Genomic DNA, 144179 nt, shown 5'->3' with positions numbered 1-144179 from the left:
ACTGGTTCTCTTTAACATCTTTATCAATGACATCGATGATGGAATTGAGTGCACCCTCAGCAAGTCTGTGGATGACACCAAGCTGAGTGGTGTCGTTGACACAATAGAAGGAAAGGAAGCCATCCAGAGGGATCTTGACAGGCTGGAAAGATGGGCCTGGGTGAACCTAATGAGGTTCAACACTGCCAAGTGTAAGGTCTTGCACTTGGGACAGAAGAGTCCCAGACATAGATAAAGACTGGGAGAAGAGCTCCTTGAGAGTAGCCCTGCTGAGAAGAATTTGGGGATTCTGGTAGATGAGAAACTTAACATGAGCCAGCAGTGTGCTCTTGCAGCTCTGAAGGCCAAAGGTTTCCTGGGCTCCATCAGAAGACTGGTGGCCAGCAGGGTCAGGGTGATTGTCCCTCTCTACTCTGCCCTTGTGAGGCCCCATCTGGAGTACTGTGTCCAGGTCTGGAGCCCAATATACAAGAAAGATGTGGAACTGTTGGAGAGGGTTCAGAGGAGGGCCAGGAAGATGATTAGAGGGCTGGAGCACCTCCCCTGCGAAGACAGGTTGAAGGATCTGGTCTTGTTCAGCCTGAAGAAGAGAAGGCTGTGGGGGGACCTTATTTCAGCCTTCCAGTACCTGAAGGGAACATACAAACAGGAGGGGAATCAACTTTTTGAAAGGGTAGACAATGGCAGGACAAGAGGGAATGGATTAAAACTAAAGGAAAGAAGGTTTAGATTAGATATTAGGGGGATGTTTTTTACAGAGAGAGTGGTGAGGTGCTGGAACAGGCTGCCCAGAGAGGTGGTGGATGCCACATTGGATGGGGCCCGGGGCAACCATGTGTAGATCCAGATCTGGAGGTTGGTGTCCATGCCTGTGGCAGGGGGGTTGGAACTCTGTGATCATCGGGGCCTTTTTAACCCAGATCATTCTATGATTCTCTTATTCACTGATTCTAATGCTGAACACAAATATAAATTGGGAGACGAGTAGCTAGAGAGCTGCCCTGCAGAAAAGGAGCTGAGGATGCTGGTTGACAGCAGCTGAGCAGCCAGCCAGCAGTGTACTCCGGCAGCCAAGAGGGCAGACCGCATCCTTGGGGGGGCATCAAACATGGTATAACAAGCCCGCCAAAAGAAGCGGTTATCCTAGTGTATTCAGCACCTGGAGTGCTGGTTGCAGTGCTGGGCGTCAGATGTTAAGAAGGATGTGAAGGTCCTTCTGGAACCATCCAGGGGAGGGCAACAAAGTTAGTGAAAGGGCTGGAATGCTTGTCCTGTGAGCAGCGGTTGAGGACTCTGGGCTTGTCTAGTTTGGAGACAAGAAGCCTGAGTGATGACCTCGTGGTTCTCTGCAGATTCCTGAGAGGAAATAGAGAGTGATGTTCTGGGCTCTTCTCCCTGGGATCCAGTGATATGACATGTTGGAGTGGTTCAAAGCTGTGACAGGGAAGGTTCAGACAGGACATTGGGAAGCATTTCTTTACTGAGAGTGGGATCAAACACTGGAACAGGCTTCCTAGGGAGGTTTTTGATCTCCCAAGCCTGTCAGTGTCTAAGAAGCTTTTGGACAATGCCTTTAGCAACATGCTTTAACCTTTGGTCATCCCTGACATGGTCAAGCATTTGTACTAGGTGATTGTTGTAGGTCCCTTTCAACTGGAATAGTCAATTCTAGTGTATTCTAAATTACTTCGAGATTTTGCTCATAAAAGCATGGAAGTTGCAGTATTTCAGACCCCTTTTCCAGCAGTTATTAGGTTAGTTTTCATCAGGAAGTTAGGCTGAAGGCTTTTCCACAGAGGAATATATGTTATTCTTTGTCAGAGGCTGGTTTTTGGTTTTTGGCAGCCTCATGGATACACAGATAGTTACAGATTTAGTGTAATGCTTAGGAATCACTCATTTAGTGATAATGTCCATATGATTGTCTGCTGAAATGTTGCACATTAGTCAAAAATCTCTAATTGTTAGAAAAGAAGGTAGAGCTGCAGATCAGGTGATTTTATTTCCTTGGCCATAAGTTGTGCCAATGTCATAAACTCAAACCAAAGGAAAAAAACCTGTCAGATCCAGTCTCTCTTCCTGATGCAGTTCAGCCAGAGTTATATGCCCATGTCACGATGCAGTGTTCTGTAGAAATATCTGACTACTTGATAAAAGAGGACCTTCTTAACACTGGGGATTAAGATATGTATTAAACTTTGCCAGGCTATATAAATGAAACTACGATTATATAAGCATCAGTTTGCTGATTTTAATAGGAAATGTCTACTTGATATGTGTCTAGGTCAATTAAGCTGGGTCTTCAGACTTTTAATGTTGAATTTATGTATGAGATTGAGACACCTGCATTTAGGTGGTTACATATAGGTGTCTGCATGTAAATTGTGTACTTCCTTGTTTGACAGCAAGTGGGGCTCTAGCTAACCTAGAGCATATGTTAGCTGACCCTCAGCAATTCAAGACAAAGTATTGCTCATACTCTCAAAATTTCTTAGTAGTTTCCTCAGTACCTTTGCAATTTAAGTTCACATTCCAAATATTTTTCTAAGGCTCTTTGCAGGGCATGAACCTGGATAAAATATATATATGCTATGGAAATGAAGTGACAACATATGAAGACATTTTTATTTATTAGTGATTAGTAGTTCTCCTTCAAGCTTGTTTTCTTATTTGTTGCTCTTTTAAACAATTTTTTGACGGAAAGTTGGTTTAAATAATGTCATTTTAAAACTAAATAAATAACTAAAACCACAACCATTTTGGAATACATCTTATATTTCATGTTTATTACTCATAATATTAGATGTTGAAGTTACTCTTATGTAGTGGAAAAGCTTTGCAGTACCATTGAGAATGATTAGGAGCACCAGGTCAGTAAGCAGCTAGAGATTTCACAGAAACTGCAATAGTATCCCTTCCTACTTGATTAAATATAAAGTGAAATGTCCTTGATTGGAGCATATAGGCTTCAACTGTAGTGCTTGAACCACATTGCAGAGGCAGAATTGAAACCATATGTTAATGGAATGCTGATATTGATGACAGGAAGGATGTTCTCATAAACAAAGCACTGGAAGCCATATCTCCCTCCTCCTCCTGCTTATTTCCATCTGCTGGCCAAGTACATCCCTGACTCTGTATTAGTTACTGGAAATAAGCCTAAGAGTACAGTGGGCCACAAGAAAGGTAGCTGCTTAAACACAGCAGCAGCAGCAGCAGAAAGCATTAGGACAAATGTGAATTTGAACAAAATGTGTCTCTACTGTGTGTGTATAACCCTTTCTAGTGAAGGTAAAAAAATGAGTGCCAACAGAGATACTTTTCTGCTGTGCCATTTACTTACTGGCAACAAACACACAAGAATATATTCAATGCCGAGCAGTTGCATCTGCAACTAAGAAAATGTTTTCTGTGGGATGAACTCTCAGGAGAAAGCTGTACTCCTGACAGTGCTAACAGATGATTTTGCAAAATGTACTTATCTCCTCATAATACCATAGACTCACAGACTAATTTGGGTTGGAAGGGACCTCAAAGGACATCTACTTCCAACTCCCCTGCCATGGGCAGGGACACCCTCCACTAGACCAGGTTTCTCAAAGCCCCATCCAACCTGGCCTTGAACACTGCCAGGGAGGGAGCAGCCACAGCTCCTTTGCGCAGTCTGTACCAGGGCCTCACTACCCTCAATGGGAAGAATTTCTCTGTAATATCTAATCTAAATCTACCCTCTTTCAGTTTAAAATCATATCCTTGTTCTGACCAGACCAGAGTTACTTTTCCAAGCAGCCAGCACAGGTGAGTTAGCACAGGTGAACTGAGTTAGCCTGAACTGTTTTCCACACCACCTGACATCACTCCTGAATAAAAAGGGCTGGTTGGGGAAGGGCACTCTGGGGTGCTTCCAGGGTATTCTCAGTGTGGATGGGTTATTAGGTTAGTACTAGTGTTGTGCAGCACTCTCTTGTTGGGTTGGTAAGGTACTCTGTGTTATCACTGGGTATGAATGTAATTTGTCATGGACTGTTATTCTTCCTGTTCACAGTGATTTTGTAAGTAAAATATCCTTATCCAAACCCATGGAGGCTCTGTCTGTTTTTCTTCCAAGAGTGAGCAAGCAGTGTGTGGTGCTCAGCCACTGCTTGGGGCTGAACCACCACAAGCCCCTACCCTTTATTCTATAACTACATGCCCATGAAAACATTCCCCCTCCAGCTTTCCTGTAGGGCCCCTCTTTCAGGTACTGGTAAGGCTGTAATAAGGTCTCTCTGGAACCTTCAGTTCTCCAGGTTGAACAAGCCCAACTCTCAGCCTGTCTTCAAAGGAGAGGTGCTTCAGCCCTCTGGTCATCTCTGTGGCACTCCTCTGGAACTGATCCTACAGCTCAATGTCCTCCTTTTGTTTGGGGCCCCAGAACTGGACAGAGTATTCCATGTATGGTCTCACAAGAGCAGAGGGGCAGAATAACTTCCCTTGACTTGATGGCCACGCTTTTCTTGATGCAGCCTTGCATCTGATTGGACTTTTGGGCTGTTACTGCATATTGCCAGATCATATTGAGCTTGTTATCAACAGACAGCCCCAAATCATTCTCCTCAGAGCTGGTCTCAATCTATTCTTTGCCCAGATTATTGTTGTGTTTGGGATTGAGCCAACCTGTGTGCAGGACCTTGCACTTGGCCGTGTTGACTTCATGCAGTTCACCAGGCCCAGATCTAAAACCTGTTAAAGTCCCTATGTATGGCATCCCTTTCCTCCAGGAATGATCTTTCGCTGTACTTAACTCCTAGGGCTCTCAATATATATTTTCTCCATCTTCCAGTTGAAAAGCAGAGTGATAGAGTGGCTTTGGTGGGCACAACACAACTGCACCACACAGCTTGGTGTCATTAGTAAACTTGCTGATGGTGCATTCAATCCCACTGTCCGTGTCTCTGACAAATATACTAAACAATGCCAGTCCCAGTACCAACCTCTAAGGAATGCTGCTTGTCACTGGTCTTGATTTAGACATTGAGCTGTTGACCATAGATCCTTGATTTCTATTGTCCAGCCAATTCTTTATCTCCCTAATAGTCCATCTGTCAAATACAAGTCTCTCCAATTTAGAGATGAGGAAGTCATGTGGGACAATGTCAAATGAATATACACCAATACATTCAGCTCTGGTGAGACTATACCTGGTGTACTGCATCCAGCTCTGGTGCCTTCAACGCAAGAAGGACATGGACCTCATGGAGCAGGCCCAACAAAGGGCCACAAGGATGATCAGAGGGCTGAAGAACCTCTCCTACAAAGACAGGCTGAGAGAGTTGGGCTTGTTCAGCCTGGAGAAAAGAAGGCTCAGGGGAAATCTTAAAGAGGCCTTCCAGTACCTGAAGGGGACCTACAGAAAATCTGGAGAGGGACTCCTTTCAAGGGTATGGAGTGATAGGATGAGGGGCAATGGTTATAAACTAGAGCAGAGTAGATTTAGATTAGGCATTAAGAAGTTCTTTACTATGAAGGTGGTGAGACACTGGAACAAGTTACCCAGAGAGGTAGTAGAGGTCCCATCCCTGGAGGTATTCAAGGTCAGGCTTGATGAAGCTCTGAACAGTGTGATCAGTGCATGGGAGTTGCTCACTGCATGGGGGTTGGACTAGATGACCTTTAAAGGTCCCTTCCAACCTAATGCATCCTGTGATTCTATTCTATGAAATGAAACTGCTGCAACTCTTCTCATTATATGCCTCGTAATTGTTTCATATCAAGCCTCTTATTCATTAGAATAGACCAAAGAGGCCCGGTAATAAATACACTAAGCATTATATTTGACTCTTCACTGGTTTAGAAAACTTATATGAAAGATTTTTCATCTCTGTGGCCCTATGCTGTTGATTGGTTCTCCTGTAAAATTAACAGTGCTTGATTATAAAGCAATAATGAAATATCACTTTTCATGTTAAAGCAGTGGCAATCGATGAAATATCCCCATGACAGAGAAGTCTGACCTTGGAGATGTGTAATGGTTGGCAATCGTGGATGTATAATGTCCATTTTACTTCGTTTCATATGGTGCCTGTTCTGCATTCAGTAAACTAAAGAAATTCCTAAAGGTAGAATTTTTATTCTCTTCTGTGTAAGTAAGAAAAAGCAATCAGTTATGTTGACTCACAGTCTTAACAGTTGCCCAGATATCTGGAAATATTGCCCAGAAACAGCTGTTGCATTAAGACCAAGGAAAAAAAAGTAATTATATGCACATCTTTCTTTCTATGAACAAATATAACTTCTCAGTGCAACCATGTCAAGGAAAAACTATATAACGCAAGAATTTCCTTCACTGAAAATAGCTGAAATTCCTGCCTGGGTACTTTACGTAGAAAGGATCAGCAGATGTGTCATCCATGTCCTCCCTGCCCTGCACCTAAAAAGAAAAAGAAAATATAAATTTAATCAGATACTGAAAACCCCATGCAACTCAGCATGGGTAGCAAGACAGCTGACAAACAGCAAATTGGTGGAATTTACTTGCATGGAGGAACCTAAAATACTCAGTTTGCAGACTTGAACAGTAGATACTCTTCTAATATCTTCAGTTCATTCTCAAAGCAAAAACAAGATTTCAGCTGATTTGTAAACATGAATGCAGAAGATCCAGCTGTGGGAGGAAATGACTAATAAGGAATGCATGACAACTTGACTTACTGTTAACTTCTAGAGTGACCAGTTCAAATAGCCTGGAGATGTGTTAACTAAACCAACAACCAGATTCCAGTGGGTGGAGGTTATGACAACATTTGTCTTTACAATCCCATGCTTGCCAACACAGACACAGATTTCTGCTGTTTCTGAAGACTTTGTGACACATGGAGCAGCCTTTAAGTTTGCATAGCTCATGTTATCTTTGAATTGCAAGATACTCCAGACACACACATTTCATGCAGGAATCAAATATACAATATTCTTTCAGCCACTTAAGACTCCATAATTCTGCCTCGCTAAAATATCTGATTTTCTTGAAAATCGTAAGATGTAATAAAATGCCTTCTGGGATTTCATGTCATCTGCTGCCTGAGTTTTGTGACTTCAAGTATTCAAGATTTTTCTTTGAAGGTACAATTGCTGAAATAAACCTGAATCTTAAAGAAAAAACAAGGTTTTCACCCATTCCTGTGACTCCCCTACTTGGGTCCCTGCCCAAGGAAGTGACAACTAATACTGCAAAACTGACAGTAAACTTGTGATTTGGATATAACTTGCAATGTCCCATTAAAACTTAGTTTTTAATAAAACTTTGAAGCTGTATATTTATGTGTAAATAAACACTATACAGAAGAAGTAGTGATGATCACATCTTTGTTCTTTATTCTGCAGTTAGTAATATGGACTAAAAAGTTCCAGTGAATTCAATGCCAAGATACTGGTACTTTTAAAATAAAGATATTAATGTAGTGTTTTCCAGCAGAAATCATCACAGCAATATTTGCTGTTCCTGTCATCCACTGAAACTTACTAGTTTTTCTTTTGGTAAGTTTCATGTAACTTTACACGTTTCTTACAAAATTTTTGTGTTTTTTCCCTAAAACTGTGTAACAGAGCTGCCGGTGTTCAAAATTCATGGTTGGAAGTTGATTGGTGAGCTAATGACCATCCATATTTTTTAGAACTAGAAGCTAGACTATGCAGAACTAAGTTTAAACCTCCCACCCTAATACTTTTTCTGTTCAGAGTCATATCTTGTTTCTGAACTAAAGCAGATGGACTGTCCCTGGAAACGTTTGTCAATTATTTCTTTTTGCTATTTAATTGGGTAGTCTAAAGTTTGCATTATTTTAAATCTTTTACGTACCCAAACAGAAGTATTTTAACTGTCTCAGCAAGATGGCGTAATCGTTTAGTGTCAGTTGCAGCTGAGCACCTCATGGCCGCTTGCTGACCCCACCACAAGATGGGGAAGAGACTGGGAAGACAAAGGCAAGTCTTGAAGGTTGTGATAAGGACAATTTACTGAGGCAGCAGAGGAAGACTTATAACCAAATGAACAAAATCATTGACATACAGCCACACAACTCAGACCATACAGCCCAGACCCATCATGAAATTGGACTGCTTTGGAGCTGCGCTACCCCTCCGTGACTAATCCCCTTTTTATGCTAAGCATCATGGTATGGACTACCTCCTTTGGTTACTTTGGGTCATGTGTCCTCACAGAATCACAGAATGGCTAGGGGTGGAATGGACCTTAAAGATCATCAAGTTCCAATCCCCCCGCCATGGGCAGGGACTTCTCTCACTAGACCAGGCTGCTCAAGGCCCCAATCCAACTTGGCTTTGTACATTGCGAGGGAGAGGGCATCCACCTCCTCCCTGGACAACCTGTAGCAGTGCCTCATCAGCTTCACAGTGAAGAATTTCTTCCTAATAGCCAATATAAATCTACCCCCTTCCAATTTAAAACCATTGGCCTTTTCCTATCACTACATGCCCTACTAAAATGTCCCTCTCCAGCTTTCTTGTAGGCCTTTTCAGGTACCTGTCCTGGCTGTGTCCTACTTCAACTTCAGGTAAAAATATACCCTATCCTAGCCACACTCAGGAGAAAAGGACAGTTCCAGTCAAATTTGATAAATTTCCTTCACAAAAATGTCCACCCTGACTTCAGTGGTTTTCTGCTATTGGAACTATACCTGATCTGTCCTGGAGCAGTCCAAATGCAATCATCTTCCTCTTCTGTTGTCTTTATGCCCATCCACAGGGAGAAAATTATAAGTAATACTCTGAGGTGGCTAACAATTGTCTCACTTCCATAGCAAAAAAAGACAGAGGCTTGGGCCTGTCCCATAAATTGTCACTCTGTTACAATTTCTTTAAACTTTTCTTTCTGTTATGATGACTTTTCTTCAGCAGATTAATACTGGTTCATATGTGGGCCTCACAGGACAACATTTTCAGTTTCCCAGTGAAGTAATAAAACCATCTGTCAATACAAAGAACACAGAAAAGAAGACATTAAATCTAGAATCTGACCTCCAATATGTTATAAAAGGCATGAATCTCCTAAGATGTTGTAAGGAGCAGTTTGCAAATAGAGCAACACATTTAACTATAGGACTCAGCTGTATTAAGAAGCCATATAAGTCATTGTGGTTTTGGTGATGACTGTGATTGTGTTTAGGAGAATAGGAGTTACTGTAAAGTTAATTGATGGAATATAGCACTGATATAAACTAGGCTGATTTGCATATAGGATGTCTTTTACAACCAGAGTGGACTTTGGCCAGTGTAAATCAGTGATATTCTAATTTAGAGATAAAGTGATTTATCCTAGCTGAGAACTATGGCCACTAAAATGTTAATCCCATAACTTTTATCGGAACTCTTTCTATTTTAGTAATTGATAAGTACGTTACAGGTAGCAAATTGATGTCTTTTGAGATGGATGTATACATTATATATAGACAGATATCACATATATAAACATATATATGTAGTCACTGAGAATATTTTGTTAAGCATGATTATAGCATTGGGTTGGGAGTCTAAGCACCTCTGACGATTGCTCACACTTATGACGGAATAAGACCAAAAGCTAGAATATGGCAGGTATTGACTGAAAGTCTTCCTTAACAGAGAACAAAAGCATTGTGTTCACTTGGCATTTTACCTTGCCTCTTATGAGGTGTATCCAGTGCTGTGTGTCTTTTTACTGGTAAGGGGTAAAAGACAGAAAATCTCATGTTTAGAATGCCAGAGGGATACGTTCAATGTTAAAAGAATACCCGAGGGAAACATCTAGTGTTAAAAGCACCTGGGGTACCATTGTGATTAGCAGAGGATGAATATCTAAATTAACAAAAGGTCTTGTGTGTTTTGAAATTTTCATCTTTTCTGGTTTAAGCAAAAACCAGACTGGAAAAATATTAAAATCAGATGTGTTAATAGAACACAATGAGAAAAGTTATTTTTGTCTGTCCAGAATCAAAGACATGCAAAATCTTTGGAGAATGACTGTCTTCATATGATTTTTAGAAAGAGACCCAAGAAGGCAATGAATTTAGAAACAGAAAACAATCAAAAACAGATTAGCAAGTCACCCAAACCTTGAAAAAGTTCATATTTTAGATTGCAGTTTGGATTTATTGCTGCTCTATCTGATCTGAACTCCTATTTCCAGAGGAGTGAGCTATGCAAAAAGAATTATAAAGTAACAGTTTTTTGGATGTGTAAATAGGGAAAAAAAATTTCCTCTGTTTAGTTTATTAGATGGAAGTCCAAAGTCACATATCAACCACAGCAATGACTTTGTATTCCTTTTATTTCTGTTTATCTCTGATCTCTACTTTTTGTATTTGACTTTTTCTTTAATTTGCTTAAAATTGTCATCAAGTAAAAGTAAGCGGTCATCATCAATTCATATCTAATCCTGATGATGTGCTTATACCAAACTTCATGTATAAGGTGTGAGAAAGTCTGTGAAAATCAGTATGGATTTTCTTATGAGTGGAATCAAGCATAGTAAAAAGTGACTATGTAAACTGAATTGGTTTTGGCAAAGGTATAAGGAAAAGGTGGTACTCAAAATTTGACCTTTCTGTATAGCTAAAGTAATCTTCTGTACATGACAAGTTAATGGCTTCTCTATTTTTCAGTAGTGGAATTTTGCTTCATTTACAGTTAAAAAAAAAAAAGAAAAAAGCAAGCTTTTTCAGAGAAAATAATATTTTCTTCTCAGATGATGAATGTGTTGATGAACGCTGTATATCTTGATTTTGAAGTTCTCTCAAATATCTTTTTATCCAGTGACCGGTGAACTTCTAACAAGGGAATTTTTCAAACTAGCGTGACACCCAAATGTCAGTGATTCCACTTACAGTTGCCAGATCCCTGTACCTTTCCTCTCCATACCCTGGCATTTAGTGGAATGTTTCCAGGCACTGAGACTGTTTCCAACCAGTGTGATGGGACCCCTGTCTATACCAAGAAATGGTCTTAACCCTAAAAACAGGGCAGTGACCTCCAGTGTGCCTTTGAGGAGTGGTCTCTGTGCTTCACTAGCTGTCAGATTATACTTGTATGAGCTAGGGTAGTTGATGAACTCCAAAATATCCAGGATGACGAACCCGATTGTCATATTTGAATGTAATTAAAAGAAATTCCTTTCTGCCAGTTCTCTTTCATGCAGAAAATACGTCTGTAGCAGACCAAAACTGTGGTGTGACCTAACAACCATCACAAAACACATTGCCTTCTTATTTGAATGCAAAATCTGCTTTGACCTTGGCTTTTCTGGATTTAACCAAGACCCATATGCAATACAGAATAACATACAAAATATTACAAATCCAAACAATCCACTGTGTCTACATTCGGACAAGAAAAGTGGAGAAAGGATATAACACCATCAGTCCTTAATTTTGAGTGGGTAAAAGATGTCCCCATACAGCACTGATAGGATTGAGCAGACCATCTTCTGGTATTTGTCGGGTATTTCAGCTTGGGCTATGCCTGTTTTCTAGATGTGAGGTATGCAGTGTAATTTTTCAGCAACTCTTATGTCTGTAAGACCATGGCAGTAAGACAGCTCATTTAAAACTGAGCAATTTGCTTTGAGAATTTTTTGTACTGTCATATAATCTGTACTAGTACAAGCAGTCTTGTTTCAAAATTTACGATGTAATTTGAAACTTGGTGTAAGTCTGCATCGTGACTCTGAAATCACTTTCCCTTTTTATAAAACTCCGAAGTGTGGGAAGCAAGTAGTTCAGGCACAGACTTACGTCAGTCTCTGTAGCTTCAGCATCCTGGTCACATGCCAAACCAAACCAAACCAAAAAAAAAAAAAAAACAGTTCCCCAATTAATCTGCAAAATGCCTTCAGTTGTATGGACCTACTGTTCAGAAGTGTAAAGCTTTGGCAAATGAAAGCAAGAGATACATTTGTATTGCTTATACTTCAGTGCAGCTGAGATAGTAAACACTAAAAGCAATGCATTTTGAAAGTCCATAATAAACTTATTGCTAAAAATATAAGAGGTGTTTTTAGTTAAAATAAAAATAAACTTGGGCATGTTATAAGGTGTGAGTGACACCTCAGTCATAGCAAAAGCCAGCAGTTTCTCCTAGCTATTCTTCTTCCATCTGTTTGTTTTCCATTTTAATTTTCTCTGCTCTTCTTTCCTCTGTGTCTTTGTATATTTGTTTTCTTGTTCTGCCTATTTTCTGTGAGTCATTTAAAATTCACTTTTATAGCAGGATTGTCTTCCTCTCTCATTCTCCTAGAAAGAAAACAAACATGATAACCACAACATTTAGTGGGCTCACAATTAAATAAAGACTTCTTCCATCCTTTCACAAAACATGAAGTACTGGGTTCACTGATCTTGGTTATACTGTCTGTTAACAGCAAGACTTGCCACTAAGGATTGAACACTGTACACTGCCTGTCTTCAGATGGAGTAGTGTTTACTAACTTAATTTGTTTGCATCTTAAGCTTTTCCATTCCCATCTAAGGTCCATCATTTTGGGGTTTAAATCTTCAGGAAGTTGGTTTGTTTTGTTGTCTTTTTTTTCCATTCTTGCTCAGCGTTTTTCTCTTTCTTCAGTGAGAAATAGGATATAGAGTAGTAGAAGCAAGTACTTAATTAGACATTTAAGCTGATGATGTTTTCAGAGCAAGAAAAACATTCATGGCAATAATGGGCTCATCGTTTCATATATTGTTCTGCTAGTAGCTTCTTATTAGCTAAAACTGTAAATAGTGTGTGTTAATTCTTAGGAAACTAAAATAAATTTCTTGCTTTAATATTAAATTTCTATGCAAGTGGAAGACCAATTAAAACCACATCATGATATGTAGCCTTTAATTTAGACAAGCCTGAATGATTAAATTACTGCACGAGATATAATCCCAGCAGAGTCGAGTCATCCAGCAATTTAACTTAGGCAAAAACTTTAAACTTCATGAATCATAATATCATTCTTTGCTTCAACAGCTTCAGTCTCAGGTAGACATTCTGCAGACCATCTGCTGTGTAGTTGAACTGCATCACAACATCCTGCATGTTTTTTCTCCTTGTAATTTAGTAAATAGTCCTTTTATTTCAAAATAATTTTTCAATAAAGAAAATTACCGTTACTGATATATTTGAGTTTTTTAACCAATTATTTTCAAGCGCCTATATGGAGTGCCTCTGTCACACTCTAGCTGGAAAGTGTAAGTTTGGCCAACATATTTTACTTTTTAAAAAAGATACAGGCAACTGAACTTGCCAAAGTAATTTTAAGAGAAAAGGAAAGAGGTCAAAATGGAAATAAGTAATAGATTTTAATGTAATGAGTTACATTATATGCATATACATTCTGTTAAACATGTTTTCACAGTATCCTGTATTTTGAAAAAACTCATTTTATACTTTTATACTGATTTTATCCTTTTATTCAAAGGAATCAAATTTTTAATTAACCTGCGTGGAGTACTTCAGGACTGTGGTAAACTTCTGTAGGACTCCATGGAAGCTGTACTAAGGACTGCAGAGCTCAGTACGAAATGGAATTCTATTTAACATCACCCAGTTATTCCTGTGGTATGTCTGGTTAACATTAGGCAATGGATCAAAGTTTCTGCTCATTCAAGTCTGGGGATGCTCTACAAGGAAAGACTGGGTAATTATGATTAGTTAGAGTTACCTAGAATAGAAAGCATAAATACATGATTATGCTCTTTAAAATGGTGAAAGGACATGAAAATTAAAGAAACTGTTTTCTTAAGTTGGTATGCTTGTGCAACTATAAGTGAAATTTAAGATGAATAGGAAAAAGAAACCATAGAATCATACAATGATTTGGTTTCAAAGGAATCTCAAAGACCATCTAGTTCCAACTCCCCTGCCATGGGCAGGGAGACTCCACTACACGATATTTCCAAAAGCCCCATCCAACCTGCCCTTGAACACTGCCAGAGAGGGGGCAGCCAGAGCTCCTCTGGGCAGCCTGTGCCAGGGCCTCACCATTCTCACAGTGAAAAACTGCTTCCTTATATCTAATCTAAATCTACCCTCTTTTAGTTTATAGCTGTTTCCTTTTATCCCATTGTCAAATGCCCTTGAAAACACTCCCTCTCCAGCTTTCCTGTAGGCCTCCTCTTTCAGTTACTGGTAAAGCCATAATAAGGTCTCCCTGGAGCCTTCTCTTCTCCAGGCTGAAGAAACCCAACTCTCAGCCTGTCTTCATAGGAGAGGTGCTCCAGCCCTCTCTCTGGTCACCTCTGTGGCACTCCTCTGGACCTGATCCGACAGCTCAATGTCCTTCTTTTGTTTGGGGCCCCAGAACTGAACACAGTACTCCAGAAGCAGAGTAGAGGGGCAGAATCATTTCCCTCAACCTGTTGGCCATGATTCTCTTGATACAGCCAGGATCTGATTGGCCTTTTGGGATGCAAGTGCACATTGCCAGCTCACATTGAGCTTGTTATGAGCAGACACCCTCAAATCTTTCTCTTCAGGGATGGTCACAATCTATTCTCTGCACAGATTATTGTTGTGTTTGGGATCTAGCCAACCTGTGTGCAAGACCTTGCACTTGGGTTTGTTGAACTTTATGATTCTGGCACGAACTCACCTCCCAAGCCTGTCCAGATCTCTCTGGATGGCATCCCTTCCCTCTAGCATGTCAATTGCACCACCCATATTGGTGTAATTCATGGACTTACTGATGTTGAACAGTACCAGTCCCAGTACAGATCTCTGAGGAAACCCCTTATTGTCTTAAGACAGCTAAATGTTAAAGGAGATCTTTTTTTTTTTTTTTTATGTGATTCTGAGATCTCCATTACTGAATATTTTAGCAATTGGGTCCAAAACATATCATTCAGGAGTGATAAGGAGAACAGCTGATTCTGATTTAGACAAGGCACAGACAAGAACTCCTCAAAGGGAAGATCAACTGAGATCATCATGACAAGCAGATTGAGGGAAGTGATTCTGTCCCTCCAGTCTGCTCTTGTGAGACCCTATCTGGAGTACTTTATCCAGCTTTAGGGCCCTCAGCAAAAGAAAGACATGGAACTGATGGAGCAAGTCCAGAGGAGGGACACAAAGATGACTGGAGCACCTCTCTACTAGACAGGATGAGAGAGCTGGAGTTGTTCTGTCTGAAGAGAAGAAGGCTCTAGGGACACCTTATTGAGGACTTCCAGTACCTGAAGGAGTAAGCTGGAGAGGGGCAAAGGGGAGTTCAATAATGTTTTCTTCAAGCGGTAATACTGCAGCTTCAGTGGGATGTCTGTGAGGCATTTGCATCTGAAAGCATTACTACTGCTTTGCAAACTCCTTAAAGTGGTGAGTGAGGAAATAAGTAGTCCGAATTTAACTTGGCTGCAGTAAGGAATAAAAGTAGTACCAAAAGGGAGGAAATGGAGGTATCTCCATGCAAATAAAGAAATGCTAAAAAACAACAATAAGAATTGGATGGAATTAAACTGGCTGAAGGGAAGTGGCAGTAAGGGGCAAGGATAAGGGTAGAAATGACAAATAGATGTGGAGACATTTTGTAGAGAAAATTATTAACTGTCAATATTATTGACTGCTTTGGAATATGAATGGCCTAAATGGGTTGGAAAAAAAAGAAAAGATAAGAAAAGAAAATATGAAGACAAACAAATTGAATGTTTCATTCTCAAAGTGCTGAACAAAACTGGCTTAAAACATGACAGGGCTATAAAATGATATTGCCCCAAAGTCAAAGACTCTTCTCTATTCACAAAGTCCCACTAGCTATGATGTGATCCTGATATATTTGCCCTTTTGTACACTCAAACAGTGATGATGCATGATTCTGGGCATGGATGCAACAATGCAAAGGCAGAATAGAACCACTTTTAAACCTGAGCTATTCCCCACTCATTAATACTACATTTGATACCTTTCAGAGAATTATAATGTGATTGTAAAAATGGTTTCCCAGTCTGCGACTTAGGTATTCAATGGAGCAGCACATTTGTTTTTGTAATATATGAGAAAAAAATCAAAACCAACAACAAAAGCAAAAAACCCTGAAAAGAAACTGAAAGGGAAAAAAAAAAAGGAAAGGGGTAAGTTACTGCTTTCAGATGTTCTTCCACACTTCTGTAAGCCAAACATTGCATTGTTTTTTGAAATGTAATTTTGCAAGCCCTTCCAATCCACCCCTGTAGTTGTGGACGGGTACTTTTCTCTGCTCAGGGGAATAAACACTTTAAAATAAATAAATCCATCATTTTGGAAAAACTGCTCCTGCACATGTTTAGCCACAACATACTCAACCAAAAATGTCAGACAGTTTTAAAACCGGAACATGTGGGAGCTGTACCGAGACATATAATAATAAGCCACAACAAGGGAGTGCATTAGCAGATTGCTGGTATACTTGGATGTGATGCAAGCCTGGAGACCAAAGCCTGAGACAATTCAGTATCTTCAGAAGTGGGTTAATAGCATGCTGCTGTACATCCTGGCATGATTAATTGGTCTTAAATGCAGCTTGTTGCTAACATATTTCATTGAACTCTTAGGAGCTTCATATGCTGTATCATTTCATTATAAATAATAATAGCCAGTAGAAGAATAAGAGAAAAAATAGCTGTGACTTTCAATATATTCTGTCATTTAAAAAAAATTTCTTCTCAACCTTCTTGGCTTATTCAGTCCCTTTTTGATGAACTCTTTTTGATACATGAAGCTCGCCTGTCCTCTCAGTAGTAATTTGAGATGCAACAGCTATTATAAAAAAAGGGAGAGGCAATTTGGAATAGTGAAGATATCTGTTGCAGCTTTTGCCTGTGTAAATATAACTATTAATGCTATTAATAGTCTATTAATGCTCACTCGTATTATGGTCATACTGTTCCCTTTCAGTGTAATTTCCACATGACAGAGATTAAAAACTGCCTCACACTGAATTCAAAAGTTGACTTGCTGAAAATTCAGTCCATTCAAATATTGAGTCTCTTTCATGGGCAAAACAGAATTTGTCTTGGCTCTCAGTTCTTGACACTGTACATATGAAGTAGTAGGGGCAAGATTTTAGCTTTCAGAATAGATCTATACTTAGAAGTGATTTCCACAGGGGTGTCCAAAGTACCAGAGTTATTTTATCTCCCCTATTAACTCTGTTTATGCTCAGTTAAAGAACTGTACATTTTCTGGAGATGTTATGTATATTGTTTCTGCAAAATACTTCCCACAGAAACTGTAAAGAAGATGTGTATGAATGTGTTGTAAGTTGTAATTAATTTTTAGAAAAGTATAAACAAAATAAAGAATCTGTTTTATTGTGCTATAGTCTTCTAAACTCATGTCTGAAAAACAAGGATTAATCTTCTGGGCTGCCAGTCTAACTGCAAATTATTTGTAAAATACCTGCATTGGCATAGACTATTTACTTTATGAGGGCAGTGAATGCCCAATGGTCGGTCTGTCTGTCTGCCTCTCTCTCTATCTATCTACCTCTATCTCTATATCTATCTATATAGGTCTGTATACATTTATATATATTTATTTTAAATTCTTTTAATATTAAGGAGACAGAATGTAAAAGTGTGATTTTTCATTGAGTCGTACACTTCTGTGAGTGAAGTTACATACGGGTAAGTTCCTAGCAGGCAGGAATTCTGTTCCTCCAAGTCTTTAGTGCAAGCTGGTAACAAAGAACTTCCCATTAATTTTTCTGGATGAAGATTCTAAATATTTTTTCATCAGCTTTCCAATACTTGAAAGGTGCCTATAAGAATGCTGTGTTCACGAGGGCATTTAGAAATAGAATGAGGGGTAATGGTTTTAAACTCAAAAAGGGGAGATTTATGTTGGATATTAGGAAAAGTTCTTCAATGTGAAGGTGGTGGATCACTGGAACAGGTTGCTCAGAGAGATAGTGGAGGCGTCACCCCTGGAAATCTTCAAGGTCAGGCTTGGGACTCTGAGCAACCTATCTAGTGAAGATGTCCCTGCTTCTTATCAGGGAGTTTGACTAGATGACCTTTAAAAGTGTCTTCCAACCTTACACATTCTATGATTCTATGATATTTTAAAAGCTGTTTGATTTGCATAACTTTAAATCTGTGCTGTCCGCATTTTCTGTGAATTGCATTTTGATCTTTGGAAACACCTTCTTGTGTGAAGAGCCAACAGACATTTTTCTTTTAGTGAGCCTAGAAGACAAAACACATACCAGTTTCTCACATGACAATGTCTTTTTTGCAGCTTTCATTGCGCAGGAGAACTCAACACAGATTTGGATTCTGCCTTGGAGTTAACACAGACACGCTGAAACAGATCCTAAGCATGTATAAACCAGCATAGATGTCACTAAAGCAAGTGGAAGAGTACCTCATGTGAGAAGAGTCCTGTCAGAGGTTTCTCTGTTGTTTCTTTTAGAACTGAAACCAAATGCAAATTTACAAAAGACCTAATCCAAACAGAAAACAAGTCCTAACACTTTTTTCCCCATCTCCCCTGCTAGTGATGACGGATTCAGCAGGAGTGGCAGAACTGTAGACCCATGAATATGGCCTTGTGTCATGCACTATCCACATCTCCAGATGGCAGGAGAAGATTTGCTTCTTAATTGCCAACAGCAATTTTGTGGCTATGTGCGCTCCTGGTAGTAATAAAATTAAAAAGAGAATGGCAGGAATGGCTGTTTTTCTGAAGTTTTTGCAACGAGACAAATGTCAGTATTTTTAAATCAAGTTGGCAAAACTAAAATGTTGCCAATATAGTCAAACTATGGGCCTGGCAAGAAAAAATATTGGCCTTGTTATCCATGTGTGACTCAAAAGTTAGCAGTATTAAGTCTAATAATAACTCAATAGCACACTTTTCCCAGAGTAGCAACAAAGATGTTTGCTCTGTAACACTGTCTGCAGCAGTCAGTGAAAGCAAAGGCAGTAGTTGTTAGGATGCACTCATATTATTGGAAGTATGGCATTATCAAGTTTTGCAGAATCCATGTGGGGGTTTCCTATTACAGATTTACTTTCGTAACAAAGTTCAAAAACAAAACTAAGAAAATTGTCAGCCTACAATCTACAAAATACTAAGGCTGTTCCTCCAGAGGATTTTCAATCAGTGAGAAAGTGGCATTTTACAGCTATCCCTTTTTACCACTTCCGTATTTAGCTGGAAATTTCTGATCAAATATTTTCCAGAATTTCCTTTAGTGCCTCCAGGGACCTTTGAAGCGGACCCTGAACTAGTCCTTTTCAGACAGTGAGAGTCCACTATACACTGACATGCTACATCTTAGGCAGTAGTTACAATTCTTAGAAGGTGTTTACCATCCAAAAGATTTATTGTTTGCATTGTATATAGAATTATGCTTTCACAAGGTACTAAAGCAGAAGATTATTGTCAACTGGTAAGTTTTTGGTCTCATTGTGTGCAGTATAATATATGACTGTGTAAAGCTAATTTCATTTCTTATCAGAACATTTTATCAGGATGTGAAAGAAATGAGATTTGATTTCTGCAGAAATGTTTGGTCAATATTAGTTAGAATGGGATAATTGATTTAAATGGGCTGCTAAGTGGAAATAGGAAGGTCTGACCATCTGATCATTTCTTCATTTCTTTTTCTGAAGAACTTTCAGCGCAGCATTTCCAGCAGTTTTATGGTAGAAGAAGTTGGACTCAATGATACTTAGTGGTCCCTTCCAACTCAGGGTATTCTATTATTATATGTGGTCTCAAAGGAATACAAAATTAAATGGGCTAGTTTTAGTTTCTCTGTACCCTGTTTTTTCTATCACTGATCATATTTCCAGATACAGGTATTAAGCAGTAGAGCAGAAAATTGTCTACTTTTAGTGTTGGAAAGTTACCTACCCAGAGCCAGCATGGTAAAAAATTGGAATTATACGTCTCTGGAATTAACTCTCAGATGTCTCAAATGAAATAATTATAATATATTTGATACAATTATTTATTGGGTATTATGTGAAAGTAAATAATTCAAATAAGAAAGACTAATTATATTATAAAAATTAGAATATTTTTAAATCATGTTGTAAGATGCAAAGGCTGTATCTCTGAAAAGCTGATCCTAAAACAATCTACAGTAAATAAGTGCTTTGTTCCTTTTTATTCTTTGTCAAAGGTTGTAAGAATCCAGGGATACCATAATTAAGTGCCACTTGCCAATATTTTCCAGCACTGTGTAAAGTTAACTGCATATATAAAACATATTGTCTCCTGCTGCTGACTTTTTATTGTCCTGTGTCTGTATTAAATGTTGGACTAATATGCTCAAGGATATAATTTTGTGCAGGAAACCACAATAAGGTCTGGGAATAATTGCAAAACAAGATCAAGATTAAAAGATAGAATTTTGCAAAAATCATTTGACATTTCTATCAAATGTGTACCTCTAAATACAGTACTTCTAACGATCATTTTCATGTATAAAGATAAATATTAGTGAGAGTAAGTGACATTTAATGTTGCCACACACCAAAACAGCTATATAAGGCTTGATCAAGCCATGACATTACCTTGTCATCTGGTTCAACACTCAGCTTGAACGCCATTTTATAATATTTTACTATCCTTGCCACTAACAATTCGGCTGTAAATAGTATGTGTTAGATACAGAGCTTGGCTCAGTCTTCACTGATTGCCAACCCTTGCAGATTTATACAAGACATGGTTGGATCTACTCTGCCTTCCATTACATTTTCCTCCGGTGGAGATTTTCTTTCTGATGTATGAGGAGAAAAAAAGTTTGATTCAGTCAGCTTCCACTTTTTTGTTTTATTCAGAAGGCCTCCTCTCCTTGATACAAACTAGAAGGTTACTCTAGCCTCCCTGACCCTTGCCATTAGCACAAAACTCCCTTTGAAATATTTTTTTCTTTTCTTGGAGAGGGAGAAGAATTGATTTATGGTTCCAATGTTTCACAGACAATTCAAACCAAGTCCACAGCAACAGAACAAGCAACACTGTAATACATACAGCATGTGCCATCTGTAGAGGATGTAATTGCAATAGTATTATAACCTCTTCTCTGTGGGCCAAACATGTGGAACATTCTCTAGACGTTATGTTCAGCTGAAAATGTTTAATGTCGTGGTATTTTGAATTGGGACAAACATCCAGTAACAATGTACTGTTCCTAAGCACTGAACAACTGTATCAAACACAGCATTTGAAGAAAGGCTTGTAAAACACAAGAGCTTATAAACTCCATACAGGCCTCCTTGGGGTCAGAATGGAGGAGCTGCACTTTACAGCTCTGGTATGAGATTCATAAGTTATACTTTAAACTTCTTGATCTGAAGATTTAATTTATACTAGAGAATCCAGTTGAACCAAAGAAATAAAAAAAATCAGCCGCTACTTTATTTCTGTATCGGCCAAAGAGTAGAAAACATATGTTACTGCTTTTTGTTATTAAAATGAATTACTTTAAATAATGCATAACTTTAGAACTCATAATTTTAGAAACAACACCTTAATTGTCACTTGTTGCCACAAAACCTCCTATCAGGATTATGGACAAGTTGTGGAAGGAAGTAGCACATGTAAAGGCAGTACTTTTCCTGATGAGATTAAAATCCTAAAATGGCTCAGTCGCTTTTAGCATTATGGAAATTAGTATCTAGTACAATCCAGATACCTTGGTTTTTCCAGCAGAGACAGTGGGGCGTTTCAGGACACACATTTCGGACAGAGACAATTTTCTGCAGAGTTTAGTGTTAATCTGTATAGAAGTAACCTCCTGTGAGTTCGTCCTTGGGAGCCCTGAAAACACATGATTTCACTTGTGGCAGGTGGAAAGAGCAGCTTAATAGACATACCTATGGCCAAGTCTGCATTTTCAAGAGAAATCTTCCCAAGTCAGCTTTTGACTCTGTAAGAAATGTCATGGTTTTTCATGGGTTTTATGTGTGGGACAATAATGCAGAACAGCCTGGAACATAGATTTTTCTACTTCCTTGGCAATTGATCTAACTTGTAGTTTAGTCTAAGCAGTGAGCTAATTACCAAATGGGCCACAGGTAGGTTGAGGGTGTTGTAGAATTTTTATATTAACCAGGGACAGCTAACTGCTATGAAGTACCATAACCAAAACTTTACAGCCAGTTGTGACTCTTTTAACTTAACCAGTTAAATTAAAGGTATTTAGTTGTTTCTTTAGTAATAGCAACTATGATATGATGGGCAGAGAGAGGGAGTTTGTCCCATAAGGGTGGATGAATCCCTGAAAAGGTCATGCGTACCAAATATCTGAGAACACTGTTCCGAGGCACAGATAAGGAAAACAGGTCTGTGAATCACTGTGTTGAGGAAGACTGCAGTCCTATGTTTCTTGTTGATTTGGCTTTGCAGATGTAAGATCAGTTGCCTGAATCCTCCGTTCCTGGAAGTACCTTGCACAGAAAAAAACAATCTTACGAGGAAGCTTGAAACTGAGATGGTGAATCACAATGAGAAATACAACACATACAATATAGGGAATCTTGACCAAAAAGAGAAAAGTATCTATGGAATTTAAGCAGCACCCAAATTACAAAGTTTGAAGCAGGCACCTATCATCCACCACAGACGTACTTTTGAATCTTTATTTTCAACATTTTTATTTATATCTGACTCTGCGTGGCTTGCCAAGGTCATATATAGCCACTCTGGCAGCTGAGATTTGAGGTCAGAATTCCAATCCAGTGCCTTACCCACAAGATTATCTTTATACTTAGACACTAGAGACATCTTTCGAAAAGTTTGGTCTGTGGTTAAGATTGCAAACAGATTTCCTGTCTTCTACAGTAAACATTTCAAAGAGGGATAGCTTTCGGTTTGAGGTGACATGAGGATCTAGCACTCAACAGTTGCCCTTCGAAGTGGAGCATAAGGCTGCTATAATACATTTAATATGGGTTTTGTCCTGTTTTCCGCAGCTTAGGCTGGAAAGAGAATTTAATTCTGCCATAGCCAAATAAAATATAAGTTCCATGTTATTTAACCTGTTTTCCACATCTGAGGTTTCTTAAAGCTTCAGTGCTCATATGACTCTAAGAACACACTGAAAAACAGCTGAAAAACATGCTTGTTTGAGGCCATAAGTTCAGCATTAAATAATTGCAAAACTAAATAGTAATTCTGTAATTAAAGTCACACGTTTAAACCACATCAGGGCACCAGACTCAGCATCTTTGTTTCAGCATTAAGCAGGTTTTAGTAAGGCACTCGTGCACCATAATATTACAGCCTCTCTAGATTTCTTGACTCAAAGATACGCTAATGTTCATACTGCTCATTTATCACCCAAACTCAATCCAATGTGTTTTAAAGACCTGTCTCACTTCCAGTCCCCCCTGCTCCCCTGTATCATGAGTATCTTAACCTTTTTTTTTTACTGGAACAGTAGCATACAGAACATCCCACACAGTGTGTAGTGGAAATGTTAGCAAATATATTTATATTGTTTTCTAAAACATGTCTTGCAAAATTGGAGGCTGGCTTCTTTTTATCTATAAATTTTACAGAAAGATAAAGAGCTTGCACCTGATGACATGCAGATTATATAGTAGATTAACTGACTCAGGTATCTTTATAGAGTATAAAAGAATAGCTTATCACTAAAAAACAAAATATTTTTAAAAATTTTTGGTCAGAAATAGTATTTCTTTTGTTTGAATCCATTAATAATGTGAAGAGGTAATGATGCTCTGACTCTGTATATTGGGAGGAGTTGCTGACACGCAGGAACACTGCGCTGCCATCCAGTGAGACCTGGACAGGCTGAAGAGCTGGGCAGGAAGAAACCTAATAAATTTCAACAAAAGCAAGTGTAGGGTTTTGCACCTGGGAAGGAATAACCGTTCATATCAGTACAGGCTGGCGGATGACCTGCTGGAGAAGAGCTCTGTGGACAAGGACCCGGGGGTCCTGGTTGATGACAGGCTGACCATGAGCCAGCAGTGTGCCCTGGTGACTAAGAGAATAAATGGGATCCTGGGGTGCATCAGGAGGAGTGTAGCCAGCAGGTCAAAGGAGGTGATCCTCCCCCTCTACTCTGCCCTGCTCAGGCCCCACCTGCAGTATTGTGTCCAGTTCTGGGCTCCCTGGTATAAAAAGGACAGGGTTCTCCTGGAGAGAGTCCAGAGAAGGGCTACGAAGATGATTAAGGGCCTGGAACATCTCTCCTATGAAGAAAGGCTGAGTGAGCTGGGACTGTTCAGCCTAGAGAAAAGAAGACTAAGGGGGGACCTAATTAATGTTTATAAGTATCTTAAGTATGGGATGCAGGGGGAATCAGCCAGCCCCTTTTCAGTGCTCTGTGGGGACAGGACAAGGGGCAATGGCTGCAAGTTGGAGCACAGGAAGTTCCGCACCAACATGTGGAAGAACTTTTCCACAGTGAGGGTGACAGAGCCCTGGGACTGGCTGCCCAGGGAGGTGGTGGAGTCTCCTTCTCTGGAGATATTCAAGACCCGCCTGGATGCCTATCTGTGCAATATGAGCTGGTGAGCTGCTTTGGCAGGGGGTTGGACCCGATGATCTCTCGAGGTCCCTTCCAACCCCTATGATTCTATCATTCTATGATTCTATGATTTGACATCACGGGCTGCATGTGTAGAAACGGGGTCTTTCCTTAAAGAAAAGAAAGCTAGTTAATCCATTGTTTATAACATCTAGTAATTACATGTGAACAATTCTGGATAACAGGTAAATAATACAGGTTCTTGATACTTAAGGATATGGTTTAGCATAGGATGGGAATGGTTGGACTCGATGATCTTCAAAGGTCTCTTCCAACCTTGTGATTCTTGTGATTCTTGTGATACTTGGCCTTACAAGTAGAGTTCTGACCTGGTTTCAGTCAGGATGGAGTTAACTTCTTTTGCAGCAGCGGATGGAATGCTGTGTTTGAGAGTTAAAATGAAAGCCGTGCTGATAACACCCTGATGTTTTTAGTTATGGTCAAGCAGTCAAGGACTTTCTCAGCTCTTCATATTTCTCTATTAATGAGAAAGGAGGGGACGAAGCCAGGACAGGTAAACCAAAATGGCCAAAGAGAGTATTCCATGCCAATTATGTCATGCTCAGTATAAAGGGGGGCTGATGGGAGGAGGAGGGGGTGGCTGCAGGACGCACGGTTTTTGGGGGACGGTCGGGTTCCGGGACAGCTCTGGGTGGCACGGCCTGAGCTGTGGGTTCGGTGAGAAACTGCATTGTGTATCAACAGTTTCATCTATCTTTTGCTCTAAAGTCCTGTTAGCATTGTTATATTTTATCTTTCTGCTATTTTAGTAAACTATCCTTATCCCAACCCACGGGCTGTTGGTTTCTTGGTTTTGGGTTGTTATTTGCCCCTTCCTTTTCCCTTCCCTTGCCTCACCCCCTGCCCCAACCCCCCTTTTCTCCTCCTCCTCTTTTCCTTTAAAGAGCAGGCAGCTGCTTGGATCTCGGCTCTCAGCCAGGGGAAAACCACAGCAACTTCAAAACCTGAATGAAGGATGTGACTTTCCTGAAAATGAAGGGGAAGAATTCGGGGTGTACTGGGATGCTTGATGGTTTGCACATCAGTGGAGTGGAGCCCCAGCTGACTTAAGGAGGAAGTGTCTGAGATGGTGTTGGTCTCCTGGCCATATATACATCTCCTTTGTGCCCAATGTGTATGTGTGAGTAGGGTTCACAGTGCAGAAGCCATCCCTTTTAGATAGAATAAAGGTTTGGCTAAAGGTTGTATTCCTCAAATGACATTGACATTGTGTCTACTATTTCTTTTAGAACACAATTAGGGAAGAAAACAGCTCCAACAGTCAACATTCATATAATAATATGATGGCATTTATCATCCTCTGGCTTTAAAGAAATGCACATAATCATTGGTTTAAAAGGTATGCAGGAGGTGGCCCTTGTCCCACCTCTTACCATGAGGATTGCTTCTGTAGAGCTAAAAGACAAGGTTAGTGTGGTAAGAAAGGAACAAAGCAAGAAGAAAGTTGTAACCATTTCAAATATGAGGATATGTTCAGGGATACATGATCCTAGGTTCCAGGACATTCTTTATGCTAAAAACGAGCTTGATGTAGGTATAATAGATGCTATAAATTTGCTCAAGTTGGACATAACATCAGGGGATAATAGCAATATGAAATTCAAAATACTTGCCAACATCCTAATCTCTTCTTCACAGCATAGCAGTGCTATTGTTGCTAAGAATAGGTTGCTATAATGTGGGTCAGTGCAATCCCAAGCACAAATACAGCTGGGTGGAAAATGCATTGTGAGAAGTCCAGAGGGGAGGACTTGGAGATGTTGGTGGATGGGAAGCTCAAAATGAGCCAGCAATGCATGCCCACAGTCCAGAAAAGCAGCACTATCCTAGGTTACATCAAAACCAGTGTGAACAGCAGGTAAAGGGAGGTAATTCTGTCCCTCCACTCTGCTCTCATCAGACCCCCACCTGCAGCACTGTGTCCAGCTCTGGGGTCCCCAGTGCAAGAAAGATATGGACCTGATGGAATGAGTCCAGAGGAGGGTAATAAAGATGGTTAGAGGGCTGTAGAACCTCTCCCACACAGACAAGTCAAGAGAGTTGGGCTTGTTCAGCCTGGAGAAGGCTTCATGCAGATGTTATTGCAGCCTTCCAGTACCTGAAGGAGTGGGCCTGCAGGAAAGCTGGTGAGGGAGTGTTTTCAAGGGTAGGTAGTGATAGGACCAGGGGCAACAGCTTTAAGATTAAGGAGGGTAGATTTAGGTTAGATATAAGGAAGAAATTCATTACTGGAGGGTGGTGAAGCATAGGAACAGGCTGCCTGGATGATCTGTCATTGCCCTGTCCCTGTCAGTGTTCAAGAGTAGGTTGGATGGGGCTTTGAGCAATGTGGTTGTCCTGGTTCTGGCCAGGCCAGGGTTACTCTCCCCAAGCAGCCAGCACAGGTGAGCTGAGTTAGCCTGGGCTGTTTTCTACACCACCTGACACCACTCCCCTATAAAAGGGGCTGGTCATGGAGGGGTGCTACTGGGTGCCTCCAGAGTAGTCTGAGTGCAGGTGGGGTGTTGGATTGGTTCTTGTGCTGTGCAGAACTCTCTTATTGGGTGGGTAAGGTGCTCTGTGTTATCACTGGGTGTGAGTGTAATTTGCAAAGGGCTGTTATTTTTCCCCTTTCACAGTGATTTTTGTCAGTAAACTGTCCTTATCCCAACTCATGGAGGCTCTACCTGTTTCTCCTCTGAGAGAGAGTGAGCAGTGTGTGGTGCTTAGCTACTGCTTGGAGCTGAACCACCACAGTGATGTAGTGAAGGGTGTCCCTGCCCATGGCAGGGTGTGTGGAACTAGATGGTCTTTGAGGTCCCTTCCAACCCAAATCGTTCTATGATTCTATAACTCTCTTTTAAAGCCAGCAGTTTCTAATGATGAACATTTGAATATTTTCTCATTTCTGACATTTGATTTCTTTATTGGCTTCTTGTTTGCTATATCTAAGGAAAGGTCACACAGAATCACAAGGTTGGAAGAGACCTTTGAAGATCATCGAGTCCAACCATTCCCATCCTATGCTAAATCATTTGTATTTTGATAAAAAGAAAAATACCAGAAAAATATGTTCTCAAACAAAATTTTGGGTGGTCTGTAAGATGATTGCTATATCTGATAAACCTGATAGCCTTCTACAAGGACATGACTGGTTGGGAGAGCAGTGGGAATTGTCTACCTTGACTTCAGCAAGGCTTTCAAAACTGTCTCTCACAGCATCCTCATAGGCAAGCTCAGGAAATTTGGGATAAATAAATGAACAGTGGGATGGGTTGAAAATTGGCTGAAAGACAGATCTTAGAAGGTTGTTGTCAGTAGCACAGAGTCTACTTGGAGGCCTCTAGCAAGTGGTATTCCTCAGGGGTCAGTTCTGAGTCCAGCCCTGTTCCATATATTCATTAATGACTTGGATGAAGGGATGGAGTATACCCTCAGCAGGTTGGTTGATGACACAAAACTGGGAGAAGTGGCTGACACACATTAAGGTTCTGCTGCCACCCAGCAAGATCTGGACAGACTGGAGAGTTGGACAGACAGTAATCTTGAAATTCAACAAGGGCAAGTGTAGGGTCCTGCGTGTAGGGAGGAATAACCCTAGGCACAAGTACAGTTTGGGAGCAGACCTATGGGAAAGCGGCTCTGTGGAAGACCTGGCATTCCTGATGAACAACAGGTTGACTATGAGCCAGCAGTGTGCCTTCATGGCCAAGAAAGCCAATGCCATCATCCTGGCACATCCTGGGGTGTATCAAGAAAAGTATGGTCAGCAGGTCAAGGGGCATTCTGTTCACCCTCTACTCTGCACTGATGAGGCATCATATGGAATATTGTGTGCTGTTCCAGGCTCCCTGGATCAAGAAGACGAGAAAGCTACTGGAGAGGGTACAGAATAGGGCTCTGAAGACTGCTAGGGGACTAGAACATCTCTCTTATGAAAAGATGCTGAGGGACCTTTTAGGCTAGAGAAGAGAAGATTGAGGGCTGATCTTATCAGTGCTAATAAGTACTTGAGGATGGGTGTCAGGAGGATGGGGTCAGTCTTCAGTGATTTCCAGTGACAGGACAAAAGGCAACAGGCACAAGCTTGAATACAGGAAGTTCCACCTGAACATGAGGAGGAACTGCTTTAGTGTGAGGGTGGCAGAGCACTGGGACAAGCTGCCCAGAAAGGCTGTGGAGTCTCCGCCTCTGGAGACATTGAAAACCCATCTGGATACTGTCCTGTGCAACCTGCTCTAGGTGATCCTGCTCTGGCAGGGGAGTTGGACTGGATAATCTCCAGAGGTCCCTACCAACCCCTATCATTGTGTGATTCTATAAAAAGCCTTTGCCTTTGTCTCATGCATTGAGTTCAAGTACCCTGAAATGTGACACTGATTTTCTATAAAAAGCTTCCAGAATCATAGAACCATTTAGGTTGTAAAAGACCTGTAAGATTATCAAGTCCAACTGTAAACCTAACAGTACTGAGTCCACTGCTAAACCACGTCCCTTATTTCCACTTACACACATCTTCTAAATACCTCTGGGGATGGTGACTTAACTACTTCACTGTTCCAATGCTTGCCAAACTTTTTGGTGAAGACATTTTTCCTAATATCTAATCTAAACCTCCACTGGTGCAAATGCAGGACATTTCCCCTTGTCCTGTCACTTGTTACTTTGGAGAAGAGACCAATGGCCATCTCATTGCAACCTCCTTTCCTTGTAGGAGAGATAAGGTGTCTTATCAGACTGCTTTTCTTTCAGCTGCTCCCTACCAGACTTGTGCTCTAGATCCTTCACAAGCTTCATTGCTCTTTAGATGCAATTCAGTACCTCAATGTCTTTCTTGTAGTGGGGTGCCAAAAACTAGACACAGTACTTAGGGTGTGGCCTCACCAGTGCTGAGTACAAGGGAATAGTCACTCCCCTAGTCCTGCTGACCACACTAGGCCAGGATGCTCTTGGCTTTGGCCACCTGGGCAAAATGCCAGCTCATCTTCAGCTGGCTGGTGACAAACACCCACAGGTTCTTTTCTGTTAGGTATCTTGCTAACCACACTTCCCCAGGCCTGTAGAATTTCCTGGGGCTGTTGTCACCTATGTGCAGAAGCCAGCACTGAGCCTTGTTGAACCTCATACACTTGGCCTCAGCCCATCAATCCAGCCTGTCCAAACTCCTCTGCAGAACCTTCTGACTCTTCAGCTGATTTAATACTCTCATGCACTTTGGTACACAAACTTACTCAATCCCCTCATCCAGAGCATGAATATATTAAAGAGAACTGGCCACAAGACTGACCCCAGGGAACACTGCTTGTGACCAGGCAGCTGACTGGATTTAACTCCATTCATTAGAACTCTCCAGGCCGGGCCATCCAGCAAAATTTTTGCCCAGTTAAGAGCGTGCCTGTCAAAGCCACAAGCAGTCAGTTTTTTCCACAGTGTCAAATGCTTTACTGAAGTCCAGGGAGAAATTATCCACAGCATTTTTCTTGTCCACTAGGTGGGGAATCCTGTCATAGAAGGAGGTCTGGTTAGTCAAGCAAGACTTTCTTAAATCCATGTTGACTGGGTCTGATCCCCTGGTATTCCTGTATGTCATGGGTAAATGTGGAACCATACAAGACAAATAGATGAATTGATACAACTACACTGGCAAGTAGGATGAGATATAAAGAAAATACAGGAACAAGGGAGGAAAACAGCATCGATACTGTAGAGGGAAAGTTGTGCCTTTATAAAAAAAAAAATAAAACTAATAATGTGATTTAATTGACGCACAGTGCCTGTGTGGTATGATGTACCTGTGTTTCCAAAAAGAAAGACTTTTTTGATCTAGCCACATCCAGCTATTCCTTTGCTTCTGTGTTATTTCATCTTGAAATTTATATTTCATTCATGAGATTAATGAGGAATTATTTCCTGTTTTGTTCTGTATTGTATAATATTGGGGGTAATGTTCAGAAAATGGTCTGTTACAGCATACAGGCTAACTGCTTATTTCCAGATATTTAGAAAATAATACCTGGCATGTGTAGGATTGCTTTAGATTATTATAGATGCAGTTAGCTGTCTGTTAAGCACTCAGGCTTGGCAAGTGTTAGAGTAAAGTAAACATGTTACACATGTTACATGTTAGAGTAAACTAACTAAAGTAAACACTTGCCTATATGAGGTTTATATGAAAACTCATCCAATTTAGTTTGGCTCTTACTTTCTGGATCTCAACTAAACCTGTTGCCTAAGTAGTCAAAGCAGGAGTAGATAGTATATAGATAGGAGTCTTTAGAGATTAAAGCTGGAGGGAAAAGAGAGGAAATTCTTAGTTTGTATGAATTTTGGCTCTGTATTGGTTAAGATTAAGCTGCCATGGTAGGATGTTTTCCATTCAGTCCTCCATTCCATGCTAGGCAAATTAGGGGCATACGGTCTCAGTGGAAATAATATAAAGTGAGGTCAGGGATGATAGAAAACCATTGTATTTGTGTTCATTGACTCCATGACCAGAAAATGGGCAAAGACTGCCTTGAAAATGCAGGAATCGAGATGGTGACACAGATCTGCGTGAATCACAGAATCACAAGGTTAGAAAGACCTTTAAGATCATTGAGTCCAACCATTCCCATCCTAAGCTAAACAATATCTCTAAGTGTCTCATCAACCCTTTTTTTCAACACATCTAGGGAACGTGACTCAACCACCTCCCTGGGCAGCCTGTTCCAAGCTCCAAAAACTCTTTCAGTAAAAAATTTGTTTCTAATATCTAATCTAAACCTGCCCTGGCACAGCTTCATGCCATTTCCCCTTGTCCCATCTCCTGTCACCTGGCTGAAGAGACCATCGCTCACCTCTCTACAACCTCCCTTCAGGTAGTTGTAGGTGGTGATAAGGTCTCCTCAAGCCTCCTCTTCTCCAGGCTAAACACCCCCAGCTCCCTCAGCTGCTCCTCATAAGATTTACCCTCCAGCCCCTTCAGCAGCCTGGTTGTCCTTCTCTGGACTTGCTCAAGGACGTCAACATCCTTCTTATGGTGAGGAGCCCAGAAGTGGACACAGTACTCAAGGTGTGGCCTCACCAGTGCTGTGGACAGGGGCACAATTGCTTCCCTAGGCCTACTGGCCACACTGTTTTTGATACAAGTCAGGATGCCATTGGCTTTCCTGGGCACACTGCTGGCTCATAATCAGCCTGCTGTCAACCAACACCCCCAGGTCCTTCTCTGCCTGACAGCTCTCCAGCCAGTCTCCCCCAAGCCTGCAGTGTTGCATGGGGTTTTTATGTCCCATGTGCAGCACTCTACACTTGGTCATGTTAAGCTTCATCCCATTGATCTCAGCCTGTTCAGATCCTTCTCAAGAGCCTCCCTACCCTCAGGCAGATCAACACTTCCTCCCAGCTTAGTGTCATCTGCAAACTTACTGAGGGAGCATTCAATCTCTTCATCGAGGTCATTGATAAAGATGTTGAACAAAACTGGACCCAGGACTGAACCCTGGGGGACGCCACTCATGACAAGTTTTATGAGAGATTCAATAATTCATTGCTTGGTTGTTTTACTGGATAAACTTTCAAATTTTGTATATTACTTCCTTTTAACAATTCATAAGCAACAAAACCAACATGGATTTTTTTTCTTATGTTCCTACAGCAATCCATTCTCTTAATAACTAGATGAAGAATTTTCAGCCCATTTGCAGATTCACTGGAAATGGAGATGTGAACTTATGTTCAACAAGTTAGATATATTGATAGATCTTGTTCTTAATCCTTTGGATTCCTTGGGAACTCTTCACACAATATATATGCAAAATAATTTCATTAAATCAGAGTCCTTATATATAGTATGCAAAAATGTAATTATCATAAGAAAGGAATATAGGATAGCACAGGGGTATATAAATCAGCCAGCATTATATAATTTCTGCCACAGGATTAGTGAAACACAGAATGAAAGCATAGCAACAGCTAATAGATCTCAAATGAAATTTAGATCTTTTGAAGTAAATTAGATTTTCTTTAATCGGATAACAAGTTTGATAGATAAATTAACTGTGTAGATATACTACATTTTATAAACTTGCCGTCTAGCATCATATCACATTGCAGTTACAAAAATCAACATTACAAAAAAGCAGTAAAACACGTTAAATGATATACCAATTGGCACAAAGTAGGAATTGGAGAAAAGTAACTGAATAAAGCATTTAGACTGGAGTTCCTGAAGTGAACATATTAGGCCTGATGTTATTTGTGATTTCAATTAATGACCTGGACATAAACACAAACGTAGACATTGGTACAAACTAACTTCATAAAAAAGCATTCTGTGGCAAAAATTGAACTGGTCTTGTCCTCAGACTTATAAGCAAGGGTGATAAAACTAGAAAGTTTTGGTTTGCTTCTGCAAGGCAGGATAACGTAGATGCCATAGATGCTGCCACACAAAAATGTCTTAAACATTATCAGAGGAGATGTGCCTTATGCTGAACAACCTAAAGAATTCTATTCAGAACGTGTGGAGAGTGACTTGATTCTGGTCCTTAACAGAGATATCATTGCCTTTTAGCTCCAGTGCAAGAACACAGAATTGAAACTAAGGTTTGTATTAGACAGACAAATTTTAAATATAGTGTGTTACTGGGACAAAACAACTCACTCTCTCTTCAGCTACACCTGTAAAGATTATTTTCAAGAGAATATGCTTTATTCAAACACGAACTAGGCTGTAGTCAGTTATGAACTGATTGAGCTACATATATTTATGATAGAGAAATTTGTGAATATGAAGAAGTGACTACTTTCATGTATTTTGAGTACATGAGAGAAAGACAATTGTCTTGTTTGCAAGAGCAATTTCTAAAAAATCTATATTTAAATATGTGTAGAGAACTATCAGTCAAATGATTACTCATAATTGAAGGCACAACAGTCATGGGAGTGTTGAAACAATAGTTCATAAAGACTTTCAAGTGTTTGTAGTGAATGGTTGGATCATTTCTTCTACTGATGGAATTCTTTTGGTCACTGCAGACAGTATATTAAATCTAGATAACCGCATCAATCTGTGTCTTCCAGCTCACTGTGCAGGCAGCCTCTTGCATATGTACTGCTTCAGCCTTTCTCCTCTTGACTTCAAAAATATTTTGTGATGTTTTCTTTTCTCTTGCTTATTTTGGTCTTTGTAGGAAGCAATATTTAGAGCAGACTCCTTAACTGAACATGTCATAAACAACTGACTACATTAGCTCTATATGCCCTATTTCTGCTGTGTAATCTACTTCTAGTCTTGCTTTAGGTTGCCATTCTTCTAAAGAGTGACATCTGATGTGTGGCTACTAAGAACAGCTGCCAAAATGAAGAACCTCTTACCTGATGGATTTTCTAAGGTGTATTGAATGGCAGAGAACTGATTTACCATACATTCTAAACTGCCTCAGTGTTCCCTGTAGAAGCCCAGGGGTTGGCACAGGGTCCATATCATGTCTGGGTAAACACAAACTGCTGCACAGTCCCACAGTCAATGTTGTGGCTCCATACGGGGCTGACTATATGCGTTAGCAGGGTAGAATAAGAGTGAGAGTGTGTCTTGTTCAGTTCTACCTAGGTGGCAAGAAATCTGTTGTGGATTTCATGCTCAATAAAAAAAAAGACAGGAAACAGCACAAGATTTCTATGTATTGCAATAGTACTGCCAGCTGTTTTCTGTCTAATTAGGGATGTCCTTGTTATATGGTGCTTGTTTTCAATGTGATCTGGCTCAAGTTAAGAAAATGGTCCATATTTACACAAAACACAATAATGTTACCAGTAAAATGTTTACAACATGGACAATCTGGGAGGGACTGAAACAAACAAAAATCACATTTAATTTAATAATTAGAACCAAATAGTAATTTGCTTCTAGGTCTGGATTTGAAGAAAATTTGAACTTCTCCCTCAGGCTCAGGCACTGCCCGAAACTTAAATTGAACCTTTTCTGTGAGGTTTTGCAAAGTTAATTTAACTCATTCTTCGTAATACTTCTTATTTCCACTGCTGTGCTTCCTGGCCTAGCTACATTTAAATTCTGTTGCTTTTGTGACAAGATGCCTGTCCTTGTCCAGCAGTTTGTTGCAATGATGCCCTATGCCTAAAACTCCTTCTATTACCTTGTTGCACTTACAGCATACCTGCTAAGTAAAGATTAAGGCTCTACTTTTCCTGCAACTTTTCCATGTAACAGCTCTGAGCTAACTCCTTGCTTAAAGAAGTTAGTAGAGGTAAGAAGTTGTTCATAAAAGTCTCATATGTGACTCTAGATCTATCCCCTCTCCCTTCCGGCACCTCTTGGTCGACACATCCTGCCACCCCTGAAGAACACAGAACATTTATGTTGGTCATTACAGTACATTAGCAAGGTTCATCTTATGCTTTTCTGAAATACACCTAACATTTTCTTCCAAAGCACAACTGTTTACTGTGTTTACTATGTTTTGCTAAAGAATGTTTTTTTCTAAATTAAAATAACTAAGTCCTGTTTAGAGACTATATTCCAAGCAAGCAAATATCAATTTACTTCTAATTCATTCCTGAACCTATTAAGTGAGAAAGATGGGCCTTCTTCTGGGAAGACCATACTGATCACACATTTCGTCCTATTGCTGTTTGGCTGGGAAGCCCAGTGTGCCAAGTACCATCTTTAGGAGTATTAAGAACAGAGGTGCTAAAATCATTCTTCTGTCACAAAGCTTGCCATCCTTTCTTTGTCTTTCTGTCTTTGACCACACCTAAAGAGGGCTCTGCTGATATACATTATATGACTTGCTGGTCTCCTTATACTAGCAGTGGTTGTCACCTTTGCCTTCAGCATCTCTGCAGCAGTTTTGTTTGTGTTTCTTCCACTGAACTGAGAAATACGGCCCCCACTCAATCCCAGGTGCCAGTGCCTCACATTTCTCACCCTCCTTAAGCTTAAAGCCACTACCCCTTGTCCTATCACTACCTGCCCTTGAAAACACTCCCTCTCCAGTTTTCCTGTAGGCTGCCTCCTTCAGGTACTGGAAGGCTGTAATAATGAGAGTCCAACTCTCTTGGCCCATCTGTGTGGGAGAGGTTGTCCAGCCCTCTGATCATCTTTGTGATCCACCTCTGAACTTGCTCCAACAGCTCCACATCTTTCTTGTCCTGGGGACCACAGAGTTGGATATGGTGCTGGAGGTGGGGTTCTTATAAGAGCAGAGTGGAAAGAGAAAATTCTTTTATCCTCTCCTCCCTTTATTTTAGTTAGGCTGAATCCTCTCCACGCTTACAGATTTTAAGCAGAAACAGAATAGTCACAAACTTGTTTAGTTTCAATCTTCCTTCGAGCAGTCCCTCTTTTCGGGCCTTATATAAAATGGTGATATAGAGTGTGAGAAAAAGAAAGTAAGTGGCTGAGCTGTCCCCACTGTAAGTAGAGGGCTAGATATAATGCAGGGTCAGTCTGTCATTTGATCATCTGCCACACTTGCTTTAAAAATGAACAACAAAAAAAAAAAGTAAAATGAGCACTACAATGTATTAAGCTCCCATCAGATCAAAACCTTGCATTAAACAGAACAAATTGATTTACTGGTTAATTTATAGTGCTGTTGGTGATAGCTCAAATAAGTAAAGGTTCTTGGACAGGATCCATAAGTCAACCGATAGGCCATAGCACATTATGAGGAGGAGTTGCTTAGTTGAGATGTTTATTCACTGTAACGTTATTCTTGCAAGGACCACAGAAAAACATAGCAATTATCTATCAAAATTATCTTTTCTTTTTGTGCAAGTTACTAAATGTCAAAAGGAGGTGGATATTGACCTTTGCATAATGTAACTGCCTGGGTCAGTCTCATTTCCTGCAATCAGTGTGCAATGGAAGCTTGAGTCAGACCCAGATTGCATCTCTCTCTAATGGTTAGTAAAACCGGACCAAATACCATCTTGCTGACTTTTCCTGGAAGAGTTTGTGTTCTGCTGAAAAAACTTACACTTGGGCTGCTTTTAGTCACTTTGGTTTCTTTTATGTAGAAAGATTTTAGCTACTTATGTTTTCTTACTGTTCAACACTGCAACACACTTGTATAAAATAATTGAGGTGGGGAGAACTGGATAGTTCTTGGTATTTTTTTATCAGATCTCTACAAGTTACCAGCTTGAGTTTGAACCTACTGGTGATTGAAAGCTGTGACTCCAGCTGACAGTCTAGTTTTTTTACGTGGATTCAATAGATGATTCACAGAATCATATAAAATACTGCTACAAGAGACCTTGGAAGAGAGCTATTCCATTCTCCCGTCTGTGTCAGGGTCAACAAAGTAAAAAAATCCTGACAGCACTTACATGCTTAAAACTCAAAAAGTAAATTGTACAGTTACCCTAATGAATTCAGAGCTCTTAGTGGTACAAAGGTTTTTCCAAGTCCCACTTACTTGAACTTAAATTCCCCTTACTTCATTTTTATAATTTTGTTAAACTATTGGTGGTAAAACAGAGGTATTTTATTTATCAACACAGCAGAATAGCCCAATTGGACATGTATGAAAAAGTCAACAGAAATAGCTTTGATTTGTCTCAAAAGATTTGAAGAAGTATTCTAATCTAATGATTCTGGAAATAAAACAGCATCCTCAGCAGAAGCATTTCTACCTCAAATTCAGATGAGTCTAGATGTAGACGGTACTATGGAAATGCTGTCATATGATGGCCATAAGCATTGCAGTTTTAGAGAAGAGCTCAGTCTCTAGGACTATCAAGTCAGGATTATTTTGAAGAATTTTCTACTGGGTACCTCTTTCATTCCACTTTGATTTAGTAATCTAATATAAACATTTTGAACAGAAATGAAATATTTCTTACGTATTTGCGTAGTATCTTGATTTTATTTGACACAGATATTGCCTGTAGAGTAGAAGTTGGGAGTGTGGCTTTCGGGGGTACATTGTATGTACTGTGACAAGTGACTTAGGTGCACACAGTGAGTCTGAATAGAGTCAGTCATGCCCAGCTGCTGCCAAACTGCTTATAAGTTGATCTGTGTGAGGGCAGTGGTTTGATGGGCTTTTATTTTTTTTTTAAATCTAGAAGCCAAAATGGAATTATGGACATGTCAAATAAACTATGAGAAAAGCCATCATGTGCCAGATTGAAAAATATCCTCTAAAATGTCCTGCCTCCAGTAGCGGACATAAAATTGGCAAGCAGAGGAATGGAGCAATTGTATAGTATCTCCTTAAAATACACTTCCAAAGTTCAGCACTAAGAAGGTCAAGTACTTCCTGGGACAAAATACGGCATCTAGTAGTAATAGTTCTCAGCGGAGAAGCTACAACCACTGTCTGAAGATTACTGAAGTCCTTTACGGAAAAATAAATGACAAACTTGGAAAAATCTAATATATGTAAAGCTTAATCCAAATAGAACACTGGCACACAAATGCTTTTACATCCAGTCCTGTGTGTCAAAGGCAGTTTTCAGAAATGGTTGTGTTTGCAAGATGTCACCTGACAGTTTTCAATGATTTTTTTCACAAGCGAATTTTTATCTGTAGTACTTGATACACATAAGAATGGTATTAGAAACCTTGTGGTGTGTTGCATTTCAAGTGCAATGAGGAAAAATTGCATTTGTGTCAGGATTCAGACAGGAGGTCCAGGGAAAACATTACAAGAGTGAAGGGGAAGAAACACATGATTGCTGTAGGTGACTTAAACTTGGCTATTATCACTGTCTGTCTGAATAGAATGTGCCCCACAGTCTACATCTGGTAACATAGCCAGAGTCAAGTGTGTTGTGACTTTAATGTGGAGAATGCATAAGACACTAGAGCAGTCAGGGGAGCAAAAGGCCTAAAATTGCTTCTGGATAAGTGATTTCCTCAACCTGGAGGCCCAGGTATTCATTTACAATTCAGTGATGGCTTTCAGCATGTATACAGGCTGAAGCTTGCTGCAAGATTTTTATTAACATGCTTTAACTGTCTTGATACAGTACCTTTCCACTCCACCTCCCAGTTACCATATAAATATAATAATTATGCCTATCAGCAAAACTATATATCTCTCACACTATATATCATTCACCTCAGAGCATTTAAGAAACAATCAGTTAAACAAATGAATGACTTGAATCTTACCCATCTCTGTCAGGCAAAGGATACAGTAATCATTTAATAGGATAAGCAGAGTCGTATCTCTTCTTCCAAAGCTGGAATCTTTTAGCTTAATCTATATTTAAATGAGCATAATCTGTATGCTGTATTAGTAACATTCGGTAAGTCAAAGGGTTAAGAGTTTATTGAAAAATTAGTAAAACGGTTTCATGATCAAATCATATAATTTAAACTTAGCCACAGAATAATTCAGGTGGTGAAATACTACTTCTGGAGCCTGGATGAATAAGTACATCAAAAGTATGCATGATTTACATTTTAGTACTAATAAAGAATCTGTAATATCTTGATTCTTCACTTAATTGTATTATTGCAAGTAAATATAGAGTCTAAGATTTGATGTAAATATAGACTGTTTTTTCCCCTGTCGTACATTATCTATATACTATCAAAACCCTGGTTATTTTTAACAGAACTGTACAGTGGGGTACTCTCTGATTTTTTTTTCCCCAAATATTGCAGTTCTCATACCCTCATAACTGAACAATTGTCTGATAGAACATGTATTTCTGAAGTCATCTCCAGCATATCTGTTTATTCAATTGTATGGGTTAATATTTTGCATTTATGAAACTGTGTACAGTGGCATCAGTTAAAGTACCGGTGGGGAATTTCAAGAGCGCAAATTCTCTTAATTTGTACTGCAGTAACTTAGAGATCAGTGCTCCCATATCAGTTACTTGAGGATTAGTCATGGTTCCTTTACTTTGCCTCTCACAAAAGTATTTTCTTTATATTGTTGTAGTGGACAAAGGATATACTATATGATTTTCCTGGGATTGGTGAGTGCAAAGACATCAATCAAGTATCTTGAGATTCACTGTGTTTCATTAGAAAAGCCCAAAACTTATTCTGAGAAAGCTTCCCTATAATCAAACATGACATTAAAATATTTGAGTAGGGAAGCATAACTCTAATTGATAGTCCCGAAACATATTAATTTCTCATATTTTACTCTTTGCTTATAATGTGATGGGACACTACCATCACCCTCACCATCACCACCATGACCACTGAAACCCCCATCCCCCTTTTTTCTTTCCTTAAACCTATGTTTGTTATTTGAAATTTCACTGGAATGATTTCAAGTCAATGAGCTTTCTCTGGAAAACACCATCAGCAATCACACAATGATTAGCTGCAGCAGATAATGTGTGTTATGTGTTGTACTTTTCTTTCTCCAATTTACTAGGAAATCAGGGGGATGAATTCTGCCCCACAATCTAACTTAAGAGAGTAAATAATGATACTTGATTCTTCAAAAGAGGGGCTGTCTTCATGCGTTAGGATCAAGCTCACTCTTTGAAGCACTTAGGACTGTGAATAGACACAATCAGTTTCAGTAGGGGCTTGAATGATAAAGTTGTGCTTGTATATTCCTTTTCATGTATTACTAAAATTTGCTAATCTTTAGTGAACTTTATAACCTGAAATGCCTTGAAATCTGATATACAGTGTAACTATTTTTCTGTATCTAAAGTTTACTTTAAAAAAGGCAAGTATACATTCTTCTTCCTAAACCACTTCATTCTTTCATCACATATACTTGTTTTAAATTCACTGGGGTTTTTTCACCATATAAAGTAGGTGAATTTGAATACTTACAGAAAGACTCTAAAGCATTTGGTTGTTATTAGTGTGGAGATAGCTGACTTACACATGCAAAAAATTAAAGAAACTTACAAATGTTCAAGTGATTTTTGTTTTGTTTCAGGGCTATACAGCACTAAACCACATCCTGTAGTACCAGGGACCTTCTCCTTTTTTATTTTTCTTGCACAGTATAATTTCAGGTTAATAAAACAAAGGCAATACTCATACTCTATTCCCCACATTTTACTCTTTTTCTTTAAATATGACATACTATACATTGTTCCTCAGTGATATTTGTTTGCCTTTTAGAAATCCCTCCCCCTGTTTTCTTTTGCTCAGGAGTCTGTTTTGCTGAGGACAGAAAACAGCTTATGGTTGAGGATATGTTATAATCTTTCTAGTGTATGCAGTTTGCTCCCACTACAGTGGGTATTGCAGCATATGAAACACACATGAACCATTGATCCCTTCAAGGTTTTTTTTTTATATTGGTTAAATTTCAGAAATCACTATTCATGTCACTAATGGCTCCTGACTCGCTTTGGAAAAGTGATATTTCCTGATCTGGGGCTTTGAGCAGCATGGTGTTTTGAGCATTATGATAATATTTATGCATAATGCCTCTCCTGACCAACTCATCTAGGTAATTATGTCAAAAGAGAATTTAATTTGTACCCTAAATGTTCTTCAAGCAGTCATCCAATACTGCATTCTTCCAAGCTCACACTGAATGCTCACTGTGGGTGGTCCATTTTGTCTTGCCAGTTTTAATTATTGATTACAATTTTTAAACAGAAACTCATTTTTGTCATGGTAGTTAAGTTTTGCTAGGACTTGGAAGTACATTTAAAATATGAAAATCCTATTTCCCTTTCTAGAAAATCTCATTTGTGAAGAAGAAAGCTGGAGATAAAGTAACACAAAATACAAGGTCAACTATGAGCCAAAATATCTCTCAATGAATTCTTGGGTTTAAAACAGTTGATTTTATTTAAGAACAGGAAATACAATTCGACCATTTTGTATTTTATGGGAAAGCTATTAATTTTATTTTTTTTTGCTTTTTAAAAAACCAAACAGCTAATATTTAAATAACAGATTAAGAATGAAGTGCTGGTTAAACATTGATTTAAATAAGTTATAGAAGATTCCAACACCACCAGCCTTTATAGAGGTTAAACATTCTCAAAAAGACACATTAAGCAAGGCTCTTCTTGTACCAAAATACAGTTTCCAAACAATAAAAATAAACCCAACTTTTTCACAACAAGAAATATTGAAGATAAAACTGCAGCATCAATATAATCTCATAGTTATCACTTAAAGTATTTAGAACAAAATAATATTATACTACTTTTGTTTCTTACTAAAGACACTGCAAAGGCTTATTTATTTAGTGGAATACAATGTGAAGACAGTGGTACAAATTGTTTCATGTATTGTTTTCTATTTATCTGCTCTAACAAAATGAGTCTCAATATGGTTATGTTGGTGAGCTATCCAGAGCTCTCTAAAATTACAAAGTAAAGCAAAACACAAAACATACCTTATGTACCTTTAATTGAACAGAGTTCATATTATACTTAACTTTGTTATATGGCAGTTGCTCAAGTTAAGCCATGGGACTAGTAACACTTCATAAAAACTGTGCTGGATATTATGTATTTTGAGCCTTCAGTTACTATGATGGATATTAAAGGCATGCTAAAGCGGGATACCAGCACCATTGTTTTTGGTTGGCTTTCATAAATAATATATATGTGAGTAATAATCTCTGGTGAATGCATGAGCATGATTTTGGATCTTGTCCCTCAGTCCTTCTTTAGGTATTGCTCCCAACTATATACCCATGATTCTACAAGCTGGTAACAAGGAAAAATGTGCTGAATGGGCACATAACTGAATAAGGAGTGGAGGACTATGTTGCTTTCCTACTTAGCGTTCAGAGGCCAAATTTTACACCTAGGAATCACACATTGTTTAAATTTAACATTTGCAATCTCAGTGATTTCAACAGGTCTGTCCATATCTAGGTTCCAGCCCAATGCTTGCTGCAGAATATCACACCGATGCATTAGATCTTAGTTCCAAATCAAAAACAAAGTCAGATGAATATACACACAGATATGCATTGACACCCAAGTACAGATGTGGCCCCTTCTCTCAATTTAAGAATAGCAGAAAGACCCTTTGAACAAAGTATTTCTTGACATTTGTTCTTGAGTGCTGATAAGTAAAAAATTTCTCCAACACAAGGAAACCCAATTCCATAAATCCAAGCACTGCTTGTTTGGTCTTTTTGCTTAAGTGCAAGACAGTTTAGGAAAAAAAAATGGGTTATGCATACTAATTCTGCCTTTAAAGCCTTGTATAATACCTATTCTCAGAGAACTTCGGAGGCTGACATTTTAGCCTATCAGCCTCTCTGTGAAGTACTGAGAAAAAGGGAAAATAACAAAGAAGCAAATGAGGAAAACATTTCAAATCAAAAAAGATATTTAACATCCTATTAAATAAATAACTTAGAGAGAAATCAAAAGAAATGAAGTTAGAACATACAAGCAAACCATACTATTCGTTTTGTTAGAACAGTTTTACACTACTTTGCTTATATTCCTTAATCCTATCCATTCTTCCACAAGAATTCTCCAGAAATGCCATTATTTGTGCACGACCCAAGTGCTTCCAGTAAATGCTTGTGTGTGTCTAACTGTTCATTGGATCATTAGGCTTGAATGAGCAATTAAGGTCTTTGATATGAGTTAGTATTCCATAAATAACTTTCCCCGTGAAAATCATTCAACAGAATGTCTCAGATCCCCTAAATTCCATTGCAGAGATTAAAAAAAGTTCACACTGGCAATAACTTCTATACATTTTATCCCCCTTGTATCTTGATTATAAGATATGACACTGAGCTAAATAAAAGTATTTTTGTGCCAGTAATGAGTACAAAACCTTCAAAGGCTTCCCTCACTCTCTTTCCAAACAAGCAGATGTCTGCACTATTTCTTTGCATTTATTCTTCAACAGCATTACCAAACATACTTGACATAAGAGCCTTTGGTTCAACTGCATCAACAAAATAGTTCCTTTATCTATGACATTACTACCATTGGAAGAAAGTGAGCTGAAGTGTTTTTCCTTCTTGTTTTCTGTCCTCTCTTAGTGGCTCCCCTTCCATTCAGGGCCACAAACATTTGCCTTCCATTGTGCTTCCAATTTAAGGATGCATATGTATTATATCCATTTTCTTCTATTCGTTCCTTCAATTTGCAATCACTGTTAAACTCTTTCTGTTAAAGGAAGAAAACAAGTGCATAAATTCAGAACAAATACAATCTTTCATAGTTGTACTATATTGATAGCAAATAGATAACTATTTTTGAACATTTCAGTGTTTTGCGTATGACACCCTTTACAGGTTCCTACAGTGTTTCACTTTGTCCACAGCATTTAAAACACCACCACTTAAACTGAAAAGTGAAACCAACGAAAGACATAGTCAACTATTCAGGACTAATTATAGAAGTGAAATAATAAAATTCAATCACAGATGAAATTATATTTCTCAGATTTGGAATATAGCAACAATATTAAATCAAATTCTCAGTCAGAAACTCAAATTATGAGGAGTCATTCATCATATTTCAGTTCTAACAAATGCAACTTTAAATATCTTGAACCAGGATATTGATACCATATGTTAAACAAATCTGTATAGTTCTTATTTAAAGTAAGACCTTTAACACCACAGTTACCATGAAAAAAGGGGTTTTTGAATAGATGCAAATCACTGTTATGCTGCTGTTACAGTGGATGTAAGGCCTGTCTACTTTGCTGACCTGAAGAAGAGCTTAACCTAGAAAAGAATCATGTATGATCCTGTAGCTTCATGATGAAATAAACTTCACAACAATTTTGTGCATGGTACCAGAGATTTAGGTTTTCTATTTTCAAAGGAGAACCAGTTATCAGTTTGTTAGAAAGATAAAATGTATAACCATGAGGAAGCATGTAGGGGGGACTATTTTTTTCTGTAATGTTAACTGTGATGTTACACAGAAAGATGTAATTTCAGAGCCCAGACAGAAGCCTGTCAGAATCTCAGAGCATGACATGCTAAGTACATGCAGTATTTTTAATGTGTCTATGAACAAGACAAGACACATGTCTGAATAATAAAAGTTTTCAGTGTTCAGATTAAACATTTATGGATGTTTGATCTCCTATGATGTTCAAAGTCCTTAAATATTCAGCTACTAAATACATAGAAAGTATCTGATTCAATTAAAAAGTACATAAGAATATTAAAAAAAAATTCTATTCCTATCAATTGTTTTTGAAACAGCTTATGTTTAGTAATTTGGTGCAGTAAAAATTTTTGGTCTGTAGTAAAACATAATATTTTTACTTACATTCTGCTAAAACTACAGAACATATGTTTGCATCTTCCTAACAGAATTGAACATATTCATACTCAATTTGGTCCCAAATGCTCTTTGACTTTGGGATTAGTAGTTAGGTGAACAATGAATGTTGAGAAAGACACTGTGAAGAGAAAACTCTCCAAAATGACCCTCAATACTGCCTCTATTCACAAAGATATATATGTATCATTTACTATGCATTTGCTGTGATATGCCACCTCTGGCACCAAGGTATTAAGGCCAGTGGCCTTTACAGTTCTGAACTGCAGTAACTTTTCCTATATGCCAGGAGCTTATTTTGTTAAAGAAACCAAATACCGAATCTTCTTTTGCTCCCTCATTCAAATCAAAGTCAGTCAAATGGAAACCTCTTTGATAAATATAGAAAAGGTCTTACTTGTTTTCCTAGATGCAGCACTGTACTCAAACCAAATTTTTTATCTCTATTCTTAGATAATACAGGGAGGACAGATGATGTTGTGATGTGGTTAAGAAGTCCTGTTGGCAGGGGTCTGAGACTGCTTTGTTCATTTCAAACAAATTTCAGCATAACCCTGCACCAATGTCTATTGTGCACATGCTTAAAAGTGTTTTTAAAATTTTTATTGGTTCTGTTTTTCATATCCATCTGCAAGCTGCCACACTGTAGTAATATGAGTCTAAGTGCAAGTCTTGGGAGGTTGGGAAAAATAATAACAGAAGCATTCTTGAAATCTCTGAAGTATTAAGGAATAGGTTTTGATAAGTCATTATGTTGTGATTTTATGATGTGAATATTGAAAAATTATCTCTGCTGGAATTAAAAAAAAGGGTTTTCCACATTCGTATCCTCCTGTCAACACTATTTCTAATACAGTATGAATTACTGAATCTTATGGCAGCCGTTTCCACCTATGGTACGTGAAAGTGCTTTGTCTTCTGTTGTGTGTATATAGCATTGGGATGGACTCTCTCCATACCAGCCGTGGCTAACTTGGGTAGGAAAACTTATCTCAGGCCTTGGAAGAAATGATCAAAAATTATTAGATTAAACACTGTAAACTGAGATGTGTGAATTGAAGATGGTGATTTATAGTAACCTGTTCGCATACATACGGGTGCATACCCCAGATCAGTGGGTGTAGCTTAACTGAGGAATGGCAACTTTGTCAGCAGCTCATGATGCCCTTATACCTCTCAGTGGTGCAGGACTGAGGACTGCTTAGTCTGTATTTCTGATCAATGTAATTCTAGATATTAAAATCCATATGTACAGGAGTATAAGAAATATTTTTCTTTTCTGGTCTGTCTGATGGTTTACCGGAGAGTGAAATTTTGCTTAACAGCTTATTTCAGACCTAATTGGTGGTTATACACAGACAAGTGGGTTCTTCAGTAGGTAAGGGAGGGAACTATTCTAACTACTGCAATCCTTTTGGAAGGAAAACAAATACTTACAGAGCCGTAGACTTTTCCTTTCTTGTTCATGGCTAAATAATAGTTGCTCTTAATGGACTTAACTGCCACAACTCCAATTTCTACAGATGTTATCTCCAATATGCCTAAAAAATAAAAATTGAGCTATTTAATCACTTCATTAGAAGATTTTCTCACTATCAAAAAGACAATAAAACAGAAAAATATCAAACTTTTAATATTCAGAACCAACTGACCAACAAATTTCAGCAAAATTCCTCTTTAAACAATTGCAAGAATATACACAAACATTGTTTCCATTAACATGTTTTTCCTTGATAACCCTGCATTTTATACCCCATAAATACTGAAACAGTTCCATTTTCTTAGCATAGATTTTACTAAAATATATCAGGAGATATATCTGAACCACAGCATTAAATTAAATCTATAGCATATGTCAATTGAATGTTACATTTACCCCAATCTTCAAAAACAGTGGTAAACTATTTATTCCTTGTAGGACATTTAGATAAACTAAATCTCTTGGCTGCACTCAGCTGATAAATTCATTTTTGGCAAGCATGTTGACATTTTGGGATATGGTATAACTAACCCAAATGGCCACATTATCTTTGTCTTTCAAATATCAGAAACATTTTGCTCTGTTTGCAATAAATATTTTTGTTGTTGTTTGAAACAAACTCCTTATGCAATACTGGATGGCTCAAGGGGCTAATAAAGTGAGACAGAGCTTTCAAACTCAGTGTTTTCTGCCCAAGAGCATATTGATTTGGGAGAAGTATCACAACTTACAAAGTGACTTTCAAGTTCCCTTTTCAGCTATTACTAGAATAACTGGGTGACTATCTTGTCTGGACATTGTATCTTAATACATGATAAATATGGCTCCAACCAAGTAACTTCTAAATGATTTATCCAGGTAGAATGCCTGGCTCCAACATATCTCTGGCTTTTAAAGTAGATGTTAAGGAGGTCAGAACAATAGCACATCTAAATCAAAGGTTGCTAATGGGAAAATCACAGTAGGAGCAAAAGTGGTGAGAAATTGTAAAGAACATCCTACACTTAGCCAACAAACATCGTGATAAATGGATCAGTTGGATAAAACATTGTTGAGTTGCTACCTGCTCCACGCCCCCCCCCCCAAACTGTGATAATTTTCTCCTAAATATGCTCTATGCTTTTTGTGAGAGCAGAGTGATACTGTAAAATCCATATTTTCTCCTTTACTTGAAAATATCTCAAGATAGCCACGCATCAACTGAAAACAACAATCTGACTTGGGTTTTGGTGCTTTTTCTGGAAGCGATGATTTTCTGTGCCTGAAAACTGAATGCAATTTGTTCAGACTGTGGAACCATGTGGACTTTAGTGTGCACAGGGGGTAAGGAGGAAGTAACTGTAAATCTTTTTGAAAATGCCTGCTTTACATATGATACAAAAGCCATTCTCTGTGGCCATTGAACTGGTCTATGCAGCTTAGGAGCGAGGGTGTTACTTATTCTCTGGCTACAAGCAGAAGCTTTGATGTTTGCTGGACAGTGCCTGTAAGTCAAGCATGAAAAAACAGTAGTTGATTTTTATGGGTAAGAAAACCGATGACATTAGGTTATGTGTGTGAAGAAGAGAATATCAAATTAGGAAATTTAACACAAAAGACCTCCTTTTACTGTCAAGAAAGGCCTTTTCTGGATGCATTGAAAAATAAAGTTTGATACTTACATAAACTACACAAATTTTGATATGAAGATCTCTAAATTTCAGTGCAGTTACCAGAGGCTTTGTGTTTACTTAAGCAACAAGCCTTAGGATGGCCACAGTTACAAGTTCTATAGTCCTGGCATATGAGAAAGACTTCAATGAGAACTGCAAGATAGATCTGGGATCTAGTAAAGCTCTCCAGAAATTGGACCATAATAAAGGAGAAATAATATTTTTTAAAAAGTTTCTTGTCCAAACCTATAAATGTATGATTATTGTGTTCATATATTGGTATAAAAATGCTAATATAAATGTTTATAGACACAAATGATATATTACTTAAAAAAATCCACAAAAAACCAACAGCCTTCTGCTGTAACATTTTTATGGTAATATTCTTCATTGCAGCATGATAAATAAGCAATGCTAAGAATGATGTTGTGTATATAAACTAAGAAGATTCACCAATGCTGTGGAAGACACTGGGCTTCTTACAGAACAATTCTGCACTGATGACCTACGAGGTTTGAACCCCACACTTGGAACAGAGTCAGAGCACAGTTACCACAACACTACAAGTCTGCTACCTGTGAGGGGGTAAAAACAACAGTTCCCCAAATCAGCTCACTCCAGTATCAGTAGTATCCAACTCAGTAGTAGCAAAGGCCCCTCTGATACCTAGAGCTGCCTATCTACTGCCAAGAAGAGAAAAGTATTGGCAATTAAATGAAAACTCTGAACATAACTTCCATTAGTTACCTAATGTAATGTTAGCTTGAGAATTAGAACAAGGTGCTTACGTGAAGAGAAGGGGAGTTACAACTTCGGGGAACTTGCTAATCTAGGAAGACCCAGAAAATATCAGACCTCCATGACCCACTCTTAAGGCTAACGTGTCTGTTGTTCCATTTTCCATATGTAAGATGAAAAGAATTGCACTCTCTAATCTCAAGAAAAGTTGTAAGGGCTCCTTAATTAGGTCTTGGTAGCTGGCTCATATTTACCAGTGTCATACAACTGGTATAAACAGATCAGTGAGTAACTATCAGCCAAAGCTGATTATGCTTGTATTGCTCATTTTCACAGCAAATCAAAACCAAAGTTGCTTCACGGATTTTCTGTGAGAGCATTCATACAGACCAGTGGTCTTTAATGGTTCTTTCTAATGGGACATCTAAAGCATTTGTGCTCAAAATCAGACATAAGTGGAGAAACTTTAATTATGTGGATGACAAGCTATGAGAGAGTATGTACATGGTGTGAACACTGCTGCAATGTCCACTTCTTTTTATGAGTAACCTTTATTCCTTTCTGTCCTTTTTTTTTTTTTTTTTTGGTGACATAACGTGATGAGAATTTACTTAATTCTTTCTACAGATATTAACTGCTGGAACCCAAGCCAGTGGCACCAGTAAAACAAGGCCAGGCCCATTTCTAACAGCAGCACTAACAAAACACCCCCAATCCTAACAAAACCCAACCCAAACCAAAAGATATTGGCATGACATGTCCTATTATTCATTTTTATGCTGAAATGGATTAAAATGAGTTATATTTTGTGATTTTTTTAAAATATTTTCCTTTTAACAATAACGCCATATTAGACCATTTCAATTGATTATTACATTTCCAAAGGAAGAACAGTGCTAAAGAAACTTTCACTGAATTAACTCATTTTAAGTGTTTTGCATTTGAATGATAGAACAACATTGCTCTTCACTACAATGCCTAAGTTAAAATAACAGAAATATTAATATAATTAATGAAAGTAATTTTTTTCTGGTAAAATTTGTTGGCAATCTAACGGTCCACTATATCCTAGATAGGCAGTTGAATGGAGGTCATGAAGAGAAATGCTACTACATTTATGTATTAGCTAAATGCTAAATACATAGCTAAATGCTACTAGTATTTATGTCCACAGTAACAGGCTTGATTATACCTAGTTATGTAATTTAGCTGATGGCAAGTGTAGCTGAATTCTTTAGAACAGTTATCAGTTTGATCTCATCACTAATGATCCTGTATTAGTTCTCATTGAGTGTGTTTTATATATATATAAGTTAATTTATATATAATCTATATATAATAATTTATATATATATATAATTTATATATATTTATATATATGTTAATTTTTTCAGTGATGATTTTGTTTATTCTAACCTATGTGCATTTTGAGGGAGAACAGTACATTGTAATGGCTTTTTTTTCAAATGAATTCAATACCCCTTGGGTAGCAAGGACCTGATTTCATACTTATCTACACTGCTATCCTCTTTACACCCTGCAAACTTCAGCATAGTAGCATGGTAGTTACAAGCACAGAAATAGTTTTTGTCTAGATTGCAAATTATTTGGTATTATTTACAGATTTTCTCAGGAGTGGATTTTACCACAAGTTGGACAGAAATCTACTGAAGGCAATAGGAATTTTTCACAGGTTTCAGTGATGTAGACATATTTCAAAGGTCAGCGTGAGAGCACTAACTCATCTGACAAGATCTACAAGCACAAGTCCTGAGGACTTTCAGAACTTTGAAACAGGTGCCTTTGATGTAAGAGAAAAAATATGTATTTGATTATTCTTTTTTTGAGTCATTATTAAATTTAGCAGGAACGTATAAAAAAAAAGAGATTGAGACATACAGCATGAAGCCCTACACAGTAGTGTTTTCACCATTTGATGAAACTGACTTCTTCAAGGGCACAAAAAAATTTGCATTTTCCTCAAGGTTAATGTATTGGAATCATGGATCATGATTTGATTTCTATACTACTGCAACAAAAATTATAATTTCCATGGCCTCTCTAGATAGCTTTTGATTAAGAGATACCTTAAAGAGACTGTTGTGGAACTTGGCACCTCTATTCAGATTGGAAGTGAAAAACTGCTAATTCCTGCATATGTCTTTCCATACTGTAAGACTTTCACTTAGATATTGCTTGCTGACCTCGGTTAAGAGAATATCATTAGAGAAACTAGTTTCAAAAGTTTTTTATGTTATCTAGTTCTTCTCTCCTATACATGAAGATTTTTATCTCATCACAGTTGAAAAGTAGACTGGTTTATTACATCTCTTTCATAAATTCTGTTTGGTTGATAACTTCTTAGGTGTTTAAAATATATTTAGATTATTTTTTCTATATGCTTTCTCAGGATATGCTGACTTTTCTCTACGGCTTCAGTTTTTCCCTTTTTAAAGACAGGTATTGTATTTACTACTTTCTCAGTCATCTGGAGTGTCATTTTTCAGAATGAATCTCTAGAGAATTGGCCAACCTCCTCAGGAGGGCAAGTCAGTTTTATCAAGTAAAAACCAGATAAATTATCCAACCTACTTTAATTTTGATCTTTTCTTATCCTATACAATGTTAACATCTCTTTGGAACTCATGTTTCTTTTATGTGAAGATTGGAAGAAAAAAGGCATTTCAATATACTTCCTTGTATGTTTCTTGTATCTGATTTTATACCATTGCTGGGTTCAGGAATTTCTATGCCTTAAAACTTTTCTCTCAAGAAAATGTGTAGAATAATATATAATGATAAAATGTGACTTGTAATTAGGCTTGATAATAAGCACTACAAAAAATTAATATTCTTGGAGGGAAAATTTTCACTAGGAGTTACTCATTTCTGGTTCCATGCTTTTTAGGAACTTGGCAAGAAAAATAAAACAAATTAAAAAAATGCTGTGGCCTCCATTATGGTTTTAAAACAGATAGCACACTATTATTTTACAGCCATAACTCTGTAAACTTCAACAATTACAACTAATCCCCTTTGACCACATCCACTGTAAAAGCATAGTTTTCAATACCCAAACCATTGCCAACTCATTATAGTTAGCAACATTTTAAATATCAACTTGCGATGTGCCCTGTAGCTATGCATGTGCTCTCTTTACAGGTCCCAAAGACTAGAAACATATTCCCAATAGAAACAAAATATATTTAACTTAAATAAGCTGTATTTTTATAGTGTATAAAAGTGATCATTATATAAATGACAAGGCAACAGAAAGGCTGTCTTGCTCTGCACATAGGGACTGTAAAAACTACAAGTGAAAAATTGCACTTACATAATTCTGTACACTAATTCCACATGTCCTCTGTTTTTATAAAAATGCTGGTAATAAGAAGCAAAGAATTTACAAAATACCCTAGAACTTGAGTGAAATAATGTCAAGCAATTTGTTAGTAAAGACAGCTTGACAGAATATCAGATATATTACCAAGGCTGTACTGCAACAGATCCAAACATACCCTGCAATGAGAACCACTTGATTCTGGGACCAAATTCAACTTTGTTGTAGTGTGAGGCAGTGACTATTTTTCTGTAGCTGCGTCATTTGTGTAATAAGTCCTTAAAACACACTTTAAATGTCTGCAACTGTAGTTGCAGTCCTCTTAATGTAGAAGAATAGGACCACCTTGCATCTTCCTCCCTCTTGTAGACATTATGCCATGAATGTGGCAATTCACAGGCAGTCCCTCCCTCGCCTTTTCTTCTGTTGGCAGAAATATTGCAGATGAAGAGTGAGTTTAGCTAGATGGAATGTAGTGATGACTGAGAGCTTCTGAAACTTTCCAATTTCCCAAATGGTGACAAGAAGCTGCTGGGCCTGTGAAGGCAGCTGTTGCTCTTGGTGGGTAGCTGGAGAGGGCAGAACTTTGTAACACACCTCTAAACTGACTTTCTGGAAATTGGATTTCTGCACCTGCTAAGGAACTTCCCTGAGGGAGTACCTTTGAGTGGCATTGCCTTGAATCAAAGTTAGTGACAAGGCATAATGTTAAAGATACGATGTTCAAAAACCTGCTCCTAGTAGGTGGCTTGAAAAAGGGTGGTTTGAAGAAACGAGAAGACTGTTGGATGTGGTCATGAGATTGAAGTGCTAAGGAATACGATGCCACTGACTGTTTCCACTCTGTTTCACTATTCGCACCTGTGCAAAGCAAATTCAAAAACAGCTTTAAATGAGAAGTTATGTTTATTCCTATCTTTTGTTTTGCAGAAGAATCATTGACAACAGAAAGAGGAAGATGTTAGAGTAGAAGATAAACTTAGGAAACTGAACAATGGGTAAGACAGACTTGCCTTTGGAACATTTTTCAATAAAGTAGTTCAATTAAAATGTAATCCTACAGACTTTGCAGTTGTCTTTTGAATGCAGCTTAAGATACAAATCTCACAACACATAATGCCACAGTTACAGGCAGAAATATTAAACAATCGCCAATCTGAACCATAACGTAAGCTTCAACTTAAAACTAAAACTGTTTAAAGTTAAAATCAGTTCAGTGCTTTTTATTATTATTTAACATTTTCTGAGACTTCTACCCTTCCTGCGCTAAATCAGCAGTGAAAGTATTGAAAGACCACTAAGCAAGCTGCTAAAGTGTCATGTTTAGATCAACTATAGCCAAAATGTGAATGTCCTATGAGCTTTACAGTCCAATTCACGCATCTGATGCATCTGGACAAGCCTGAGATACATATCCAGACTTTTGGAAGGCTATGAGAACAGGACATCAGAGCTTTCCTTCATTAGTACTGTGTCCAGATCTGGGGGCCCCAACACAAGAAAGATGTAGAACTGTTGGAGAGGCTTCAGAGGAGGGCCAGGAAGAGGATTAGAGGGGTGGAACACCTCTCCTGTGAAGAGAGGCTGAAGGAGCTGGGCTTGTTCAGTCTAGAGAAGAGAAGAGAAGGCTGCTGGGGAACCTCATTGCAGCCTTCCAGTACCTGAAGGAAACACAAACAGGACGAGAATCAAGTTGTTAAAAAAGGGTACACAATGGCAGGACAAGGGGGAATGGAATAAAGCTAAAGGAAGGAAGGTTTAAATTAGGTATTAGGGGGAAGTTTTTCACAGAGACAGTGGTGAGGTGTTGGGACAGGCTGCCCAGAGAAGTGGTGGATGCCCCATCCCTGGAAGTATTCAAGGCCAGTTTGGATGGGGCCCTGGGCAACCGTGGAGGCTGGTGGCCCTGCCTGTGGCAGGGGGGTTGGAGCTCAGTGATCCTTGGGGTCCCTTCCAACCCATGCCATTCTATGATTAGCACAATATCAGTTTAAAATATCTCCATGGTGCATAAAGAGCAAGTAAAATACGGATTATTAGAACCTTTTTGCAGATCCACAAGGGGAATAAAGGAAAATAAACCTACTTCTCCTTTCCCTGTCTACTGCTCTTATGGCTTTTATTTCAGAACAAAGGACTGCTCAACCAATGGTCCTCTGTAGACCAAGTGAATGGAAGGGTGGCAGCAGCAGGGTACATGGGAAGAGACAACTTCCCTAGTGATGCAATAGTAAAACCTGTTGGTTAGCAAGGGAGGAGTTTAAACTTAGCTACAAGAATGGTAGGAATAAATGTAGCTAATATCCATCCTGATATGTAACAGAAGCAATTAATTCAGGAACACAAGTTAGCCTGCATTTTCCCCTCCTGACAGTGAAGGGAGGAACTCAACAGTTCTAAACACCACTGCTCCTTCTGTTAACTGTCCAAGGTTAGACGAGTTATCCTTAAGCAAATAAAATGCAAAAAGTGACTTTGAGGACACATCTGTGCTGTAAGTTGAATTCAGAACTTCCTTCAAGGACACCTAGTTCATTGCCTTCAACAGTAACTTGCAAGCATGTCATCAGATTTAGCCAAAATGGATTTAATTCTTGTTGTGGAGATGGGATTACTGCAGCTAGAGCCAACTGCACCTAGCTCTATTAGACAGACATCGGATTTCTTGAGCTCCATGCTTTCAGTCAAGACAGGAAGACATATAGCGAGCTACATGAATGCTGATGGAAGATACAACAGTGTGAACATCTCAGGGTGCTTGACACCAGCATTGCAAGATTTTATAATTTGTACATGAAGCACAGTTTCAGAATTTATTATCTGATCTGTCTCTGGGATGGAGGAGTTATAAATGACAACTCATAGTGACCAAGGAATAGAAATTAATATACCAAGGAAAGCAAAACACCTTCGCCTAATATATATGTTTAGATTCAGGCTGGTAGTTATCTGCTTTGTTAGATGTCTTGACAAAGATGGCTTAAGAAGTTTCAGCCCTCCCTTACCCCAGATACATTTTTCTGCCTCTGTGCTAAAGTTCACCAACGCTTCAAATACAACTGTTTGTGGAGCAGCCCTGTAAACAACATCATTGGAATGATTTGGCTTGGAAATAACTCTCTGTAGAAAACAAATCAACGTAAACCCCTAAGGACTAAACAATCCAAGTTTTTGTAGTCATTTCTAGTATTATATGTTTTCTAGACCTCCTCTTACTCTCTTTCTGGTTTCTTTCCAATTGGCTAGTTTTTGTGCAGTGAGGTGCCCAAGACTGGACCGATATTCTGGCTAAGGCCTGATGGGTACTGAATTGAGCAGAAAGATTACTTCATGTGTTTATAAGGAAACTTGGATCCAAATCCAAATCCTAATCGAAACTTGGCAGTCCATATATGTTTCCATTTAGTAGACCAGACCAGGCACTCAGGATTTCTGCCAAATCTTAAAGTTTTGGGTCTCCACAGAAATACACAGGAGAATGGAAAACTTATAATAAGAAACTAGTACAGTTCAGTAAATTTTCTCAGGGGTATGCCAAGCTACACATTTCAACCTGGATGGAAGCCCCAGTTATCTTTTGCAGTCAGGACCACTATGGTCACTTCCTGTATTCTATCATTTTTGTAAGTTTCAATGTTAATAATTGCAATTTAGAAGAAAATGGATGGACTTAAAGCTATTCTATTTATTACCCATCTTAACACTCAAGGAAGTGGCAACACACAGGCAGTGGCACTGCAGAAGAAACAGTCGAAATGCATGGTGACTGCCAGTATATTCAGCTGTCCATCACCTACAGTCTCAGGAAAGGCAGGTCTTCACTAGTCAGGCACTCAGCTGTTGGTCAGTCAGGAGATTCTAGCAGATGTTGTACATGTATTTGCAAATGATGCACAAATTATAATTAAATTGCTACTTAGTCACTGACAAGTGTGAACGGATGGAAGTGAGCCTCAGTGCTAAAGTGGCCAGAATATGTATCTCTATGAGATGATGCATGGAAGTTGTGAGACTTATGAAACTCAGTGTACTGTATATGGCCTCTGTCACTTGTCTGTCAGCAGTCTTTATCCAAATGACAGGTTTGTTGCCTCCTGCTGAGACTGTCTGACACATACTATGGCTCTTGTTCTGGCTAAGGCTGCTCAGATGCACATCAAAATGAGACAACGGTTTCTTTCAACAGTTATGTTTAATTTTGGGACTCATCTGTTCTTATGATAGATCTCAACTTGACTCCCTATTGTGCAAGACAGAAAGACTGGAAGAATATGGTTGCTTATTTGCTAGTCTCAAATACTTATATTTTTTGGAGAAAGGAGAAAGAGGGAAACTCACTGCATAACTGGACCACAGAGCTTGGCAATGTCCACTGTACTGTAGCAGGTAGGATCCTAAATCTGCATAGACACAATGACGTAGTAATGGGATAAAATAGAAAAATTGCAAAGCTCTACAGGCTTCTCTTTAAGGGACCATGACTAGGTATAGTTCCTAGCAATACCCTGCTACTACTCTGTTTGAAAAAAAAGAAAGTATGTTTTAGTGTTTTCCCTGCACATCTGAAAGTTGCCAAACACACTAATCCACCACATCAATTAGTCATTGGTTCTAATGGTTTATGTCTGTCTTTGCCTCACACAGGAAAAATCCATGGTATTTTAAAATATGGGATCCACATGCTTGTAATGCAACACTACCCCTGGACAGCTATAATGATCACTGTTTTTCACATAGTTATCTTTGGTGGCAGTTACTCATCAACACTTTCAGCAGTTTTCTTCTACAATGCCACAAATATTCCTAATATTCATTGGTCACAATAATAACTTTTTTAAAGGAAAATGTATAATGACTGTGATTATGGAATGAACATCTGTGAAGTGTAGATCAGAGCAGCTATACAGTATTGGAGGTTAGCATTAAGAAAATGATTCCAAATAAATTCCAAATTTTTTGCCCCTTATAGCTCTTGTTCTTCACAAATTCTAAGTGACCTGAATAGTGGGGGTTGGAGGTGGGAGTGGGCGGGGCAGGGAGGAAAGCAGGTTTCTGACCTTAATATTTATATTTATGTAGTTTGGGTCAATGTTGTACATGATTTAAGATGACCATTCACAGACTGTAACTCATAACCCTGAAGGGTACTTTCCAAGCAAACTACTGCCCAAACTTTTCCCAACAAAATATTTGTTGAAAGATACAGTTATTATTGCAATTGTTATTGGACAATCTTGGAGTAAATTAAGAGAAAATATTAGCAAGTTGTTACTATATGAGAAGAGGTTAAGGCCAACAGTTTAACAATGGAAATGAACTTTTAATAACCAGTTCATTGCTTTGCCCATTCATTTTCTGGTTTTTTTTTTTTCTGACATAAATAATTCCATGTACTTAAGTCCACTTCAATTGCAACCAGTCAAAAAGACACCATTCAGTAACAGTATTATTCTTGTTACAATGTTTTGTGGTCAGGTTCTCATTTTGTAATGCTAGATTTGTATTTTTTCTTACATATTCTCTACACTTCTTTCAGCATGAGGTATGCTAAAACACTAAGGCAAGTAACAATGTCTGTACTCTTGCACACAGATGTAAACTATTGCCTGCTATAGTACAAGCACCTGATATATGTCTTTCACAGCGTTTTCATCTTTAATACCTGACTGTCTCCTAACCTGCCTGGACCTGGTATCTTCAGTCTTCTAGTACAAACAGTATGTTTTCAAACTCTGCTGAGCAGTGATAAGTGCAGTCTTCTTAAACATTCATTCAACACCTCATCAAAAAGCAGGATGACAAAATCATCAGTCTTGTGCAGAAACATAAAAGGTTGATGCACAATCACTTCACACCCTTCTGCTTTCATTATCTTCAAGTCTCCTTCTATATTGTTTCCCATCTTTCCTGCTGATGTCCTCAGATAGAAGCTAACAAGCATGGTTTGCGCACAAGATTATGTGATCTAACAGTGTGCACTTACATCTTATGTCTTGTCCTTTTACAGAAACTTTGATTGCCTAGACTGGGATGCTGAAATATTTCAGTTTTCCCTTTCCTTGAACTATGTAAGGCTTGCACAATACTCACAAAATTATGCTTTGGACAGTTAACAGACCATACGGTTCTGAACAGTTTGATAGATTCTTTGCAGCCTTTCTACTTAATATTCTGTATTTAAATTAGGGTTTCTCCTCACTGGAATCTAACCGCAAAATCCCAATCAGCCAACCAACTCCAGTCAATCTCTCAACTGACAGTGAGTGCAATTTCTGCTGTGATCCCAGCAGAATCCTTGTCAGGGGACATGTAGAGGGCAGACAAAGAACCTCACATCTTCTCTATGTACTTTTATGTCAGGCTGATATAGTTTTGCTTACACTACTGTCTAACATTGCAAAGAGCACCTGGTTCCTAGGCCATTTGGTGAAAACTAGCTGACAATCATATTCACGCCTTCTAGGGTGGTCTGGTGCATCTCTAAGAGGGCTTGGTTCGTTTTTCTCAGTCAGGCCTGTGCATTTTTTTTTGTTCTAAGTATTGTGAAGGCTGTGGCTACCCACCAGTTTGATGTTTGTATAGTCTGATGCCAAGCTTGTGTAGACATCCTCTTGCAGAGCCTGGCTTGAGAGTATATAAAAACAAAGGAAGCAAGCCTGGCTTGTTCTTGTCCATATTCTCTTTTAAGAGTGGTCCCTGCAGTGGAGAATTTTGTGGAGGTTCACTTCAGGAAGAAATGGTTTACACCAAAAAAACCTAAATATGAACAAGTACATGCAATTCAAAGGGTCAGGAGTGCTGGATCCAAAAGCCACGTAGGAACCTAAATTCTTTGACAGTGTAGACCTAGCCTTAGACAGCTGTGGAGATGAGCAGCTGAAGTATGGAATTTTGTGTCTGGGGACAGACACCCTGACCAATGTCAGACTAATGGTGCCTGTGCTGATCATACAGCCTGGGCATAGATAATAAATTTAAAACTGTCATGTACAGTGTCTTATTGCTTGTGTGTGAACCAACTCCACAATTACATTCCAGGTAGCAGCCACTTTTCTATACACATGTTGCAAAGCTGATGGATAGATAACAATAAATAACTAACTAATGGGAACAAAATAATCAGGAACAAAAGTCATGAGTTTTCTCAGGAAAATAGACAGCAAAAGTCCTGGCATTGTCTATGCTGTCTGCAGTCCAGCAAGCCAACTGTATCCTGGGCTGCTGTGACAAAGGCACCCACCCCAGCAAAGTGTGTGAAAACCTAACAAAGACCTGACAAAAGTTTCCATCACAGACAGTTCATATTAGGGGCGTATGGTAGTGGTCATTTTGGTTAAAAGGTGACAAAGTTCGGGTCTTTGGCCAGTGGAAGGCCTATATGACAATAGGTCAGATTCGATTTGGGTTTGTATCCAAATCAATTATGGGGTTTCACAAGAGAGACATTTTGAGCTGGTCTCCTTCAGAACACTGGTTATATGTCTGGGGGCTCAGATTCTGGGTTAAGAACCTACCTATGGATCATCTGAACAGAAATAACTTAAGCCCTTTAATTTTTGCACATATATCCCCTTATATATGTAGAAATGGGAGAAAGCAGAGAAACAGACAACAAAGATTTTTCAAGTACAAATTCTGTTAAATCTGATTTCATATTATGACAATGTAAGACAGCATCTTGCAAAATGAACTATGTATTTAGGATTTTGACACTACCATATTAAATTACTTATCATATATACACTAGTTTCATATAAAGTCCTATTTTAAGTAGGATGAAAAACAGGCTAGGTAACCATATTTAGAGAATAATTCTCAGTGATTCATTGCCCAAATGGAACGAAGTATTGAGGAAGTTCCAATTACGGGATCACAGAATCAAAGAATCATAGAATGGTCTGGGTTGGAAGGGACCCCAAGGCTCATAGAGCTCCAACCCCCCTGCCACAGGCAGGGCCACCAGCCTCAAGGCCTAGATCTACACAAGGTTGCCCAGGGCCCCATCCAACCTGGCCTTGAACACCTCCAGGGATGGGGCATCCACCACTTCTCTGGGCAGCCTGTCCCAGCACCTCACCACTCTCTCTGTAAAAAACTTCCCCCTAATATCTAATCTAAACCTTCCTTCCTTTCGTTTTAATCCATTCCCCCTTGTCCTGCCATTGTCTACCCTTTTTAATAACTTGATTCCCCTCCTGTTTGTATGTTTCCTTCAGGTACTGGAAGGCTGCAATGAGGTCCCTGAAGCCTTCTCTTCTCCAGGTTGAACAAGATGAAAAAGAATGACACATCCATTGTACAGAAAACTGTTTAGGTGGCTAGTGGTCCATGACCTGGGCTTGAGTGAACAACATGAAAATCAAACATCATCTTTACAGGTCTAAAGCTAAATAAATATAGTGCATGAAATTCAAGAGAAAATATTTCCATACCACCTAGCACTTGGAAGGTGTCATCTGGCTTCTATTCTCATTTCAAGATATGCCTAAAGGCAACCATCATGGTCATGGGACTGGAAAATATGGTATGTTTATCTTGAGATATGGGAAAAGAAAGGTTATCAGTAACTCTCAAATACTTTAAAAATAGCTGGAAAGAGGTGTGTTCCATGCAAGTGGCAAAAGAAACAATGGGCTCAACATCACAGAAGAGTAAGAGAGGATAAGATTAATAAGATTTTAATAAGGGTGGTAACAAAATATCTGTATTGATTAAATATGCTTTGGAGTGTGTCCAGTCTTTGAGAGAGATGATAAAAGTATCTAGCAGTCGATAATGGGTATCATCCATATGTACATTGTGGGACAAAGGGATGAACCACATGATCTCTTCAGATTTGTTCTAAGCCTATAAAGTGCATTTCCACACATAAGAATTCAATCAAATGATTCTGGAGGTGTTGGACTTAGTATGCTACAAAGCAGTATTCCACACAGTATTCACATAGGGAGTCAAAAAGTTCTAGAAATAGAAGGGCTTGGAGCATACATGGTGTACAGATGATGCCCTGAAATATTCAGGATTTTTGGTTACACTGAAACCAGTCATAACTACTGCATGATATTATGCATTGGAAACCCAGGAGAAATGCAAAGTATCTTTAAAAGGCCCAGACAGCAGAACAGGTGAGTACAGATATGTGATACCGCTAGGCAACAGTAGGAGTGTGATCATTTAGATTTTGTTCACATAAACTTCAAGACCATAACTTGTTTCACAGGGCATCTTCTTTACAGATTATGTATCAGCTTTGATCATCTTGCCTCTAAATTGTGAACTTTATATCCATCATCCCCATATTTATCATTTGCAGATTTGTGCTTATTTATCCTAATTCATACCTGATTAAATACAACACTAACTGTAATTCCCTTTTGGTTTATTGGAAGCCACCCGAACACTGTAGTCAGTGGTGCTTAGAAATGAGACACCTATTTATTTCTGTGATGAAAAACATTGGCACCAGTACTAGGCCTGTTATACTGATATTTGAAGGGACATCTAAAAAAAAAAATCCCCAAAAACAAACCCAATGTGCTTGCATACTGGTATCTCTTGCAAAACTTGGGACTCAGTGTCTGAAAACTGGATTTCCAACTGTAGATCCTACAAGACTTAGAAACTTGTGGGACCTTTCACAAATTAGGCTCATAGCTAGCAAGTATTCTACAAAGCAAATAATGAAGACAACTGAACCACTTCTGAAAATTTGATTCTTAATGTCCATGTTCCTCTGCTTACCACCAGTGAATTATTTTCTCTATATTCAACATTTTCCTGGTGCTACTTTTTCTTCTCAAGCCCAGATTAGAAACCACCCAAACACTAGTCAGTGATCTCCTCCTCTATCCTTGTGGTAGATACTAACAGAACAACTTGATAGAAGAAGAGTAAGTTGAAACATACGACTAAGACTGAGAGTGGCTGCCTTTAAACTGTCAGTGTATTTATTCACTTTATTTATTTTGCTGTTTTGAAGTCTGTGTGTGCCAAGACCATGCTCTGGGAGCTCCTTGCTGTGTATAAACTAACTCAATAATCAACAGTTACAAGACACTGTTAAATCTATTGTCGTGCATCTGTGCAATCATAATTCACTTCCATGCCACTACAAAGGAATCTGACTGCCTGACCACACTCACTCCCACCAGTTGCATTGTCAGCTCCCTATGACAAAGTGATAGCCCTCAGAGAAAACAGCAGATAATAATATCAGTCTCTAGTAGGAAATATGGAATAAATTTTTGTCTTGGGGTAGAAATCACATTGTAAATATTTCTTTTGTTAAGACAGTAGAGTAACATCAACAATATTACTTACAGTAGTTGCAGGTGATTTTTAATTTCCGTATCCCATATGTTTCATACACATATTGAGAAACAGCTAGTGCTCTGTAAAATCTTTAATAAAACAGGGATGATGACAACAACCTTAATTCTCTAGTGTCAAAATGGAACAGTCCTGGTGCAAAGAGTTCTAGCAAGTTGCCTGAAGAGTCACAAAGCTGTCAGTGGCACTGCTGGGAATGTCAGCTAACAAGACCCAGTGCCCACTGATCTCAGCAACCACACAGACCTTTCTAATTGATCTTAACTCTGAATATCAATCTATAATGTCCAGTGTAACAATTCCTGTGCCATGGGGCACATAAAAGGGAGATCTGTGGCAGCTTTCCCAAACTGAGACAGACTACCTACAGTCAGGAAGACTGGTGATCTAAGTTTATTCCACATTTAGCCCTTCTCAAATCCCATTTCAACAGGAGATACCAGATGAATTGATAAATGATGAGATTAGCACAGCTCTCATCTGTTTCACCATTATTTGGCCAAAAACACTTAAAATCCAGTGCTCACAGATACAGATATTAATGAGAAGTATGCATTATTTTATGAAGCCTTATCTATTATTCTTATTTATTGCATAACACATAGAGACAATGATCGCTACTGTGCTAAAATATACTCCAATCATAAGCTGATACTTAAGAAGCTCCTTATTTTTGTGCTTCTTCTGATAAAATACGCAAAGCTCTGAAACAACAAAATGTTCTTGAAGATCTATGCCCTATGATTGATTAAATCTACCATTTTTCTTAGTGCAGAACTAGTTATTTGTCAGTTTTCTGACTGCTCACCTATCATCTCGTATGAAATATATCTTTGTTTACATGAAAACTCCATTAACAAACTTGAATGAAAATTTCCAGCAATGCAAAATTCTTAGTTATTAGTTAAAAGTTATCAGAAGACAGCTATCATAAATACTGAAATCTGACTTCTTCAAGAAACCTGACTTACCTCTTAGTAGCAGGTGGGCTAAAGCAAATTACAGGTGGATTTGTTATAGAACCACTATAGCCTTCCCACTCTACCCTAATAAAATATATTTATCATGTATATTAAAACCAAGCTAGGACCTGTTTACTATTAACAGATATGTGTCTGGATGCCATTTCCTCTTTATGTACAAATCAGTATGCATATTACAATATCCAGAAAGAGTATGACCCTCATTCCAGGATTCTTACGTATCAGAGTCAGTAAGATCAGTTTGAGAAGTAAGTCAGGAAACACCCTTGACTGAGGAAACTGGTAGCTTTGCAGCAGTGACCTGCCAGAATAATAACAAAGCTGGAAATAGGACCCCACTGTCTGCGTTCTGTTTCAATGCTTTATCCAGTGAGGCTATAGTATTTAGTGAGAGCAAACTTCAACAATTATCTTAAATATTTGAATATCAATCTTTTATTCCCAGCTGAACAATTCCAGTGTTGTGGAATATAGACAAGATTTTTAGATGCCTTCTGAATTCATACAGTAATTTAGACTGGAAAAGGCCTTTGGAGATCATCTGGTCCAAAACCCAGAGGCCAAATGAAAAGTTTTGTTAAATTGTTCTATGTCTTCTTTTTGATATCTATATTATGTCTGATGGGGCTTAAGTGAATTCTATGACTGAACATCCTTAGAATCCATCTCTTTCAACCATCTTTTCCAAAACTGGGTCGGCAAACTGACTACCTCAGTGGAAAGCACTAGGATAGAAATGGCATCAGATTCAGAATTTGGTCCTAACTGTGCTATAAATTAGAACCATTAAGCTTGGAGAAGATCACTGGCTTTTGACAACAAGGTGGCTAATGGGGCATTGTAAAACATATGCAAGAAGACAGTGGCAGCTGATTCTGATTTTTCTTCCAGCATGTGGATTATGTTACATCCACCGAAGCGCTAAGCTTTCATCTCAAACAGTCGTGAAGGTGAAGGCTTCTGGGGGTCTCGTTCTCTAATTATGCCTGACTTAGAATTCACTTAACTTAGACTAACACGGATAGGAAGTCAAGTTCTGTTAGCTGTTCCACCTTTCACCTTACCACACATCTGGGAAATATTCAGATCAAGATCATAACCTTGCATTTTGGCATTAGCTACCTAAAAAAACATTAAGATATCACCAACAATTTGCCTTTGACTGGGAAAATTAGAAGCATATTTGAGATGTAAACACTGTTGTGGCACTAATATTGCTGGTAATGATTAAAGGCTGCTACTTTAACTATAATGGAATAAACCAAAACTGACAGTCTTAACCCATGCCCATTTTCAGTTTAAACAAGATAAGGAAATCCCAGTGGTATATCATATTCTGAATGAGGGAAAAGCTGGGAATATTTAGAGATGAGTATTTTCAATGAGGTCTACAAATGGAACGCAGTATGTGTAAAGTACTGTAACAAATTTGTGGCTACAAAGCAGAAGTACGGATGCAACCCAGCTCTTCCTGCTGCAGCAGGCCTCTCTACCACTTGAACTTCGCAAGAATTGTCTTTAATTGCAAACAGACTAGACCTATACATACCCTAGCGTTGATGTGGTAAAGGCAGCGTTTGTTGGCCAATTTATTCCATATTCATTAGCTTATTTATTAGATTATCATCACCATCATCATTGTTTTACTTCAAGAAAAAATATCAGAAGTCAGAAGCTGGTAATATAGAAGTTCTAGGGGAAGAGCAATTGGGGCTAGGCACGTATGGGAATGCAGACATCCAAACTCCCTCTCATCTACTGTTTCCAACTCAAAGTTCAGAACTCAAGTCTAAAGTTTGGTCTATGTTAGGAAGGATTTCCTATCACAATTGTACTGACAAGTTTTGCTCACTTCTGAAAATCTTGAAATCAAACTTTAGAAACTGAAGCCAGGAAAATTAGAATGAAAGCACAATATTTTAATGTAAAAGTTTCATCAGGCTTTGGTACCAGATATCAAGGGAAAAATGAAGATATTCTATATATTGATGTGTCTGAACCAAGACTAATGCCTATCTGGGATATACAATCAGCCAAATATTAGTTAATGCTCAAAACAGAAATTACTTTTCTCTTTGAATTGATAATTGTAGGAAATGCAATAGGCTGCCATATATAAGCAGTAAGACTAGATGTTATGGATCTTGCTGTACAATTTAGAACTCTTAAGAATTGCTATATAGTATCAATTTTTTTTTCTTCAATGTTGCCTTTTTAGGTTAGAATTGTAAAAAATGAGATTTCTCTCCAGAAACAGATGATTCCTACTGTACTAAATTTTCACATCAATAAGCAGCAAAACAGTAATTCTATCAAATCATGAAGTTGTATATGCTGTTAAAGATGGTGAAATGAGATACAGCCCGCATTAACAAAAGCATCTGTCTCGCATGTTTAGTTTGTTAAGCCTTTGATGTGTTTCAAATATCAGTAGAGCTTTTTCCTCATCTTCCCCATTGCAGTGCAAGTTCAAAGAAAACATATTACAATTCAACCTTTTTGTAACAAAAGCTTCCTAGCAGCTTTCAACTGCCAAATACAGTTTTAGCATTTATAAGAAATGCTATCATATCTGAGCTAACATTTTTTCGTTAGTTGGTGGTCATTTATCTACCACAGGAAAATAGATAAGGGTTGTAGAAATAAACTATAGATGCATGGAGACATCAGAAGTGGTCTCTATATGGCCTACAGGATATATTGTGAAAAAATAAGTTCTACAAATCAAATGTAACAAGCTGAACCAGAAGAAAGCAGAAAACCCTGAGCATGTAAAAAATAGTTCAAGGTAGAAATAATTATTTTACCTACAACTGGATTTGAATGTCCTTGTTCCTCTTAAAAGCAATACACATGGCTCATGAATGAAGGAACTACTAAATTTAAATAACATTGTAAGAAAGGTAGAAACTGATGCAAAAATTTGAAGCCACTGTTGAATATCACCCCACAAAAGGAGGTGGAGGGAGGTAGAGAGAACATAATTTGCAAAAGCCAAGGGGCAAGACATTTTCACAGTCTACTACCATAAGTGTACATATTTTAAAGTTAATTAAGTTAATCAGTAACTAATTGGAATTATCTAGTCAGAATATGCTTTAATTTTAATATCAAAATTTAGTATATGTGCTCGTTTGAGATAAATAGAAACTGTGCCTAATTCTGCCGTCTTTACTCCTTTAGATTCTCCTCCATTCTATCTCTGTTGCTTTGCCTGAAACCATGGGATAAATCAGTATTATAAACACAGCAGCATGCCTACAAGTAATTTTAGATATGTAAGGCTAAAATAGCTAATGCTGACAAACAAAAGTTACCTTGGCATTCATTTCCTTCAAACAAGTATTTGTTTAAAATGCATTTTTTTGGACATCTGTGAAAATAAAATTTGCAGTAATACATATTTGTGATGTGTGGAAACAATATGTATAAACATCACATGTGTAGGTGCTTGAGGTAGGATTTTGCCTGTTAAAGAGAAATGAAAATAGCACAGTGTGAACTGCAAATAGGTCTTCTGAAATCCCTGTAATTCATTCACGTCTGTGAAAAGATAAACTTGGGTAACATCACTTACCAGAACAATTAAAACAGAGGTTTTGCAACAGGTGAGGCAGTATAGAGAATTTTTTTAAAGGAAACATGACTTGTCTGCTGGTTAAGCATCTTGAGAGAACAGGCCTGCCTGTGTGACAAACTCCTACACAGGCTAGGAGGCTGCACCAATTTATTTAAATAATTTGAATATAACACCTTTAGAGGCATTACACTGTATCTGATAAAAAAGTAAACCCCAAGAAAAAATGTGCCATTATGTTTTTCAGAGGATCTGTCCCCTATTTTTTATTTGTACTGTGTTTAGTGTAACAGGATTAGTGACACAAGTTTGTAGGTGCTCAGCACTTAATATTTTAGGCCAGTCAGCACAGTCGTTCAGCCAAGGAGCTTTATTTGGGCTGATACTTTGGCTAGCTAGTTTAAAGCTAGGTTGGACAGCTCTATAATAATGGAGAAATTCTTTGTTCACCAGAATAAACCTTTTCGGTTTGACTGATTCTGATTCTCTGTGCTCAGACATTCTCCTGCGTTAGATACTTTTTATAGGCCATTGGTCCAGTTGAATTACGGTTTCCACTTTTGTTCCTATCTTATCGTGTCTTCAGATAGCATTTCTAAACTGGAATCTTGCTGCAAAGACTTAAGTTGCCCTGAACAGTTTTACATGTCCCTTTAGTTCAAAGACACCAGGAAAACAAATGACTTTTAAGTTCAGTAACAAAACTAAACATATAGAAGTCATATCTTTTTCTATGCACCTACAAGTATTTGCTTATCCTGTTTGTATTTTTAATATTTTTGCATATACACAGCATTGTGTGTGTGTGTATATACACATCTTACTATGTCTCTGATTTAAAATACTGATCCAATCATATGAATGTTAGATATTGAAATATCTTTTTTGAAGTCGTATTATATAAATGAGCATTTCACATAAAATTCAGAAAAATACTCCTAAACTCTGAAGTACATCTCACTTGATGTGAAATCCCCGATATTTCCCATCAGAAGCCAAACTGCTGTGCAGATATCAAATTATTCATACTCTCAAGTTATATTGAGCATATATAAAGCGCACTAGCTAGTAATGAATATTTCTGAAACAGAAAACTATGTAGAAAAAGAAAAAATTACACACAGGCAAAATAGTAGTGACCCCTTGTAAATACTTTATATAATCCAAGGGCATAGGGTGAATTTGCTTCTCTTAAAATTTGATATATTTCAGCACAGGCATGTGACACCATTTATCTTCTCTTCTCATATTTCTATTCACAAGACAAATGTCAATGTTGTCTAATGGATAGATCTTCTCTAAGCTATTTCCCATCTGGAGGCAGGCCAAACAAAAGAAATAATAGCTAGAACCAGGGAATGATGTCTTTCCGAAAGTATTCCAAGCTTTTTAGTAATTATGAGTATATTTTCACCTCAACTGTGTTCAGCTAACTTTTAGCAAACAAGAATGAAAGAACATGATTTATTTTTGGTGACATCAGGTAACAGGTATGTTTACATCAATATTTTTCTAAAGATAGTGAACATACCTACATATTGTATATTTATTATATAAAATACATTATATACACATATATATAAATATTAATCTAGTTGATTAACATTAATATTAATGCAGGGGTTTACGCCTCTCTCCACACCACAGAGATGTCCCAATGCATTATTTTTCAGTATAAGTAAGCAGAAACATTGTCAAGTGACATAAAAGGGAATAACTAATGAAAACTGAAACTGATGGACTACATTTCAGTGTGCACTTCAGCATGGTGATGAAGTCTATTCACACAGCATGCTCACAGACTAACCACAAATACATCACAAATGCATCATCAGAAAATTTGTCCATAGAGGACACTTCATTAATAAGGAAGAGATTGCAATGAAGCATTTGGCTGGCTTTGTTGAAAAGCAATTGTGAAATGTAATTATGAAATGCAGTGTCTGAAAAAGGGCTCTCAAAATGGCTGGAGTTTATAGTTTTTCTTCCTGTGAGCCATGAGAGAGGCTGGCAAATACAGTGGTGACAGCAGTTTTAGTAGAGATGTGTCAGCTATAGTTAAATCTCAAGTTTGCTCTCTGACTTCTTCACATAAAATACTTTCGCTTTACAGCCTGGAAATTTTGCCAATGCTGGAAACAATTCACTGGTGGAAAAAAGGCTCAAGCCCCTGAAAACATCACAAATAATAAAAATCAGAGTTTAGTGAGTTTAGTAGAATAAGTAGATACTTTAGTACATACGAATCTTTACTGTTCATCATACAAGTTCCAAGGCAACATTATTTTGCCTTCTTTATAGCAGCAATATTTTATTTATGCCAGTGGAGTGGGCAAATAAGATAAACGCACAGTGACATTTAAGATTGGCCTAAATCTAAACAGTTTGTTCTTGTGCTAAATTTTACTTCCACTAAAATCGATGTTGAATTTCTTTCAGCCCTGCTTCCTCCTAATCCTTTATAATACTATGCCTCCTCAGTAACTGCTGATGAACCATTTGGCTTTTAGATACATAAACAGATATTACTTTGATTGCAGTGGGGTGTGCAGAAGTCTGAATACAGTATTGGGTTTTGTATGGATTTTGGCTAGCATAGAGTTGATCTTCGTAACAGCTGGTATGGGGCTGTGTGATGAAAGCAGTGTTTATAATGTAGAGTGGTTGTCATTACTTCTGAACAGCGCTTACACAGAGTTGAAGCCTTTTCTGGTCCTCACACCACCCCACCTGTGAGTAGGCTGGTGGGAGCACAAGAACTTGGGAGCGGACACAGCGGGAACAGCTGACCCCACCTGACCAAAAGGATATTCCATATCATATGACATCATGCTCAGCAATAAAATTGGGCTGGGGAGAGTGTGGTGGTGGTACTTTTAAAATCACTTGTTTTTCTTAGGTTTTTATTCAACTTACATCAGTAAGTCACCCATTCAAAGTTAACTGCTCTGGATTTTGAAAGACAGTGAAATTGGTAACAAAAAAGAAATCAATGATTAAAAATAGTGTCAAATGTTGAGTTCTACTTCTCTTAGGAACCCAAAGGAAACAGTTAGAAGAACCATCCAGTTTAGAATGCTAACTGTATACACTTCTTTTGCTTAATAAATTAGTTCATACTAAATGCAAAGCATGTTTTGGCAAATTACTCTTTATGTTTCCAACATAATGCCATTTAATGTAATTTAACTAACAAAACAATGTTAAATTGTTGTGCTTGAATTTTTTTAGTTACACGCTAATTTCTTTCTGTCATGGTTCAGCCCCAGCTGGCAGCTCAGCCCCATGCAGCTGCTCGCATCCACAATAGGATGGAGAGGAGAACTGGAAGACAAACGTAGAATTAAAAAAGCTAAAAACTAAAAAATAAGCATTAGGATATGGACAGTTTACAGGGACAGCAAAGGGAGAGGAAAATAACAGTACTTGTAACACAATACACAAAACAGGATACACAATGCAATTTCTCACTCAAGGACCTTAAACTCAGACCATCCTGGAGTTGCACCTCCTCCCTGGCCAGGCCCCTTTATATACTGAGCACTATATCGTAAGGTCTGGCTAGTTTGGGTCAGCTGTCCTGGATGTGTCCCCTCCCAGCTTCTGAAAGTTAACTCTACCCTCGCAGGAAATCAGGACACTTCCCAAATGTGGCTTGACAAAACCATATGTGAATGATTATGCTGTAAATAACTTACTTATCATCCATTATTTTTCCAAAAGGAAAAATTATGAATCTAAATAACTGTTTGTTAAGTCATATAACTGAACTTACAATTAAGCAGATACTTTGCTGTTGGCAACAAGGGTTGTTAAACAGTACGAAACAGTGAGAACAAACAAAAAGACTAAGAGAACAAATGCAAAATTATTATTTTAAAATCAAATGTTCCAGTCAGATGCTTTAAACCATGATAATATAAAGTGAAATAATAAAGCTCTGTCACATGTTAATTGGAGCATCCACATCATATAGTCATTTCATAGACTGCTAAACCTTAATTCCTGCTTAGGTTTTTGTTGACAGTACATTTCAAAATTCCCTTATACTGTACAGTTAAAAAGTAGAAATTCTAGCAGTTTGTTTAAAGGGACAGTTTTTACCCATTTTCTTCTGCATCATTAGTGACATTTAGTGTAAGCAGTCATCTAATCTCTTTCCATATCTGTATGGTTACTCCTTTTTATCTTTCTGCTTAGATATGTTAACAGAGAAGTTTTATAGCCCTTCTTTTACTTAGCTAAACTGGTAAGATTTTTCTGTCTCTCTAATAAAACTGCATTTCTCCATTGCAGAGCTATATACAAATTTGGTCTGCCTTAATGCTTATTTCCATTTTTTTCCTGACAAACATCAGGAATTTTATTTCAGATAGTTCTTAAAAGTACCAGAATAGGAACACAATTACTCTGCCTCTACAGGTACACTGTAATGCAGAACACAGAAGTTTGTATTTATATTTTTCATGGCTGCATCACACTAGAATTTCTTATTCATTCTGTGATGAAGCTGTATGCTGAAATCCTGTGTTCGCATTAATAATTATTTTTCTATAATATGCATTCTTGTCACTAGCACATATGGTGTATATTTCTCTTCAAACTATAAAATTTCTTCCCGTATCTCCACTCACCAATTTGATCTGATTCTTCCTATATACTACTACTGCTTTATATTTTTGAGACTTCTCAATGTCATACCTCCAGATTTATTTTGCTTTGTTGTCCAAGATTCTACTGGGAACACTGGAAATATATCAACTCACCCGAATTCCAGACAGATAGATGAGACCTCATTTATTTTCCTCATCCAGGAAAAAACAATCATCAAAGAAAGATATCAGATTACTCTGACATTATGCCCTCTTGGAAGAATCTCCATTAAATATTATCCCATTTTCTATTTATTTTTGTGCATTTAACATGAATGTCCAAGAAGAGAATAATTATATCCTATGAATCTTCAATTATCTGAATTTTAGTTTCCTGGACAAGTCAGAAAGGAAAAATGTGAATGGAATGAGCAGAAGCATCACTAAGAGCAGACAGAATCACTAAGAACAGTCTTTTTTCTGAATCAGCAGTAGTTCGCAACACTGCTAAATTATTTTTGGGGTGGTTTTGGTTTTTTCCTTTCCTGATAATAGCCAATGGCAAAGTATCCCATTTTTTTATGTACTCAATAAAGAATATGTAATGGACTTGTGTGGCCAGTTACTACAGGACTGAAGTCTCACACTACTAATTTTTCAAAGAAACTTGCCTATAGCACCTCTTGTTCCTTGAAAAACAACTCACCAATTGTTGCTTTTCTGAAAAAAAAAAAAATTGCTTGAATCCATCATGTTGGAAAAACAAGTTGATGTCCTATGGAAGCAGAAGAGCTCACGGAAGAACCTGTAAAGAATCAGCCTGCCTTTGTTTGTTAACAGATAGAAGTGAAATTATGACCTTGCTGTCTTCGTACAACTGAAAGGGAGAACATGCAAGTAAGTAGGGTATGAATATACTAATGGGAAAACAAGACAAAATGATTCCTCTTACCTATTAATTATGCTTAAGATGAATTTAATATACACAAGGCTTTGTACATAGGAGTAAAATTACACCAGATTTTTGTCTGTAACCATATCTCTATATGGTACTTCACTAACCATCTAAAGAATGTGTCTTGCTTTTTCATAATGACACAAAGAGATTTCCTAACATGGAGAGTTTGAGCTATGTATGTATGTGCATGCACAAAAACGTATTTCTATTTAGCTACAATGGTGCTTGGAGATCTCATGCAGGATCTACCACCCTATTTAGCAGCTTTATATTCATGTTTATTCTTGAAGTTACCCTGCTCCCAAGAGTTTCCACTCTAAAAAATATTGACAAGATTCAACAAATACAACAAGAAAACACAGATTAATTTTGTGACAGTGTGGCAAGGTTCATTAGCAACAGTTTTCTGGAATTGTTATGATATATGGAAGCAGAGAATGCAAAAAATGGCTTAATGGTTTTCACAGACTTTTTGAAAGTGTGAGAAAAATTAGAAGTAACAGACAAGAAATAGCAATGACACCTGCAAAAGCTGGAGTAAATGGTCAATAAATTCTAATGTGGCTAGCAGAAGTCAGATAAAACTTTCTGAAGGTTACAGTTTTCAGAATTCATACTGATGGACTTTGTTCAATGAGTCATGGCTTTGTGCAAATAAAAATACTCTAAAAGATGAATTCTGGGCATAGTTATGCCTGCATGAGAAAATGAGTGAGAAATTGTTTGAAGGAAGATTGGTGGGAGATGAGAGTGATCTCACTGAGATCATCTCCAGATGTCAGCAACCTGAATCTTCGAGGGCAGCCATGTGTCCAGTAGGGCCTTTTGACACAAAATGTATTCAGAATAAGATGGTGTTAAGGATGAGTTTAAAGTCATGTTGAAATTCTTATCCAGGATCATTTTTCAGAAGGATGCATGCTTGTCTCTATGACAAAGAAAGAAACTCGATACTTTGTCATCTATCCCAAGCATACAATAATTTTTATGGATCATTAAAGCTTGGAAAACTAGAATGGGAATCTTCTGGGTTACTCTGAGAAATAGTGGTATAACAATCTCTGGGCCTTTAAACCTTTTTATCTAAGCTAAAACACATTTTAATTCTTAGCTCTACTTAAATATTCTGCCAAGACAGCCATGTTAGAAGCTGATTTATCTGGAACTGCATTTAAAATCCATTTAAAAACCCACATTTAAAAATTAAGGTAAAAAGTAGCTTTTGTAGACAAGAAGCTTCAGAATAAAACAGAATAAAAATCAACTGAATGTTTGAAAGATTTTCCTTCTCCTCACCTCACAAAGAAGTGTCTCCTTTTTAACACCACATTTAAAAATGTGAGGACCAATATCTCTTATGTAAGATAATGATTTACACAGGAGAATTTAAATCTTGTGTTGAAACTAATTGTTGTTATCTTCCAGTTGTGAAACAATAGTGCAGGGCGCTATGGTTGAGTAATCTAAGAAAACAAGACATCTCTAATTTGACATTCATTAGGGACCAGGTTTAAAGTTCACTGTGGTCAGTAGTAACACTTCCATGAACTTCAGTGTGGACCATTTAATAGCACATGTCTCAGTGAAGTTCATTTCCTCACAACTTGAATCTAACTCTCAATCAAAATAAATATTACTTTATCACAATCTGAGAATATACACACAACACAAAAGAGGTCTGTAAAATAAAACATACTAAAATTACATATTAATGTATGTTGATGATCAGCTATGTCCATGCCAGATACAGTCAACAGTTGTTTTTTATCCATCTACAATGGACATGCTTTTCTTTAAAAAATAAATAATAATAATAATTAAAAAACTTTATCAACAACTCTCAGCAAACATATGCAAGGGGCATTTTCTATTTGACCTTTCAAAAGGAAATATTTTAATTCCAAAAGCAAAACACCAAAAATACTATCAAGCCTTTCCCACTCAAACAAAAACTTGCCTAACGCAATAAAATAAAAAGGTCAAACTCTCTTCTACTTTACATCAAAGTTGCTGCCCTGGAATCAGTATAGTATCCACTTTTACACCTTGCACTGTTTATGAATATTATTTGGGTAGTATAAAAAGCCTTTTAATTTGTTTCTTGTATATGAAGTAGTTTGGAGTTCATGAGTGGAATAGTATGTAAAGGCACTGCTGGTACATAACAGCCTAATGAAGTTTTTTGTTTCTGGAATTTCAGTGATTCAGTGACTTTCAAATGGGGATGTCCATTTGTCCATTGCTATTAGTCCACAAAGAACAAATGCCTTGGAAAGGTTTTTCTTCTTTATTTCTGTCTGTGACATTAAATTAAGACACTACTTAAAAGCACAAGAAGGACCTCAGCAATTTCAACAGAGAGAAATAAACCTGGACCTAAGGCACCCAAGAATCTCAAAATGTCAGTTTGCACAGTTATGCTGTTGCTATAACTGCATAAAATAAAATGACACTGTGAGACAAAAAAGTGACACATGCAGCTGATGTAGTTTTTCTACTAAGATCTGCTATGCACCAAGAAGACCTTTGGGAACGCCTCTATCAGGAACTTCTACTGGGGCAGTATGTTTTCAGTGGATTATTTTGTATGAAATATATCTGCATGACACTCTTAAGACCTGAAGATTGTAAAAGGTACTTTAGAAGTGCCTTTTTACTTCAGAAATCAGTGGTTAATAGTCCAGTGAAATGGAAACTGTCCTTACTCGCAATGAAGTCAACGGCAAAGCTGCTACTGGTTTGAAGGAGGACACTACCAGGTCCTGCAATTCCAGATACTACTTTCTTACCATGGTGTAATACAATGAACAGATGCATGAAATTTACTGAGGATGTGATACTGACTTTGTCTCTGTCAGTAAACTAACTTTTGCCAAGTTAGGAAAGAAAATGAAAGCAGTATATTTTGTTACTCTATATCTATCACTGATAAGAGATTGCACCACAGCGTCATGGGAAGATAACTTTGATTTACATTGTAATGAATGTAATTTGTCTCAAATTTAAGCGAGAGCTCCTTAGTCCTTTCCACCAAAGAAACAAGAGGGTAAATCAGAGCTATGCTAATTGCTTGAAGTAAAAAAGTAATAGCATATATATATTCTGAGTTTTCTTTCTAAAGAAGAGGCACTGACATGCATTAACTATTGAACTTTCTCCTTGTCAAAGTTGTGGTTTCTAATATACTTTCACTAAGTTACTTAAGCAAGCAGAGGGGCAAAAGTCCTTTGTAGTGCCTTTCAATGCTCTTTCAATGTTTCCTTAGTTCAGTCTAATTCTCTGAGAGTTTGCATCAAGAACCAGTATCTTCTTATCCCTTCCACCCAGTGAGGCAAATGTGCCTGGGCACAGCTTACTCAGAGCATGTTGGAGGTGTTCTACTCAATCTTCTCTTATACTAAGCCTTTAACTAGAGAAGGAAACCTTTTGTTGTTCCTTACCCAGGAACAGATACCTCATGGAGGACCTACAATTATTACAACAAATCTTGAAATCTCCAGTCTGATAACTGTTCTTTTCCTGTTACTTTCCCTTGCCACTTCCAGAGTCACAAGTGATGTACTTTATAACCTTCACTTGTGCTGAGAGTATGCTTTCCTAAGTGCTCATACAGTACCTCACAAAGCAGCCCTTGTGGTCCCAGAATCCATCTTCTAGCACAGAAAATTCCCCTTAAACCACCCAACTGCTAGAAATGAAAGAGCAGCCTGACATCTTTAAAAATTCAGGAACACTTTTTATGTGAAGACTACTCAAGGTAATGTGACTATAGAAGAGAAACTATCCCATGTTTTTAGCTTGTAAACAACATACACAATTTAGGCTAATCTTTCGGTTGCAGCAGCAGAAAATCAAATTCTGTTGCTGTCTGGTTTATTAGGAAAAAGGAAGTTACATTCACTAGTGCTTACTTACATTTGCCTTTAGTCTTAATTCACAGCCTTTGTTTTCTAATGGTTGGAAGTACAGGGATAACATTGAGGTGAAACAAACTTTAATTAATTATGAATTGCAACTGACTGATTTGCTTTGTTGTACTTTATAAACTGGTCTTATTCTTCTTCTCCCCACCTCCCCCCAAAATAATATCCATTAGCGATAGCTGAATGGCAACATCCAAATGCAGTGTTTAGCACTTCCACACGGAGTTTAGAATACCCCAATTTTTCCTTATGTTTGGTTTGTAATTTCATTATACTATGCAGTAGCACTTACAAAATAACAAAATATAGTGAGATAATGATAATAATATAATTTTAAACAGCTAAAGGAGAAAAATGATTTGAAAGCAATCTTAAAACTAAAAATAACACCACCTCAGACTTGAGCCAGATGATACACATTGGTGTGCCACTGTGAGGTTTCTGCACGGACACCCAGACTTCCAGCAGCTTTTACATTTCATGAGTTTGTCATATACTATTGTTGAAAACTATTGTTTTAAAAGGAATTTTGTCCAGTGGGTATGAAATTTCCAGTGGAATGGAGAAAAACTCTGCACACAGGGATGTCTATCTACGAAGGCCCCATGAAGATGATGGGAGTAAGGAAACTCCATGCACCTTATGAGAGAAGGCAAGGTGGTTTCTTGCTGTCTCCCACCACAGCATTTGCCTTTGGAATGAACTGCAATGGAAGATCACAGTGTGCATTAAATGCCTGTTGCATTCTAGGTCTCAGGTGAGGACAGGGTATATGAACCATGCCTTATTCCTTCACTTGTTCCCCCACAATATTTCCTCCAAGTAAGAGGAGTAATATTTGCCAAAAAAGCATCTTCTAACTGAGCTATGATCTGTATCTACTGGACTGGAACTAAAAGACTTGTCAGCCACTTGGGCCATATTAATAATGACAGACAGGAACATACCTCAGATTCCTGGATTCAGCTCACAAGGTAATATGTGATACTCAGTCTGTCTCTGGCCAATCTTTATATCAGATGTTTTCAAACTGGTATTTATCAATTCATGGTGACCCTGTTGCTCTCACACTTTTGTACCATTAATATGAGGAGCGCTGACTTCAGAACTGATGCAAATGCCAAAAGCTGACTGCTGTCTACCCCCTGCAATGTACACAGAACCGTACAGTGCTGTCATCTACAGGAGTCAGCCAGAGGACTCTGCTTTTGTTGGTTCTTTGCTTTTTGCATGGTTGAGTTTTTCACCCCTCAGAGGGTCACCAATTTGCCTCCAGGCTGGAGTTTGTAATGAAAGTCTTCGTGCCAAGATTTTGTACATTCTATTTTGCCTCTAGTCAGGATGAGGAAACTTTCAAAATAATTATCCAATTTTAAAGACAAAAAGTAACAAATGGGTATCCAAGGAGCTGTAAGGTTCAATATAGTTTATTTCCTCGTACAGTTAATATTGGCCTACAAACTCCAGGCCTAAGTTTAGCTGTGATTAAGATGGAAAACTCTGCAGAGCAAAAGAGAAATAAATCTGTATTGAGGAAAACTGCTGTGGTGGGAAAGCTGCCCCTCTACACATTACCACCCACAAAGCCATATGGGGATTCCATGGATAAATGTGTGTCTGCTAGCAAGAGCTGGGTGGGAAACCATCTCTTTAGCCCAGGAAACATTTCAAGATTTCAAAAGTGCTCTCACTCTGCACCAAGGAGGCTGACCAAGCCAATGTTGCCTCTAAAATCAGATAGGTGGTATTTGTGTCCAGAGTAAAATACGTTACAAAACCAAACAGATAAGTGATAAGATAGGTTACAAAATCTACAAAGTTGGAAATAGTTATAAAAAAATAATCAGATGTTCTCACCACTAGAGTCTGAGAGGAAAAAGCAACTTAGAGTCCTGGTAGCCTAGCAAAAATAATGTACAGGAAAATGGACAAAGCCCGGGAAAGTTACATCACACTTTCCTTTTATCTTTTTAAATGTAATATTATCTAGTGTGACAGCATCTGATCACTGCATAGGTTAAGCCCGGGATGAGAAAGTCCTGAATATCATACAGCACATCCAGAGCGCCATAATCAAGCTGGTGGCCTGTGTCCTGCTGTCTTCTTTCCTGATGGCCTTGTGATGGAGGCCACGACAAAATGTGACTGTTTCTGATCTGTACTCTTGATCAAATAATAAATGTGATTCCATTCCCAGGTCAAAGGGATGGTGATGTGAGGTTCTTCAGTTCCTCTCTACTTTTCACTAACTCTAACCAAAACTATTCACCGTGGACTCACAACTACATTAGAAGTCTGTCTGTGAAGTATTCTGTATTACATCCTACAAATGCCTTTGGTAGAAAAATTCCATTTCACATTAAACTAAAGTATTTCCGTAACATGAAGACAACAGTCAGACTGACATGAGAAATGAAAAGCTTCACAAGCCTACTAGGTATGAGAGGCAACTTCCTTTGACATGTGTCATAATCCTATGGATTTCCATTGATGTCAGCCCATGGAAGTCTGAAGCAGAACAGGACATATGCTGACAATGAGGCAGATAGTAGTGATGATAACAGGTTAATTTTCTGCATTTTAAACAGATATTGATGGCAAAAGCCTGAAATTTGGAAGACTTAAAGAAAAATGACTGTTTGACTTACCACACTATTACTCCAGATAAAATTCAAGACTATTTCTCATATAGACATGTAAGCTGATTATGTTATCCTGCTACATCACATTCAAAGCACCACAGGAGTTTTATTGCTTCCTGTGTATCCAGAATATTAATTAGCTTATGTTGCTATAGCTTTGAAAGTTTCAAGTACCAAGGCTAAGTATTATTCTGTCCAACAGGTTGATGAGTTTGTTACATTTGAGTTACATTTGATTTCACAGCTTTGATACTTCAAGTAATAAACTGTAAATCCAGGATGAAGAGGTTTTTCTGGCTGATGAACTGTGCTTGCTCTGTAATTTTTTGGCACACCTTGTGCAGAAAATAAACCAATACTTTCATCAAAGCCTCCTGATCCATAAAAAAAGAACAACAGAATGAAGAACAGTCTTCTCTAAGGATAAAAGACGTTAGAAAGTTGAAGGCAATGCTGCAACATCATCTCAACTAAATGTTTCTCCTGTGTATATAGGAAAGAAGCTATCAAAGCACATCGATGAACTTGTCTGATGTATACAATGCAAATATTTTAGTAGCAGTGAAACATTGTCCAGCTGTCTCTTCTAAGCTTTCAATCCAGTTAGCAGGAAGCCAAATGGTCCTAGGCTGTTACATAAATTTGGTGACATCTGAAAGAAGTGGTGTGCTCAGTTGGACAGACAGGTTTTGCATGGGAATATGTCGTATTAGGAAAGTTATAAAGCAGCTGGAGTTTTAATACAGAATCTGTGATGGATAAAATCCAGGGCTACTGGCTGTGCTACTGCCTGCCCTTAGTCACACCATCTCTACCCAACCAACACATGCAACATATTAACAATGCAATAATTAGTACACATTCCTGTGTGCTACTTAAAACTTCACTCCCAGATGCTGTTTTGGTCTGATCTCAATTTTATTACCTTTGATGATTCCCTGTACTTCGTAATACTGGGCTCAATTGCTATTCATTAAACAGTGGTTAGACAGACGCTGGTTGAAGCCAGGTTTCTAGCAGGAATGCCCTTACTTTTATTTCACATAGCTAACTTCTGTAAATTACTGTAAATCCTTCCTCCAAATCCCCTGCAATATATACTCATGCAGGTGTGTATCTAGGCAGAACAACTTCAGACATGAGAACTAAACCAGACAGCTAGATAACAAGCCAAACAATTAATTAATAATAATAATATAAAACCCCAAAAGGCTATTTTGCAGTAAATCAACTTGAGTAAGATAACATCTGTTATTTAATCTATTCTTCATACATACACAAACACTCACAGATACATACACTTACTCTTTTCAATTCTTACAGCTTCTCTACATCCCCAATACTGCAAGAGACCTCTTACTTTCCTATAACTGGGCAGTCAGACCTGGTTATCTTATATAAATATTTCTGGTAAGAAAATAGTCGTAATGACATTCTTGGTTATAATTTTAAATAATCTTATCTTTTACCTTATTGTTCTTGGTCTTGTCTCACCTTTCCTAGTTTCATTACTATTCTGTTGCAATGTATGTGAGCAGTGTGAAATTATTTGGTATATCTTTCTGGACAGCAACTATAAGTGCTTAAATGTGCAGAAAAGTATGCATAACTGAAGTATCAGTGGATATCCAAAGGGTTAGCTTCCAGCAGCAAAGATTATAAAGTTCTTTGAATTTAAATTAAATATAAAAAGAAAGATTTCATAAAAACAGATTCATTAAGATCTGAAGTAATCTAAACAAAATAATACTTAAAAGTATCTGTACTTTTCTCTTTGCTTATTGCTACAACAAGTTACGAGAAGTAAAAGGGAAAAAACACCCCCAATTACCTAGTTTGAAACCACTGAAAATGCTCACAGTAAAGTCATAAAACTTTAGAAGACATTGACTTTAATGAACCTTTTGGGATTGAGTTGTTGCGAGTTCTTCTAAGTGCAAATAATTCAAAAAGGAACAGGGCTAATATTTTTGTTTATGTGGAAATCTTTCTAGGACTTGAATTTTCTTTTAACATTTTTATTCCATGAAACCCAAACAAGCTAATGCTCAGAAGAAAAAGGCTTACCCCATTAAAACTTCCATTGTTGATTTTCAGACAGATATATTTCAAACTGGCTTATACAGCTCATATTTTCAAATTTTTACTTACTTTAGTTTTTTCCTGGTAAAGCATTTAATTTCTCTTTCAAACTTCGGGTATATTCCTTGCTAGAATTTCAATCCATCCCTCTCTTTTTAGGATATGCAACTCCAATTTAGAAGACTGCCATCTCTCACTGCATAATCAGCATGAATTTAAGAATGGTGCAATTGTTTAACTTCTATTACCCATAATGAGCAATTATTCAACATAGATATTTCACATCATGTTCTATTTCAAGATACATCTTACATTACTCTGTAAGATTCCATCACACTGATTGGATGGAATAAACAAACAAAAACAACAAGCTACTCAAATTCCTCAGCTTGGACAACGACTAATTAAGTGTTAGTGTCCAGAAAGGGTGTCAAACCAAGCGAAGGAGGAATGGAGCTTGTTTGCCACACTTTTAGTCAAAAAACTACTTATGAAACATAAAACCGGTCATCTTGATAGCGGAAAAATAAACAACAAACATAACTCACAAAAGCTTGGCTGTGCAGATTTTGTCCAACTGAAAGTGCCTGTGCAACTTGAAAGCAGCAAAAGCTGATCTTGCAAACTCCTCCATCCAAATGAAATTTAACTTAAAGAAAATTATCCAAGTAACTACAGTAAGGTTTTGATATAAAGACTGAGTGCCTTTAAATTGTACATGTACTTTAGTTTACAAAAAAATGGAAAAGGCAGCACTCATTTTGTAAAATATTTGACAGAACATAGTACAGTCAGCTAAATGTGTAACTCTAATTCGTGCACTGTGAGTTACAAGATCCTTTCCCCCATACATGATACTCCTGGGAACAGCAGCATCTCACCTGTCTGAAAGGGAAGTCTTCCTTTTATGTTCTAAAACACCTTCCAAGTTGTCTTCTTAGAAAACCCTACCATCGCATGGCAGTTAATTGATGTTTACAGACATAACTATATCAACAGCTTAGTCTGTTTCAATTAATGTGAAGTAGGATTCAACTCTCCTTCCACCCACTCTCCCAAAAAACAATATTAAATATAAACTCAATTTAACATCGCTCTGCCAAAATTTAATAATTTAATTAACTGGACTACCTAACACTCCTTTATTACTCAACATTCTAAATTATATAAACATAATTTTTGGCATGTGTGTATTTTAATTCAAAACCCGAGTTGGACAGCACAAGGCAACATTTGGCAAATCACAATCTCATCTTGGCTTTTGTAGTAATAATGTCTAAACAAAAGTAGACATTTACTGGCAACAGCAAACAGCAGAACTTGTGTCTTTTCCTCTTCACAATTCACAGTATCATGCTGGCATTTGTTATACATTTCTAAGCACATTTTGACAGCTAAAAATGTCCCACATCATATCTCAATGTAATGGCTGTTTTACATTATATTTTTCTATCTAATCCACTTAAAAAATGATGACCCAATTATTTTTGGTACAAAAGAATTCCTTAGAAATTCTTGTAATTAAATCTAGCAACCTGGAGAATTCCTTGAGTGTCCTATGATTTTTTTGCTGTGACCTCATATAGGCAAATTCAAGACAGCTCCTATGCAAGCAGTGTCCAAGTTGCTTCAAGCATATGAGCTATATCAAACAGATTTAAAAGATTATTATGCTGCTGCTCTGAAGAAGCAGAAATGAGGTGAGACAGAAGTGAATTGCCACGCTTTGAGCTCACTGGCTGACCTTCCAACCCTTCCTCAACTTGTTCCTGCACACTCGAAAGCATAAAGCTGCCCCTTTTCTTCAAAAAGAGTAAAGAAAAGGGTGTTGGAATGTAAGGAAACATAGTAATCAGATAGAGGAGAGCATTTCTGTGTTTTGCATGGGAGATAACAAATTTCACTGGAGATTGTCACCAGGACTGCCTTTGTTTGAAGACCTTATTCTTTCTTTTTAAACCTAACACCTACAAGGATTCTATTTAAAAGACAGCAATGTATGCTTACACTGCACTCTTGACAACACTTCTGTTTAATCATTTTACTATTTTCCCGGTGAAATTTATCTTCCAGCTCAATATGGTATTTTCCTGGGACAACAGAGAAAAAAATGATTTTTTAACTAGGAAAATGTGATCACAGAACCTCAAAATCTCTTGACAAGCACAATATATGCAGGTGTTCTACCAACACTACTTCAAGCTTTTATTAAACAAATAAAGATTATGTACTTTAAATTAAAGGAATGATTTTTGGAAAGTATTATTTAGGTGTTACATTTTTGGTGGATAGGTAGGAATCTTTTTCTTTGTATATATGAAGCAAGTACCACACACAGGATGCGTAGCTGACCAACAAACTTATTTGAATGCATAAAAGATTCATGCAAAATATACAACCCTGTGTGAAGGCTTTGAAATGCAAGCAGGCAGTGCAGGGGCTGGGCAAGCTCTCCCGCTTTGCTAATGATAGCTTCTCCCAGACTGTTTATGTAGTGTGCTAAGAGTGTCAACTGATGTGGATAATACTGGAAACTTTCAGGCATAATTAACCTCTGTAGCCTCTTAATACAGTTTCACCTATAATCCACAGGTCCATATCAGAGAAGAGCAAAGAGTTTGCTCAGACCCAATTGCAACATTTCACAGAGAACTCACTGATTAAAGCCAGGCATACAGACAGTTAAAGACAAGGAAAACAGAAAAAAAAACACGTCATGTGGTGCCCATTATCTCCATATATCAACTGCAACAGTCCACACTTCTCCTGTGATATCTTGATGCATCAGGGGAGTGCTAAGATTAGCTTTGGTTGATATATCTATCGTAGAATGGCAGGAACAAGTGAAATTATACGTAAAAGCTTAAGGAAATACTATATTGAAAAGACCTGTCAAAATATGAAAAAAAAATAATTGTCAACGCATTCTTTTCACTCCTCCTCAACACAGAAGCAAGACACTGTCACAAATTATATCAAATGCAGATACACAGCCACATATAATACGCTGTTTTCTAAAGTGCTTTTCTAAATACAAATGTGTGTTTAGCATAAGAAAAATACAAAGGAATGAAAAAGGTACTCGTTGCTCATCCTGGTTTGTATCCACAACAAATAGAAGGGGAAAGGGAATTAAGTCAGGCAAAGCAATGCTTTTTGCCTGGAGAGCAGAAAACTTAATTCCTAATGTTTACTGTAAATCCATTGATAACACTGGGAAATGAAGCCAAGGAAGTAAAAGCAGAGCTTTGCCTATTCCTTTCTGAATGGGACAGAGAGATAGTGACCTGTGGGCAGGTGTCTGTATGCAAATCATCAGTTCTGTGCACAGTGTTAAGCCATTATGGGTACGTGCCCTAAGCCTCTAAAATTTCTAATTCAATAATGCAAACACTCTTAGAAATCAAGGTTAACTATGCACTGGTTGGAAATGTCTTTTCCTTTAGCTGTGCAGACATCAGTGCTTTGAGCCTCAAGTATTAACTTAGACATTTTACAGATGGTCAAACTGCTTGCCTGGACCAAGCACTTGGACACAGGCCTGTGTGAAACACAACATAGGCATTCTCTGTGTTTAGAAACCTTTAATTTAAAAGCCTGATTATTTTGGCAAAGAATACTACAACTCTCTTCTGAGCATTTATTTGCTCACTCTCCAGTTCTTAGAGATTAGTAAATTACATACAGAACCTTTATGACCTAATATTATTTCACTTGAAATTTATTACTAAATTAATTTTTCCCACAAGAATAATGGGATTCAACCATTTACAATTCAACTTTCTAAAATTTATGATAAAATTATTTTTATACAAGAACAAGAGAACAAGAGAAACAGCTTGTTAAGCATACTGTTTTAAAAAAAAAATCAATTTGGAGAGGCTTCATGATATATTTCTAACTAATTCCCATGAAATGTTATGCCTCATCTAAACTGACATTATTTTGGATTTTGATTTTGTAGAAAAGTCTGTTTCAATATTTCATTCTTACTCTAATTGGAAAATGCTTTGGCATATCAACATCTTTGAGAAAGTGGGGAAAATAAATTTCTGCCCCAAAACACCCATAAACCAATATTCTCCTTTCAAATTTCAAGAGACGTCTTATATGCAAATCAATGAGAGTAACATTATTTGATTAATCATTTTAATTCACTTTGTCTATTCTGACCATAACTCTAAGAGAGTACTTCAACCATTCCAAGACTCTGCCCTGTCAAACACATTGTAAACCAGACTGGTTTCTACAGTCTACATTTCGTTCAGTAATTGAGCTAAGGCAGCCTTTTCCAAGTGGCAGATGTGAGGTGTGTTTGGGGGGTTTGTTAGCTTTGGCAGTCTTGGAGTTCTTCATTTAGGTCTGGGACACTGAGCACAGTTCTGGCTTAAGACCAGGCACCTAGAAGCAATTTCAGAAAGGAAGGAGAGTAAAAGCATTATCTCTCAAGAAAAGAACCTGTCTATACAGAGCCAAACAGAAGACCCACAAGAAATACTTGAAACCGAACTGCCCCAGAAAACTTGGTTTTGGAAGGCAAGACAGCAACATTTCTGGGTGCCACAGAGAGATTAATATGCTCAACCAAGACATATAGCTTATTAGTCTGTGTGAATATTGCTATGATGCTTCATGTCCAGAACCAGCACAGTGTTCTCTGCATATCAGTTAATTCTACGTATTAAGTTTAGAAAAGGAAAAAAAAACAACCCAACAAAGGAGAGTGTATAACAGCCTCCTATGCACAGGTTGTGGTGGTGATCTCCAAAGAAGAAAAGCTGTGGTGCATTTAAGAATGCTAACTGGGGCAAAAATGTGGGGAGAGAGTGCTGATTATGAAGTTATTTTCTTTGAAAATAATAATTATTTGTAGCACTTAGAGCACTGTAGAACAGCCTTCAGCTAAGGAGTATGGTGAACAGAACCTACCTGCTATTTCACTGAACTTGATAAACTTCTGAACAAATTTATACAACAAGCATTGATGGTAACAGGGGTTATACTAAGACTCCCAGGAGGTCTTCCTTGGTTGTCTTTCCTGTAACTTGACACATTTTTAATTAACGGATGCACACCAACCACATGTAACAAATGCCCATGGTGAGGCTCTACAAGCAGCTGAGCTCCCCAACCATCGTAAACCACACAGCAATGTGTACTGCTTCCTGATCCTGGAACTCAAGGACTGCCTGACCACTTTGAAGTGATCCACCAAAAGTTGATGTTAAAAGAAGCAGCCAGAGAAAGATGAGTAGATTTTTTTTTTTTTGGTACCATAAATTCCCTGGTTACATATTACATGGCTTTGTAAAACTTAACTGTTTGAAGCCAAGAGCCACAAACCACTCCCCATGTACCTACAGTTCTCAAACTGCCACTGACAGGATGTTTGTAGGTGGAAGAGGCCATCTGGAAATGCCCATCTTGTGGATGAAGGAGCATTCTGGAAGTATACTAAAGATGCCATTGATACACTGCATTGACTGCTATTTCACAGAATCTGTCTGCTGAAGCTATCCAGAAGGAAATGGTTCCAACATTAGTGCTTTGCCTTTAAATTTTACATATATAAGGAGAATACAGAACTTCTAAGGTGCCTGCGGCGCACAAAAGATGAGGAGCTTGTTTTATGAATTCATAGCGCTCTCCCCACCACAGCTTGCAGCACAAGGAATTCTTTTTTTATTTCCTTTCCCTTTTTATCCCAACACTGACCTTTTCCTTCAGCTACTTCAGCCTTCTATAAAGCTGACATCTACAACTCTTCCCAGGATTGGCACAACCCATAAAATCAAGTGATATTTTTTCCTAGACTAGGTTCTAAGGTGGTATTATTGTTTTTATAAGGTGCTGAAATGATAATCCTGACAGGAACTGGAATCAGTGTGAATAAATTAGCTACTTTACATTACCAACTTTGGAGAAATATGAGGAATGCTAAACTGAGATCCTGGTCTGTAATACTTCAGTACAGAGTTAAAACTGGATTGTGTCTGTTCAAAGTCTGAATGATTTTGATGATCTTATATCCTTTTAACACTCCCTTTACTTTTTTTCCCTTCTAAAGCACCCTGCATCCCTCTTATGAATCATGGCTCAAGGGGGAAAAAACCAAACTATACCAGCGAGTGGTACATGATCTCCCTATGGGGAGCTTAGCCGCTTTCCATACACTCCAGTTGTACACCTCCTTTAGATTGTATCAGCCAGGGTGAATGAAATCTTGTATTTAACCCAGCATAGCTAAGATGTGTGGTTAGGAGAAGCATGGAATGCTAATATGAGTTGGTGAGATTTAGCTACCCATAGCAGAGCAGTTAGAATAAGTTGCTGGATGGATTCACCTCAGTCAGTCCTGTCACTGATTCTCTAATTGCAATAGTCTCTTCACTTTCTCAGTGAAGACCTGTTTCTCCTGACTTTCTTTGAATAACTTTTCCTCAGTTAAAATCTGCTAAACACTCCCCAATAAAACATTAACAATAAAAGAATGAAACAATTAAAACTATGAATTTAGAATCCATATAAAAAATCTGCTGGTGTTCAGGCTGTGCACTTCCAAAAGGACAGACACTCTCCAGCTGGTATCTTTAGTGAATACCAACAAGAAGGGTATTCAGTAAAGGTAGAGGATATGAAGCTCAAGGACAGACTTGGCTGCAGTGGCTATCAAATTGTGGAGTTCCTCAGGGCAGTGAGGGGGGTGCACAGCAAGCTCACAACCCTGGAATTCAGGAGAGCAGAATTTGCCCTCTTCAGGGATGTCCTTGGTAGAGTAGTATGGGAAAAAGCCCTTGAAGGACAAGGGACCACAGAAAACTGGTTAGTATTCAAGGAACACCTCCTCCAAGCTCAGAAGAGACGCATCCCAGAAAAGAGGAAGTCAGGAAAAAACACCAGGAGGCCTGTATGGATGAACAAGTAGATCCTGGACATGAACAAGTAGATCCTGGACAAACACAAACACAAAAAGGAAGCCTACAGAAGTTGAAAACAAGGACAGGTAGCCTGGAAATCATCCAAGCAGCCAGGGATCAGATCAGGAAAGTTAAAGCCCTGTTGGAATTAAATCTGGACAGAGACATCAACAGTAACAAGAAAGCTTTCTATAGGTACATCAGTGATGAAAGGAAGATGAGGGAAAATGTGGTTCCTTCCTGGAATGAAATGGGAGACCTAGTTTCTTGGGGTGTGGACAAGGATTGAGGTAGTCAAATGTCTTTTTGGCCTCAACCTTCATCAGGAAGAGCCACTCAAGTCACAGAGGTTCCTACTGGGGGAATGAAGAATTGCACACTGTAGGAAAAGATCAGATCTGAGACTAAGGAACCTGATGGTGCACAGGTCCATGGGACCAGATGAAATTCCCTGAGTACTCATCCTCAGGAACTGGCTGACAAAGAGGGGAGGAATAGCAAAGTTCCCATGGTTAAGGAGGAAATGGTTAGCGACCTACTTGGCCAGTTAGATACTTACAAGTCAATGGGGCCAGATGGGATTCACCCGAGGGTGCTGAGAGAGCTGTCAGATGTGCTTGCCAAACCCCTTTCCATCATCTGTCAGCAATCCTGGCAGACTGGGGAAGTTCCACTTGACTGGAGGCTGGCAGATGTGACACCCATATATAAGAAGAGCTGGAAGGAGGATCCAGGGAACTACAGGCCTGTCACTCTGACCTCAGTCCTGGGGAAGATCATGGAGAGGGTCACCTTGGGAGCTGTCGTGCAGCACATGCATGATGGCCAGGGGATCAGACCCAGTCAACATGGGTTTACAAAAGGTAGACCCTGTCAAACTAAGCTGATCACCTTCTATGACAAAGTGACCCGCTTAATTGACAAGGGGAAGGCTGTGGCTGTGGTCTATCTGGACTTCAGTAAAGCCTTTGAGGTAGTTTCTCACAGCATTCTGACTGAGAAACTGGCTGCCACTGGCCTTGACAGGTGGACCCTTAACTGGGTTAAAAACTGGCTGCATGGACAGGCCCAAAGTGTGCTGGTGAATGGAACAAAATGCAGCTGGAGGCCAGTCACGAGTGGTGTCCCCGAGGGCTCAGTCCTGGGTCCAGTCTTGTTCAACATCTTTATCAATGACCTCAATGAAGGGATTGAATGCTCCCTCAGTAAGTTTGCAGATGACACTAAGCTGGGAGGAAGTGCTGATCTGCATGAGGGTAGGGAGGCTCTTCAGAGGGATCTGAACAGACTGGACCAATGGGCTGAGACCAATGGGATGAAGTTTAACATGGCCAAGTGTAGAGTGCTGCACCTGGGACATAACAACCCCATGCAGCGCTACAGGCTCGGGGGAGACTGGCTGGAGAGCTGTCAGGCAGAGAAGGATCTGGGGATGTTGGTTGACTGCAGGCTGAATATGAGCCAGCAGTGTGCCCAGGCAGCCAAGAAGGCCAATGGCATCCTGGCTTGTATCAAAACCAGTGTGGCCAATAGGTCTAGGGAAGTGACTGTGCCCCTGTACTCAGCATTGGTGAAGCCACACCTCGAGTACTGTGTCCAGTTCTGAGCTTCTCACCATAAGAAGGACATTAAGGTCCTTGAGTGAGTGCAGAGAAGGGCAACCAGGCTGGTGAAGGGGCTGGAGGGCAAATCCTATGAGGAGCAGCTGAGGGAGCTGGGGCTGTTTAGCTCGGAGAACAGGAGGCTGAAGGGAGACCTTATCACCTCCTACAACTACCTGAAAGGAGGCTGTAGAGAGGTGGGCGATGGTCTCTTCAGCCAGGAGACAGGACAAGGGGAAATGGCATGAAGCTGTGCCAGTGCAGGTTCAGATTGGATATTAGAAAAAAAGTTTTTACTGAAAGAGTTGTCAGTGCCTGGAACAGGCTGCCCAGGGAGGGGTTGAGTCACCTTCCCTGGATGTGTTCCAAAAAAGGGTTGATGAGGTACTTAGTGATATGGTTTAGCATAGGATGGGAATGGTTGGACTTGATGATCTTCAAGGTCTCTTCCAACCTTGTGATTCTGTGATTCTGTGAAATGCACCCATGGCTCCTCAGGGATTGGTAAATGAAGTTGCTAAGCCACTCTCCATCATATTCGAGAAGTTGTGGCCAGTCTGGTGAAGTTCCCATTGACTGGGGAAACATAATCCCAGTTTTGAAAAGGGAAAAAAAGAAAGACAGAGGAACTACGGGCCAGTCAGTCTCACATCTATGCCTAGTAAGAGTGTGGAGCAAGTCCTCCTGAAAACTATGCTCAGGCACATGGAAAATGAGGAGGTAATTGGTGACCGCCAACATGGCTTCACTAAGCACAAATCATGCCTAGGAAATTTGGTGGCCTTCTATGATAAGCTTTCAACACTGGTGGATAAGAGCAACCGAAGTCATCTACTGGACTTTTGCAAAGCATATGACACTGTCCGGCATGACATTCTTGTCTTTAAATTGACATGGATTTGACTGGCAGTCCACTCAGCAAATACGGAACTGGCTGTATGATTACATTCAAAGAGTTATAATCAATGGTTCAATGTCCAGGTGGAGACTACTGATGAGTGGTGTTCTTCAGTAGTTGGCATTTGGACTGGCACTGTTCAACATCCTTGTGAATGGCATGGACAGTGGGACTGAGTGCACCTTCAGCAAGTTTGCTGATGACACCAAGCTCTGTGGAGCAGTTGATATACAGGAGGGATAGGATGCCATCAGGAGGGACTTGACAGGCTTGACACAGGAGCCTCTCATGGTGAGAGGGAGAGGTGTAAACATCATGAAGTTCAACAAGGTCAAGTGCAATGTCCTGCACATAAGTCAGCACAATCTTAAATACAGATACCCAGTAGGGGGAGAATGGATTTAAAGCAGCACTGAGAAGGAGTTGGGGATGTTGGTGGATAAGGATGATATGAACTGGTAATGAGCACTTGCAGCCCAGAAAGCCTTGGCAGTAACAAAGGAAGTATTACCAGCAGGTTTAGTGCCCTTCTACCCTGCTCTTCTGAGGTCCCTTCTGTTACTGTGTCCAGCTCTGGGGTCCCCGGTAAAAAAAAAGACATGGACCTGCAAAAACAAGTCTAGAGGAGAGCCACAAAGGTGATGAGAGGGCTAGAACACCTCTCTTATGAAAACAGGTTCAGAAAAAACAACTGGCAGAAGGGAAGGCTTTGGGAAGATCTTAATGTGGCCTTTCAGTATCTGAAGGAGGGGTCTTATAAGAAAGATGTGGAGGGACTGTTTAGAAGGACATGTAGTGACAGGACAAGGGATAATGACGTTAAGGAGGGTAAATTTAGCTTAGATATTAGAAAGAAATTCTCCATTATGAGGGAGGTGAGGCCCTGCATCAGGTTGCCCAGAGATGCTGTAGATGTCGCACCCATGGACATTTTCCAGGCCCATTTGGATGGAGCTTGGGGGAATGTGGTCTGGTAGTCAAGGATGTCCCTGCCCTTTGCAGGGGTGTTGGAATGAGATGATGTCTGAGGTCCCCCTTCCAATCCACACCATTCTATGATTAACAGCTCTTAAAATTTTATCTTTCATGACAAAAACTCAGTTAGAAAACTCTAACAAAGGATAGCTTATGGGTTACCAGCAGATCCTAAATTTGCTCATTAAGAACAATTAATTTTCAAATGTTTCTGGTTGTCTTGACTGCATTGTCTGACAGGTATTTTTACAAAGAGAAGATACTTTTAATACCTCTGTCCTTAGAATTGCCTATTATATCTTTTCAATCACTTCCGTAGACCATTCTTCTACTTTGTGTACCTTTAACTGGTGTTAAACTGTTCAATCTGTCACGTATGTTCATCTATGTTGGAGTCATTCTCTGCTATACTGTAATGTTTACCCTTCAATTATCATTTATATTAGGAACATGAGTATCATCTTTTGCATTCTGAACACAAAGAGTATAATGATCGGGGGGTTATGATGAAATAAGCTTGAAAAAAAAGAGAGAAAATCCTTATCTTTAAACTCTTTGCCTCAGTGCCAGTCTCTGAAGAAGAGGGAAAAAAAACCAGCTAGATTCGGTTGTCTATAGAGATTTAAAAGTCTAACATGGAATAGCAAACAAGATCTATGTGTAGCATGGTATTTCTAGATTTTCTTTAATACATGAGAATTTTAACTACCCTTTACTTTCATTTTTGCTGAAACTCAACATACTTTCTTCCACTACTTATAAAAAATAAACATGGAGTTATTGTTCTGAGTATGGATGTACCACTACAGTAAAGTGGTCTGTTGGCCTAACACAGGATGCTGTAACATTGTCTTTTCCTAAAGACATCTTCTTATCCAGTTGAAAAGTTCACCTTACCATATCAGTTATTTTTGTTTAGAGATATTTTTACTTTTCATTCCTAATGGAAACCAATTAGAAAAATGAGGGCAAGAGGTTAAACTTACATCTGGACACCCTATTTAACATAGAAGTTCATCTTTCTATGTTGCTGATGATAATTTAGAAAGGGGGTACAAAGGAAAAGAAAAACTTCCCTGCCCTACCACTTGTATATTTTTGTGTTATGAAAATGGCAGCCTCCATTTCTCATTTGACATATGAAATATCTCTGCCATAAACCCCTGTATTTTTCAGCTTTGTGTTTAATTGTTGGAGCCAAGAAAAGGAGGTGAAGAAATAAGACAGATCTTACTTGGGCTGACACTGTTTAAAAAGTAGTCTATGGCAAGCATGGCTCTCATTATATTTAAGTGAATTAGTCTGTTTCCTTTAAAAAAGGAGCAGGGGGAGGGGGGCGGGGGGTAAGGAAAGATTAACAAGCCACCAAGGGCCTGCTAGTAAGATTTTGACACTTTTAGTGGCTTGTGACATATGACTTGTGAGTATCAGCTCTCCTTCAAATCAGAAAACAAATCTACCATTTGGATGAGGAACGCAAAAAAAAAAAAAAAAAAAAAAAAAGGAGCAGTTTAACACTGCTACAAAGTCATGTTAACTAGGAGTTATTATCAAGGTATTTATTGGAACAGGAGAATGAGATAAGTTCCTTAACTGACCAAACACTGAAGCTGTTATTAGGCATCTAGAAGCCTCCAACATTTGTCATCTTTTCCTAGGTAAACCATATTCTGTGATCGTCCTGAGGACATTATTAATCTACTGGGCCCAAATACTGTAATAATGACACAGATTTCTACTTATTCTCAACAATTCACATCATGAGAACTTTGACATCATAACACTGATAGAATGTGCTCTCAGATATAGCTGCACATGGATTACTCTTGCAAATGTAAGTATGCTTTTCAGTTAGGGCCCTTACAGATTCTTTAGAAATGTCATTTTAGGCAGTATATTAGTTACATCATCATGCAATCTACTCTTGTATTATTAGCATGTCTGAGAGTGTGTAACAGGAGTTTTTCAAGTAGAACTTCCATTGCTTGGCACAGGAAACACATCTATAAATGAAGAGTGTGTATACAGACACACACACACACACACAACTGGCTATTGTGAAAAGCATAAAGATTATGAAACCTTGAAAAAATACTTAGTTGAAAAAACAAAAAAATGAGTATTAGAAAATGTTAGACTGAAGTTCACTCAGACACCAAAGATATGTTCCAATCCCCATCGTGAACTTAGTGAGAATGGTCTGGTAACCTCAGTTGTAATTTCTTGTGTTAAGTAAAAGGTAATGGAAAGCAGTTAAATGCTTTTACTTATTGGTTTTCCTGGTCATCATTACAGACACTTCTTGAGTCTGCCTTGGTGTGTGAACACCTCACATCTCTGCCTCCCTTTTTAAGTATTTTAAACTGTGATTATGTTTTGGAGATCCTTAGATATGAAAGCCAACTGACACTTTATCCACACAGTAGCAATATTTTTGTAGCATTATTGAATTTAATAGTTCAGACAGCACTAAAGATCTTCCTGAGTATAAGCACTGTGGTTTGTTTGTTTTCTTAAAAAAAATATTTATTTCATCTTCCTGACCTTTATGGTCTACTGTGTACATTTATAAAATCAGCAAAACCAAGAAGGGAAGAGTTCCACAGAAAAATGATAGATATTTTAGAAGACTGTTTGTCTCAAAATCCTCATCTTTGCAAAATGTTTCCTGTTTCATAAGCAGAATCAGCTGCAAAGCAGAGTCCACAAATGCATGTGTGGCAGAACTGAAGAAATAAAGCAAGCATGGTGAATTTTGAGCAAATCTGGATAATGCTTTGAGGAATTATTTGGTGTGTGGTCTGAGGCAAGAAGCCACAGAGAGGCGGAAGTTAATCTTATGTATTCCCCAGCTGCAGATATGTCTTTCTGAGAGCAGACTGCAGCAGGAGACATCGAAGAAATGACCAAGAGACCAGATTAATACCACATGAGCCAAGTGTCAGCCTCATTATATGTGTTTTCACTAAAGTTTAAAAGACTTTAACTTGGATGGCTGTCATTTCAAACAGAAGTTGTGACATGTAAAAGTGACTGTAATAAATTAAACTGAAAGAATAATGTCTGTGACACTGAAGAGGAAGTATCAATAATAATAATAATTAAAAAAGCTAGGAAATTATATAAACCACAAACAAATTATGCCAGTATCTTAACTCCAACACATAGGCAGCATTTCAGTGAAATTAAGGCAGTTCCAAAATAAATATAACAGAGTTATAATAAGTTAAGGTGGAGATCATGCTCAAATTTCTTTGACTTACAGACCTGACAGTAAAATTATGAGACTGAAATCACAATAATCTCTGAACTATTTAATCAAGGAAATTATATAAATCCTTGAGTTGAAACATCCTAGTGTTCGTAAATTTAAAGCAAAATAATTTTTTACATCTCTTGTAACTATAATGTTCACACAGCACAACCAGATCTAGAGCTCAGCTTGACAGGACAGATCAAATTTGTGCCTACGCCCATGTTGTTTGGTTAGGAGCTATTTTGCCATTAACTTCTGTATTCTGCTATTCAAAAAATTATTGAGTAATCTTGACACAGTGCTTGCAAAAGATGCTATATTTTTTTCCCTGGGAAATCTTAAGGCTTTTTCCTAGTCAAAAGACAAAGGCCTAAGTCTGTAGAGTTAAGTAATAGCCCACTATTTCATGCTTTGTCAGAGGAAAAAACTGCTCTTGCAATTCCTGATATCCAAACCTTTCTGTAAAAAGAGAATGATTACCCCCCGGTGGGCTTTTTTTTCCCTGGCAATCATAACTGGTGTGTTTCATAAATAATTTGTTTTCATAACACCCTTGCTCATGTAGGAATTATTACTATTCTCATTTTATAGGCAGCAAAGAACAAAAGAGAGATTAAAGTCAAATGCATTTATAAATGTTGTGGTACAATGGATAGCAAACATACACAGGACCTGATATTTCATAACTAACACTTCATGGCACTTTCTATACTCAAAGCTTGGTTCCCACAGACTACTTTTGTGCCAGAGTTTTGTCATCTTCCCTCTTCCTTTAAGGAAATTCCTCCTCTGTGTTCCTTGACCATCAGCAGGAAGAGCAGAGGATACTCAGAAGAGTGCCCCAGCTCCCTTTATGCCCAGGGTACCTTCATAGCACATGGTGAAGGACATGAACCTTTAGTTTTCCGCAGACTTACTGCATTGTTCCAGGCCTAATGAATTGCAGTCCTGTTTTGATAAAAAAAAAATCCATCATAGTCATTAAGAAACTTTCTAAGTTTCAAACTCTTCTACAAAGAGAACTGGTGTTGGACCTTTCCTTTCCCAATCAGTTTATTTGCAACCTTGACTGAGCTGTTCTTTGAGGTGTGCTATCCAGCTGAAATACATTTCCTGATCCAAAGCCCTATAGCAAAGCATTTTACATACTGCATTTATTAATAGTATTCTTTCTATGTCTTCCATACAGTGATCCTAAAATGTAAAATGTTTTTAGCAATGTCAGTGGGTTCAGTCTTGTAGCCTCCTAGTACACAATTATTACCAGCTTGGAAGCAATGGGCAGTCACATTCTTGCCGTGTAACAAAAATACCAAGGAATAATTAAGTAGTATATAGTGCTACATAGTCTAAATGCCAGATTTGAGTTCCAGTTACCACTCCTCAGTTTATTTAGGTGTGTGGAACTGTGAGGGAAAGGGTTAATTTCTCTCCATAGTACTTAAGGTGAAGATTTTTGTTAGTTTTGTTCCCCTGTCCTGTAGTATATCCCAATGTCTACTGTCAATAGGAAACATCAGGATTGCCAGGTTGGATAGAATTGCCAATCTGCATGGTCTCAGCATCTCCTCCATTCTCTTTGGTATAGGACTAGGACTGCCCTCAAAACAAGGCCCAAGGGAAGCAAAATGGCTGTAATTAATCCAGTCCTGAACCTCAGAAAGGGTGTAACTCGCACCTCCCAGTCCTAACCATAGTAAATGTTGATTTAGCTGCTTAGGTAGTTTAAACTCTTCAGAGCTAATCACAGAATCACCTTAATCACAGAACAACTGGGTTGGAAAAGACCTTTGAGATCATTGAGTCCAGCCATACCCATCCTCTACTAAACCATATTCCTGAGCACCTCATCTACCCATCTTTTAAATACATCCAGGGTTGGTCACTCAACCACCTCCCTGGGCAGCCAATGCTTGATAACCTTTTTGGTGAAGAAATTTTTTCCTAATATTTAATCTGAACCTGCCCTTGTGTAGCTTGAGCCCATTCCTCCTCGTCCTATCACCTGTCACTGGGATGAAGAGATCAACAGCCATGTCTTTACAACCTCCTTTCAGGTAGGTGTAAGTGATGATAAGGTCCCCCTCAGCCTCCTCTTCTCCAGGCTAAACAATGCCAGCTCCCTCAGCCTCTCCTCATAAGGTTTGCTCTTCAGCCTTCACCAGCCTGACTGCCCTTCTCTGGGCATGCTCCAGGACTTCAACGTCTTTCTTATAATGAGGGGCCCAAATCTGAACACAGTACTCAGGGTGTGGCCTCACCAATGCCAAGTATAGGGGCACAATCACTTCCATGGACCTGCTGACCATGCTGTTTCTGATACAAGCCAGGATGCTGTTGGCCGCCTTGGCCACCTGGGCACACTGCTGGCTCATATTCACCATGCAGTTAAACCAACACTCCCAGGTCCTTCTCCTCCAGGCAGCTTTCCAACCACTCTTCCCCCAGCCTTTAGGACTGCACAGGGTTGCTATGTCCCAAGCGTAAATCTCTGCACTTGACCCTGTTGAACCTCATCCTGTTAGTCTCAGCCCGTCAATCTAGCCTGTTCAGATCCCTCTGAAGAGCCTCCCTACCCTCTGACAGATCAACACTTCCTCCCAGTTTAGTGTCATCCACAAACTTACTGAGGGAACGTTCAATCCCTTCATCCCCATCATTGATAAAGATATGGAACAGGACTGGACCCAGGGCTGAGCCCTAGAGAACACCACTTGTGACTGGACTCCAGCTGGATTTAGGTCTACAACTCTTTGGGCCCAGCCATACAGCCAGTTTTTTACCTACCAGAAGCTGTGTCTGTCCAGGCCAGCGGTAGCCAGTTTCTAAAGCAGAATGCTGTGAGAAATGGTGTCAAAGGCTTTGCTGAAGTCAAGGTACACTACTAGCACAGCTTTTCCCTCATCCACTAAGCACTTCACCTTGTCATAGAAGGTGATCAGGTTAGTTTGGCAGGACCTGCCTTTCATAAACCCATGTTGACTGGGCCTGATGACTCAGTTGTCATGTGTGTGCTGTGTGATAGCACTTAAGATGACCTGTTCCATGATCTTCCCTGGCACTGAGGTCAGACTGACAGGCCAGTAGTTTCCTGGATCCTCCCTCCAACCTTTCTTGTAAATGGGTGCAACATCTGCCAGCCTCCAATCAAGTGGAACTTCCCCAAAGAAGTTCTAATGACTCACTAAGAAGTGAGGCACTGTATTCATGGGTGTTTGGAAGCTGGTCTGTGAATAAAAGCTAACAGGCATGAAAATAAATGCTACTGTTCATAATAATTGGTGCACTTGTACATAGATAGACCTTCACCCAGCATCCTCACCTGCAAGAAACTGAAACAAACATATTTTCCTTCCATTTATTACATGTGCTCACTTTCCAAGCTATTTCCGCCAGAACCAAGAAAAGTGATACTTTAAAGAGCTTGCAGTGGTTTGGATGTCTGGTGGTTGTACCTCAGAACACCCAGTGAAACTCAGCTCATACTAACTTTCCGCTTTATACACAGTGGTGCCTTTGGCCAAATTACAGGCTGCTGACCAAGATACTTGTTAAGGATAACACCAAAACCACACAGGTATATTGTATAGGAGGCTAGTGTTTCAGCATCTGAAGAGTCAGCTGAAGAACCAGGAGCCAGGTGTACATGTTGAAGTGATGTAACAAAAAGTGTCCACAGCTCAGCTCACATGGCTGCTTCTTTTCATGTTACTATTAGTTTTCCATTTACAGATAGTCAGTGACCACACAATTTCTGTATTGCACTTATTGCCGCCAGTGTTTTGACAAAGGAAATGTGTCCTGTCATTAGAACATGAGCCACGTGCTTCCCCTGAAAAAGGGGAGAATGACACAGTGAAGTCATCTAAGGTTACAGTTCAGGGGAAGGATTTAATTATCTTCCTTACCTCCAAGGGACAGGTGCCACGGGTACTAAGGTACTCCATGTGGATGAAAGAGGTACTGCTAAGTCAACATGGTTTACACTTTTAATATTTACCTCCATGAAAACCATAGGGTTTGGGAAATACACAGAGATCAAATTTTGTTCCATTGAAGTCAAGAGACTATTTCAACGAACATCAAGAGCTTTATTATCTCCTAAAATGTCATAAAAGTATATGAAAAGAAGGCACTAAAACCACAGGCGTCATTATAAAATTCACTTCATACTTAATTCAGTCATGCCATATTCCCTTGCTCACTGTTACTGAATATATGAACTTGTAACTATATAACTACTTCAGATCTTAAAGATAAGCTTAAAAATATGACATACTTGATAAAACAAAACTCATTAGTCATAAAAATACCCTAACGCACCCTCAAAAGATTAAAACACTTAGAAGTGTAGGATATCTTGATGTTCTTCAGGTGTTTTTTTCTTATAACAAACATAGTGGATAGTAGTAGCATAGTGAAAAATTGAAGAAAACCCAACCAAATAAAACACCAACTTTTTTCTTCTTTAACACAGATTTGCTTGTGGCTGCTTTAAACAACTTACTACTTCCAAGGGCAGAGTTTTCTTGCAAGTAGCCTGTACTGACTTTAACACTAAGAATAAAGCAGGTCATTTATCGTCTTGAAGAAGATAGTGTGAAGAAAAGAATCCCAGAGCATGCACCAAAGAGTATCTATAGAGTAGGGTCAGAGAAGGCACAATGAAATTTTGACTGGGAAAAGTTTCTATCCCCATGCTGATCACACACTTAGACAAATTCAACAGGCACCTTAATGGCTTTGTAGGTTCAGGCTGTGAACAAACTGATGATGCAGTGAGATGAGACATGACAATTCAACATCACAGACGGTTCACAGCTGCCAAAATGTGTAAGCTATGTTCCCCTTCTCCCCACTTCTCTCCCACTCATGACACATGCTGCCCCTATTTCTTTCTGTCATCCTTTCTAGGGTTGCTCTGGCATTTGTCATACTTCCCATCCCCTTCCTCTAATGCGGGCATGATATCATTGATTTATATTCAGCATCCACTTAGCACCATGCCTTACTTCCAATTAAACAACATCCTGAATGCTTCCAAAAAACCTTCAGCATTCCCTCCCAACTCCCACACACACTGACGACAGCTGCACAGCTGCACATCAGAAACCTGAAAGAAAAACTTTTATTTCCTTTATTTCTATGCAATGTTTGAACATATAATATCAATGGCATAAGAAGGAAGAACAACTATGGTCCTCAGGCCCCACGTTTTTAATTCTGTCCCCCCAGTAGGAAGAGTCAGGAACTGCAAAAACCAAGTTTATTGTCCCTCACATATGTTTTCCACCATGAAAGGAGTAGGCATCATATTGCTTTACTAAATCAAGGTTTATGAAAGATCTGATCTTTGGTTTTATATAAAATTCATGAACATTCATGTTTCTAGTATCCATAACCTTTTCTTCTCTTGCACACCACCTGAAATTATGGAAGGGGGAGGGAGAGTGAAAAGGAATGAAACTTTTAGGTGTAGTTTCAACATTTCCTTTTTCTTGAAAGTCAGCTTCGATGTGTGTGAAAATTCCTCTTTAAATGGAGAAGATATACACTACTGACAGATTATTTAGAGGTAAATGTGAAACGGGACAGACTAGTAATTCTTTAGTCTAACTATAAAATAGGGGAATGCTTTACAGCTGACACTGTGAGTATATCAACCCAGTAATTGGATGCACGTGTTAGTAGCAGTAAAAAGGCACTGACCAGTTGTCCACCTTACATGGGAATCTACTTTGAGTGTATTCTTTGATTTACTGTTGCAATTAGAACTGAATGTTCAAAGAAAGAACACAAGTGACCTAATTTAAAAGCAGAGTGCCTTTCAAGCCATTATTTAAAGTGTGACCTGGCTCACTTGTAACCATTTCTTTCTCTAGGAACTTCTATTTTTACACTGTACTCATGAAGTAGCATAATCAGTTCTAATAACTCACTCAGCTAATGAATTCAGTTTTAATATCCATTCAGTGATTAAAGATTAAACCACTTCCTCCTCGAACCTACCCTTGAAGATTTTAATTTTCTTTATAAACACAGAGCATTTTCCCAGGCCAATTTTTCAAAACTTCTTGTAACTCTTTTTTCCCATCCCCTTTCTACTATGTTATAACTAATAGAGGTGTTTTACAGCACATGAGCACGAGAGACAGAAGCAATTAATACTAGTTACCACTAGTTCTGTTAACTAGAATTTTTCTAATTAACAGAACTAATGATTACAAATACCACTGACTACTTTTGTGTGTTTGAAGAATCTGAGAAATTAAGGGTTGCAAAGACATTAAAATACTGCATCAAAATAAGTTGTCAAAACTAAAGGAGAATCAGTCTAAGTACCGACTGTATGCTAAAACATGCACTGATGTTAACTAAATGCATCCTCCATTTCTGATCTGATAATTTAGTTTTTATAGCCCAAAGCAAGCAAAAATTATGTTTCCTTACAATTCTGTCAAGATGATGTTGACTGCTAATGCTGATAAGCATTCAAAATACTGTGTTGTTCGAAGTGGCAAAGAGGTCATTAGATTATAAACCCCAGAATAAAAGGATAAATTAGTTCAGTGTATTACTGTGACTGCAATCAATGGAAGCAAGCATTCAAAAATGCAAACTGAAATTTCAACTGGGTTCTGTTTTGGGGAAGGACTGCAAGAGCTTGCTTCAGAAAGCCCTTGAGAAAACTGAGAAAACAAACAAAACCAGGTCATGAAGGGAACGTTATATTAAATCCCAAGTTGACCAAGTAATTTCTCTGCTTTGCTGAAACTATTTCAATCTTCCCAAATATTAACCTTAAGAATTGAAACACAATATTGTTTACAAAGATTTTTTTCACCTATTTAGAACCTTCTGCAATTGCATTACTTGCTCAGAGGAAAAGCCAGGAATCCACCATGACAGGAGATGTCGCCATATGTTCATTCTGGTACCTGCTATTTTTAATTTAAGACACACAGGTTAGCAAAATTTGCTCATAGAAGAGTTTTCCCTTTTCTGAAATGAAATGTTCTGTGGAATAAATGAAAACTCCCCTATTGCCGGATCTGATCTGACTCCTATTGAAAGGGAAAAGGCCCCTATTCATACATACAGCTCAAAGACATCTGAAAGTCATCTTAAAATGCCTTATTTCAAAACAGAGGATCTTAGCCTATGAGTGAATGCATCCAAGATGTTTCAGAAGTGTAAGCACATTCTAGAGTGCTCACTCAGCTAATGCCATCTTCCAGGGAAGCTTTGACCTAGCCACTACCTGAAAGCCCTCCCATTAAAACAGCAACACGACATCTACAAGCCCGCACACCCCTTGGTTTCTTTCTTCTGAGATTTAAGAACAACAAACTTCAAATTGCACCTAACTTTTTTTTTTCTTCAAGTGGCTATAAGTTAGATTTATGAAGACAAAAAGACTTCTTACAACTGTATATTTTGAACAGATTTATGACAGGGCTACAGTATCACCATGGAGGGTCCACAAGGCAGGAATGCAGTAAGGGTGACAGGAGAGTGTCATGTAGATGTTAAATAGTACAATTCTTTCCACATTCATAAATCCTAAGTGACTACGGTTGTATACTGCTGGTTATAAATTACATGACTCAGTTCTGCAGAGGACAAAAAAAAAGACTTATAGTGAGAAATAACCTCCATTAGGACTTACATATTTAACACTGAAGAACCTAATTTTTAAATTACTTTACTGAATCAGTATTACTCCCTATTTTAAGTCTTTTAGGTTGAAAAAAATAAACCAAACCCCCAAACCCCGGATCTCTGTGGAGAATAAAACAACAAAATACATATGCCTACTAATCAGTCTGGAGAAAAGCAGAAAAAAGTTCTCCATTAACTTACAAATGCCACCTGATGAGGAGCTGATAAACCCAAACAGCTAGCTTAAAAAATATTCATTATCAAACGAACATATTTTACCAAGTTTACAGGTGAGGTTAAGGTAAGCTTTATATTTTACTATACAATAAAAAAACCCTGAGTATCAAACTAAGTATACTTAAAACACATTTAGCGCCCCTTTTAAGCATGTAACCCAATATATAGCAAAAATATGCGTTCATATGCCATGCATATATGGACACACTTTTCCTCAGTAGTAACAATGTTCAAACATTTCTAGCAATTACAGACTTTTGGGTTACAGAATGAAGCTCAAAGCTTTCCTGCTATTCGTCAATCTGATCCTGCACTAACTAGAACAAAACTAAAGACTATCAGGGATCCTAATGTTATGTATAAAAGGTTATCAGATACTCAGGGGGAACGCCTGGGATAGGTTAGCTCAGGAGAAGTAGCTAATTATTTAATGCTAGCTTCCCCACTGAACACACATACTCTGCAATTGCACTGCCTTTGCACTGTTTGGATTAATCCTCCCTGAATGCTCAGAAGGTCAATTAATAGCCTCTCAGCTGGTGTAAGCCCTTTTAGCATTGCGTGAGCTCAGTTAGCTGAGGATACAGCCCCTTCTTGTCCACCTACTTCGAGCAGAGGTGACACCAGACAGTGGCTGTGCCGCCATCTACTGTAGGTTTTGCATAGCACTGCTTGGTCCAAAGCCCGCGGGAATCGCTCCAGCAATTCTTCCCACTATATCCAGGCTCGGTGACACAGACTCCACTCCCTAAGCATGTACCTAAATAATAGCCTGATCGTGCAGCCTTTGCTCAGGCAGAACTCCCTGCATGGACTGCAGGTTACCTGCTGCTAGTTACGCATTGCGTATTGTGTTACTGTTCTGTATTGTGTTACGGTTCTTCGGTTACTAAGCTCTGAGCTGTAAATTTGAAGTCTCTCTGCTCTGTTGCCTTAAAGGTCAATTGGAAATAGTGTAACAGTTGAAAATGTGTTCAAGCTTTCCCAAAACAACTTATCACGTATAACCTAGCTCAATGCATGCCCTTCACTAAACCCAAGGAGCTTCACTGTCATCAAGAAAGCTTTTTGGGTTAAAGTCACACATGCAGTTACCTGTCCATTTTTATACATGCCTGAAGTTTTTTTGGTCATCCCAAGAATCATGTTACAGTGAAGGCTTTTGCAATTACTCTTTGGATTTATTTTTTTCCCAAGAAGTACTGAAGTCACCAGAAGGCAGTGCAGCTCTTCTTATTCATGCGTGCAAATGGCTCTATCAAGAACAGGAGCAAGAGTCTTCACAGCTGTGGTGCTGTGGGACAAGCTAATAGTTGCATTACAAAGACAAACTTCCAGATGTAAGGAACAGTAAAAAAGAAAACCTAAGAAGTGTCCTATCCAGTAAAAGACACGCTCCAACTAAGCCAAATGGTAGGAGCTCCCCCAGCCTCCTGGCAGAGCGGTCAGAAGCCACCTCTGTTCCCAATACTCTACAGGTAGAGAACAGCTGATGGAATAGTTTCAAGGAATCAAGTTGGAAAACATCTGCCAGAGGAAACCTTATTTAGCACACCTTATACAATATTTATAAAGCAAATCAATGAATCCTGCTTGAGCCATTTAGAGACTGGAGACTAAGTTCTGTTTTCTGAATGTTTACTCTGACTTTCTCCAACCGTTCCTCTTACTTGACAGTGCTTAATTGGCAGTCGGCCACAAAAGCTGCTGCCTAATTACACAACATATCATAATCTTACAGCCCTACAGATAAGGCCTTACTGCAGTGTAAATTGATTTTAAACATTAGCATATGAGAAAAAGAAAATTAGCCCCCAAATGAGATTTTTTCAAAATCTTGTGTGTCAATAGGCACTAGATTTTTTTTGGGAAAGTGTGGTTTTGAAAGAGGAAATATTAGAGATTAAATGGACTTTAATCTTAAACAGGCTATAGTTCAGTAGGCTGGGGGAGTAACACCTTATGCATGGCAGAAATCTATTCATGTGTAATTATGTATCTTAGTCTATCTTACAGATACCATATATTTGCACAGAATCAGTCCAGATAGGGATTAAAGCAGTGTTATGATGGAACGTGTACAGGGGACATTATGAAAAACATTGATTTTGTGGATCACTTGCAACAGACACCCTTGAAATAAAGGCACAGTAAATACATACTTAAATGGTCCTGGATATGTACTTTTACAGAAAACATGATTTCACACTGCAAATAATAATGACTATTGAAGAAGAACATACAACTGTTTGATGTATACTTTGCTACTTTCTAATTGTTTTGCAGTTTAAGATGTGTTTTGTACACTGCGAGATCTGATTTTATGATGTAAGTGCAGTTAGACAGTTCCAAGTTTTAAAGTTGTGAGTCCTTTCACGTGAACTTGAGGGGCAATATACAATTATTTACATTAGAGGCATTGTTTGGCTTTTACATGAAAAAACCCCAAACATTCTCCTGTATTTCAACAGGTATTCTGCAGTTGTGACAATAACCATAACATCACCAAGAAAGCCAGTTCTCTTCATGATGCAGTGTCTGGAAGACCAGAAAAAGAGAATCGTACCCTATAGTAACAGAGGGCACATTCTTGCCTGTAGATTGAAGGTGTAAGTTGTATACGTGGACTTCAGTCTATTCTACCTCTTCTTGGCAAGATTTTGCAGAAGCTCACCGCATGTGTGCAACTTGACTCACTGAACAGTTCTGCTGGTTACATGGGACTGCTTAGATGAGTAGTTACTTCTCTGAGTACGCTGTTGTTAGGTTAAGCCCCTTATGGCCTTTCCAGCAGCAATGTTCTATACAGAACAGCTGGTGTTCTCAGAGATGCACACAAAGCTTTCACAATCCCAATTCAGGGGCGTGATGCTGTCCTTCTCCACAAAACCCCACCAAACACAAATCTAAAAATTACAATGCCAGGACCCGGTTCCACACAAATTCATTCAAGTGAAGCCTTCATCCTAGCTGTTTTTCAAGAATTTGGCTCTTTGAAATAGAGAAAATGAGGTTCTAAGAGTCAGCTGCTTTGACATCTAAAGCTTTTGATATCTAAAGATTTTATCAAGTGATAAAATATGAAGTTGCAAGGTGGAGCAAGTAATGTAGTGACATATGATACAGTAGCCCTTTCCTCCCTGTTTATAAGCCTATTATGGGTATATAGCTGAATTAACAGCTATGTCTATCATACAGCAAAGCAACTTGCTGAAGTACTCCATACTTTTACACATCAGCTAACAAGGGATATACTTAAGTCACTTTAAGTTGGTTTAATTTAAAAAGAGATTTATGCCCAGGTTTATCTGGATTTATGTAAAACAACCCAAGAACCAAAATGACTCCACCAGCGAAGTCAAGATTTTCCTCTAGCATTCGCATAACAGACCTCACTTTCTCAGCATGCTCCTGTAGTGGGATGCAGTCACTTAAGAGTTACAATGCAATATATTGTGATTTACTAGGGTTACTTCAATTTGAGATTGCACAGGCAGGAAAACCGAATAAAGGTTACATTTCTAGCACTGACAGCCAAGAATACATCACCAGAAACATACTGTTACTAAAAGCCTAATTAGTACTTACAGAAAAGCTTGAAACTACAGCCATGGAAACAGACATATGACTTTTACTTTGAAATTTTTTTTTCTTTTTAAAAGTGACAATGAAATGCGTGTGAGGTCTGTGCGAACCCAGCCCCAGATGTTTACAATGGAGCGTGTAGCGGTATAGCGGTATAGCCCCAACGCGGCGCGCACGCCAAGTCACCAGCATCGCCTTACAGCGGGCGGCTGCGCGGCCGCGCACCGGCTCCCCCCGTCCGCGGGGCACCTCCACGGCAGAGAGGAAACCCGGGCAAAATCGCAGCCCGACGGAAACCCCCCCGCCCCTCTCTGTTCCAGGCTCGGGGAGGAGGGGGAGAGGAGCAGACAGCTCTTGGGCGGCTGGGGGAGAAGAGCGTGTGTGTGCGCGGGGGAAATCGATGCATTGTTTCAATATAGAGTTCTCGTCAAGGCACTTTAATGACAGGGGATAATGATTTTCAGATTCAGGAAACAATGCCCCCACACACTCCGCGCCACGTCCTTACAAATCTTTCTAATTTGCTCTTCTGCCAGGCAAAGAAACAAACTGTGCTCGGCGAAGCCATTTGCAAAATAAACCTAACCGGAGAGATTTGCAGATACGGGCTGGCGGAGAGCAGCGTCCCGTAGGAGCACCCCCCCTAACCCCCCTCTACCCCGCTCCCCCTCCGCGCCGAGGCATCACCTTCCCGTTCCCTCCCCGGCGAAGGGGCTCGGGCGCGCCGGGGCTGCAGCGGCCGGGGCGCTCGGGGGGCGCAGCGCGGCGGCAGAGCGGTACTTACTGAAGGGGCAGTTCTCCTTCTTGGTGCCGCTGACCTTGCCGTTCTTCTCGATCTTGAGAAAGTACTTGTTGTAAGAGTAGAGCTTCCTCTTGCGCACGTCTCCTTGGAGGTGATTGTAGCTCCGCACGTGTCTCCCCGCACTGGAAGGAGAGGAGAAGGACGAGGGGAAGGAGGAGGATGATGAAGAAGAGTTGGCGGCCTCCGGGGACAGCATGTCCTGGCCGAGGTCATGGCAGGTGACAGGCACAGAAGACACCAAGAAGAGCAGCAGCAAGCAGCAACAAGGCAGGTGGGAAAAGGCTGAGGCACCATTTGTCAGTATCCATTTGCACATTGTACTGAAACTCTGGGCGCTGGAAAATGTCTTATCAAATGAAACATACTGGAAGGGTAAAACCTGGTAAAAGGCAAGTGGAGAGCCGGTGGTTGCTGCTTCTGGTTAGATCCCTCTGAGCTCTGATCTGGCCTGAAGTAAGTGCACCAACATCCATAACTCAGGGGACAAATCGCCTTCAGAAGTTGCTGCCTTTTAATCCTTCGAGTCCTCCCTCAGAAAAAAGAGCTGTTGTTTTTTTTGGGGGGGTTGCTGTGGTTAATCCTCTTTCCTTTTTTTCTTCCCCACCCCACCCCCCCCATAAACACACACTCCCCAACCTGGTTTGAGACTTCCCAGTAGTTATTTTGTTCTCTTCCTCACTCCTTTCTTCACCATCTTAGATGCAGAAAGGTCTGAAAAATAGATGACAGCAAAGTGAACAACAACAACAACAATAACAACAACAAATATAAATAATAACCAGTGGAGAAGGGTGCTGGAAGTGATTTTTCACACGTACCCCTTTACACACACACACATACGCACTCACACTTTGTGGCTTTGCACCTTCTTCTGATCCCCACCCCCTTGCCTTTTTGCAAATCCCAAGCCAGTTGCACAACTCGTCCTTTCTCACTGACAACCTCAGAGGAGGCAGTTTCTTTGTTTTGCTTTGAATTCTCCAGAACAGTATTAAAAAAAAAAATCAGAGAGAGAGAGAGGGGGAGAAAAAAAAAATCCCAATTTGTCTCCCTCCCTCCCTTCCTCCCTCCCTCTCTTCCTTTCCCTCCCCTCCTTTCCCTCCCCCTTTGGTTGTAAACAGGTTGGAAGCTGTAGCCTAAATGTCAGCGATTACAAGTCAGAGGTGGGATGTGCCTCTGGTGGTCAACCCTTATTTGCAGTGGGTCAAGCAGCGGTGGGACATCTGAAACCCTTTTGCAGCTGGAGCGAGCGGTGCCTGCCGCGGAGGGAGCCTCGGGAGCTGCCCTAGCTTCCTCCCGGGCTGCAGCGGCAGCAGCCGCCGCCGCCTTCGGCTCGCTGCTAATTGCTCCTAAAGCGTTCTTCTCGGAGCGCCGGCCACCAGCATGGTTTGGAGACTCATGCTTTACTAATTTATCTGTCTTCCAGGCTGAGCCAATCCTCTCTAGGGAGGCTTTCCTCCCCCCTTCTTCTTCATCATCATCATAATCATCATCATCACCATCATCACCAGCACCCTCCTCCCTCTCTACCCCAAAGAAACTTGTTTCCTAGCGGAGGATTTTATTTTATTTTTTTGGCAGCGAAGTGCTTGAGAAAGCCACCTGGAGCTTGTTGCCTGCTAGATCTCCCCCTCCCCCCTGCCGGAGGAGGGGTTGTGTGTAGAGGTTGGAAAGAAGTATATACTACAGGCAGACCCTGGAAAAGCAGATTATATGCTGGTCAGAGAGAGTAAAAAGGGAAGAGAAATAATTAGCTCCTTTTCCTTCTTCTTTGCCAGCTTCCATGGAGGTCTTTCTCCTTCCTTTAATGAATCACTGATTTCTCGCTTCCGTTGCTGAAATAAAAAGTTCACACTTTAGCCTGCTCTTCCTTTTAAGCCTCTCAAGATTTATTGTGTCTCTTTCCCCACCCTCACCCTCCTTGTCTCAAAAGAAATCGGGGCCCTAAATGACCATTTTCTAATTGCTAACATGAGTCATTTACTGAATCACGCGTCTAGCTTCAAAGCAAAATTGGCTTTACTGGGATTGCAATGGGTTCCCCATAAAATCTGCCTGAATATTTTTTCCTTAAAAAAAAAAAAAAAAAAAAAAAAAGGAGCAGCAAACAACCCAAACTAATGCAGTTTCCTTTGCCAGAAAGAAACAAATTTTCCGTTTCCAAGGCTATTTTGAAGTGATTTTTAAAGCTATTATTTTCCAGGAGGGGCATATGTTGTTGTTGTTTTTTTTTCCCCTTGATTCCATCTCTCCCAATGGATTTGTCATTTCACATGCTGAATGTTGTGACAAACTCGTATTTCTAGCCCATCACTGAACTGTCAACTTTACCAGTAATTAACAGGCATCTTCCATGTAATGTACTATCTCTTGACACCAGAACAAGGGATCAGGGACTGACAGGATATGAGCAGCATGCAACATATTAAATTTTGGTTCAGTATTTAATATTATAAAAATAACTGTTTTGGAATGCAACTAGGTGGAACCTTTGCTAAGAGGATGGAGCAGTGGAGAAATGGTGCAGAAACCTGGTGAGTAGCTCAGTAGGTAGAACCAGAACCTTTTTCAAGCAGAGGCACTTTAATAATGCGGATTTGTGGAATGCAATGGAAAACCGCCTATGCAATTACATTTGGCATTTGGAATAAATCTTAATTTAAACAACAGAAAATGCAGAAAAGAACAAATAGTTCTAAAATTAGACTGATTCATTAGATTAGGATGTTAAATATATTGTTAACTTCACAACAGAAATTAGAAATTATTTTCTCCAATTATAGTGTTTATTCTGGAGAGAGTCAGCTACCAAATTTATGTGTTCAGCTTCTGGGGGTGACATTTAAACAGCCTTAAAAATGAAACCATTTAATGTTAAAATCAGTATGTTTTATGATGCTGTTTATGGTACTTCAGAGTATTTATTCTGTGTGTATCTGCACTGACTGCAAAGCATTTCAGATTTTTTTTTCTGAATCAAGCTTTCCTTTTGTGGCAACTAATATTAAATAAATACAAAAAAGAAATTTATCCCAAAGGAGAGCAAAAAACCTACTTTTTTGTTGAATGCCTTACAGATTACATGTATGTCTACAAAGCCGATGTCAATATTTGCTTGATGTGTAGATCATGAAGGTTACAAGTTATTTCTAAAATTGGAGTTCTTTTGCTTCCAACAGTTTAAATCATAAAGAATTACTATAATGTCTTAAAATGAGACATTTGAAGAAACCGTACAACTATTTTTTTTTTCCTGCAAAGTACTGATAAAAACAATGAATTGGTATTTTAGTAACACTGGTGGCAGGAGAAAATAGTAGTTTGTGGGTCAAACAGATATATTTAACCCCTACTCATTTAAAAAATAGGCACTCAAGAAGAGTTCTTCTTAGGCTTATGATCAGCTGTATGTTGGTTTTAAAATCTTGTGGTTAAGAACAAAACCCACATATCTGGAGTTTCTTATTAAATCTGCTTCTGGCAGGTGCAATATTCAGTGCAGTACTTAAAATTATTACAACGCATAGAGTCCTTTTTCTATCCCGTGTGATGACAGGGAGGGCATTTACAAAACAGAGACCAAATGAAAAGCTGACATAGCTTTTTAGATTATATCTCATTCTTTTTTATACTTTCTGTATAGCCTTTCTTTTATAGCACAGTTGAATCCCTAAATACCCCACTACTTTGTATTGTCAGGTCACCTCTTAGGTTAGCCTGAGAAAGCCTGAGAAAAGTTCCACAGGAAAGATGCACTATTTAACGGAATTCAATCTGTCCCAACAGATTTGAATCACTAACATAAATGTATGAATGTAGATTATATCTCTGTAATGAGGCCTGAATCATTCTCAGTTACTTCAAAGGACTGAAATTCAACCTTCCTTTTTAGCAGTAACAATCAGACCTTAATGGGTTCCTTTATTAATTGTTCCATTGCTAAGCTTGAAAAGCAGCTACCTTCAGTACAGGTCCTAGACTAGAAATGGTACCTCCTGCGTCTGAAACAGTGTTTCTGTTTTGCCTTTCGCTGCTCTAAGATTCTGTGAAAAAGATTCCTGTGCTGCTGTTTTATAAATGCATTGAGCCGCACGGAATGAAATAAAGAGAACTCTTTCTGAAAAAAAAGGTGCAAAACACAGAAAGCAGATTTTAAGGATTTTCTTTTTGGGACGCTTTCTTTCCAAAGAGTGTTCAAGGAAATGAATTGTACAGGTTGAATTTTAATAAAAAATAGACCAAAGACAGTTTCTTTTATGTCGCGTTTTTATCTTTTGTTCAGCAAGGAAGTATGTTTTGTTTGTGATTTTTTTTTCTTCCCCTGCTATTTCATCTACTTGAATCTGAGAAGAAATATTTTAAGGTAGTTGGAGTAGGTTTTACCTTGTATAGTTTCCCTTATGCAAGGCATTATCTTTTCTGGTGGTGGAAATAACTTCTGCCTATGCCTTTGAGTGTTAACATAATCAACTCTCAGATGTCACCAGGCTCTCAGTTTGGATTGTCAGATAGCAATCACAGACATCTGCTGCTTACAGTATGATGAGAGAAGGACATGCATCTTCTGGTCATGGGACCCAATTCTGTTCTTATTAAAGGTGTCGGGAAATTTGCCAGTGATTTCACTGAGAGAGATTTGGTTCAGTAACTCCACTTCCAGAGAGACAGCTCTGCCAGAAGTGAGGTGAGGAATGCCAAATGCCAGTGATGGATAAGATGCCTCCATCTATATGTCAGTTCTGAGCTACAAAACTAGGCAGTGTTACAAAACACTAATCTTGGTTATAAAGAAAAGGCAGTGGCATGTAGTGTAGTGAGACAGGAGATTTGGTTTACAATGCAGTACTACTTGCTGAAATCTTTACACTGTGGAGTTTGTGCCCACCAATTGGGACTGGAGGCCATTGTATTATGTTTGAGTAAAGTATGTTTTAAAACTTAAGGAAAAAAGAATTCTTGTTAGAACTGTTTGTTTTCTTCAGTGAAATGTGCAAAATCACGGTCATTTTATTTTCTTCTTTTTTTTTATCAATCCACGCACCTCCAAGACTGAAGGCAGCGTAACTCATCTGTGTATATGAAGCTGGAATAAGACATGTAAAATTAGAATACTATTTTAGCTGCCTGCAGTGGGATTTCATAGTGTGTGGGGCCTACTCTCTGGCTCCTCTGTGCACACGCCTTTCCATCTAAGTATCCAAAACTAGAGAAGGAGTCAAGCAGAGTTTACCAGAAGTTCATAAAATGCTTGTTTCAGTATTTCTTTTTTATTACAAAACCACTTGCATGTCTAGCTCATAACAACAGATACATACAAAGCAGGTCTGAGATAACCCAAATGTAGTTCATCCAGAGCTTGTTCAACCTGGCCTACTGTCATGACTGACAATGGCCAGATTCCTGGCCAAGGCTGAGGCTAGTCCTCAGGAAGAGTAAGATGGTACTCATTCTGGTGGAAAAATGAAGAGTTGCTTGAGGTACCACTGCCATTGGTGATAAGAAATGATTAGCTGGACTGTGCCCTGTTTTATGTTTTTCTTTTAAGGAACAGAATCAAAATACAGCAGCTCTTAGGACCACACTGGTCATCTTGTCGTGAGCAGACATATAAACTGTGGGGCCAGACAGGATTTGCCCTGTTACTTAAATTAGTAGTATGTTTTTCTCTCATGGTTGTATTGGCAAAACTGTCTGAATGCTGTGCTTCAAGCAGACAATTAAGAAAATTGTTTATTCTTCTTAAAATGCTAATTATGGCTGTGTTCTTAGAATATGTTTATAGTTATGCTATGTCTGACAGAGAAATTACAAAGAGATGTATGACATTTGAAAATATCTGTATGTTTTTTGTTTGATAAATACAGCTATTAAATAAAAGAAAATGAAATAAGTGAAAAAATGCATTCTATGGAGGTCAGCTAGAGGAGACTACAGACCCCCAGACATTGAGCTGCAGTGCCATAAATAGCTATGTGCATGGGTTGGACACTGACCGTGTTTAGTAATGGTCTGCTGGCAGCCAGTTTTGCATACTCTGCAGCACAAACATAATTAAAAAGGCAATATTTTCAAGGAGTTACTTTAATCTTAGAGGATTTGTTTTTCTTTCTCAATTCATACAGAACTACCATGAATGCAGGCCACTTATACTCCTATAAATAAGTGATTGAGGACAAAAGTGTCAGAAGAAGCAAATATTAGTCAGGTCTTTGCAGATTCTTTCTTCTGGAGGGGGAAAGAATCTCCCCACTCAATCTCATCTATGCCTACATTTTCCATATTGGAACTCACCAAGACTCTGAGGAAATATTTGTGCATTCTGATATACCCTCTCTCCACATAAACCTATACACTTGTGAGTTTTTCTTGTGATGTCTAATGCTTATAGTAATAATTTTTTTCCCCACAGTGCTTATTCCAACAGTTTATACAACTTCTTCTGAAGATACACTGCAAAGTTTTTACTATACTTTCCCAGGATGCAAACCTTCAGCTGAAACAAGGTGTTGGCTTATTTGTGACAATGAAGCTCATGTTCCCTGTAGGAAACATTCCAGAGATAATTTGTGTTTGAATGTCATATTTATATCTTTGAATTGCACCTATTAATTTACTGGAAAATGTCTTTGTGTGGCATGATCCTGAGACAAAACCAAAGAAGTTATACACTTTATTTGCAAGCAGTGATGTGCCCCCTGAAAGGTGTTAACTATCTGTTACTCTTCCTGGATTCAAACAAGTTTGCTTTTAGAAGGGCTGCAAAGTAAAACCAAAACTCCTCAGCTCTGCTATGCTCCATCCTTCTTGAGTGCTACTGGAAGGGAGTGAAGAAGTCACTTCTAGTCATTGCTTGTGGAGCTATTTGAAACAGAGCTGACAGCTAAGAACATCAGCCCAACAGCTGAACATGCTTGCCTCACCACAGGCAACCAGAGTAGCCAGCTGGGCTCCCTCTGAGTTAGTTAATAGCTCACACATTGCAGGGGGAGCTCACACATTGCCTCTTCTTTGTCAGTTAATTTGTAGCAGTCACTGGAATTACTTCTGTGAGTAAGCACCTCTCAGTGTGGCGAAGGGTGATGGAAGTGAGCCCTTTTTGGGGTCCAGCACCAAAGGACAGCTCCCCATGCCTCCCAGTGAGTGGGCAGTGCCGGAGCTGCTGCAAGCCAGGCTGTGTACATGCCCGCCTTCCTACGTATGGCATCATGTGGGAGTTGGGTAGCATAGTATCTCCTAAAGGGTACATTCTGCAGAAGTGCTGTGTCATGTTGGATGCCACCTAAGATCATAGGTTTTCAAGTAAATGTCACAAACATGTCCCATCAAAGGTACAGTAAAGACAAAACAGAAACTGGGAGTTAGCATAAGTATACAGGACCTTTTTCCTAAGCGCTTCGCAGTTTAGAGCATGCCAGTACCCTTAATGTTACCAGTAAGAACACCATGACTCAACCATAACTGCCCAGCTAGGTGCACCCTTCCTCATATCTAGTCCTGGATTTAAGAGAGAACAGCCAGGCTCTACTGCCCTTCTGGGCTCTGTATCGAAGAACAAGTCCCTCAAAGTCATCTTGTTCCTTAGTTGTGATCTTTTTGAATATGATTTTCTTCTGTTACTGGGTACAGTAACAGTAATCAGCTGCTGATTATGGTTTTACAAATGCAGCTTAATTAGTTCTATATTTATTAGCAGATTGTTTAGCTTTTTATTAAGATCAAAACACAAAGACAAAGGATAACAATATGGCATCTTCTTTCCAGTATTATTAAAATGTTTAGAACATGTTAAAGATTTAAGCAACTCTCTGAAGAGCAGTCATCCATTCTGAAAGTCTTAAAGAGGTTATTTTCCTTTACAGCATATGGTTAACAACTGACCACACAGATCCAAATCATTGCAGATTTTAATCATGTTGCCGGTTACTGATGATAATAATTAGCCTCTAAATGCCAGATTCAGTAAACTTGACATCACATTTCATGTATCCTACATGTAGTTAAAAGGAAAAAACTTTGAAAATGACACATGTTTTTTGCATGCCAATAATTGATAAAATGCCTTCCTTGGATATTTCTGAATATTAAAATAATCCGCTGTAGTTTTTTTCAGTGCAGCTCCAAATATGTACCTGATAAACCAGGCTGGAATTTACCAGATCAATAGACATTACTGATCACAACAAGCAGTAGAAGGCTGTGCTCATTCTGAGCAGTTTTCAAAAGCACAGTGGAGCTTCTTGCACCCAAATAATGGAGGGAGTAAGCCAAAGAAAGAGGGACACCTCCAGTTCTTTCTCTTCTACTCTTGCTTGTGGTGCTGTCTTGCCTCTAGTATTCCTTCCAGCTCTGAAGGAAGGGATCCTATTCACCAAGGTATTCACATGATTACTGGGGAATAAATATAATTTTGGACCCCTTTTTGTGTATCTGAATGATAGGAATATAAACAACAAAAAGCAGGTTACTCGGTCATGACAAATGTTGACTCTTGTCTATTGTAGGTTTGACTGTTTATTGAGCCTTCCCATATGCTCTCCTCTGCTTAGGTTGCACGTTGCAAAACAACAATATTCACAGATGATGCAGGGATGAAAATATTTGCTTAATTTCTGAGGCAATCAACACCAGTGTTTTTAATATATTCTGATCTTCTGTTAGTCTGTTGTACAAACAGTTTAACAAAACACTGGTGATCCTTGCTTCAGTCTGCCCCAGTAAAACTTCCTTTTTTTGGTTCTTGTGTCAGGCATACATCAAAAGGAAGAAAACTCTTCAATTAATTAATATTCTATTATTTATTTATTTACCTAGTTAGTTAGCAAAGTGGCGCGTAAATGCTCTCTACAAAAACAATCTAGGCATGAGAGACAGCTAGTTGGATTCATACTTACTGAATGATGATTAGCCAGAAAATTTTAAAAGCATTTACAAATGATGTATTAACTCTGACAATACAATCTAATTACCAGTCTTTCTGGTTCTGGTTCTCTATAGATATATACTCAAATTTGTCAAGAAATCATACCATCAGATAATCCACTGCAAGTCACCTCTATACGATAGAGGGGTGGGGGAAATAAAGCTGCTTCCCCCTCCTCCCTGCCCCAGTTTACAGTAAAGGTGTTCCTTCAGAAGTCTAAGACTGGGAGCTTATGCACAGCTCTACTGGACAGGATGCTCCCTGGTGGTCTTCAGAAGAAATATCCTTCTATTCTCTTGCAGTTACTTAGTATCCTCAAATATGAGCTAGAGAGAAGCCATACATCCTCTCAAATGGCAACCCACCCTTGAAATCTGTTCAGAAATTCACAGTATCGTAGACCCTGAAAATAGTCTTCCGTATTCTTGGCATGGAGAATCTACAGAGAGGTGATGGTCAGGATGCAGTGTGCCCAGATTTTTGTTTGATGTGTAGATCTCTTTTCTGAACAATGAGTGGAAATGGGAGTGGGCAGTGATTTGACACCAAGAATCACTGCGGCTAGCCTGGATTTCTAACAAGAACATTTCAATCAACATTAGCTAATACATAAAAAAATATTGTCCTCTATAGCAGGAGGAAAAGTGCAAGTCATATGTATGAAGAGATAATTACTGAGGTTAACATAAGGAAAACAGATGAAAGTCAACTCACTAAATCATCACGTAGAAAGCACAATTCCTAAATAAAATCCTCTAAGCTATTAACAATCTTCAAGTAAAACTAGGCTTGGCAGTGCGCTATGGGCCCTCTGCCAACCATCTAGAAAATTTCTTGGGCCTATTCTTTTGCACCTGCATATTCCAATAAATTTTGATATGACAGGTCGTATGTTCAAAGCTACATGTATGTTTAAGTACTCTTAGTGCAGGTTTATTCAGCTTTTCTTGCTTGTGCTTTCAGCTGTCTTTGAGAAAGTTCCTTAGGTGTGGAATTCTTCATGCAGAAATCTGGGCATCAGGAGTGAGATTATCAAGATTTTTAAGGGATTAAAACATACCTAAAACGTGAGAATAAACCCCTATTTTTGTATGGTACCTTGTCAAGTTTAAAGGTATCAACATTTTCATAACTGGAAGGAATGGTACCGAAGGAGCCATTATATATCGTGTCAGGAGGTCACTATTACAGACACAATGTTTGGTGGTTTTGATGAACATTACAAGGAACCAGTATGTTGCATGGTCTTTTTCCTGGGAAGTTTCAAAAGTAAGTTAGAATTAAATTTGTTGACTTGTTCTAAGTGGACCTGATTTGGTGCAGGGATGAGTTTAGATGATCACTGGAGTCTTTTCCTATAGTTTTCAAGATTTTGAAGAAATCAAATAGATTTGATGTAAAAGCTTAACAAAGTGCTCGCATTACAGAGTGATAACTTCTGTGAAACTACAGCATAAGCAAGAACAGAACAAGCTCTCTCTCATCCTTTCACAATAATTTATTTTCCATTTCTTTTTATGAGGATTCTCTCTAAAACTCTAATTCTGCAAACTTAGAGAATAAACAGGACTCAAATTTCAGTTGATTCTGGGCAGCTGACTTCAACAGAGTCTATGTGGTTTTCCTGCGTTGACCAAACTGCAGAAAATACATGAGGGTGTGACAATTCTAGAAATTCCCTGGAAATTCCCAGTGTAGACTAAGCAAGACAATAATTAACGCTCATTGTAAGCTGATTTTTTTTCATTCTTCCTATATTTTTTCAGTGTAGTGTATTTGTGTCATGTGTGCTCATCCACTGTGAGTTTGATTTCACAGTTTGTTTTCCATAGTGCATTGAATACCTGTCAGACAGTATGACTGATCACATTGAAAATTAAAAATCAATAGCATTGCAGGAAACAGCTTCTGCTTTTATTTCTAATCTTTGGTTTGTTTGTTTGGTTGGGTTTTTTTTAGTTATGCTATGCATTCATATAGAGGGTTTGCTCTCTGGTTAAAGAAAAAAAAGGTAAAAGAAAAATAAAAGAATGATAACAATCCATTAAATTCTGGGATACAAATTTCCCCTAGATTAAAAATGACATTTGCTTTAAGTAATGTTTTTTTTCCCATAATAATTGCTGGGTGATTTTGATTTAGAAAGACAAGTGAACAACATTTAAAGTCTTCAAGACTCACTATTGCATTACTGTAACATATGAATAACTTTGCTCGTTAAGTGAACATTTGTAACCAATTAGCCTGAAGAATGCATCCTTACAGCTGAGAGAAAGAGGACCTCTTCAGCTACCCTTGCTCTGCTGTCTTGGACATTGATCTGCTGTGGCAGTGATAAGTAGCAGCTGCATGTGCTGTGTGCACCAAGGTATTTTCCTGGAAATGATGGTGACAGAGAACAGGTAGACTAAACTCCTTTTGCTCCTCTGCTTCTGAGTTAGAGGAAAGAATCCTTTGCTGTTGATATTATCATCTCTCACGTAAAGGAAGGAAAAAGCTCACAAGAGGCTATCTGACTCAGAAGGGCTGCTTTTGTCATGATGCTGTTTATTTGTCACTTTCAATCAAGGCTACCTTAACAATCCAGATTTCTAACCAATTCTGCAGCTTTTTAATTGTAGAGCTCCTGCCAGTTTTAAATTATGTCAAAAATTTAACTGTTAATTGTGCCAAAAACTTCGCTGTGTATATACTCCCTCAGTTTGAAGTAGTCTTGTCTTTGTCTTTTATTGAGACAGATTTACTGGTATTTTCTGTATAGATAAAAGATGTGGAAATCAGGAAACTATACTAAGAATAATATCCTCGGATAGTCAGCATTCAAACAAATAATTCAGTAATAAAAACTCAGGAAGTTGTAATTTATAGTGCCATAAATCCTGACTGAATCAGCCCCTTCAGAAATGTGTGTGCATACACACCCCCTCACTCCCCACTGGCGTCTTTCTGCAACATTCCTGAAATCAGCTGTAATAAATATGATGGGGGTTAAGGTACTAAGGACCTGAACTAGGCCTGGGCAGTGTTGTACTCATGTCAGATTGGTTACTGATTACACTTTTACATGACTGTTAGAACGTGATTTCTTACTGGTAAGTCAAAGCTATCTAAAACATTATTCCTACATATTTTTATGAGAAAATGGATGAGTTGCAAAGTTGGAATCTGAACTGAAACACTGTAAGAACCACCAAAAATTGCTCTGTGTGTGGAGACTTCATCAGGTCTACAAGTGAGCTCCTGTTCCTGTGTCATATAACTACCGTGAGAATAAGTTCATAATAAAGGGTTTTGGCACTGTGATGTTCATTGTTATAGTCCCTACATATCGGATGCTTGGCTCATTCTAGAAGAAGCTACAGGCTGTTGCCTCTAGATTGCTGTCTGTATACCTAAGAGAAAACATTCCCACATGGTTACTACTTTTTAGGAGGCCTAGGTGCTGTTTCCATATTAATGAAAGATGCTTTCCTTTGCATTTATAGACATTTCAGGTATACCTTCTTTGTTCAAATGAAGTAGAAGTCAGCACTTTGAAACAGGGGTGAAAGCACAAGTGGTGGTTTCTTTTCATGCCCAGGTTCCTACTAACATTCCAACAAGTTGCTTGAGCCATGTAAGGTAAAATAACCTCTTTTATTCTTACTCAATTCTAATGTTGTTGTTTTTCTGCTTTGCATGGACTCATGTAGGGGATGGCCACTTGGGACTGTTGTCAGGCCATGTAGGGTGGCAACTAGGAAAGCTAAGGCCTCTGGAACTGAACCTTGCAGAGGAGGTCAAGGGCAACAGAAAGGGCTTCTTTGAATACATTGGAGACAAAAATAATGGTAGAGGCAGTGTAGACCCTATGCTGAAAGAGGTGGGTGCCCTGGTGACTGAGAGTAATAAGAAGGAGTTACTAAATGCCTTCTTTGCCTCTGTCTATGCGCTAGAGACTGTTTCCAAGAGGCTCAGATGGCTGAAGCCCCAGAGGAAGTCAGATAAATGGTGAGTCTGCCTTGGTTGATGAGTACGGGGTCAGGGATGAATTAAGCCGTCTGGACATCCATAAATCCATGGGTCCTGACAGAATGTACCTGAGGGTGCTAAGGGAGCTGGCAGAAGTCATTCCTAGGCTACTATCCATCATTGCTAAGTCCTGGGAAATGGGAGAGGTGTCTGAGGACTAGAGGAAAACAAATGTTACTTTAGTCTTCAAAAAGGGCATGAAGGAGGACCCAGGTAACTACAGTCTGGTCAGCCTCACTTCCATCCCTGGAAAGGTGATGGAAAGGTTTATCCTTGGTGTTATCTCTAGGCACATCAAGGATAAGAGGGTTGTTAGGAGCAGTCAGCATGGTTTTACCCAGGGGAAGTCATGTTTGACTGATCTAACAGCCTTTTATGAGGATATAGCCAGGTGGGTAAATGATGGTAAGGCAGTAGATGTGGTCTACCTACCTTGACCTCAGTAAAGTTTTTGTCACCATCTCCCACACCTTTGTTATGGCTGAACTGAGGAAGTGTGGTCTGGAAGGTTGAGTAGTGAGGTGGATTGAGAGCTCGTTGAAGGGAAGAAGCCAGTGATCAATGAGATAGAGCCTAGCTGGGGGATGATATCTAGTGGGGTCCCTCAGGGGTTGGTAGTGGGACCTGTACTATTCAGTGTATTAATTGATGACTTAGATGAGGGAATAGGGTGTACAGTCAGCAAGTTTGCTGATGACACAAAACTGGGAGGGGTGGCCAATACACCAGAAGGCTCTACTGCCATTCAGCAAGACTTGGATAGGCTGAAGAGTTGGGCAGGGAGAAGTTTAGTGAGATTTAACAAGAGCAAGTGTAGGGTCTTGCATCTGGGGAAGAACAACCCCAGGTACCAGTACAAGTTGGGGACTGGTCTGTTGGAGAGCAGTGTAGGTGAGAAGGACCTGGGAGTCCTGGTGGACAGCAGGATGACCATGAGTCAGCAATGTGCCCTCATGGCCAAGAGGCCAATGGTATCCTAGAGTACAGTAGAAGAGGTGTGGTTAGTAGGTCAAGAGACATCCTTCTTCCCATCTACTCTGCCCTGGTGAGACCACAGCAGGGTCCAGTTCTGGGCCCTTCAGATCAAGAAGTACATAGAACTCCCTGAAATTGTCCAGTGCAGGGTCACTAAGATGATGGAGTGGAACACCTTCCTTGTGAGGAAAGGCTGAGGGAGCTGGGTCTCTTTAGTTTGGAGGAGACTGAAAGGTGACCTTACTAACATTTATAAATATGTAAAGGGCGAGAATTAAGAGGACGAAGCCGCGGTCTTCTCAGTGATGACCAGTGACAGGACAAGGGACAACAGGTGCAAGCTGGAGCATAGGAAGTTTCATGTGAATATAAGGAGAAACATTTTCACTGTGAGGATGATAGAGCCCTGGAACAGACTACCCAGAGATGTTGTGGAGGGTCCTTCTCTGGAGACATTCAAAACCCACCTGGATGCTGTCCTATGTGATTTAGTCTAGGTGATCTTGCTCTGGCAGTTGGGTTGGATTAGATGATCTTTCAAGATCCCTTTGAACTCCTAATGTTCTGTGATTCTGTGATGTCCAGAAAAAAACACTACGTCTTACGGTTAAAACTTTCCTCTTAAAATAAAGACCTAGGTCCCAGACATTGCTCCATGGCATATTTATGCATTTTATGACTACCTAATGTAAAATAAATAAGTAGCAGTTCAAGCAGGCACTGAAATTCAAGTCTCTCTCCTCACAGGTATGATTGTTAACGCCCACTGGATTGAATCCTTCATGGAAATAATCAGATTTACTTTCAGGATTCCAGTAGGACATATGTTAGCTCTATGACATAAGGTGTGCACTAGTGTGCAGAGTTGCTCACTAGTTTATCAATATGGTGATAGGCGCTTTATATATATAAATATACATATACATAAATATATATAAATTTTAGGTGCATAGCTGACTTTTTACACACTGGAGTTTGATCTACAGGTGCCAGTGTGGTTTTGCTGAAGCCTGATGCCCCTGTAAAAAGAAATCTCTGAGTAAAGGTTTTCAAAAGTTTGGATGGTTAGATGAGTAAGTCTGCTTTACATCCCATTTTGGATACTGCAAATACCCAGGGTTAACAGTAGCTGCCCAAGGGTACTGCTGTGGGATAGATTGTATCCCACATGCCTGAACTATACTTTGCCTTCAGAAAGGGTAATATTACCATAAACTATGAAAACAATACAATTTAACTATGAATCTATGCAGAAAATTCTTTCTTTCTAACCGGTGTCCAATTACTTTGGATTTTAAAATAAATTTGGATTGACAAAATAAGATTTTACTCACCTGCTTATTCATTCTGCTGCGATTTTTCTCATCTGATGTAGTTTAAAATTGTTAAGAAATGAACCATTGAATTCGCTTCTCTATTTCTCAACTGCATCTTGCCTTTCTTTTTAAATTACCACCAGCTTTGTACATAGTAGGCTTTCTTTAAAATGTGGGATAAAATTTGCATCCATTATTGATAAAGTTTCTATTTTTTTCATAAACACTAAATCCAGGAATAACTATTATATCTATCAGATCTTCCTTACATTCTAATGTATACTACAGAAAGCTCCTCTTTGCTTTATCTATCTTCCACACAATTCCTGCAGCTGGTACAATAACTTGTGGTTAAAAGTAACTTTCCAGAAACCTCCAACAGCAGATTCTAGTCAACGGTGTGAGGAGAAACAAGATCTGACTATATCAAACACTGGTTTAACACTTAGAAATTTACAAATCTGTACAATAGCCTTACCTCCCAAAACATCAGTATTGAAACAATGAAAAAATGCTTTAGTTATATAAAAATGAAGAAACCGATATTTAAGTTCAGGACATTTATTTCTTAGATGAAATGTATAAACTTCTATATATTATTTTCTGCTCTAACTGTATTTTTTGAGATTGTAAGCTTTTCCATCAGTTAAAAAGGGCAAATACTCAGCTTAATTTGTATTTAAAACCAACAGATGCATTCAGAAATAAGATGTCTCTCTCTCTTTCCTGTTTGTACTGTGACAAATTAGCTTTTTTGCTCTAATGAAAGAAAAATCAGTCTTATAAGTCTTATAGAATGCTGTATTTTTTCTTTATTGAAGCTAAAGATAGCAGAACTGATTCTGTTGTAATTTTTGTCTTAGAGTATCAAAGCTGTGGAAAATATTAATGTCATATAAAACAAGGGCTGACATTTCTACATCACGGGTCTTTGTGTTAGTCACAATGAAATGGAAGAAGAAGATGTTGCAGTGAATCAGATTTCATAGTGCCAATTTTTTTCATATGCTCTTTCCTTTAGAAAAACATACTTGCTTCATTTTCATGCAAAAAAAAAAAAAAAAGAATGAAAAGAAATGGACATGTCTATGTTTATTGCTTGTTCTGGAAGCTTGAGATGTTAGACTTGGGTTTTATTTTCTTGCCATGAAAACCTTAGAGAGAAAACTTCCAACTAGTGAAGACAAGACCAAACAGCCAGTCTGTCTTTATTTAAAGTTTCCTGTTGATGTAAGATTAAAAGCCAATAAACATTACAAACAAGTAGAATATGTACATATATATAAAATGTGCACCCAGTGTTGATTCCTTTATAATGTTTTTGGCTGCTGTATACCAACATGTCCCAGGTAGGTGCTCCCAGGATAAGCTTAAAGATTGCACTCTGAAAAACACCCTACTTACACAAAACAAGGCCATTTACAATTTTTGAGCCAAGGATCTGTCACATCAAGTGGAAAAATATCTCTGTTAACATCAGTGTTTTCTGGATCAGGCTAACGGTATGTTAATATCAGGTTGTGTACAAGTCTCTGCCAGAGTAGTGACCAGATTACTAGAGCTAAGCCTGTTGTTAGTTTTTTGCAGTAATGTAACTCTGTTGGCAAGTTTTGACATCTTTCTGTGCCAGTCTCAAGATTTCAGAGTTTCCACTGTATGGCTGGCCTGCCATCCTGTTGGCCAAGGTCCCCTGTAGCTGCAAGAACAGTAGCCACAGAAAAGGCATTGACAGGGAATCTGAAAGATTTGGAAAGGAATTTGTTGTGAAGAATGACTATTTTTACCCTCCTTCTCTCTTGTGGGTAGTTGATGACAAATCAACTACCAAGCACTTTAGGAAAGGGGAAGAATCTCTTTCCTGCTTGGAGATTGTCCAAGACATTGTAATAAGCTAAAAGTTGCATATCCATATAATAAACGATAGGTCTCATCCCACAGAGGGACCTACATTTCCTGGGTGGGGATGACATAACCAATTGTCCTTTAAGTACAATATTCCACCTACAATTAACAAAAACCAACCAAACAAAGGGACTTAAGCTGTTACTATCAGATTTATCCTTAAGGCAGTATGGCCAAATGATCTACTGTGTACCACATCAATAGGCTGCACTTTTAGGACAACACCTAGAGATCTTTGAGAGATTCAAGAGGTTAGGAACACCACAGCATGTTTGATGTCTCCCAGTATTTGTTCTGTGCTGACAGCCTGAGAAACATTTTTTATTACTTGTTTGAAATACTTAACTTTCTTTTCCAAGCTTGCACAGTTTGGGTCAGATGAGCCATGCAAGCTTGACTCCTTCATTCTAGGAAAGTCACAGGGGTAACTGTGCAACTTTGTCTGTGACATCAATGTCACTGTTGTCCAGAAGAGTCCCTTAAAGCACCTATTGTAATCGATGGCTATGTGTTTTCTTTTATGCATCTCTACAGATAGCAGGCAGAATGGTTGTAGTCTCTGAAGCCTGTTACTAGTTTAAAATACACTAAATCAATCTCTTTACTGAGATCATTTACAGCTATATACCTTAAATCACAAAGTATTCAATAAAGGTGGATTCATCTAGACTGGACTATCTGTTTTAAGAATACACCTTTAACTGAGTGGCTGCTGCTCACTGTACTGGCATAGATTTCCTTTCAAGTTTCTTTTCCTTTAAAATCCAACTTTAGCTTGAAAGGGCAATCTGCTGTGTTGTAGCCCTAGTGGGATTTCCTATTCAAAGGGACTGTTTTTTCTTTCCAAACAAACAAATAACTAGACAGTACCAATACAAAAGCCAGTTGAAAAACATCACATGCATGGAGTTTGCTGAATGACTATGAGTCTTTTTGATCTTTCAGCATGGACCTCTGAACCCAACAAAATAAACAGCCCAGATTATGCCCTAATTGCTCCTCGTGAGCAGAGCTGCAACACCTGGGTGTGTGGTTTCCCTTTATAAATTGAAAGGTCAAGCTAGCCCCTCCTCGCTTTAGGAAAACATCCTGTGCCTATGCTCTCAGTGGCCTTAGGTGGCTAATTGGTTGTGTGATAGTGGGTTAGTTGTGGGGGGTGTCTAGTTGGAATATGCTTTCCCTCCCTGTATTTTATTCTCTGCTTCTGGTTTCTTTGGAAACATTCTTACTGTTTAAACATTAAAGAGGTTATGCTTAACAAATGGGATCAGTCTCATATCAGGCCGTGGGCTCTGCAGAGATCTGAAGTCTTCTGAATGTGATCTGCAGAAATAGGTATACTAGTATGAATAAGGTACCTTGCCTCCCTAGGTCTATAAGCAGACTACATAGTGCGTACGTGTTCCAAATCACACCAGACCACTGTAGCAGAAATAAAATAAGAAGGGAAATAAGTTTTTCCTAATTAGAACACAACAAGAAGGTAAGATACTTACTTTGTTTAAATAGAAAATTGAAACTTCTCTGTGTAAGAGCCTGCTGGTGTCTTTGGAAATCCTGAAGATGTTATTTAAAATAAAATAACTATTCTTACAGAGTAGTATATCTCTCTAGGGAAAAAGAAGAGTTTAGGAAAAAATAAACAATCGCATAGTTCAAGTCCTGCCGTGGAAAGTGACAATATTATGGATATGTATTTAGTGTTTGTATCTAGCTCAGATGAATGCTGTACCATAACTGAAGCTCATAAGACCTTATGTAATACCAGTTTTAACAAGTAGATAAGAAGAAAGTGATTCTTTTGACTGATAAAATGCACCTGTTGCCTGAAACAAAATCACCTAAATAAACATCTAGATGTAACACTTTTCTCCTGGTGCTGCTAACAGAACAATGATTTTGAGATACTTGGAGGTGACTTTATCAAACAGTCATATTGACATGACATAATTTAATTTATTTTAACATGTAAGCCAGATTCAGAATGATATATGGAACTCTATCTTGACTGGTTTGTTTTGTATGTTTGTGTGGAAACAGATTTTGCTGGTGACATGGCATAGATGGGGAACTTTGATTATCTCAGCTGGGTGACTGAGCATCTAGACCCAGTGTGGCTACTTTTGCTGCAGAGGTATTCGTTTAAAGCTTTGGATCCTAATTTTTGTTTCTATCTCAAGAAAATTTAGCTGGGATGGGGGAGGAATTTTGCATCATGAACAACATAATCAGTGTTGTAATTTACAGCTCTAGATCAATGAAACTTTTTTCTCAGAAAATGTCCACACAAAACCGTACAGGAACAGGGCAAAACAGTGACAGATAGAACCTGTTTTAAATCCACCAAGACATTAACAATTTTTCACAAGTTCTTTAGGGGCTTTTAGCTGAAAAATTTGTAACCTAATTGTGATGCCTGTGATGTAGTTAATTCTTCTGTTTTATGCACTATAGAAATGATTGTTAGCTATGGGGTGAGAGTGTGTGCCTATATGTGTCTGTGCACTGTGTTGTGACAAAGGGCTGCTGTGACCAAGCTCTTAATATTAACTTATCTCACTTCTCTTTCTCTGAGCTCCTTATGCTACAGTGTCTTCCCATCCTTGTTTGCACTCGAGCTCTTTCTAAAGGCTTGCTCCTAACAATGACGATAATTAATGACTGTGTTTCAAGGCTTCCCAGTACATCCTGTCATTTCAGAGCCTGTCTTCTATACTGTAGGCTCTGAGAGGCACTATTTGTTTTCATGTTTTGTCTTATGCAATGCCAAACAATTCATTCTGTTCAACAAACAATAAAAGTGGGTGAAATTTTGCTCACTGTTATACTTTTGCAAATCTTGAGTCTTTTAACTCCATGTAGAGGGGAGAAAATAAATGCATTTCATATGCTTTGTTACATGTCAGTATGTACCTGTGCAAGCAGAAGTCTGTAAGATTTCAGAATGGGGGGATTCATCTATTAAGCCATGCAAAACAGATGTTTCCCTTTACTGGTAAAAGCAAATATTTTCTTTGATCATCTAAGGCATTCTCTGTATTTTAAATTGCTTAAGGAAGAAAATCTCTTGCTGTTCCTTCTTCCCATCTTCATCACAGCTTCACATCCTCCATGTATCATAACCCAATATTGCATGAGTAAATGCAGCTCTCTTCTTCCCAGTCTCTGTTCAGCTCTTTCAAAGGCTAAAGAGTTTTGTCTGACACTTTTATGTCCAGATGTTTTGTGATGTGTACAGATGTTATATTTCGTAATATTATTTATCAAAACATGTCCATTGCTCGCTTGAGGGTTGTGACTTGATGCATGGATGTATTACAAAGATTAATAGTCTTAATAAATACTAACCTACCCATTTGGATTTTGGTGTTGTGTTTTTCTGTTTTTTTTTTAAAGATGCTAGATGGCACTGCGAGTCCAGGCTTTATTTTGAACAGCTGGGTTTCATAAAGCTAATTCAGCAAGTTATGAAAAGGGCATGTAAGGTATTACTTAAACTTGACGGCTATTGCATTCTGAGAAATATACACCATGATGCATTCAATAATGTTTCCACTGTAAGAGTTTTCAGTTTTAGGTCTATAACCCCCATTTAACTGCACTTAAAACTGTTGTACAAATGTCCTTGTGTTTGCATTTTGTCCTCCATGTTTCTTCTTCACATGCCACCTCATTTCATACTTGTTGAGTTATGATAGTATGGAACTTGTGACATATTTTAATATTTTATCCAAAATATTGGTCATGGTACATTCAATGCTTTTTTATATTTAAGAATTAGAAATACCACAATGGAAAAAACCCTCATTTTTTTACTGGAATCATTTATTTCATAAACATTATGCCTCCTATGTTGAAAGTAGTAAAATAATTATTTTGCAGTTCTGCGGAATATCGAAGTATCTCTGTAACCCTAGTGCTCTCCATTTTCTTCATTTACGTTAACTTCCATTTCATCTGCAGTTTACCTTTCTTTCATAGAAGTTAGGGAACTGATGCCATTATCTGCCAACAGGTGAAGGTTTCGTTTTAGAGAAATACATTTTTACACCTAAAAAATGTGGGGAAGGAAAAAAAAAAGAGAAAAGGCTATCTTTGCAGTAAGACTCCAGTATCATGCAAAGTCGCTCCTTCTGCATAAAGATTTGTGACTTTGAAAAGTTTATACAATGTTATTGACTATTCATTCTCTGTTTAGTTAGTATCAAATTCCCTTCTTTTGTTTATTGTGCAGTAAGCTTACAAAGAAACTGCAAATTCTCAGCCTTTTGGGCAGACAGTTGGATACCGTGTCTAAGTGTTTGAAGCAACCAAACGGAACCTGCATCATTCTGACCACTGGCTGGGTCACTGGCTGGGGCGTAACGACTCACCTGAGTAACTCGAGAAATCCCTTCAATCTCCCCTTTTGATTTGCCTTTCACAGGCCAGTACTTTTTATTTCTTCTCATCTGTATGCTATCATGTTAACAAGCAAAGGAGAATCTCAGCAGTTCATTGACAGCATAATAAAATGGGATTTAGATTTCAGTATTTGAAGAATGGCTTGCTTTTAGGGTTTTAAGCTTTCGTCTCGTACTTGCATTGCCCCAGTGATCAAAAAACCCCAAACCCCACAATGTACGTTGTTGGCCATATGAATTGTTCACCTAACCTGTCCAGGCATAACTGGCAGAACATAGAGTGACTAACAGACTTTGTGCAAACCTTTGTATATTTCTCTGTAATACTGTAATACTAAACAATGAGTATTCTGTGAGGCTTTTCTCAGGTAATTACTTCCATTTTAATAAAGCTGAAGATGCAAAGTCTAATTCAAGACAGTTGAATAGAGAATAGCCGAAACTCATTCCAGACGTGAATTAAGTGAACTGATGAGGTGAATTTGGCCTTGTGTCTCTGCATAGGAAAACACATACTTCCTCTTGGAAACCCAGCACAAATGTAACCTTAGATTATTCCTTTGAAAATCTGTGCTAGGTGATGGTCTCAGGTGAATATTGTGCTAAATACTTCATGACTGTTGAGAGATGTTGCTTGACAATGTTGTGTTCAGTTCCCAGATGAAATTAAGCACTGCTTTGTAAAAACAAGGCAGGAGAGAGCATTGTTAGATTATTTATTATTTATTATTTATTGAACAAATATAGTGCAATTCAGTACAGAAACATTTGCAGTTAATATAATCTGCATTATTGTTTTCAAATAATGCTTCTGTATTTATTTATAACTGATATATTACACCTGAGCAAAAGGCTATTGAGAGGGGTATTGATCTGAATGACAGTGTACCATCAGATGAAAAAAATCCATCTATATATAAAACTGCAGGTTTTATTCAAAACTGCAGCTCACCAAGTATGCTGGCAACAAATATATTGATATCTACTAGGAATAGTAGTTATTAGTTGTGTATTAGTTTGTCAGCTGTTCCTAATTCTGCATAATTTAGATGCTGTGAACTGGAGAGGTGTGCATTATTTATCAATAATGTATGTGTGGATTAGTTTCATGTGAGAGAAAGCTGAGTAAATAAAACCACCCTAATGTGCTCTATCTATTATTAATCAATGCAACAGAATAACTCTTAAAATGTCCCAGTACACAATAAGCATCAGTAACAATTTTAAAGACTCATGACCTATTTTTTTACTAAGTGTTTGAGATCCTAGTTTAAATTGTTGCAATGCTATGTCTAAAATATGCAATATGCTCTAGTGTGCATTTTTTGTGTGGTTTTGGGTTGTTTTTTTTTTTTTTTTAGAAACAACTATTTATTAATTTTGCCTATTCTAATTTTAATCCATGTCAGCAGGGCAGATTTTCAAATTAGTTAGGTTACTAAGAAATTTAGTTAGGTTACTAAGAATTTCATTGGCTTCCTATATAGCTATAGGGTTTACCCAGGAAATTTTCTGTGCAGGTTCGGGACTGAAATTGGCAGAAGTTGAGAACATCTTCAGGAAGCAGAGCACATAATGAACACTGGGTGTGTGCTCTGCTCTTGGATGTTCTATATATTTTATTCAGGATCTCAGAGAAGGATTTCCATTTGGAATGCTCATGGGGTGCCAAGTGGATGGGACACTTGAGCATGGCCATCTCATGAGAGGTGGGAGCATGAGCTCCTGCTGACAGGTTAGTTTCCTGCAGAAGAGCATTCTCTTGCTTCTGGAGTCTGTTCTGGATACTGGAGTTGGGCGTACAATGCTGCAAAAAGCCCTGCTACTTCTTGCTGCTGTCTTCCACCTTGATAAAATTTTTGGGGGTGGTTTTGTTTTGTTTATGAAATAGCTTCATCAAGAGGGTCTGAAATGATCAATTCCTTATCTGACATAGTCATTAGACTAGCCAATACCTGGTGGGTTTCATCACATCTGGATATATTAATCTAAATGTCCTTAGACAGAAAATTTTTATTTAATAATCTGCATCCATGTTATGATATACTGGTGTAAAAGGGAAAGCAGTTCTTGCAGGCATCTTCTAAATGAAAAAATTTCCTACTGCAATTTATGTAGATCCTGCTTCAGATGCTGTTCAGCAGAAGTGTTCAGAGAATGAGGGCTTCATAAGAGAAATATGAAGATTGACACAAATGTAGAGCTCTTCTTACTTACCCTTAAGTGTCAAAGTCTGAAATCCTTGTCCTGTTGACAAAAGAGCAAGCAGAATCCAAACAGTAATTCTTCTGAGCCCATCTTGGAAAAGTGGTTTGTGTGCCACACTCCACTGACTACAATGACTTCACCTCCCTTGACCATAGAATCTGGCTGACCATGTCAGAATGGGGCACCAACAACCAATTGTAGACCCTTGCAGTTCGACTGAAGGGTCCTGGCCCTAGAGCATTGAGTCTATATCTGGCCATATGTAAATGCTAAGTAGGGTGCAGTTTAACTCTTGAGAAAGAAGCTGTTTAGTCTCTGCCAAGCTGGGAATAGATATTCACAATAATAGTGGCACTGCAAAGATTAAGAAGGACGTTTGGGGATATTGTTTTGGAATTAAGAGCCTAAATTGCTTTTAAAGTAGCATCAGACACCTAAAGCTTTTTTTAAAAATTTGATTGATTTTTGAAACCTGAGCCGCTGTATAGCTATCCTATTTATCTCAAGATTCACGTCTAACGTTAAAGGCCTGATCTGCCAGCACTGGAGATGGACTTTTGCCATTACCTTCAACAGAAGCAAAATTTGCTTTCATTTGTGTGCACACGTAGTAAATCTAAGGTATCAACAAGCCCTTCCTGACACTACAGTACTTTTTAAAAAACTGTTTCATTTTTAACCAAGTTAATTAGTTTCTAAGTGAGTAGGATGCTTTTATATCCTCTTAATATTCTCTTTGCAGTGTGTTGGTTGCCTGGGGTTGAAGTGTTTTTGATTAACTATATGCGATAATGAAAACCATGAGAACAACCTTATGCAGAAGTTCTCTCTTTCTGATGTTACATATAAAGCAGCGGAAGTCTTACAATATTTAACACACAGCTTTTTCTCTCCTCCTGCTCTTTCCCCAGACCCCTCCAAGCCCGGGCTTGAGCTAATTATGAAAGTGTTAGAAATGGTTGTATACCAAGACTAATCTTTTGTAAAGTGTGCAAGTGGAGGATTTGACTATTCTTACTGGGAAGCAGGGACAGCAGAATTTGATAAGGACACAAAGCCACTTCAGTGAGAGCTGGTTTGGTTACTGTGATGTCCTACAGTGAGATTGAACATGACGCTCAGCTGAGAACATGTATGTTTAGGGCGTTTTCATTAAGAAAGCGGGACACCTTTCTCCATTCACACATTTGTTATTTTTTTGGCTAATTGTTGATGACTGATGGATCTGGCTTACATCTTGAAACCTATATGTGTTATAGCTACCCTGTAAGTACTAAGACAGATGGCGAAATTCTAGCGGTTGAGAAAACAGTACTGACTCTCTACTCTGGATTCTGTGTTACAGGTGTTACAGGCCTGTGTGTGTGTGGGTATGCGCGCGCACACACAAATTCTCACTGCAACAATAGTTTTCAATATGAAAGATTCTCATGTAAAAACATGCATAGCAAGCAAAGCCATGAAAGTATCTGATTCGTCTCCAAGTAAAAAGGCAAGAGTTTTGCAATTTCCTTTAATTAGGGAAGGAATGAAATCCTTGAAAGAAGGATATGACCTTAATAGGTAGGCATATTTTGTTGCTGCACATGGATTTAAATTCCTATTTAATAGGCAAATTAAAATGGTATTTGAATTCCCATTTGCAAACATTTTAAGGCTGTTAAGTTTATATCAGACTGAAAATTTCAGTCCCTTTCTATGTGACACTAGTGAGGGGAACTCGGTAGATTGTTGGGGGTGATGGCAATCTACCAGTCTGCTCTGTGGTGACTTCTAAGCTCTTGACAGAGATTATTCAATTTTATTTGGGGGAACAGGGAAGGGGGCATATGTGATGGCCCATGTTCCTTACAATAAGACAGAAAGTCTGAGGGAATTAGATGTCTAAAAATAATTGTGGCTCTGATGTTGAAATATATTATGTAGAGTCTTAAACTTGCTGGATATTGTTATATATTATGTCTTTTTCTTTTTTTTTAAGGAGCAGAACTATATCCAGAGTGGAAAAGAAGAATCTAGTACAGTTGAGGACTCATGGATTCTGTTTTATGCTAAAAACTAATGCCCCATCTGAAGACAGTTTAGATCAAAACAAAACCTGTTGTAGGGTGTAGATTTCAGCATTACAAAAACTAAACATCCTCTGGGTATAAACTTTTTTTGCAGTGAAAATAATTCTACAGCAATTGATACTTGTGTGTATAATCCTTCCAGGACCATGCTGTCAGGTCTTTGTAAAAATGTTTCTGTATCAGGCTAAGAACTCCTAGCTTGTTATCTTGTTATAGTTAAGGGAATGTTTTTGTTGTTACATATTTGTTAGTTTCACATCATTTGGCAAACAACCAAACATTTCAGTATGCAATCACCCTTTCTGTAATGAAAACCAAGGAGTTGTTAAAAAAAGTGAAATAGCCTTTGTCAACACTAACAGAAGAATAGTAGGTACTACAATACTACAATGATTATACACAACTGGTGCCATCCTTTTAAAAAAAGTCTCATTAAAATCCTTCCTCGGAAACTAATTCATTATCTTTTCCTTTACAAATGCTGTACTACAAAGTGCCAAATTGCAGGGATCAAATTAACTCTCCATACATTCAGATTAGTGTTTCTCTGAAGTAAACACTGCCTAAATGTTCAAAGTAAGAGTAGTGGCTTTGAAAAGGTGTTTGGGATAACTGTAATATTAGTTTTTACCACAGCAGTATCCTGATGACAAACAGACACATCACAGCATGTCACCTTTTGGCAGATAGCTGCTGGGCCATAATTTGCATCCTTGCTGGCTCTGCTTGGGATTCCAGAGTGTAAATCTGGGTAGAATTTGTCCTGTTATGTCCAAAGAACATTGCTGTGAAAGTTAATGGGGAATTCAGCAATAATTTTCACTGTTGGGAGGAAAAGTAGGAGATTGTGCCAAATATGAGTCAAAGCCAATTCTCAATTCCCGTTTAAATATTAGTAGCCTGATACAGCTGAAAATCTTTTATTGCTTTAAAAATCAAAAGTAACACTTTGTCACATGTGAGAAGTATGAGTCAACTTTCTACTGGCTAATTGTAAACGGCACTAACCAATAATTTAAGAACATTTGTGACTAATTTAATGTTACTTATTCCTTTAATTAGATGACCTTTAAATACAAGTCCCAATTATCTTATAAATATTTAGCTTTCCTATAAAGCTATATCCAGATACTGGTCTTTTGATAGGAACCATCTGCAACATTTGAATTTTCTGCATGTTCCAATTTTAATTTTTTCTTTTGCTTTCATTCTTAAAACAATGCCATTTTTTACCATGTTAACAATATGGCAAATAAATAAGATCTCAACTCTATGGCACAATACAGGCACACAAGTCAGTTAAAGTCAAGGTCAAATATTGATAGCAATTTTGAATTACACAATTGCTAAAATTCCTTAAAGGTCATGCATGTTTTGGAAGTGCGAGTACTATAGAAGGCAGACAAAAATTACATGGACAATATAGTCATTTAGAAATAATGGTTCCTTTTGAACTTAAGTTTTGCACAGAAAAATCCATATATCCCATGAAAGTTACTTAGAAACCAGATAATCAATTATGTTTATGAAAGTAAAACAACACATGACTTGAAAACTTCTAGTGATAATAGCTTTTCTTCTGTCAATAGCCAAAGAAATATTTTGCTGGAAGATACTAGACTAAAGCAGCAACAAATGCATATTCTAGTCTCATGACTTTGTTCGTCTTATTTTCTGTGCCATCATTTGCTACTCCCTTTAACTACAGCAATGTCATCTGAATTTAAAGATAAGCTATTACCTGAACTCTTTCTTAGTTTCACCTGTTCAAGTGAGATTTAATAAACCAAAATATTCTATTACATGAGATGAAAGGTATATGTTTCCTGACAATAACAAGTACAGTTTAAAAGGGCTCTAGTGTTTTCTCTGATGTGGTTAGTATGTGTTGCTGTTAAACTTAAGGATAAACATCTGCTGTCTGTGTGGATTTTCATTGATGGTTTGATGTCAGGTGCACAGATTAGGACTTAATCCTGCTAACTTCTGCTCAAAGAAATACTACCAGTGATCAGTGGCTACCCACAAGCCACAGTTTTTAGAATACGGCCCTCTCTGTTTTCTGAATAGAGAATGTAAATTGTTTAGTCTGAATAGCTTGTGGCATGCAGTTGCTTTATATATAACTCTCATATAAATGATACTTGACACTAAGCAAACTGTTGCCCTTAATTTAATTGCTCACATTAGAAATGGAAGAATTTTTTGAAAAGACAAAGTTACAAAAGCTGAAGAGGCACATTGCATTTTCTCCCTCGGATACTTTAGTTATATTTTTCAGCTGTGATGTTGATATTATGTAAAAATAAAAAGACATGTCATTAAACATTGTGCTAATATCTGTGTCAGTTCATGAGAAACACATTTTTAATGTAATATGCAATGTAGACATAGAAATCACTTTTATGAATTATGGTTAGAGCTTAATCCATCCTCAGTGTTCTTTCCTTTCTTTTTTTCCGTGGTTTGTATTTCCAGAGTTTATCAAAGAAACCCCTGTGTCAGCCTCGTTATGAGTGTGTTTATCTCCTCCTGCTTTTGCTATGTGTAAAAAGCTTCTCTTTCTCTGGTTTTAATGAGCGTGTGTGAAAAGTTAGTGAGGCTGGAGCACCTTTACAGCAGTCTCTCTAAGCTTTATCTGCTTAATGGAAGTTTACAGACTATTAACAATGCAAATTTAGGGTTGTAATTTCTCCTGTATTCCTTTCAACCTGAGCACTTGAGTGGGGAGAGGGAGCATTATAAAGGGGTATGAAAATTTTTAGTGTACTTACCCTGCAGGGCAGAGGATACAGAAGATCGCAGCTGTCTCTACCTCTTGGATCTGGATCTTATTAATGTCATCAAGCAGTGAATCCTCTATAGCTGTAGGCTGGACTTTTCCTGCTGTTAACAGGCCTCAGAATGAACTGAAGTTCACCAAACTTTCTGCAGCTAAGTAAACTCAGCGTTACTCAAAAGTTTTCTCCAGAGCCTAAGACCACAGCAAATGGGATACTGTTAGTACAACAACCCCATGGAACTGTTTGATGTCTGCAAATTGACTGGAGTGTGAAAGTGTATCTCTTGGGGGCTGCCCCTCCTCCCGGCCATAACCTGCCCATCTAAAAGGGAGGTGAAGTTGTGCAGGCTGCAGCGCTATGGAGGGAAGGCATGGCTCTGCTCCTGTGCTGCCCATTAATCCTTCTGCTATCTTAACCACAGCAAGTTCTTCCTTTGCTACCTGGCTCATTCTTGTTATCTTTCATATGAGGTGGACAAATTGGAAACCAGGGAAGAGGAATGTAAAAAATACCTTTCCACGGGATAGAATATATAAGAAAATAGCCAAGCTGGAACCAGACAGAGGTTGTAGGAAAAGAACTAAAAAAACCTAACTCCAGCCTTCCTGCCTCTCTGGATTTTGAATTATTTCTTTGTTTCATTTGGTGGTTAATAAAGAGAAGGGTCCTTACCATCAAGTGCATTCATGATAAATTCAATACCTTTCTATTGTAGTATATTATGCTACATATAAAGAAAGACTAAACATGGGAATGCAGCTTGAACAGATGTGCTATTATAGTAAGATGAACCTGAAATGCTTGGAAAATGTAATTTTAATGTCTGTAGACTTCTGTGGCTTTCCTGTCATGAAAACTAGCTGTGTGTTATTAGAGGATTTTTTCAATAATGTGCAGTATTTAATGACTTCATTGTTAATTAACCCAATCATATTGCTGGCTAATGCCAAATGTTTTCAGAATGTCATCAAATTGCCAGTAAAAATAGATGGCCAGATATAAATGTAAAATAGCTTCTTTTTTATTAGAGGTCCCAAGTACTGCTATTTTTAAATATCTTACTATAGTAAGATGTTGAGCTAACTACAAGAGATTGCTAAACCCAAGAGTATTCTGGGGAGACACAGGAATTACAAGTGACTATGGATTGAAGTGTCATCTGACAGTGATACTACATTAAGAGACTGCAGCAAAAAAAGAATTTTGGAAGATAAAACGATAAGGAGATGGTGGGGTATTTTTCCCTCATTGATGTTTTCCATAAAAAAAAAAAAAAAATTCTTCTTGCCCACATACATTCTGTTTGCCTGTGAAGTATGGAAGGGATAATATGAGATAAGACTCTTAACTGACATAATAATGGAAGAATAGCGCTATATATTTTCTTCTAAGTGAAACTCAGGCACGTGGATTAAAACTGTCACAAGATGTTAATGGTACACTTGGTACTACAGTCAAAGTTTCTGGCTTTCAGACCCTTAAAGAAATAAGTGTCCTGTCTCAGTGAATTCTTGCTAATAGATCCTTGCAGAGCAGTGATGCCCACAAAGGAAAGGGAAGAAGGAAGGTATGAAGGGTATACTGCAAAAAAAGAAGCCTGGACTTCAGGAAAACTAGTGTTGTCCTCTTCAAAGGCCTACTTGGAAGAACCACATGGGATGGGGCTCTAGAAAGTAGGGGTGTCCAAGAGAGCTGGTCAGCATTGACACACCATTTTCTCTAAGCTCAAGGTCATCTCTGAGTAAGAAATCAAGCAAGGAGGCGTGAGATCTGTACAGATGAGCAAGGAGTTTCTAAGAAATCTCAAAAGGGAGAAGAAAGTTTACAGAATGTGGAAAAAAGGACTGTTCACTTGGGAAGAATACATCAATGTTGTCAAGGTATGCAGGGAGAAAACAAGGAAGACTATGGCCAACTTGGAATGAAATCTGGCAAGGGATGTAAAGGACAGCAAGAATGGGGTTCTTCAAGTGCATCAGCAGCAAAAGGAAGACTAGGGAAAATGTGGGCCTGCTGCTAAAGGAGGTGCATGCCTTGGTGACAGAGAATACAAAGAAGATGGAGTTACGTACTGTTGTCTTTGCTTCAGTCTTTACTGCTAAGTCTGGTCCTCAGCAATCCCAGACACTGGAAGTAAGAGGAAAAGTCTGGAGAAAGGAAGACTTCCCGTTGGTCAAGAACAATCAGAATAAGGATCATTTAGGCAAACTTAATGCCTACAAATCCATGGGCCCCAGTGTGATGCCCCCAAAAATGTTGAGTGAACTGGCAGATGTTACTGCTAAGCCACTCTTCATCATCTCTGAAAGGTATGGAGAACAGGAGAAGTGCCTCAGAACTGGGAGAAAGTTGGTGTCACTCCAGTCTTCAAAAAGGGCAAGCAGGAGGACCCAGGAAACTACAGGCCAGTTAGTCTCACCTTCTTTCCTGAAAAGGTGATGGAACAGCTCATTGTGCACGTCATCTCTAAGCATGTGGGGAAAAAGGTTGTTGTCAGAAGTGTTCAACATGGGCTCACCAAGGGGAAATTATGCCTGATAAATCTGATGATTTTTTTGCAAGGGCATGACTGGCCAGGTAGAAGAAGGGACATTGGTGGATGTTGTCTACCTTCACTTCAGCAAGGCTTTTGACCCTGTTTCCCATAACATCCTCATAGCCCAGCTTAGGTAGTAGGGGTTAGATGAATGAAAAGTATGATGGATTGAGAACTGCCTGAATGTCAGGGTTCAGAAGGTTGTGATAAGTGGAGCAGAGTCTAGTTGGAGCCCAGTAGCTAGCAATTTTCCCCAGGGGTCAGTACACCAGAAGGCTGTGCTGCCATTCAGTAAGACCTGGACAGGCTGGAGAGTTGGGTGGAGTGGAACCTAATAAAATTCAACAAAGGCAAGTGTAGGATTGTGCACCTAGGGAGGAATCACGCCAAGAACCAGTACCAGTGAGGGTTTGACCTGCTGAGAAACAAGTCTGCAGAGAAGGATCTGGGAGTCCCAGTGGACAAATTCTCCATGAGCCAGAAGCATGCCAATATGGTCAAGAAGGTCAATAGTTTTTTCAGCTAGATTAAGAAGAATGTGGCAACCAGGTTGAAGGAAGTTGTCCTCTCCCTCAACTCTGCCTTGGTGAGGCCACATCTGGAATAATGTGTCCAGTTCTGGGCTTCCCAGTTCAAGAAAAACAAGGAACTGCTAGATGTCTAACAGAAGGCTACAAGGATGACAAAGGGACTGGAACATCTCTCATGTGAGAAAAGGCTGAGAGAGCTGGGTCTGTTTGGTCTGGAGACAATGGAGAAGGGACCTTGTCAATAGGTGGCTGTCAAGAGGCTTGAGTCAGACTTTTCAGTGATGCACAGCACCAGGACAAGGGGCAGTGGGCACAAATGGGACCACAGAAAGTTCTATCTGAATATGAGGAAAAAATTCTTCAATCTGAGGGTGACAGATCAATGGTACAGGCTGCCCAGAGAGGATGTGGAATCTCCTTCTCTGGACATATTCAAAATCCACTTGGATACAACACTTTGTGACATGCTTTAGGTGATCCTGCTTTAACAGGGGCTTCAGACTAGATAATCTCCAGATGTCCCTTCCAGCACCTACCATTGTTTGACTCTATGATTCTGTGATCATATATTCTCACCGCAGAGTAGCTCAGCATGAGACTGAATTACCTACAACACAGGGCAAAGATTTTAAAAAAGTGTTTTACTAAATAATTCTTCATATAGATTTGGAGCCTTTGTTTTAAAGGATCTCACAGTGTTCTTAAAAATGAATACTCTATTTAATATTTCCAAATACCTTAATTTTAACTGGACTCTACTTGGAAAACAAACACATATTTAAAATAAACCTGAACACCCATATCCTCTCTAACAGCAGCTGCACATGAAGTTCAAAGTATGAACTGAACCAAAACAGGCTGTTTGAAATGGCTGTGGGACTACAGTATCTAATGCCCTGAATTTGCCAAAGACGGAGTTTTTCCACACTTTGTTAAACAGTGCAATAGTATTTAGTGATGAAGAGTTAAATTTTATTTGAAAAAGAATCTGTTCAGAAAATAGTGCCACTTAGGACCATATTAGGGCATCAGTTTTTATGGCTGGAGGAAAGAATGTGACCTATCCACCAGCCCTTTGCTCTGCAGATTCTTGGGTTGGAAGTCTTCCACCAAAGACTTGGCTAGTCTTAACTCGATCATCCTTATGAAATGTCAAAGTCAATCTAAAATGGGGGTAGTTTGTGAGTGTTTTTTCATTCCTTCCAGAAAAGCTGTCTATTTAAAGTCTGATTTAGCAAAAAGATGGTCAAGAGGAAAAAAAAGTTGGCCTTTGTAAATGCAAAAGCCTGCTCAAGGTTTCAGTAGTGGGTTTTTGTTGGATGTGGTATTTTGGTACAGACTTTTTCGAGACCAAATTTCTGTAAGAAAATTAAATAAGGTTTAGAAGTCTGTATTAAGTTCTGATTTGATATCCCTGAAATCAACCTCTGATACTTTAGTACTTTAGTTTTACTTAGTTAATTTATGATGATGTTGACTTTTAAGTGCTCTTGGCCTGTTCTGGATCATGAACTTGAAATCCTTTTAGCCACTAAGTAAAAATTTTCAGTAGCAACTGAAAGCTACTTTCCTGGGAAGCTTGCTGGAATTTGAAGTCAGTTAACTATTCTTTTACATCCCAGCTGTAAGAAAAAATGAGAAAGAGAAGAAAAGACAAGAAAAGGAAGGGAAGGGAAGGGAAGGGAAGGGAAGGGAAGGGAAGGGAAGGGAAGGGAAGGGAAGGGAAGGGAAGGGAAGGGAAGGGAAGGGAAGGGAAGGGAAGGGAAGGGAAGGGAAGGGAAGGGAAGGGAAGGGAAGGGAAGGGAAGGGAAGGGAAGGGAAGGGAAGGGAAGGGAAGGGAAGGGAAGGGAAGGGAAGGGAAGGGAAGGGAAGGGAAGGGAAGGGAAGGGAAGGGAAGGGAAGGGAAGGGAAGGGAAGGAAAGGAAAGGAAAGGAAAGGAAAGGAAAGGAAAGGAAAGGAAAGGAAAGGAAAGGAAAGGAAAGGAAAGGAAAGGAAAGGAAAGGAAAGGAAAGGAAAGGAAAGGAAGAAAGAGAGAAAGAAAGAAAGAAAGAGAAAGAAAGAGAGAAAGAAAGAAAGAAAGAAAGAGAAAGAAAGAAAGAAAGAAAGAAAGAAAGAAAGAAAGAAAGAAAGAAAGAAAGAAAGAAAGAAAGAAAGAAAGAAAGAAAGAAAGAAAGAAAGAAAGAAAAGAAAGAAAGAAAGAAAGAAAGAGAGAGAAAGAAAAGAAAGAAAGAAAGAAAGAAAGAAAGAAAGAAAGAAAGAAAGAAAGAAAGAAAGAAAGAAAGAAAGAAAGAAAGAAAGAAAGAAAGAAAGAAAGAAAGAAAGAAAGAAAGAAGGAAAGAAAGAAAGAAAGAGAGAGAAAGAAAGAGGGTTGTAATTTACTTTTTTAAAAGAACTATGTTGCATGTCTTTTTATTTTAAAAGTCTATCTTTTGCTTCATAGAGAAGTAACATTGCTTGTTTTCCATTATGGTTTTTTTTGGTATCTATTTCCTGGAACCTGTTACACTGATTAGGTTCAGATTAGATGTTAGAAAAAAATTTTTTACTGAAAGAGTTGTCAGGGACTGGAACAGGCTGCCTAGGGAGGGGGTTGAGTCGCCATCCCTGGATGTGTTTAAAAAAAGGGTTGATGAGGTACTTAGGGATATGGTTTAGCATAGGATGGGAATGGTTGGACTTGATGATCTTAGAGGTCTTTTCCAACCTTGTGATTCTGTCATTCAGTGAAAGGGCAAGAAAAAGTATGTGACGAAGTTAAGTCTGATGTTGTTGTAACCAGATGAAGTAATTTTATGGAGATATAACAACATTAAGTGCTGTTGATTGAGTAGGATCTTTGAAAGATGTGTAAATGAATAGTGAGATCTGAACATTTGTCTTCTAGACTATCTTGGAAAACATTGAATGGCATGTATTCCTAATTAAAATTAAAAATCCCAAATCAGAAGCCTGAAGAGCAAGTAAGTTAGGATGGTCTAAACAGGATTAATAAATTTAGACTTTTAATTTAATTTACCTTTGGCCAAGGTTCACAATTAATCCTCAATTAATTAATCCATTTGTATTTTTCATACTTTGCTCCCTAACAGTCTATCTAGATGGACAAAATTTGTTTCTGCTCACTCCACATGGATACTGCCTGCTTTGCGTTTACTTCAAGTCTTTAGCTTGCTTTCTAGATTTGGTCTCAGGTTGTGGTAGCATGAGATCCACACAGCTGCAAAACAAACCCTGTTGTAACTTCTCATTTGGACAGATTGGAGAGTTCTGTAAAGAAGACTTAAACTGGTGATAAAAACCGCTAGGAGAATGGAGGAGAAGATTATGAGGAGCAAATCTTTCACATTTTCTATGTGAGAAGACAACAAGTACTACTGCAGAATATTTCTTCAGCTATTCTGGCCCTGGGGTGTTATCCTTGTGATTTCTTTCAGGAAAGTTTATTTGGTGACAGTACAGTTTGAAAGAGTACAAATGAGATGAACAAAGAGCAGAACAAAAGTTGTTCTTATGAAATACCAGCAAAACCAGAAGACTTGTGTCTTCTTCTATTGAATATTAAGCTTGTTAGACACCAATCTTTTCCCCCATATTCAAAATGAGGAAATTTTGCCCAAACATGATACTTTCATGTCTTTTTTCTTCTTTTTATATTGAAAGCTTTCTGGTTTTCTTATTATCCTCAAGACAGAAAAGGTAAATTGGAAAAAACAGCAGTCAGGCGATGTCAGTGCTAAGTTTACTCAATACCCTTACCAAGCATTAAGGCATAAGTTAGTCAGAATTTTGAGCCCTTCTTGACTCCATTCCTATTATGTAGTTGGTGAATCTCATGTTTCAGGCAGCCTTTTTGCAGCTTTTGGGTTTTGGTTTTCATTTTGTGTGTGTGTGTGTGTGTGTGTGTGTGTGTGTGTGTGTGTGTGTGTGTGTGTGTGTGTGTGTGTGTGTGTGTGTGTGAGTTCTTACCTGTCTTGTGCTTATTTCTGCTAACTAAAGATGTCTTTATTGACTTGAAGGAGAACATAAAGGCTTGGATTAATATCCCAAATGAGGTCCCTGGAGGCACAGGGTGAATACAGTTCTCAAGGAAGCTAATAAAATTTCCTTATGCTTACTAATTCTAGAAATCAAAGTCTAAATATGAAGATATGAATGGCTAACAAGTACCATTATAAATTCTGCTTCTATTTATCACTATGTTCTGTAAATTTGTCTTCAAAAAGTCTCTTGACATCTCTGAAGGTAAAACATTACACAGGGCAAGTGTTAATAGCCACACTAAGACAAATTCTGTTTGTAGTTCTATCAGCATAAATACAAAGTTATAGAGTTGCCTTTCAGTAGGCCCTGGGGAGGAACAATGCACATCCATTGAGACTTCAAAATAATTCAAACTGCTGTTGTTCTTGAAACATTAAAGTGAATGATGAATATGAGGAAATGAGTGCAGGCAAGGGGTTAGCAAGAGGCAAACAGTGTGCAGCCATGTCCATGCAGCCATCCTGCTTCGCCTCCTTCGCTCATGACCTGCAACGCCCTGAACACTCTAGTCCTGGATCTGTGGAAAAGCAGTTACAAGCTGTGCCAAACTGTGTGCTTCTTTTGTGCTCTGAATACATGTTCTCCAGGGGCTAGAATGAAACCACCGCATTCATTTGCACTTGAGTAAAAACTACATTGTTTTTGCGGTCATTTGGCATCATGTTCAAAAAATATAAGGTCAAATTCAGCTCTAATGTTGCAACTCAAATGATTTCAATGGCATTTTGCCCACCTACATCAGAGCTGGATTTGGCCCATCATCTGGATCTACTTAGTGAATACTGTGCTAAATGTTCAATGCCTTGCACAGGGTTTTAGTTATGTGCTTACCATTGAATTAAATGGGAATTGTATTCTTAGAATTTTACCCAAATTATGAAACTGTAGGACTGTGAAGAGAACTGTATTGTTGTTTAAATTTGTGCAGCACCAAGTGCACTAGAACTTAAGTTGCAGTTATCATGGTGCCTGCAAGTATAATACACCTATCAAACATGATAAAATACATTGGTAGTGCCTCAATAAAAAGAACACAGCAATAGTAAACATTAACAAGATTAAATTTTCTGACATGGGATTACTTTACTTCTGTTTCTGAGTAAGTGATGACTTCATAGATCAATCAGAGTGAGTATATAGTTTTCTTAAGTATGATTTTTCTAATTGCTTTAGAGAATAGTTGAGGTTTTTCCTCTTGCAGGGCAATGCCCAGAAAAAAAGTCTTGCTTTCTACATGCGTGAGAATACAATATTGTCCTGTTTATATTTGTACATTTTTTATTTTTTCTTTTAAAGGTATGTATTTTAAAATTATGACTAGATTTATTAGTTTAAGGATATCTGAAAAGTTTTAATGATTGAGGGAACAATACAGTAAGTCAAAAGCCTTTAGAAACAGATTCATTACATGTCACTGTGTGTCCAGCCAAAAGTGATCAAGTGGTTTTGATCGTATTTACTTTTCACAGCAAGTAAATTTTCAAATGCAAAATACTTTAGCAAAAGATTTTATTTTCTAGGAAAACACACAAAAAACAAACTTGGCTTTCTACAAATCTGTTAAGACTTGGAA

At 38.6% G+C, this 144179-nt stretch overlaps 1 protein-coding gene across 1 annotated transcript; it reads right to left on the bottom strand.

The window, feature by feature from the left end:
- Positions 1–43348: 43348 nt before the first annotated feature.
- FGF10 (fibroblast growth factor 10) lies at positions 43349–107225 on the bottom strand (the record flags this gene model as incomplete). Its single annotated transcript, XM_084278632.1, has 3 exons — positions 43349–43546; positions 46118–46221; positions 106892–107225. 3 exons carry the CDS (start codon positions 107223–107225, stop codon positions 43349–43351), a joined length of 636 nt encoding a protein of 211 aa, XP_084134758.1.
- Positions 107226–144179: the final 36954 nt, after the last annotated feature.

This window comes from Gallinula chloropus (assembly GCF_964237585.1).
Source record: "Gallinula chloropus genome assembly, chromosome: Z".
NCBI classification, from domain to species: domain Eukaryota; kingdom Metazoa; phylum Chordata; class Aves; order Gruiformes; family Rallidae; genus Gallinula; species Gallinula chloropus.
Note: the sequence above shows the minus strand (reverse complement) of the source record. Positions and strands in the feature narration are given on the sequence as shown.